The sequence below is a fragment of the Botryllus schlosseri genome, chromosome 2, assembly GCF_051294905.1.
Source record: "Botryllus schlosseri isolate E-star chromosome 2, Bs_hap1, whole genome shotgun sequence".
Taxonomy (NCBI): domain Eukaryota; kingdom Metazoa; phylum Chordata; class Ascidiacea; order Stolidobranchia; family Styelidae; genus Botryllus; species Botryllus schlosseri.
Genome location: NC_137237.1, coordinates 20443875 through 20576765, shown reverse-complemented (window position 1 = coordinate 20576765; position 132891 = coordinate 20443875). Strand labels below are relative to the sequence as shown.

At 40.6% G+C, this 132891-nt stretch overlaps 6 protein-coding genes, 2 long non-coding RNA genes and 1 pseudogene across 9 annotated transcripts; 4 read left to right on the top strand and 5 right to left on the bottom strand.

The window, feature by feature from the left end:
* Positions 1 to 6161: 6161 nt before the first annotated feature.
* LOC145456511 (SPRY domain-containing SOCS box protein 4-like) lies at positions 6162 to 8637 on the top strand. Its single transcript, XM_080334642.1, has 4 exons — positions 6162 to 6319; positions 7074 to 7341; positions 7403 to 8001; positions 8064 to 8637. Exons 2-4 carry the CDS (start codon positions 7094 to 7096, stop codon positions 8192 to 8194), a joined length of 978 nt encoding a protein of 325 aa, XP_080190768.1. The 5' UTR covers positions 6162 to 6319; positions 7074 to 7093; the 3' UTR covers positions 8195 to 8637.
* A 13238-nt stretch (positions 8638 to 21875) lies between these two features.
* Positions 21876 to 23082, top strand: LOC145434091 (uncharacterized). Its single transcript, XR_013913266.1, has 2 exons — positions 21876 to 22543; positions 22624 to 23082. It is a non-coding gene; the product is annotated as an uncharacterized LOC145434091 (long non-coding RNA).
* A 10794-nt stretch (positions 23083 to 33876) lies between these two features.
* LOC145434090 (uncharacterized) lies at positions 33877 to 36821 on the top strand. The gene is made up of 2 exons (XR_013913265.1): positions 33877 to 33970; positions 35955 to 36821. It is a non-coding gene; the product is annotated as an uncharacterized LOC145434090 (long non-coding RNA).
* A 15969-nt stretch (positions 36822 to 52790) lies between these two features.
* On the top strand, positions 52791 to 58398 carry LOC145434089 (uncharacterized). Its single transcript, XM_080311388.1, has 2 exons — positions 52791 to 53095; positions 58037 to 58398. Exons 1-2 carry the CDS (start codon positions 52860 to 52862, stop codon positions 58248 to 58250), a joined length of 450 nt encoding a protein of 149 aa, XP_080167514.1. The 5' UTR covers positions 52791 to 52859; the 3' UTR covers positions 58251 to 58398.
* Positions 58399 to 61066: 2668 nt separating this feature from the next.
* Positions 61067 to 73103, bottom strand: LOC145434088 (cystathionine gamma-lyase-like). Its single transcript, XM_080311387.1, has 11 exons — positions 73012 to 73103; positions 72833 to 72950; positions 70123 to 70204; positions 69933 to 70038; positions 68192 to 68291; positions 67996 to 68127; positions 67799 to 67934; positions 67546 to 67739; positions 65911 to 66044; positions 65711 to 65849; positions 61067 to 61440 (listed from the first exon to the last, which is right to left on the bottom strand). Exons 1-11 carry the CDS (start codon positions 73056 to 73058, stop codon positions 61429 to 61431), a joined length of 1200 nt encoding a protein of 399 aa, XP_080167513.1. The 5' UTR covers positions 73059 to 73103; the 3' UTR covers positions 61067 to 61428.
* A 16083-nt stretch (positions 73104 to 89186) lies between these two features.
* LOC145434086 (cystathionine gamma-lyase-like) lies at positions 89187 to 108621 on the bottom strand. The gene is made up of 12 exons (XM_080311384.1): positions 108612 to 108621; positions 97185 to 97265; positions 97008 to 97125; positions 93770 to 93851; positions 93603 to 93708; positions 93249 to 93348; positions 93054 to 93185; positions 92855 to 92990; positions 92602 to 92795; positions 91138 to 91271; positions 90933 to 91071; positions 89187 to 89804 (listed from the first exon to the last, which is right to left on the bottom strand). Exons 2-12 carry the CDS (start codon positions 97229 to 97231, stop codon positions 89793 to 89795), a joined length of 1200 nt encoding a protein of 399 aa, XP_080167510.1. The 5' UTR covers positions 97232 to 97265; positions 108612 to 108621; the 3' UTR covers positions 89187 to 89792.
* LOC145434085 (D-2-hydroxyglutarate dehydrogenase, mitochondrial-like) lies at positions 99551 to 110885 on the bottom strand. Of its 2 annotated transcripts, none has more exons than XM_080311383.1 (11): positions 110457 to 110885; positions 107712 to 107943; positions 107025 to 107108; positions 106159 to 106261; positions 105535 to 105728; positions 105264 to 105432; positions 104059 to 104235; positions 103881 to 103990; positions 101248 to 101410; positions 100603 to 100732; positions 99551 to 99757 (listed from the first exon to the last, which is right to left on the bottom strand). In XM_080311383.1, the coding sequence occupies exons 2-11, from the start codon at positions 107799 to 107801 to the stop codon at positions 99631 to 99633; spliced, it is 1347 nt and encodes a 448-aa protein (XP_080167509.1). In that variant the 5' UTR covers positions 107802 to 107943; positions 110457 to 110885; the 3' UTR covers positions 99551 to 99630. The 2 variants fall into 2 exon arrangements, with proteins under 2 accessions (XP_080167509.1, XP_080167508.1); XM_080311382.1 differs by lacking the exon at positions 110457 to 110885 and adding an exon at positions 108516 to 108655.
* LOC145434087 (dehydrogenase/reductase SDR family member 6-like) lies at positions 108620 to 109949 on the bottom strand. The gene has a single exon (XM_080311386.1). It carries the CDS (start codon positions 109610 to 109612, stop codon positions 108872 to 108874), a length of 741 nt encoding a protein of 246 aa, XP_080167512.1. The 5' UTR covers positions 109613 to 109949; the 3' UTR covers positions 108620 to 108871.
* A 16754-nt stretch (positions 110886 to 127639) lies between the features above and the next one.
* Positions 127640 to 128937, bottom strand: LOC145456590 (dehydrogenase/reductase SDR family member 6 pseudogene; annotated as a pseudogene).
* Positions 128938 to 132891: the final 3954 nt, after the last annotated feature.

The following is a 132891-nucleotide window of genomic DNA, read 5'->3' as shown; positions in this document are numbered from 1 at the left end:
AGCCTGCCGCCCCTGGCGCAGAGCAAGAACCGCCAAGCGGCTGCTACGCCACTGAAGGAAGACTATTTCGTCACTATTGTGTATCATTGAATAGCATGCAGTATAGTATATTCATATTGAAATGAACCTGAATATTGTGTATATAGGGTTGCATTTAAAACAAAAATCAATTTAAAACAAACATGTTTAAAACAAGGTCCTTGTTTAAGACATATTTCTTATTATGTTTTTTTTTAAAGCCAGGACGTCACGAATATTCAATTGTGACGTCATAGTGGATTGACATTGACAATTGAAAATATAGGGTAAATATAGCTCCTTTGACGAAATATATACGTACTACAGCTGTTAAACCGACTATTTTGAGGGTTCCAACCATCCCATATCGTATTCGTCGGCTATGCCGGGTGGTAATTGTCCTTAGGCTCATGCAACACGTTTTTTTTGGAAATAATTTACACAATTATGGCATGATTTTACAACTAAAAAAAAATATATGATCCTTTGTTTAAAACACTGTTTGAAACATGTTATAAACAATCATTTGTTTTAAATGCAACCCTAATTGTGTATCAACATGAAAACGAAGCCATGATGTAATATTATGGTGGGAAGTTTGAACCCTTATCCGATTTTCTAATATAGAAGCTACTAGTGCATAGGTCTTTTATATAGGTCATGGTATTTCGGCTTTTACTGATGCTGATGTGTATGGTACTTCAGATTGGCAAATATTTCCAGTATACTCCCATTGAATTCAATTAGAATGGCCTACATAATCACTATTATCGGTTCTATACCATATACCAGTGGTTCTTAAAGTATGGGTCGCGACCCAAACATAGGTCGCGAAGGGTATAATTTTGGGTCGCGACGGTACCAGAGCGGTCTTTTAATATGTATGTAATATTATTTGAGGTCATTGCAACAACAAAATATGTTCGCTTTTCGCGCGATTTACTGTAGTCGGTTTGAGCATATCAGAGGTCACTGAGTTTGGTACCACGGCCAATAAGCGAGACACGCGGAGAAGTCGCCACCACAACATGACTTGATCATGAAAATGTGCCGACCTTTGTATTAAACAAATTGGTTTGAATTCATGATAAGATTTTTTCAACATTGGTTTCTCTGGAAAACACCGTCGGAGAACTGGGACGCTTTAGTGTAGAGCTGTACAACGAGCGGTTGCCGGTTTATGAGGCCAAAACCCGTCCACGCTTGGACACATGAATATATGGCGTTGGGCCAACATACGGCTGGGCAAAGTGCGGTGCCAAAAAGTTCGGTGGCGATAATTGACCGTCGCTGGGTGGCCAAACCCTTCGTTATTGATATAATTGGTCGGCACCCAAATGCATTCATTTTGGTGTGTGTTGCTTGGGTCGCGAGATACCACTAAAAGTCAGATTTGGGTCGCGGTCTAAAAAGTATAAGAACCACTGCCATATACATATCAAGAACGGGTCACTATATACGTTTGACTGATATATTTGGCGTGTCAAGTCGGGAGTTTTCTAATTTTGTCATAGTTACCAAGCATAAACTAGAAGGAACGAAGCAGCCTTCGTCCATTCACGTGAGAGAACTGTCACGTGTCGACAAGAGTTTATTATGGAAGCAGTGAAATTGCATGTGCATTGTGCATGTGCATGTGTAATGTCCATGCGTAATATCAGTTTTCTTGCATAGTCACATGCCGTTGCATTATATTCCGGAGTACAATATTTGTCTCAAGCTATAGTGATTATGCTGTAATCTAAGATGGGTCGCTTCGAAAGGGGCGTTCGAGCAACCAGAATACTTCAGTTCGGTCTATCTTTAATTTGACAACTTCGCGAACGGATATAATCCGAGTGATATAATTTCTGGGTGAATTCGACTTCAGAATCGCAAATTTATCGACCGTCCCAAAAGCTTCGAAAGGCGGTGTAAAGACAACAGATAGCCTCATCAAACCCGGACCCGCGAATTTCCAGATGCCTTCAACTTTTCCCTTCTAATATAATTAATGAATTTAGCAGATTTAACGATCAATTCTGCTGACAATTAACTCGGAAGAGAACAAACTTTCAACTGTTTCAATCGTTACATATAAGGATACACCTATATTTTAGGTTACAGTCGTAATTGCGTCATATCGTATGTTATCTGTAACTGGGGCAGGCTGGTGATGATCCCTTCGTTCCTTCCATGCCTACTATAACAGTGACAATACACAATATTGGTAGCAAACCTGACAACATTTGCGATCATTACAGCTAGGTTCTCAAATGCTGATATAGCATATTATCTGATATGCTACACAGCTGAGTTGCCAGAGAGAACAACACTCCGAGGTGTTGCAGTGTTAGTTCGGCATTGGATGACAGCATTAGGCATTCGAATATTTTATTTTCACAACTGCACAGCAAGTAGCCTACGTGATCTCAGATTTCACACCGGACTTGCAACTGCAATTACGGGATATAATTCAACAAATCAACGCATCTGCTTACGGCTAATGGATATATAATACTAATCAACCAATAAAGAACCCCCATAAGGATCACTCGTTGCCGAACCGGCCCAAATGTCAGCAGCGTTAGATTAATACAGTAACTGCAAATGCGAACAGTGAACAATTTGAATATTCAACACTTAACAGCCTTCTAAGTTTGAAAGATTCGGCCTGATTGAACATGATAAGAGAAAGTATTAGGCTTGAAAGTCCAGTAGTGATAATACTCGATACAATGGTTCTTGTAATTCATCATCATCATTGGTTTATTAGCAATTTTATCAGTTCAATACACCACAAAAAATGCGATACAATGAATAGACAGGAAGATGTCGAAGCGACTTGGATTTGTCAATGGAATCGGACACCCACCTTGGCCTAGGCGTAGTAAAGAGGAGGCATGCACACTGAATGAAAGTAAAGAATACAGTATAGAAAAAGAAAGCGACAAGAAATAGGGCGGCATGTCATGGGAAGCGAGATCGATAGGTCAGTCGTGGTCCGGTAATCTTGAGGATGGACTGTATTATGGACTGTATATAATTGAAAACAAAAAAGTGGAAAATAATTGATGGCATAGGTTTGGAAATTTGGCGGTGCGTTTTATCTTTAATAACGTTCCATATTAATTGTGACGTAGTGAAAAGTGACGTAGTTCAGGTGCCCATGTTGAGAATTTAAGTGGGTGAAGTCGCCTTGCGCCCCTGGCGACGTTGGCAAATATTTCCAGTATACTCCCATTGAATTCAATTAGAATGGCCTACATAATCACTATTATCGGTTCTATACCATATACCAGTGGTTCTTAAAGTATGGGTCGCGACCCAAACATAGGTCGCGAAGGGTATAATTTTGGGTCGCGACGGTACCAGAGCGGTCTTTTAATATGTATGTAATATTATTTGAGGTCATTGCAACAACAAAATATGTTCGCTTTTCGCGCGATTTACTGTAGTCGGTTTGAGCATATCAGAGGTCACTGAGTTTGGTACCACGGCCAATAAGCGAGACACGCGGAGAAGTCGCCACCACAACATGACTTGATCATGAAAATGTGCCGACCTTTGTATTAAACAAATTGGTTTGAATTCATGATAAGATTTTTTCAACATTGGTTTCTCTGGAAAACACCGTCGGAGAGCTGGGACGCTTTAGTGTAGAGCTGTACAACGAGCGGTTGCCGGTTTATGAGGCCAAAACCCGTCCACGCTTGGACACATGAATATATGGCGTTGGGCCAACATACGGCTGGGCAAAGTGCGGTGCCAAAAAGTTCGGTGGCGATAATTGACCGTCGCTGGGTGGCCAAACCCTTCGTTATTGATATAATTGGTCGGCACCCAAATGCATTCATTTTGGTGTGTGTTGCTTGGGTCGCGAGATACCACTAAAAGTCAGATTTGGGTCGCGGTCTAAAAAGTATAAGAACCACTGCCATATACATATCAAGAACGGGTCACTATATACGTTTGACTGATATATTTGGCGTGTCAAGTCGGGAGTTTTCTAATTTTGTCATAGTTACCAAGCATAAACTAGAAGGAACGAAGCAGCCTTCGTCCATTCACGTGAGAGAACTGTCACGTGTCGACAAGAGTTTATTATGGAAGCAGTGAAATTGCATGTGCATTGTGCATGTGCATGTGTAATGTCCATGCGTAATATCAGTTTTCTTGCATAGTCACATGCCGTTGCATTATATTCCGGAGTACAATATTTGTCTCAAGCTATAGTGATTATGCTGTAATCTAAGATGGGTCGCTTCGAAAGGGGCGTTCGAGCAACCAGAATACTTCAGTTCGGTCTATCTTTAATTTGACAACTTCGCGAACGGATATAATCCGAGTGATATAATTTCTGGGTGAATTCGACTTCAGAATCGCAAATTTATCGACCGTCCCAAAAGCTTCGAAAGGCGGTGTAAAGACAACAGATAGCCTCATCAAACCCGGACCCGCGAATTTCCAGATGCCTTCAACTTTTCCCTTCTAATATAATTAATGAATTTAGCAGATTTAACGATCAATTCTGCTGACAATTAACTCGGAAGAGAACAAACTTTCAACTGTTTCAATCGTTACATATAAGGATACACCTATATTTTAGGTTACAGTCGTAATTGCGTCATATCGTATGTTATCTGTAACTGGGGCAGGCTGGTGATGATCCCTTCGTTCCTTCCATGCCTACTATAACAGTGACAATACACAATATTGGTAGCAAACCTGACAACATTTGCGATCATTACAGCTAGGTTCTCAAATGCTGATATAGCATATTATCTGATATGCTACACAGCTGAGTTGCCAGAGAGAACAACACTCCGAGGTGTTGCAGTGTTAGTTCGGCATTGGATGACAGCATTAGGCATTCGAATATTTTATTTTCACAACTGCACAGCAAGTAGCCTACGTGATCTCAGATTTCACACCGGACTTGCAACTGCAATTACGGGATATAATTCAACAAATCAACGCATCTGCTTACGGCTAATGGATATATAATACTAATCAACCAATAAAGAACCCCCATAAGGATCACTCGTTGCCGAACCGGCCCAAATGTCAGCAGCGTTAGATTAATACAGTAACTGCAAATGCGAACAGTGAACAATTTGAATATTCAACACTTAACAGCCTTCTAAGTTTGAAAGATTCGGCCTGATTGAACATGATAAGAGAAAGTATTAGGCTTGAAAGTCCAGTAGTGATAATACTCGATACAATGGTTCTTGTAATTCATCATCATCATTGGTTTATTAGCAATTTTATCAGTTCAATACACCACAAAAAATGCGATACAATGAATAGACAGGAAGATGTCGAAGCGACTTGGATTTGTCAATGGAATCGGACACCCACCTTGGCCTAGGCGTAGTAAAGAGGAGGCATGCACACTGAATGAAAGTAAAGAATACAGTATAGAAAAAGAAAGCGACAAGAAATAGGGCGGCATGTCATGGGAAGCGAGATCGATAGGTCAGTCGTGGTCCGGTAATCTTGAGGATGGACTGTATTATGGACTGTATATAATTGAAAACAAAAAAGTGGAAAATAATTGATGGCATAGGTTTGGAAATTTGGCGGTGCGTTTTATCTTTAATAACGTTCCATATTAATTGTGACGTAGTGAAAAGTGACGTAGTTCAGGTGCCCATGTTGAGAATTTAAGTGGGTGAAGTCGCCTTGCGCCCCTGGCGACGTCTATGCTCTGGGCGAGGGGTGATTTCGGTATAGTAGTCTGTAGTCACTAATGGTATCAAAGAGAAGTGCTGTGTTAGCCTTTGATTTCGTCGAAAATAACAAGATACTAGCTTTGTGATTTGTCATAAACAGCAGTTTATATTCTGACACACTTTTCACGAAATCGATCTTCTCCGCAAAGCATAAATTTACTCTTTAGCTTCTGCTTAATTCATTAACAATTTGTGTTGTCAACGTTTCTCGAATTTCGAGCAGCTAGCCCGTGACGTTTCTCACTTTTCCCGTTCACTCTCACTCTTAACCACATGAGCGAAACCATTCTGATTTCTTTATTCATAGGCTTTGTGAGAGAATCCGCGCATCCATCGCTCCGGAGCCTCCTATCATCTCTCACTGCTCGTCTCAAATGTCTCTCGCATACTACGTAATGGAAATTTCCACCAGTATAAAATCTCGTAGTGTTGCTGTACCAGACTTCATACGTGGACAACGTGCGCTAGTGTATGCATTTGTTAGTGGTATCTAAGCATTGTTGGTTATTGTGAAGTTGAATTTTAGTTTTTTAAGTCAAAGACTTTCGTTCAGCGAAGAGGATCGCATCTTATATATTATCAACGTAAGTTTGTGTTGCCAGTCTTAAATCAAGATAGCGACGATATTTCAGATGCGGTGTTTGTAGCTCAGCGTGTAATAACGCATGTAGACCAGTTGTGTTGACTGCCAACCGTCAATGATACAGCTGGCATTATAGTTATCAGTGTTTCAGCCCGACGCGCTGCCATGAGTTGGTTGCGTTGTGTAGCGCGGCTGGCCTATACCCGACTGACGCTACGTAATGGAAAATTCCGGCTCGGTAAAGGAAATATTTGAATTCAAGCGCGTCTATCGGCCTGTGTTTTCCACTCGCCGAGTGCGGCGTAGTAACTCGACGGGAGATGAATGAAGCGGTTTTTCATTGATTACTTACCACCGAGTGTTTGATCATAAGCGCCTCGGCGCAAGCTACGTTATGCACGGTTAAAATGCGATGGGTAAAATTGGGTTTGATCACACTGAATTATGAATGAAGTCGTCGTAAACCTGCTGTCTTGGCGAGATGAAGCTTCCCCAAATTCGAATCGTCGTACATTGTCGCTTTCGTAGTCTGCGCTGTGAGAGCGCTTTCGCCCTCTTATCGCGGTGCCAGACTAGCGGAAATCCACAGTCGGGTGACGACAGTAAAAGACGTTGGTTAAAACAGTAAGTCAGCATATGTCGCCTCGGGCGGTCGTGTTGAGCGCCGCCGTCTGCCTGGAGCCGTAGGGTTGCAAATTACCAACGCGCGTACGTTCTCATTATCACGAGGCATCAGCTTTATCGTTTCTTCGCAGGTTTTCATAATTGTTCGAGAATGGGACAGAAGATATCTACGAGCGACGGAAGGTCTGGTTTCAGACAGTTGGCCTTGTTAGAGCCTCTAATGTCGCGAACCGGTTCGCGGCACTCCGAAAACGGCACCGGGTCAACGGCTCGATCAAACAGACGGTCTGATTCGTCGAAGCAAAGCAGCCGAAGACACAGCAATAGGGAAAGGCGCTCTCACCACCGTCATCACAGCAATCACATCAGTTCCGGCTCAGAACCGGAATGTCCTTACAGGTGGGGTATACTAGGTTTCTAAGATTTTGAACCCTGACTTAATCGATGATTTCTCATGCAGACTGGACGTTTTGTTGAATATGCCAGCCGCTAATAAAGAAGAACAAATTAAACACGGCTGGAATTCGAAAGACAAAAGCGTCAACGTTTTCGTAAAAGACGATGACTTAACTATGCACAGACACCCCGTGGCTCAATCCACCGACGGCGTGCGCGGAAAAATGGGCTTTTCGAGAGGTCTTCACTGTTGGGAAATTAAGTGGAGTACGAGACAGCGCGGTACGCACGCCGTCATAGGCGTCGCCACGGCGGACGCGCCTTTAACTTGCGTTGGATATCGGTCTTTAGTGGGTGCGGATGATAAATCGTGGGGATGGGACTTGGGACGTAACAAGCTTTACCACGGCGGGAAGTACCACCGAGACGAGAAGTCCGGGTGTAAAGTGTACCCTACTTTCTTGGACGCTGACGAAAATTTCGTGGTCCCCGAGAAAATCTTGGTGGTTCTCGATATGGACGAAGGCACTTTGAGCTATGTAGCGGACGGACAGTATCTCGGTGTCGCCTTTTCTGGATTAAAAGGAAAAACGCTCTACCCCGTGATTAGCTCTGTTTGGGGTCACTGTGAAGTCGGGATTAAATATATCAACAGCTTAAATCGTGAGTATATTGCCTGCGCCTCTGGAATGACTGGTGTGATTACCCTGTTACTCTTCTTACAGCTCTACCTTTACCTCTCGCGGAGATGTGCCGACACAGGATCAGGATGTCTCTGGGCAAGCCGAATTTGCACGGCAAAGTCGAGCAGCTGCCTTTACCGCAACCCGTTAAGAGATACGTTTTGTACCGGTGACGCAGCTTGTTGAGATTCGCGAGCGACTACATGGAGTGACGGTGCTAGAAGTAAGGGACTGTCGTCCACTGTTCCAGCGGCAGCGATCGCCAAGTAGCCGATGCCCGATAAGAACGTTCTATCGCGTTGAGACTCGGTCCGATTGAGCGAGATGATCGAACATGCGCCCGTCTGGCTGCATGGTGCCAATACGGCGTTGGGTATTCGTCACCTACTGCGAAATGTCTTTCTTACTACCAGCTGTGCAATATATAACCCACGCATACTTTCCACGACGGTCCGCGCGTCCCGTGTTTTTGTTTTCTTACAGACCAACCTTTGCTTGTACTCTTTTCCTTCTTTCGCGTTTACTTGCTACTTTTGATTTTATTGTTCTTATTTAACAAACACCTGTGTTTTATTTACGATGATTGCCAGTTTATTAAACCGATCCCCAGCACGAACAGTGTTCCGTTTTTGGTAGTTATCGGCTTGATAGGTTGGATAGTGTATCTCTATGCTTTCAGTGTATCATTAGCAATAGCTCCGCCAGGCGATACCTTAAGCAACTGCATGACGAGTGCGTAAGTCGGTTTCTTTCGAATCGCTGTGGAGCCGATGCGACCGCGCGCGATGATGCTGTAATCAAGGTCAATGACGGGAAGTGCGTAAGCTTGTCGGTTTAGTATTAGTTCCAGTATCGACGCGGGGTTTTTGCGTGGTGTTTGTTCGTAGAAAGGGGAGTATTCGCAAGTATTTCGTTTTCACGATATTTTGTGGCACAAGACGCCTACGTAATATATGTGATTTTAAGGTCACTGGTTAGTCAGTGGTTACCCAAAAATGCCATTTTCATTATGGCTTTCGTACCAGATTGGCGCGCGATTCATGCTGCCAGAGTTCATACGTGCAGTTTGGTCGGGCCAACTTCAGCAGGTTTTCTGACATGTTTATTTATATCACCTTGGAAGTAAATCGTGTAGCTGTAATTTCGTTTATAGATCTGTGGCCTTCCAATGTACGATCGTAATACCTTGTAGTTTTGCCAGGTGCCGTCGAGAACTGTTGTAGTTGATGATCCATCCGATCCGATCAGAGCTCTATTTTGTAGATTTCTCTACTCCAAACTGTTGAAATATATGTAATGCCAATAATGTTTTAGGCGTGTAGTTGTAATATAATTCAAGTACTTGTACGAGTCGGACATTGAATATTCTCCAAGCAGATATGAAGCGAATCATTTTAATTCATTGTTTTGTACCTTACGCACGCAGTCACGGAGATTGAAATTATCAGATTTTTGTGTCGTCTGGTGTGAGATTGACCTCATTTCCTCTACGTCTTCGGCTTTGTTGTTGTAGAATGTAGGCAGTGATTCGTTTACCCATGCTTCCCACTTCCCAGTTAAGTATCGTCTGTTTACATGATACGAACGGTCTACAGACGTAGTTAAGACATTCTGGATTGTATTATATACGGCGAGGTTTTACATCCCTGTTCGATAGCGGCAGTGTGGCTTATATTGTCTTGGTTTCCGATACGGCGCAGTCGCTGAATGCACTGATTCCTGTTTTAATAGCGTCGTGGTCGCCAACTCCAACAGAAAATATGGTTAACTAACTAACAGCTGGTAAGAACTATTAACACGGGTCTCCGAAAATATAGTCTGGCGATTGTAAGTTGTAACTACAGAGCAGCGATCGATATAACGCATTAACGCGTAATTTCTCAACAACGTTCCTGGAAAGTGCAGGTTAGCCAGTTTCGTACAACGTGCGACATTGCAATTAGCATCTGCTTTTACACCAATTGATTACCGCTTTTATGCAATGTCTCGGACGTAATGAGCACCGACAGTGAATTATCGATTCGACTGCTGCGCCTTTTTTGGTTGCGAATCCTAGGCGTTAATTTCGTTATCAATAGTTGAAAGCGATATATCCAATATGCTAACGTTAAACAGGGCCGTGTGCTTGGTTGGTTAAAAATAGACAGACAGACCGTTGGCGCTCGGAACGCAGACACGAACCCAATTTAACGGTATCGACGTAACCTCGTTTTCGCAACACAAATAGATGTAGTTATCCGTACCGTAATCATTGTCGGTTATATGGACACATTTATAACGTGTCCACGAATCTTCATTAATTTGACTTTTTATGCCTAGTCCGATGCCAGAATTCGATATTCAATTTTCTAATTTGATGAATATGTGCTTATCTTCCAAGTTTTGTGGGGTGCGGCTTGCCTGTCACTGAAGCAAGATAATAAATTGGTCGATACCATACACTTAGGGGCATTGTGCGCTATATTACAAGTAAAAACTATAACCAACTAGCCATTTCATATAGGTCATAGGTCGATTACAATGCGAAAATCCGTAGCTACACTTAAACTTTGTGAATACTCGCTGAATGGGATGATACCGAGTTGGAATAAATGGAGGATGTTCGATCAATGCATTTTACTTCCAAAACGTAGAATTGGATTAGCACTCATTCCGGGTTCCTCAAATTCGATTAAATGATAGGATTAGCGTATTCGACCGTTACTCATTCAACCTCGTCCTCATTTGGTTGAAATCCTGGAATATTGTAAATGATTGCATACCAATTCTTTAAGGGAATATCCGGTTCCTAATTCAAGTTCGTAGGTAAAATATTTCATCGTATCATTGCGTTGAGATGTCACATGAAAATGTAACCACACAAAGTCGCTGTACTGTTAAAATAATAAAGTAACTAACACCGATGGGCGGCCAAGCAAACAGTATTCTACGACTGAGTTGATCCAGCAATACATTCACTCTCCCAAGTATAGTGACAAAGTCTTACCGCCGCACGATCGATCATTAAACCGCGCAATTGATGACACTGGAGGAATCCACAGTGTTTACAAGATGAGGGTGTCTGCTGTGTTTTGCAAACTTGTACAGTGCATACACAGTAGGGCTGTTCAAAAATAACTTTAAATTTAAACAGGATTATTCACCAATCAAGGATAATCTGACAATTATCAACGAAAAACTCCAATAACTCCGCTTCTACTAGTTGGAATTGAGTCAAATTTTGTTTTGCATCGTCTCTGAAGACAGCTCAACAATTTCATGGGGTTGACAGAAAAATTTGAAATTTTTTTTTAGTTTTCCTGTTTAAATTAAAAATTTTAAATGGATCTGCGGAACCCTATACTTGTTAGAATTGAACCAAATTCGGTGTGCAGCGTTTTTTAGGGTAACCTGACAATTTGATAACTGAACGACTGGAATCCAGAAAAATAAGTTATTTTTGAACACCCCTAATACATAGTGTATACGGATTATCCACATATTATTCTTCAGCATGGTAACCATTTTCAAACTCTACCGATGTTGGATATTTATCGCCTTTATGGGAATCGAATATAAGCTGAAATAAATGGCCGTTAGTCCGGTATTTAAAACAAAAATTGAATTGACAATTTCGATCTGAACGGGAGAAGCTCCTATACACATACCATTTTAAGAAAAATATGTGCCATGCGCCCGTGAGCTACTAATGATTTGCTGAATGGACATTCCACGCATACATAGCATATGAAAGTCGTCGAGAAATGACGCTGCGTATTGAATTAATGATATATAACTCTGCAAGTGAGTGAAAAGGCATAATCCTACACGGACTGAAACAGCTCTACACTACATGGTCGATTGATTGGATGGATAGTTCACGCATTGCAACACTGTGCATCGCTGTCGCAGATGTCCAACACTTGAAATACTATCCGACGATATAATTACCGGATATCAAAATATACAGTGCGTTTACTCCCGCGTGTTTACTGGTGGTCTCGTGGCGATGTTATGGATTGCTGTCCTCCGGCGATATGATGAGTCATACGGCTGAGTGAGTTTGGCGCGCGGTGACGGTTTCAAAGGGTAACGCCGAATTGACGTCATCTGTTCAGAGAACGGTGGCATAAGTTTGTACGAGCAATGCTCGTCGAGCATCCGCGGTATCGCGAATATCACTTGTGTAGAGTATGTCGGAGTCGCTTGTCGATAGAAAAAAACCAAGGATATATCATAAAATTTACGGTTTTAATGATCTAACGGTATTTAAGAATTGACTAAAGACAAACATCATGTGACTGTAATATCATAACTAGCGTTCGATTCACATAATATTTACCTATAATAGAAAGCGGCTTTACGCACCTCCCTCAAAACATGAATATGGTCGGTTGAGACACTGGTGATAGTTGTTTAGATGTTTACCCTTGAGCTACCGCATGGCTCTTTCGGATAGGATTGTTGTCTTGCGTACGTGCTGTTTTCATGTATAGGCCTAAATCTACAGTTCTACAATCTACCTACGTCCTACAGCCGTCCGCGAGTGACGCTTCGAAACTCAGGAAAGCGTGACAACCAGGGTAATCGTATCATGGAATCATCGAGCATTGAAATAGGATATAGATGTAGCTATGATAAGTGTAACGCAATTCGCTGTTCAAAGTTAAATTCAGGCACTGTGACTATTATAACGAACGTGTTCCGACCTCAAAACATGCATCAGAGTACACTACACGGTATAACAAAAAATGCAATCGCGATTTTGATTCAATATACCACATCTTTGTATGTACAGAAGAAACAGTACGTCGTACACAGCTACGCACGTTCCGCTTGCTTTTGTTTTTCAAGATCAACTAACCTTGAAATTGTGTGCTACGTGGTATAAAGCGAGCGTTTTCATGAATCACGCCCGCTTTATACTCACGGAAAATATTGTGATTTATAGTTAGTTTCGATGCCGTGACAAATGACGGGATGCAGCGGTTTTCGTTCGTGCTTACCGCCAGCCAGCATGTTGGTATCGATGTAAAACCTGTTAAAACTATGGCTCATTGATTCCCAAATCTTTGTTCCGCGCTGTGTATAATTTAGATGAAACTAAATAACCTCAATGGAAGAAAAATCCAGAGTTAAGTCATCGAATCTCGTGAACATAACCTACGCAGTGACTTCTCGTGACGATTCGTACACCTGTACGAATTCACGTGTAGTCAACACTCTATTTGCTAGTAAATAGCGCTTGACGGCTATATTTTCCATTCAAATACTACGTGTTCGCGTTTCTCTAAAAATACAAACACTTTACGCTTAGTAATAATGACTGCATGCAATTTAATATGATGAGACACTTCGCCTGGAATTGGACTGTTCAATTGCTTCCGACTAGTCGTACAAATTAACGTAAAACGTGTGATGTTGTTATTCCGGTCAGTTGATATACCCCGTAACGCAGCTGTAGTAGGATATACGTGATACATGTATACTAGCCTACGCATCTAAATCGAACAGTACACCCAGTGTGCAACCTTTTTCCTTAAGCGGACCGCACATATGCGTTTTTTAGTATATAGTTGTATGGTCCATTATTATTAGTGCCTATAGGTACTGTAGATATTGCGAATAAACTTTCCGTCAGCAGATGCATATTTAGTGATTTGGGTGATTTTATCTCCATTCTCCTAGCCTATAACGACGTAACAGACTATGAGCTAAATCAGAAATCCATTTCGGGGCCAACACACCATTCAAACGTTTTTCTCTGCCGGCCGCACGTTGCACACCTGTGCATGTGCGCTGCACACATAGAACGATCCCGCCAGCTATCACCTTACACGCACTACCATCACGTACAAAGCAAATATTATGATGACATGATCTTAATTGAGGTGGGATTAGGGCAGAAAATGACATTAAATGACGATGCAAAAATACTAGGGGAAAAACTTTCATACGATCTTCGAAAGCCGCAACAATAGTATGAAAGAATATAGGAATGGCGTGAACGCAGCTGTGTTGCCACCTCTTAATTCCCGTTTTGAGGAGTTATCAAGATAAAACATCACAGTATAGAACCGCATATTATTCGACGATTCATGTCTCCCTTTAAAACACCTGGTTAGCTGCATTTTTTCATGATGATACTAAAACGCAAATACGGCTGCAATTCTCAGATAACAAGGATACACTTCTAAATTCTCGTGATCCGATGTCCACTAACGTCTTATTTCAGGCAAGTATAAGCATGCTATTCCTCACATGTATAATTAGGGTAGAATTAGTAAAGCTGATACAACAAAACTTGTTTCAAGGCGCCGCTACAGGACAATACACGACCGGCCATGATGACACCACGTCAATTCTCCTTGTAATCCAAATTAGATTAGCAGCGTGAAATATGAGAATGTAATATCACGAGTTGAACCAAGGGTATATCAATCTTCTCCCTACTGGCGTAGATACTTCGTATATTGTTGTTAAACATAGTTTTTTTAATGCTCGTATTATTGCTGACGGTATCCCATGATAAGTGTCAACCGAAAAGCTTCAGTAATAAATATGACTATATTATTCAAATGCTTCGTATTGCCGTAGAAGTTCCCACAATTTGTATATTTGTACGCAAGGCATGGGGCCATAATGCACACTGTTGAGAAATTTTATAAGCCTATACTTTAACAACGATGTCAAATACTATGTCGCAGATTCGTGTATCGATGTGGTGACACCATTATCATGTATCATGCCGTATCGTGTATAATACAAAATGCTGCACAATATGAGCGCTCCAAAGGATAATCCTGAGACGTCAGCTATTAGTTGATTCGCGACTTATCAACCTTCCGGTACTCAGTGCATCTCGCGACATTGTATCCGGACAATTCGACCTATCATAATAGCTTCCATTGAAAACCCGGTTTTGGGACGCTTATATGACTCCTATTTATAGAGGACCAATTATACAGATCTCGAATAGAAAAGCATTATACGCTCTCTTTCACCCTCAAGTTTTCGATCCGTATGTGACGTCATATTTGATGATTACGAAACAACGAATATGTGACGTCGCGTTATCGTTGACATATTATATCGACGCAAAATTCTGAAGTTGGCAATGACATTGGCCGCAGTAGGCCTGTTTGACTGAAGCCTGTTTGATTGCATCCTTATGGCATATAGGGCCAATGCCCATTGTATAGCCCAAGATCTTTTCATCAACAACATGATATCCCAGATATTGAACATATTCTGGTAGACTTGACCGATTGGACAAACGCTCGTTATATAATAGTCTATTAATAGACCTATCCATGACTTATCCGCATTTTGTGTAAATTGACTTTTAAATTATGTATTTTTTGTCACGCGAAGACCTGATCAAAGTGAGATATGTTTGAGAAAGGAATTAGCCCGTTTGGCATTTATGTGTACATGATGTATGCTACCATAGTGTCCTATATGGTGTCGACGCAGGCAAATCTCACGCCTCAGTGAAATTGTATCACGTCACAATTTCCATTTGGCTACAGGCAATTTGACGGTCATTTTTGACCGGCTTGCCGAGCATTAAATTTGGTAAAACGGGTATCAATCGAAAGCTGACTCTGCACTGATTACGAAAATATAAATTTTATTCCGCTCGTGGCCCTGGAACTCACACAATCAGCCTCGAATTTTTCATTGTTATGGAGATTGGCATTTGGACGCAACAATGCTGTCTGGCGAAACGAGAGAGTAGCTCAAGAGAAAAAGAGCCAGACAGCATTGTTCAGCATTGTTGCGTCCCAATGCCAATCTCCATAACAATGAAAAATTCGAGGCTGATTGTGGGAGCTCCAGGGCCACAAGCGGAATAAAATTTATATCTTCGTAATCAGTGCAGAGTCAGCTTTCGATTGATACCCGTTTTACCAAATTTAATGCTCGGAAAGCCGGTCAAAAATGACCGTCAAATTGCCTGTAGCCGAATGGAAATTGTGACGTGATACAATTTCACTGAGGCGTGAGATTTGCCTGTGTCGACACCATATAGGACACTATGATGCTACGATTGCTACGTCACGGCATAGTTTCGATCATTCATCCAAAATAGGCTCAATGCACCTGCGTCGCAGACGGCGCAGCAGAGTGACACAAAGCGCGCATCAATTGAGACTAGAAACATGCAGAAAGGTATCAAAACGAAATGACACATTTCGTTTTCATTCACGCGAATGACTCATGATTCTTGGTGTCACCTGGTTGCGGGAAATTCTGATTTTTGTGTGAAAGTACAGCTGATAAATTACATTTTAGTCTACAGCTAATTTTGCGGCAGCGAATCTGCCGAATGGCGTTTGTTATTTCTCCATAGTTTACGATAGCTACAGCGGGTGCTTACTTATAAGTTCCGAAATACGGAAGAATTCGTAATTGAATATATTCTTACTCGATTCAATTCTCTAAAGACGTCATAAACCGGCGCGTGGTGATTGACTGTCTGAATAACAATTATATTACATCTAATGAAGAGAATTATTTCATTGACATACAGTATTTTTACCGTATATTATATTTTTCACCTTTAAATTGTAACGTGTTATGAGCTCTGCTATTAATTTTGAAAGCTTGAGGTATAGTAGCGAACTTCGAATAGGAAGGCAAAAAACAACACCTAACCGCTATAGCATCATAGATACAACTTGATTCAAACAAGTTTTTATGAACATTCTTGACTGCTTGAAAATTTTTCAGCGGTGTCGAGCGGTGCTGATATACTTGGTATGGTTGATTGTTAGTTTAGAACTCGAAGCTTTCATTAGTTCTCACGATTTCGACTTGATTTCGCACAAATGTGCCTATTTATGCATTATGTTGTGTGGAACGAGTTGCGTTTGAAAGTCTTTACTATTTTAAAGGCATCGTAAATTGACTACGAGATTGTCAGTGAGATACGAAAGTAAAAGATACCATTGGCCGTAAATTGTTATGGCTAAAAATAGAATTACTTATTGATAAATACGATGACAAATTATTTTCGAGATTATCTACATCGCACGAGCTATCATCGAAATCCGATATTTGATATGCATCAAAGTGTCTGCTCGCAAGAAGCACAGCACCGAAGCGAGACCGCTGAAGCCATAGACAATACTGATGCGTATTCAAATTTTCTTCGCCTGACATTGTACGGAAATTTTATCTAATCGATTCACATGGATTACTTCTAGATATGTGACTGTCTCAATGTGGTTACGATCGATCCACGGTGGCGAATTTTTAGGAAGAAATAGAATATCACACTAAACCATTTGCGCAAAAGATACAATACCTTTGCGAGCTTTCGCATGGTGTGTGTAACTGTATGTATGAATGTCTTCCTGGAACCCACATGCATTTGAAATGCAATTTCCGATGAATGTCGTGACGAGTGACGTCAAAAACAGCATGGTTTCCGTTGTTTTCAATTCGCTAAATTACTGTCATGTGCATTGCAAGACAAATCTAATTCAGGACTCGAAATCATACTACTTTTCTCCGGCTCAGTATTGATTCTGGAAGAAAAATTCAGAGTATCGGAGCCGTGTCAGGGTATATTTTTATAGTACTCAGTCTTCTGTTTTGCGTTCGCTTCGAATGGCTAAAGAGAGACAGCTGATTTCGATTCCTTTGGGAATTTGTGGATTCCTGATCGCGAAAGTGTAATGCGTTTGATTTTATATATTAATACAATCACAACACTCACGAGCCTAAACTCCAGTCTGTATAGCCTATATCAGTGCTTCCCAAACTTTTTGTATGTGCGTAACATTTCGAGCATTTTTACTGAGCTCATGTGCCACCTCGTTATATCGATCGCATTAGTGGCTGGTTATTCGAAATTGCTGAGGGCCACTATATTTTAGCTTTGATCACAAGTTAATAGTTCCGAGATCAGCTTGAAAAATTGTATGATACAAAGGCACTGATTTGATATGGAATCCTTTGAAATCGGGACAAGGCTTGATAGTAATTAACAATGCCCGATACAGCAAATCGCGCTTAGCTCGGAAATTATTTCAGGGATTTGTTTTAATTGTTCAAAAAAGTTCGAAGTTCGTCCAGCCGGGGCTTACGTAGGCCCAGGTCCCACTGTTATAAAATAAGCTTTGCGAGATTTTGGGAGTATATGAATCTCTCCTGGCTTGACCCGCGGTTACACCATGGTGACCATCATTGTAAATCTGATAAATTTCAACCACCGGCCGTAGTTGAGCAATGGAAGCGATCAATCGAACACACTATATTAGATTGTTTGTGCCATTAGGTCATTACTTTGACAATTCTCAATGACTGGTATCATGAAGCCCAACGTTACTTGGATACAGTGGAAGTTCGAAGTCTCGATCTAATTTTTTTTTTCAAGTCGGGAATTTATAGGTTCGATGAAGTTACCCGGGTACCACTTAAGATTCTCCCGTGTACCACTAGTGGTACGTCTACCACAGTCTGGGAACCACTGCTACATATGGTGCAATTATTATAATAGCACGGTTAATGAATTTGATGTCAGAAATGCTATCCATGGACTGCGTTGGCACCCGTTACAACGTGGAAAGGGAAATATCCTTTTGCCAATATATCTTTCACCAGTTGCATACAGTCACGTGTAGAATATGCAGAGCTCGTACTGTTTTGGATCGATTTTAGTAACGACCGCTGTTCAATGTGCCAACGGCGCATTCATTGGTATCTAACCGATGAAGCCCCCCCCCCACCTTTTCATTGCACACTTGCAATGTACCTTCCACATGTACATTGTACAATGTACAATGTGCTGTACTGTACATGTACAATTATACATGCTCGAGCGTAGATGCTTGTATGTAGATTCCAAATCCTCTCTTTGGAGTATGGTTTTGCGTAGGGATATTTTTCATCAAGGCTATAATGGTGCCAATATATTATTATCAATTATCACGAGGAATTAGCCTTGATCAAGTAATATGCCCATTGCACAATACATCCATATCTACAGTCTACACTAACATATACGCCAAACGCTATAATGATTGAGATTATGGTAGATTTTGTATGATTTAACCGACACAAGGTGTGTATATGTATATTGTATATTAGGGATGGTGTGAACGTGAGGTTCACGTTCGCGTTCTGTGTGTGAACCTCGGAAATTTAGAGGTTCGCGTTCACAACAGAACTTGGTAGGTTCTGCACTGTGAACCTTTTGGTAAATTGTAATTTTCACTCCATTATAAGATCTTTGGCTCAAATTTATTGCATTTCAACTGCTGGCCACTCCATGCATGGTGCTGGCAGCATGAAAAATCAGCGCTTAACGAGCATGCACCATTCACCTCGACAACCTTAAAAGTTTTAGTTGCTTTGTTGCAAAAATTTTCTCGTAATAACCAGCTTTCCGGTGTGAATATTTAGTGACTCTCTGCTGTGAGCTTGACCCGCAATCACACAACATCACGAGCGATATACGTTGTCAGCGAATGATGCTTATTCAACCAATCGATGACATTGATATCGTCTTCTGATGTAAAAAATCGAACGGGCGTACGGGGTCAATCTTGACTTCATATCTTTACTGTATCATTAAAACCAAATCCGTGCGATTGAGGTGCTTGCTACTGCTGCATAACTTGTTGTTGTTGTGGTATCGGTAGCGAATATAGGAACCCGTTGTACACTCTGCTCAATATCAATGTAGCAATACTCAGACTCCGAACACATTGTCCGGTCTGGCTAAGACCGTTAAGGCGTAAGCTTATATTCCTTGGTAAGTCCTCGTCGAAATTGTTGGCAAAGCGACTGAATGTATTGATTTTACGCAATTATTATATCCTTTGATTACCGCTGTTGATACATTTAGCGACGTTTAAAACGCCGATATGTACTTCAGCATTGTGGCATTATGTGGACCGAGTCTTCGCTAGGTATCGTGTACAACTGTACATTAATATAGGCTATCACTTCATTAGAAGATAGGGTTGGAATAAGCAATATGACGTCACGTGACGTCACGAGGTTCACGTTCGTGTTCACACAGAACCTTTCAAAAAGGTTCGCGTTCACACGAACCTGAACCTTTCAGAGGTTCACACCATCCCTATTGTATATATCCTTTTATATATATATGCATTTTCGTATGTACTAATGTATCTATATATTGTATATTTTGAAGCAATATTCTCATTTACAAGTACTTTGTTATAGTAACGCATCAGTACACTGCCATAGGCCTACCTGGCATGGTATTCTTGCTGCTTACAGTAGCATTTGCGAATTTTTAATTTTTAGGGATGTAGGCATATTGCCTTTATTGCTCAGCGGCATTATTTTATCATTGATGCTAATCGCTAGTCTCCGACAAAGACCATGTCATTGGAATAAAACAATCTTATAGTAAAGTTCTGTACCTCCAAGAAGCCCTTCAAATAATTATAAGTAGAACAGACTTGATCCGCGATTTGTTTACGCTCCCTTCTTCGCATCCCCTATACCAGTGGTTCTCAACCTGGGGGGCGCTCCCCCTCAAGGGGGCGTGAAAGCATCTGAAGGGGGCGCGAAGAAGCGGTCAACTGAATTTTTTTCGCACGGGGCGCGATTTACATCCAATTCACGCGTGTTTCTCTATGTATAGACCGATTTTCATATTTTTGAATTATCTCATCAACAGTCATAACCTTCCATGCCATCAAACAATCTGTTAGGGTTGCTAGCATCCCGGTTGGATATTGTGATATGACGATAAGGGGGATGCAAAATTTTTCACCATCATAAAGGGGGGCGTGTCTAAAAAAGGTTGAGAACTACTGCTCTATACTCTACAGTACGTGGAAGTTATTTACGTATATGTGGTAGCATCTCTGCAGGGTGCTTCATTTGTTTAAGGGAAAGAGAGGAAGAGAGTTGAGATTTGTATCCCATCGATTACAACACAAAATCTGAAATGCCAGAGAATAAGAAAGGCCAATCTATAAATTACATTGTCGACTCGTCATCTTAATTATTCATTTCCGTTTCAGAGATTTTTGTAAACTTTCTGGGAGTGATGATTTGTATTCATTTTAAACGTACTATATAAGAAGAGATTGTCACAAAGTGCTGCCATAGGCAAGGTGGATTTGGTTTGGCGAGCACGATTTTCAATGAGACAGCAACATGCTACATACAATATTTCATGAACATCGCGTTGTGCAGAGTTAGAAATAGACCTGATCACTGGACAAAGTACTAATTTTCTGAGTACTCAAGCGGGTTTCCCCTACTTACTCAAGTTTTTATGTGTTTTGGATTACTCCCACTTCTACTTAACATTCGTTTTAGGTAAACTTTGCTCTTTAGTCATTTGGTCATTTAAAGTATAGAAAGTAGTTAGAGGATACAGAGCTCCTGTGTCACCGTAACTGAGTATATTCTCGAAATCCGCACCTATTTGTAGTGTCATTGGTCATTTTGCGTTAGTCGCGAAGATGCACGCTGTAATTTTGACAGTGGACCCTCTGATTGATTGCTAAACGTATGCGACCCTTCAGACAAATCTACTTTTTTAAATTACTTACTTGAGTAATGAGTATGCTTCAAACCTTCATTGTTTACTTCTACTTGAAGTAGTTTTGACATGTCCTAGAGATTGTTACTTCTTGTAATTGAGTGGAAAGTTATGGCAATCTAATTGAGTAGCAATTCTGACTATTACGACCACATCTGGTCACGAGTTATGCTATGGTCCATCATTTAGGCGAAATCTACTATTGCTGGACGTTTGAAAACTTGTGTGTCTTGCTTAGATGAAAAAAGTCACTAGAATATAGTTTTAGAGCGTTTTTAATCCACCACATCTGTATCCATATACAAGCAAGAGAATATCTAAGAAAACTCGACTTAATGTTGGGGTAACTATATTGTAATCTAAGATTTGTATGCAAACCTGGGCGACGAATCATTGTATTATCAAATCTCAATCTCTGAATAGATATTGGGATTATATCGATTAATTCTCAGATCAAATCTGGTCGTGGCGGAGCGTCGCATATTTTTTGTAGTTTTGTAACGTTTTTCGTGTAATGGCTTACAGTTTTTATTTCGATTAAGATCGTCTGACATACTCAAGCACTTGAGGTCACGTTCAACTTTCGATATCGATTGTTATTACGGAAAGGTGTTGTTGTTTACACCTAACGCCGAAGATCTTATCAGAAATCTCGCGTTTTATACCATGCTACACAAAGGCGATTTGTGACGCAGATCGCCAATCATGTTATCTTCAATTATAGTCTCTTTCGAATTAGCCCCGGAGTCAAGTAAGGACTTGGTATTGAGTAGTACCTGGAATGTTCAATACCATGATGAATCCAGTGGTTGAAGATGACTTTGAGATGACTTCTTGACTAATTAATCTGACTGTCTGCTGTCGGAAGAAGTGTAGAGATATACGAAAGCGCTGATAATTCATAAATGTTCTGGTCACAAGCAACCGTGTTCGACGTTGGATTGGATATGAAAACTGCAATCCAAATTATGTTGCTTCAGCAATATTGCGCCAGCTCATGGTAATGAGAATTTGCATTGTAGTATACTGCGAGGTTAAGTGAACAATCTAGATGAGATTACTTTCTGTCTGTCCTCACAGACTGCCAACCGCATTCATCGATATATTTTTGGAATATGACACGACTCACGGCATCAACAAATCACTTCCAGGAACGCGGGGAGACTGCATAATTTCAGGCCAGTAAACAGACGGGATTGGTTGATGTTGACTGTGTATATTGTCAGGGATATCTATCTGTCAGGGATATCCCTGGTATATTGTATATCTTCCAACACAAGACAGAACCATTCGGAAAGTTGCGGAAGCTATGACGTTTATGCCTTGGGTGTGATGTGATCAACCCACCAATGAAGTGAAGTTGCCTAACACTGCAGGGGAAGGATTCTTTATGTTGATTTACTCTACAGAAACACACAACTTGTCTGCTTTTTTCACTTGTATTCTAGACATCTACCACAACCTTTGTATTAGTCTTGACACAACCCAATTTCACTCGAGCGCATCGCTCCCTGAATAAAATGTTCGTACCGTGTAAAATGGCTATGATGTCATTCGGCGGTATTCTTAGAAATCTGTACGCCTTTCATGTGAGTCAGCGGTCGAAAATCACGGAGGTTGGTAACACCAATACATAAGATTCCAGACTTGGAGGATATTAAGCTGGTACCAGACACGTATTCGTTTCTAAACTAAGTTTCTTTCGATGTACGATCATCAAATTTCGTTCGATTCCGTATATAAGAGTTTTACATCAACAAAATTTGTTTTGAGTCGACCGAGGGCCGGATTATCTCGTTACCTTATTAATCACTTCCAATTCTCCAAATTGTCTAAGATCATGATGAAATGAAACATCCAACCATTGAAGTGTCACGTCAAAAGCAACCCCACAACATATGCAGGGTAGGGCTCTTCAAAAATGACTTTTTTTCTCAAATCGTACTGACTACTTGATAAAATGGTTTTGTTACCTACACACCAAATTTGGTTCAATTCCAACCAGTAGCCGCATTGCTACAGGAGAAGAAAGTTTCTATTTAATATATAAGAATAAATAACAAAAAATTTGAAATTTTTCTGTTCACCCCATGAAAGTGTTAGGTTGTCTGTAGAAACGATGTTCACCAAATTTGGTTCAATTCCAAACAGTGGAAGCGGAGTTATTGCCATCGAAAAATTTGGATTTGAATAACATAGTATTTACGGTGGGCACAATTATAATAAATTATTAAAGAATTGGTCACCTTATAAACTATTTTATTCATAACCCAAATTTTTCGACGGCAATAACTCCGCTGCCACTGGTTGAAATTGAACCAAATTTGGTGAACATCGTTTCTATAGACAACCTAGCACTTTCATGGGGTGAACAGAAAATTTTCAAATTTTTTGTTATTTATTTTTATATAGTAAATATAAACTTTCTTATCCTCTAGCAAGGCGGCTACTGGTTGGAATTGAACCAAATTTGGTGTGTAGGCTTAAATTAGGTAATCTAACAATTTTATCAAGTAGCCAGTGCGATTTGAGAAAAAAAGTCATTTTTGAAGAGCCTTAATGCAAGGCGCTTATGTAATCCATGTGTGTAGGCTCGGCACATCAAGAGGGATGTATAAGACATGTAGGCTAATAGGCAGTGTTGGGATCAAGTCAATACCTTCGAGTCACGAGTCATTTCGAGTCATTGCACATTTTGACTCGAGTCAAGTCAAGTCAATCGATTTTCGAAGGTGACTCGAGTCAAGTCAAGTCAGTCGATTTTTGGAGGTGACTCGAGTCAAGTCGAGTCAAGTCAAGTCAAGTCACGAGTCAAGTCAAAATTCAAGTCAAGTTGCCTTTTAGAAATATGAAGCATGATTACGTCATTGCATTTCGCTAAGTCTCTGAATAACAGATTGATTGGTCATTGATTCTGAACCGATGAACGAATATAGAGTTGAATATACATGCAATAAGGGGTTGTATCGTTCACATAAGCATAGAACTGTTGAACTACGTAAATAATTGCATAGCCTCATTTTATAGTTACCAGCCAAGATATAGAATCGAGAAACGAATTGAGAAGATGCAATACAGTACCCATTTATACATATTGATATGATACAATTCGAGTCTGCGCCGATGGTTGAGGAGTATATAAGCTATATTCGATTACAATTTCAATAAAACAAGAGGTTCGGTTAAGGTAAGAACAGAGAACACAAATATATATTTTGCTATGAAATTACTTTACTTCTAGTTTACGACAACGTAAGCTGTAGCTTCGATCACTTCGTTTGTGGTCAATATCTTTGTGGGAGAATATTGGGGGCTCAGTAAAACGCATGATCATTTAATGGTCGGTCGCTCTCATGGGTTACACAAAAGTTTGGCGAACAAGATGCAAGATAAGGTGTTTTTTACTTGATGACTTGAAATTGACTCGTGAATTTTGCTCCGAGTCACGAGTCAATCCACATTTCTGATACGCAGAGTCAAGTCAAGTCAAGTCATTTTAGCAAAGTGACTCGAGTCAAGTCAAGTCATACGAAAAAGGTGACTCGAGTCATCCCAACACTGCTAATAGGTTACAATAAACCTGTTTCAAAAGACACGTTAGTTGACATATTTCAAGATCTACATTTCTTCCTGTTGCAGCATAAGAGAAATAGGGCAAAAGAAAGAGAATTTGTCACATTGTTATTTGTGATATTCATGGCGCTTGTCAACTACTATGGTCATTTACACCAGGCCAATTTTCTCATGATTATTATTTGTTCCGTAGCTGCCGACTTGTAGCACGGCCCACTTCTATGCTTTTACTGGACACCATTTACACGGATAAATGGCGAGGAGGAGCCCAGATAGACCTCCAACACTTGGGTAGGAATTCTGGAGTCGACATCGGTCGGACTCGGACCCGCACCACATTGGTGTTGCAGCTGTGGATCATACCACTACGCTATCTCGCCACGTCATTTATAACATTGACACGATAAAGATTTACAGGCATTAAACCTGCCCAAAACACACGGAATCACTGACGCATGTGCAGAGCTCAGTCTCCAACACGATCAGAGATGTTCTGTTGAATGTAATTCATAATAATAGGGGAGCTTAAATATTTTCATTGTTTATAGGGCAACATTACCATTTTGGTTTTCCTTGCCATCCAATCTGCATAAGCACTGTATCTTTTGTGACAACGAAGTTGACTGCGGTATAATTAGGGAAACCAGCGGGTGTTCGGCTGCTGGCCTATCTAAACTGAACAATGAACAATTGAACATTGAACAATAACATCTCCAGTAATCTGCATTCTCTCGTCGATCGCAGTAGGGTATGGATTGGGCGTTTATGACATGAGCTACCCATTATTATCGGCTGTGTACAACTAAACATGTACTTGTTCAAAACATACAACAACGGCTGGCGCTATATGACGCTATGGTTGGATGCAGGACGTTTGTAACAATGAGTACTGTCGATCCGTATCGATAGGTTTCGATTACTTTCGCGTCGCGCTGACTCACAATCGTAACCAAATAGATGATTCTTGATATGGTTGATGCTTGCCCGATTTACCTGAAAAGTCAAGAAGCCGGCCTGCCGATTATTAGGTCACGCCCATTGCGAAATTGCGTGCCGGAGGTATTGTGTACGGCTGAACGAGAGTCTCTAACGTAGAATAATGAAGGCCTGCGCAAAACGTAGTTACGGATATTTGCGAATCACCAAGGAATGTGTTCATTAGTCAAGTCCACGATGTCATTCCCGTAGTTTTCATTACAGACCATCCAATATGGTGCTGTGAAATGAATGGTGTGGTCACTGTGGTGTGGTGTGAAATAACTGTCTGAAATATGGATAACAACACTTTTGCTGATTCACCTTATTACAGATATTATGGCCGGCGTGCGATACCTATATAGTTCTAGTGGTTTCAGTTAATGTTGCTGCTAAAGATCATGCTCTATTCACAATTCCAGTATGCTCTAATCCAGTGATTTCCAAACTGTGTGCTGAGGCAGATTCACATGTGTGCCTCGAATCGTCTTGGAAATTTAGAAAAGAACTGCATAGATGTTTAAATACAGGCATTGATTTACGAAACGACCTGAGTGCCTGAGTACCTACAGAATTATCAAATAACAAATTCCGATTGCAACACCAAGTTCTCGGAATTTTTACGCAATATCTCAAAGCCGCGATTAACAAATCGCTAAATTTACAAATGCAAAGACTTCTTGATCTACCCGGGTTAAATTAGTAAACAACATCACATCATCCTTTCTTGGAGGCTGAAATTCGCATTTCAAGAATGTTGTCGTATCGATACCTTTCGTTTTCATTATTGAAATATGCATGAGCAATTCAGACTGGTTCTCATTTCTCGAAATAAATTTGAGACTTTCGCAATAGTAGTACAATATACATCAGTGGTCGGGAACCTATGGCTCGCGAGCCATATATGGCTCTTTTGGGTATAAGATATGGCTCTTTGCCAAATGTTTATTTTTGCGCTGAATTGATCAATATTGCAGCGACTTGTTCGTAAATTTTCATCACGGTCAGAATAATTATTCTCGTGGCAGTATAAACATGTCTTTGAGAGGTAAAGACACTCGCGAATTCTATGTACCCGACTCGAAATCTTGCATTGTGCGATACGTTGATTAATCGAAGAGCATAGCAGTCATGGCGAAGCCCATTTCAAAACGCAGTTTTCAAATACACATTGTCTTCCTGAACTACGGCGCGATATTAACTGTTGTGAATGTGACCTTCGCAATTACAAACTCGAATTACAAACAACGCCACAGCTATCCACATTCTTGATTGGTAAGTATACCTCTGTGTGGTACCGTCGGCAAAATGTTTGCGTGTAGCGCGACGTTATGTTACCGCCGAATACTTTGAGAATTGAGAAGTCGATAAGTATTTAGATTTTTGGAATCAGTGTTACAGTCACATTCGATTAATATCAGTTATATTGAATTCTAAGCTACTTACAATGAATTGCGTTAGCAATGGCGAGGCTTGCATGGCCTGTCTGTGCCTTTACCTCGCGTTTCGACTTTTATTTTCGAACAATAAATACCAGTTTTTACAGAGAAAATATGGCGCACACGAGCAATCCCATGTCGTGAGTTCGAATTAGTGCTACCATAACGTCACGAATTTTCAATTCTGACGTATCAGTTGATTGGCATATATGGCTCTATGGGAGTTGAGACGGAAAAAATAGGGCCAATATGGCTCTTCGGACAAAAAATGTTCCCGACCACTGATAAACATCATAAATCATTGATTACAATTAGACTGACATTGGGAGATCTTGCGAGAAATGCGACGGAAGTCTGATTTTCGGAATTGTCGATATACAATTGAATAGTAAATTCATATTGAAATGAGTCCGAATACTTTAGGCTGACACTCGTCAGGGTTAATCGTCAGCAACTATTAGAGAATTGGAAAGAACATTGTATATCAACAATCGTATCAAATAATATGACGTCACCAGCATGAAATTTCGAATGAGAGAGCGTGCAATGTACTATTTTTAGGTGGTTCACGAACTCCATTTGTTGACAGAGTTTAGGTTCGTGTATTTTGATAAAAGTCGACTCCAAGGCACACAAATGGAAGTGTGAACGGCCCCTGCCAACGACGCGAAATCTGTCGTCTCCATAATTATTCGCACAGATCGGATTATCTAACAGATATTTGCCAATGGCAGAATTAATGGCCTTTGATCGGTCAGCATCAAGCTTAAGCGGATGAGTTAAGGGTGAGCTTTTCACCGAGCCTCTCTACTAGTTGCTGACGATTACCCCTGACGAGTGTCAGCCGGAAATATTCGGCTCATTTCAATTCAATTGTATATTGAAGTTCTGTACCTCCAAGAAGCTCTTCAATTTTCAACATATATTCAATGCATACATCAGATGGTTTTGCCGCTCAATAAATGATAGGTGGGATTGGTTCAGTAAACATATCGTGACCAGGAAGTGGATCATAGTTGATGGTACCGACGAAAGAGTGATAAAAGTAGCCACTTGAAGGCTGTATACTGAAGTTTACTTTACTGAATGTGGTGGCCTTATGTAAAAGTAGGCCGTGAAATTTTTCCAGCAGGGAAGTCATTGTGCATGTGCATTGTGCAATATAGTTCATATCATAAATGTATCTAGCTCGATCCCCGCGCGGCACGCGGAATTACGTAATAGGCAGACCAGCTCGATTATTTTGTCACAGTTGCAGCAAGCCCAGATGACTTAATTGCGATTCCGTTGCCACCTCCACCGTTACATCCGGCCTCGGTCCATACCGAATCGACTCGTCCCGACGTGATTTCGTTCCCCTCTCTCGTCTGCCATCTGTCACAAGTCGCCGTTTCCACGAAGCGTGAAGTCGGGGATCTGCCGGCGCTTCGTGCTGCTTCCTTTTCGCGGCGAGCCGGCGACACTGTCTGACAGAAGTCGCAGATGCATGATCCACGCTACAGCGTGTGAAAGCTATGACTCAGTATCCCTTACGTGTGATGCTAAACCTCCGAGGCGTTTAACGTAAACAACGTGCGAAAACTATCATGAAGAGTAATACGATAACGCGGATGCTCGAGGCGCTCTGAACAGTGAACATCCGAGGCTATATGACCATTGACCAAAAATGAAACCAACGTACGGACCCGAGCTCATGGTATCGAAGATGTCCAGGCTCGAATCACCAGACAATTTTAAGACATTATCGGTTCAATGTCGTGTGATATTTCTGGCTTTACTAGTTCAAAATCGGGATCATATTTCCGCTGAATTGTCCGGTTGAACGCCACGAAATGCTTATTATGTTATGTTTCAACCTCCTGCTTGATGGAGCTCTGTACAATGATGCACAGTGCACCGGTTATAAACATTTTAGTCTGTACATCTGCGAAAACGCGATTTTTGCACATTTTAAGGAATTATGCACAACGCTAGATATGGTAATGCTGCGGGAAGCCGAAGAGTTTGAAGTTTGAATGCTATTGCCGTATTGACTTTCATTGATTTTCTGTTATTCTGTTTGAAGCGGTCAGCTGAGCTACTGTTATTTCTTTATTTTTGTCATGACTTATGGTATTATGGATGTACCCCTGGTTACAATTAGGAGTTACCATCAGAGCATTTGTGTGAGGTTTTCGGCGCCGGATAAAAGGACGTTAACATGAATTAACTTCTAAGTTTAACGCGTCGCTCTATTCGTCGTCAGCGCTACTACATAGGCGACTTCAAGTAGTATCGTCGGATATTACCGTCTTATCACATTAGCACGCGGTCTATCGCAAATATATCACACGTCGCATTAATTTTTTTCATCGGTGTCGTGGCAAGCTTGCGTGTGCCTTGCGGAAGATATCAACACATCCTGCGCTATACCGTGGGACCGTGAGATTAAGCACAATTCCACGTTTTGCTCACAGCATTAGATACGCCACGACATTTGAGATTTGCGTTGCTTCGATGAAGCCAGTGTGTTGATTGTCATTACGCGAGGTAGGTATAATGGTATATGCACGACCTATCAATTCGTGAGAGAGCCGTGTACGACTGTACGTGCACTCGTGCCACCATAGTGTCCTATATGGTGTCGACACAAGCGAATCCCACGGTTCAATGAAATTGTATCACGTCACAGTTTCCATTTGGCTACAGGCAATTTGACGGTCATTTTTGACTGGCTTGCCGAGCATTAAATTTGATGAATTGGGTATCAATCGAAAGCTGACGCTGTACTGCTTGCGGAAATATAAATTTTATTCCACTCATGGCCCTGGAACCCCCACAATCAGCCCCAAATTATTCATTGTCCAGTAGATTGGCAGTGTGACGCAACAATGCTGTCTGGCGAAACGAGAAACTAGCTCAAGAGCAAGGATGCGGCCGAGCGGCGAGAGTGGGATCAGCTGACGTCGCGGCAATAGCAATGTGCAACCGCGCCACAGAGAAACGCTGCGCTGTTGATACTTTTTCTATGCGTTTCGGTACAAGCGAGCACACACCAGCCTTTCCTTGACTTGTAAGGGTAGAACTGGGTCCACGGAATGTATTAGGGCCCTACCAATTTTCGCGCAATATCCTTCAGCTGATAGAGATATGTAGGCTACGTCTAAGTAGTCTACATTGGATATGTCAGATTATGATGATATCGACTGCCTTAGCCCGCTTGTTGCGTAGGGCTCCAGAGACACGTCGCGCTGTTGATGGCGGGTGTCGATACTTTCTATAGTCGCTTTTATGGTTAAGTGTGAGCAAGGAGCATTGAGCATGAGCAATGAGCATACATTACAAGCTTTTATTTTATCCGTATGGGTAGGACTTGGTCCGCGAATGCAGCAGGTAAAATGTTGATTGTTGAATAAAGTTTAACAGCAGGAGTGTCGAATATTAAACTGGTATCGCTGTCCGGATTCAATCCGTTACTAGAAAGCTTGCGGGACATACCTGCCAAATGATTCCAAAATGTTTTACCACCAAATTCATACCTTTGTTTTTCACTGGAATATATCTGATATCACTATAAACGTTGACGTTGGAATTTGGTTTAGCATTTTTCAATCACCAAACAGTTTTTTTTAATGCCGGGGACCTTTTGCGTCAAAAGTAATACAGTGGTATCACAGATATTTGAATTATATTCATTCTGTAGCCTGTATTTATATTCCTAATGTAACTTACGTAAAACGGATTTGCATTATTTTTTCGCATCTGTGAATAACTGAATGTCCATTGTCCATTCGGCCCAACAGAGTTTGCACTTTTTCGCCATCTCGGAATTTAGTGTCAAAGTCACCGACGTGGTGCTTATGGGGACTAGAGTGAAAACTCAACACTGTAGTTGTATTACTACAATATGATATATTTACATTATCTAAATTTGCTGTCTTGAGTGAATCTTATTACTTGAAAGTATATTTTTCTTACTAGAAATATCTCTATCAGCTGAAGGATATTGCGCGAAAATTGGTAGGGACCAAATACATTCTGTGGACCAAGTTCTACCCTTACAAGTCAAGGAAAGGCTGGTGTGTGCTCGCTTTTAGCGAAGCGCCTATAGAAAGTATCAACAGCGCCACGCATCTCTGGAGCCCTACGCAACAAGCGGGCTAAGGCAATCGATATCATAATAATCTGACATATCCAATGTAGACTACTTAGACGTAGCCTACATATCTCTATCAGCTGAAGGATATTGCGCGAAAATTGGTAGAGCCCTAATACATTCTGTGGACCCAGTTCTACCCTTACAAGTCAAGGAAAGGCTGGTGTGTGCTCGCTTGTACCGAAGCGCATAGAAAAAGTATCAACAGCGCGGCGTTTCTCTGTCGCGCGGTTGCACATTGCTATTGCCGCGACGTCAGCTGATCCCACTCTCGCCGCTCGGCCGCATCCTTGCTCTTGAGCTAGTCTCTCGTTTCGCCAGACAGCATTGTTGCGTCACACTGCCAATCTACTGGACAATGAATAATTTGGGGCTGATTGTGGGGGTTCCAGGGCCATGAGTGGAATAAAATTTATATTTTCGCAAGCAGTACAGCGTCAGCTTTCGATTGATACCCGATTCATTAAATTTAATGCTCGGCAAGCCGGTCAAAAATCACCGTCAAATTGCCTGTAGCCAAATGGAAACTGTGACGTGATACAATTTCATTGAACCGTGTGATTTGCTTGTGTCGACACCATATAGGACACTATGGTGCCACGATGTGCGCGCTGCGTGGATTGACCCACGCACACAAACAACACACATGAACAATGAACATGGAGTCGGAAGTCAGCTGAAGCGTGTGTGCACTGTGCAGTAAGTTATGAATGCCTGTCCCTTCCTCTCACATAACCTACCGAAACCAGACTGTTCAGTTCTCTCGAACAACTATAGAGTGAATGTACTGTACAGTACACTGCATGAACAATGAAAGTTACTACAAAGAAAATAAACTGGCCTGGTGTTTACTAGTGATTTGATAGCGAATCACTATTATTCATTGCTACATAATCGTAATCAATGACATACAAAGAAAAGCGAGAAAGATTACTTGAAACCAGGACGAAAGGTTCGTTAGCACTTCCTTGTTTTCCTGTCCCACGTAGATAACAAATTCGATTTTGCTAATCCATAATCGGCGTACACAGTGCTAGACGTACTATTTACTAAAATTGATTGAAAACGTACTACAAACAAAGATTGAGTTTTCACGTGAAAGCAGGTGACGCCGTTGTTGTAGCATCGTATTTTGCGCAATATGGATAAGTGACTAAACCCGGTGATGGGTTACAATTTATCTTTCGCGGATTCGCTAAATCTAGTCAATAATTTAAATACACCAGTAGGCCTGCTTATTTCAATTCGGCGAATTCAACCTGTCCGGAGAAAATATGCCGCCACAGTTGCGACGCTGAATGAGAGACACATACATACACACTTACACAGACAACTCAACTAGCAGAATTCACAGAGATCAAACACTGTAATGTAAACAGGCAACATTTAATGCGATACAAGCTGTGTCGGGCTTTCATCCGTGAAGTAAAAGTTATTGCGCGTTTGGAAAATTATACTATTATTCATGGACGATAATCACTCATTAATTTAAAATATCAACGTGTGAATACCAAGAAACACGGGGGCCTACATGTAATTTTATGAGCGTAATGAAAGCTACAGGCAATATAACTGGAGTGACGCATGACAGCACATCATCGTATCAGACTATGTTTCAAAGTACGATCATCAATTGTGTTTATTATCAATTTCATGAGCGCAGACGAATCGTCGCGGCTGTCCGTGTTTCGTCAATCAAGCCATCGTCACAATTCCTATCTATATGCATTATGCAGTCTTATCACGGCTCGAGCAAAACGTAGAGACTATGTATTGACATCTGTGTTGTAAATATGCCACCGTATGTAGATAATGTACAATGTACATGTATAATGTCAACACAAATGCAAAAATTGTTTCGAGTCAGGTACCATTATTTTGGGATGCAAAGCGGCTGTTTTCCAGAGATACCGGACGACAAAGGAATCGTTAATCGAGATATATTTATTTACAACACCTGAGCGTCCTCATGTATACCCGATAAATTGCTTACCGGCTATTATTATCGTTGTAGTAACAAAGATTTTTCGTTACCATCTACATTATTAAATATTGCTTATGTGATTACATGTAATACCGTTTCTCATCTTTGTACGGTTGCGTATTTTAATTCGGTCCGAAATTCGTCGGTTACGTCGTATTGCATATTTTTCTTTGTCAAGCGCGGGGACTTCTTTTGTTCCGAAAAATGTTTTACTGGGTTTCGAAACGGTTTGACTTCCTCAGTTGCGTGGTGTCGTATGTCACGGGTTGCGCCGCGGCTCGCATTGATTCTTGAATTCGTCTACAAAAACTTTCGCGCACTGTAGGTGAGTCATATCCCCACGGATGTCACTATTTGAGCAGGTATATAATCATTCACGAATTAGCCTAATAAGCGTCACTTTGCTCTGGACTTCTTTTTCTCCTCATTGATCTTGCCCGTAAAAGCCAATGTCTCGGAAAGACAAAGTTATTATAACGTCGCTCTTTGCGGGTTTATCGTGGCGAATGGATTTCCGACACTTTTGTATCCTTCTTAATAGGATGTGATACACGATTCCTACGGGATTTCGATCAGACATAGTTAATTATACGTTCACCAGGAATAATCTCGCCGGCGATCGAACCATTGAACACCTGGTAATTGACGATTTACATAAACTCACAGGATTCGCCGACTCTGATGTGTAAATTACATGGCAGCAAATTATTACACCTTGGAACAATGGAGACACGATAAAGCAGGGGTCTCAAACACATTTTGTGCGGCCCGCGTCAGCATTTTTAGATTTTGAAGTATTCGACTGCCACATATCTTTTTTTAGATTTGAGAACTTACAATTTGCTCTAAAACTACTCCAAAAAACCTGAAACTACTCATCAACTTCACTATCACATCACTTTCAAAAGTTACCGTGCGGGTGGAAGATCAGCTATTACGTCACATTACCTGTTTATGGTGGTACAACATGATCCGTCGACGATTTTTGACTGAAAATTGTGATTTGGACTCGGGCGCGACCTTTTGTAGAATACTCGAACTCGGACTGAATGGGTGATAAAATAAAAGTATTCGAGCTGAGTCGGGTCAAACGTTACAATCAGATAATGACGCCGTGACTTGGTACGACCACGTAATCAATAAAAATTAATTTATCAAACTTTTTCGGAAATAGTGATATCAAAAGGTCGTAGCTTGTGCTGCATAGTGTATTTCGCTATTTAAGCAAGTCGGTATGGCAACCATTAGCATTCTGTTGCCCCTTGATGTATCGTTGTCCGCTATAGCTGCAAAATTATAACGCGACAGCTTTTACGATGTCATGATGCATTTGTGCTCTCGCATGGTGTCTATAACTAATTATTTTGACTAACTATGCCAAGCACAACAACAATTTTATTCAAATATTTAAAAGTGTGATTGTTTTTCGAGCCAGGCGTGTATTCACAATAGTTAATCACATTTGCACGATGTGTGTACCTGTACAATGACAGTCTGCAAGGTCCCGTAAAATAAGGCTTACTGGGAATACATAGAATACCCCTATTATTGGTGCTGCGGCCCGTGGTGCCAGCAAAAACTAGAAAATTGTTCCTCGAGCACATTTTAGTTTGAGACCCCTGCGGTACAGTGACTCAATTGAACTGTAGACAGGCGTTTGGTTGAGATATGAGGAAATGGAACCATGTTGCTGGTTGAAGCGTACATGTAATCGTGATCGAGGACCACAATCAAAGTTGAAAAAGAACGGAAATCATATCATCTACCCACACCACTGGAATAAATGAAATTGGACAACATAAAAATATTTTATTCACTTAATGTCATCAACTCTAGGTTATATGTGGCGAAGAGTTGCATGATACCTATATGGATTTGGTGCAAGATATTGCGACAGTAGTGATAACGAAACTAGAAATTCAAATAAGCAAACAGCATGGGAAAAACACAAATTTGACGCCTCTTCCAGTAGGCCAGTACCCAACCCAAGTATTTCCATGACTATCAACCTGCCAAGAAAAGAGTCATCAATCATACTAACGTTACGGACCCAAACTGCGAAATTGTTGACTGAACTCGGCGTCCTATGGGAGTCCTGAGAATGGTTTCATGTTCGATCCATACCTGTGTCATGAACCTTGGAACTATTATGTCATCAGTGTGACTTCTTCGCCAAATAATAGATCCAAGCGCAGCAAAACTAATTTTACGTTATAATCATTTATAACGAATTCGCACCTATACAGATTTCATCGCAGTAATACCTGCATTCGGCACTCCCGGACTTCAAATAGTATTAGATAAGGCTCATCGAGGGCCATAGACCATCGTCGTCTTGATATCACAATATTTCTACAAAGAGCGTCAGAGCATAACGCTCACTCAAGTTCGTGGAAGGTCAACTGTGGAACGGTTTTCCTCCGACTGTCAGGGTGCCCTTCGACGTACAAATATCCAAGTGAAAATGTTACAGATTCAACTTATTCTCGTTCTGGACGTAAATATTTCGCTTATGTAGCTCATCCCACCGTATGTTTTCCCCCCGTAATTAGATAGACTACTTGCCCTTTTTTATTGTGATTATATCTGTATTTTCATCCGTGCAAGCTGAATGCAGGGTGCCTCTATCTAACATGCTTTTAGGCACCAGGGGCGATTGATTAATAGAGCCCACCGCGCTATTTGTACTCCTCCCTTTACTCATAGTATCGTAATCTTGTGGTATTTTGAGCTGATAAAAATTGATAGCGAAAGTATCGAGAAGGTGGATAACTTTGACGTATCGTATTCCAATTCGTCTATAGTCTGGTAAAGATCATCTTGGTGATTCTACAGAAATTATCATTATATACCTCTACAGCTGTAAATACATACACCGGCCGATTTTGCAGCGAAAGTATGTTCACAACACTACGGATTTGTTACGTATCTGCAGATGCGTATTTCCATGGTTTCACGGTGACACAACTTTTATCATTACCAATAAATGTTCTGGTACGCCAACATTGCGTAAGTGACATTGTCCGAATTTTCGTCTCGCATTCTTATATGACGGAAAATCTTCGCCTGCGTGTTAGTAAACACGAATTAGATCAAATTATCCTCAAACGCGACAGAGATCATTTCCAGTGCTTGGGAGTTTGCACCAGGTTAAAGTGAAATTCCTCTCAACTCAAGGTACGGCAAACTTCTTGAATTAGCATTTCCCGTTTGGAGTTTTTCGTTGATAATCCGAGAATTATCCACCAATCAAGGATAATCCGAGAATTATCAAGGAAAATTCAAATAACTCCGCTTCTACTGGTTGGAATTGAATCAAATTTGTTTTACGTCGTCTCTGAAGATAGCTCAACAATTTCATGGGGTTGACAGAAAAATTTGAATTTTTTTTAAATTTCCTGTAAAAATTAAAAATTTTAATTGGATCTGCGGAGCCTTATACTTGTTAAAATTGAACAAAATTTGGTGTGCAGCGTTTTTTAGGGTAACCTAACAATTTAATGACTGAATGGCCGGAATCCAGAAAAAGAACTTATTTTTGAACAGCCCTTATGAACATAGAATGTATTCCTTATCTGCAAAGTTTGAGGGAATTACCCACGAAATACGTATTGGTGTTTCAAGTTTACTAATCTCAATTAGCTAATTTCTTCATAGCTGGTCACAGCCACGATTGGGTACATGGTCATCGAAGCAGAAATTCCAGATTTGCGATATGTCCTTGTCCATGTCCATTGTCCAGTTGACCGTGTCCACTCTTTCGATTGCAAGCTTCTATATTTCTATTCGTAAACGCGCCTACTCATATAGTACTGAGATATCAAGACGTACTTCTGATAAATACGTTGTTGTTTACAACTGTACATACATGCATAGTGCACACATATGCAAGCATGCAACATGTATATTGTATATGTACATTACAGAAGAGATATATTAAGTGAAGTGATTTCAAACTACGGACCGGCGTTTGGGAGAATTTTCCCATGTCAAGTGATGACCTTATTTGAAACTCGACTCCTTCCCGCTGAAATTTAGAGATATCCTGTTCCACGCGCAGGTCAAGATATACGATGTGACGTTTAACGATGCTGTTTTATTTGCGGAAATGAATTAACGGAAACCACATATGGGAGAGATAAAATTTCCAGAGGAGTATATATTGACTCTTCCACATATAGGCGTACCAGTTGCCTACTGAGTACACGCTTTACGTTTTTATCTTTATACTCGATTATGGTCGCCCACGTTTCTCATCATCCATTATCGCAATTGATAAATTAGCATGACACTCGAGCTGTAACTGGCGAATCAGATTCCTATAGACATGAATGAAGAAATTATAGAGGCGTATAGTTTCCTGTAAGTGTTTTGAGAGTCTGGACTGTGTGTAAGTTTTCTGAATCAGAATGTCATGTCGAAAAAATTGTTATAGCTATTTGGTCACTTGTCACGCGGCATATCTTAAAATGAAATCGCGGAAATGATGTAACATTTGAACATGAACATTGAACATGTATCAATATCTAGTAGCCTTATATTTCATTTAGGCTTACGTATTTTAGTATAACATTCACAGTGACTACTGACTGATTGATAACTGCAGCAACTGGCGTGTACGGAAATCTCAAATTCTCCAGTCCACATTCTTAGAACTGTAATCTGAAATTGAGCACTTCAGATTATAATTACTTTGTCTGCTCGCGAAGTTGATGATATTCGGATCCTTACATTCATTGAAATCTGGATCTAATTTGCTAATTGGCCTGGAACATTGGCCTTTAACAATGACGTATGAGCCTACCCGGAATAAGATATTTATGGTAGACGCAGCGTAAAATAGTGTTTTGACGTCATAAAGAGGGCATATAAAACGAGCAATTCGGGAGGATATACATCGCAGGTGAAACCTCGCCGGTTGCACCGCTATACTTGTCAATCAAAGGTATGCTAGCATACTATGCATATACGCTGGAAATGGGGATGCTTTCCAAGTAACATATCCCGAATTTTCGAGCTAACCGGTAAAGTCCGATTTCCTCATGCAACATACTGTTTGTTCATATGCAAATTTATGAAAGAACGACCTCAGAAATTTGCCTTCTAATTTTGAAACTTCCTGAGATATCGAAATTGAAACATATGTAGGCTTATACACTATGTATTAACCGCGTTATTTTAAACAATTTGTCTGAACACCCTTCTGAAATAAATACGCGATGAATCAGACATTAACACAACATTAAACGCCTGACTCAACAGAAATTGCACCATATGAAAGCGGTATTCGTGTACAGTGCTCTTACAAAGTAAAGCGGATCAATTGCAAGGTTCCTACGGGATAAGAATCGTCAATTTCGGAGCCTCGCTGGTTTTTTCCCTTCTAAAACTTCAAAAAAACAGCTTTGAAACGAACCAAATCTGCTGAGTTAGTGCTTCGAGGAACTGAATGTCAGAGGCTATCTCTGAGTCAATCAATTTCCTCGCGCCGGCGTCGTGTGGGTATTTAAAGAAAATCACTGATACATAATGATGTGGGATCGCGCAAGCGGCCATGAACGTGACACATCGTCTGCGTCATTATAGTGTTGTGAAAAGCACTTCAGAAATTTCGTGGCGTGTCAAGATACACGGGCGGATCTTTTTGTTCCATTCATGCGGCGTGTGGATGTGTCTCGGAAACTGGAATAACAAGACTTCGGTGACGAAAGTCGATATGATTGAAACCGTAATGGGATTCTGATATCTGATTTTTAATATCTTATATCTAACCATAATGCCGAGAAACTCGGATTGATTGCATAGAAATCGTTACTTTGTAAGCTTGAAACTCGTCTCGAATTATGTTCGCTCCGCGATACCCGTTTGTTGTCAGTTAGAAGTTAAGTCAGGTCAATGTGGGTCATTCGTCATGTGTGAACAGTTAAGTTCACTCAGTCAACCTTAGAGAGTATCTACAAAATTGCATATCTTATTTAGTTTTCTTCCATTGGCATACTGAGCGATACATATCGGGAGGGCAATCAAACGCAGTCATGCGAGAATCGGAAGTTCAATGAGTCACCATCACATAAAATCCGTGACAAGCCAGAACCGTAATAACTAAAAACGGAAGTTCAGTGATTAGTCGCTCAAATAATCCGAAGCCAGACACTGTGAACCGATTGATCTGGAAGAGGTAGTGAAAATTAATTGTTCTGTCGCCGTATATGCAATTAAACTCACGGAATTATCGTGTTCGTCCAACTCGGGACGGAATTTTGGTTTGCTCTTGTTCGAAAATACATCTGCATCTGCGCGAATTGCAATCACGGGGTTTCACAATGATTGGCGGCGTTTGTGCGATTTACGATAATATTGAAGTCATTCTAATTGAAGGAGATGAAGTCGGGCGAGATATGATTTGCTCAATATACGGATACGAATATTTATGGACTACTACAACAACTATTTCTTTGCTTTTCTCCTACACGCGACGCCTTGTTCAGAACCTGTGACAGCATAACTACGGAACACTTGACGCGCATACCGTACTATACTTACATACCGCATACCGCACGATACATTTTCTAGATTCGACAAGTATTCTGTTCACGCAGGTGCGGTAACAATTCTAATCGTAGCGCTCTACCATCACGAGAGCCGTCCCTTGCGATTGCTGTTGCTGAACGTGACGCCATCAGACGAGATTTTATTATACTATCAGGTGCCTTGATTGGTCATCGTTCCGCTATTAGTACTTTCGATTGAGCTCAACAGGTGAACTTGTCGTGCGTCAAAATACCGAGGACTTTTCAAATCTGACGATGACGTGAAACAGAGACAGCCGGATTCATATCACCAGCTTGCAAACGACGATGCGACACGTTGCAGCTCTGACACTGGTGGTAACTACATCAGTTAAAACAATACGCAAAGTCACTCTAGCAAATCTTCCGTTCGGTTGATGCTATAGCATACATTGAAATGAGCAGTAGAAACAGAGGCTATTTCCGTTAATGCGAACTTGATACTGGTTGAAATAAGTGAATACACTTATTCAGGTTCAGCTACCTGCGGGTCGTTTAGGACCACAATCATGTGCATTGTCAATGACGTCATAACATGTTGTATGACGCGTCAAACCACTGTTATCAACGCAAATGAGTTTTCATAATTCAAAATTATAAAACTCTTGTGATCGAAGATTTGTACGTGTGGCATGCGAAGTCGTTTGCTTGGAAATTGCACATAGTTTAAGCATCACCTATTGGTTAAGCTGTTTAGTGTAGGCTCACACCCTTTGTAACCGGCCCGTTGTCGATCCCTGAACCTAACTCCTTCCCTCACCAATTTTCAAATTATATCCGAGTAATATGACGTATATCAGGGGCGGGCAACTTTCCCAGTCGGCGGGCCGGATATGGGAAAATGAAGTCATTGGCGGGCCGGATTCATGGATCCATACATTAATCACGGATATATCCGCCTATACATAGAATAAATCATACTTAATGTAAACCTTAAGTTAATTTTAAAACATAGTCACCAAAAACAGTGTTCAATGAATTTATGTTATGTACTTCGATAGCTGCTGAAGTCAACGAGACATCTGCGGTCGATCAAAGTTTTCAACTAGTTCTTTGAACTCTGCCTGTCTCTGTCGGACGTATTAAATACTACACGTAAACATCAATCAAATTGTAACAGTGTAAATTGTAAAAGTGCTGGAGTCTACTATTATTCAGTTGAACAAACCTATTTTATGTAGACAAAAAGATTTCCTCTACAACCTACAAATTTCTCATTAGTGCATGTGTTTCGTGCGTGTAACTGTTTATTTACGAATTGCGTTGCTAGTATAGTAACGTATGTCTGTATACTTCATAGTTTGTTTTGTTGCCATTGGTACAATGCGAATTTCATGGTTTGTGATTTTGATGGTTGCGTCATACTTTGCCTTTTTGGTTTTGCTTTTAAATCTGTTTAAATCCCTTTAGTGTGCCGTTAACTCTTGAAAAGAGTCACCCGAAAAGACTTCGAGTTAATAAATATTATTATACAATGGATATTGTATGGAAAGCTATATTCAAGTTCTGTACCACGAACCAGCTATTGAAGCTTTTATTGTTAATGTTCATGTTCGAAAATGTTTGCTCGCAAATGTATGTAGACCCGCGGGCCACATTATCAAGTAAGACCGGAAAGCGTCTGCGGGCCGCTCAAAATCCCGTCGCGGGCCGTATGTTGCCCGCCCCTGACGTATATGCTTAGCTTGGATGGTACACCACTCTAAGAATGACCCAAGGTGGTTGTTGAACGCCAATATAATAAAGAAGTAACGTTATTAACGGTGTTTACGTGTTTTCGTATTTTGGTCCAACCGGAATGACAGAGGCAGGATAGAGAGGGGTAGGCCTTGGAACAACACGTTAGTCTTAATTGATGGCACTTGTTCAGATATAGACGAGAGCCGAGAGGATCTGGAAGCGCTTAGCCGATCATTCTATTTTGCGTGGTCATTTTGCAGATATAAGTAATAAGTATACGTAATTGTTGCGCACGTTTGCACATGTCATGCTTATTCGTTGTTGGCGTGACAATGTAACAGGCTGTTTACTCACGTCACATGTGCTACACAAATGGAAGAATACGGAATGTGGACTCTCATCGCCATAATAAATTCGCCTGCATGTATAAAGTCCAAGTACACCGTGCAGCTTATGATGTGCTTCCGCCATAGACAGAGCGCAATTGCGCTGCGCAATCGCGCAAGAAGTGAAATGCAATTGCTGTCAGTAACATGGTAATTTACTCAAAGCTGGGCTGAAATTATACTACGGGAGTGGGAAGATTGCTCGGTTGACGTTACAGAGCAGAGTAATGTTGTTCGATGCAAAGTGCATGCAGACCCCACAGAACCTTCTTGATAGACTTTGTCGCGTATGCTGTGTAGGCCTATACATTATGTCATCAAATCCTGCGACTTTCCCGCTCGGTTCGGTGCAATGTTCGCGGGCATGTGCGTAATTACCAAGCAATAATACGCACGTGACAATGAGCTTTCAGGTCCATGATCTCATTTTCGAACGTCAATGGTGCGAAACAAGCATCGCGACGATATACGCGACACTGTGTGGTGCATTGTACATAACTCCTCTGCGCTCTTGTTACTCCTACAGCACACCCAGGTAAACAGAAATGGACGAGGCGCTTGTGAGAATATACATTGAGATTATACTCCGATTCAACTCTTTCGATAGTCAATATTATTCTTCGAGCTACGCCAGCTATGTGTTACGTTGACTGCAGGGCGAGATACCAAAACTTTTCCGTTCATTACGTCGGTACACAGAAATAATGGAGGTTTACCTTTGAACCCCACGTGAAACAGATCGTGACAACCTCGATGACCGTAAAGCGTCCCGACTTCGCAAGATTACGAGAACAGTCGTATATACTTAATCAACCGACTCGTTTGTCTTGACGTTCCTTCCGTCTTCCCATTGCCATAAACCTATCTACTTCAATATCGCTGTGTTTATTTGTTTGCTTCGGATTATAATGTTGGTCATCAAAATAGGGTATGTGACATCATTCGTCCGTCTGATATCGAGGTGAAATAATAAGTGATGCCTCATCCGAAAAGCAAAAGTTATTTGGGAAGCAAACACATATATTGAGGTTATTGAAGTGACGTAATTCGTACCCGCCAGTCATTTTCAATGTAACCTAGTACGTTGCATGCAGTGCAGACATGAGACATAGTAGAATGTTGAGTAAAGCTATTTTACGTGTAGGCTATTACTGTACGTACGTGGAGTGTGGACGATCGGTCCAGCTAAATACCGCACCCGATTACTTTCAATTGCCATGGCAGAAAGAGTGCAATTTTCTTCAGTAATTATGTAATGGATTAATATCAATAAATATCAGAGAATTCGACCATATTATCGTCGATAAAAATGTATATCGTAAATTTTTACCTGAACCATATAGTCACATACATATTGACAAAACTGACAATAGTATGCATCAAAAATTGGAAAATAAACCCTATAAGCTTTTCAGATTTAGAGTCGCCATATGGTAAAGTTAACTCGGCACATACTTATTATACAATACATACATCGACTAAATGGACTGTGGACACACATAGACAACAGGATATTACACTTCATAAATCACGCGATGAAAGACTATTGGATTGCGTTTTTTCGATTCCCTCCGACTAACAGCATAATATTGAAAGTTTGACGGAGGTGATTTCATCGGCAATTCGATTTTAAAATGTAATAAAATGACTATACGCAGCGATCGATACAGATACAGATAGTCACGCTGGACGTACTCCTAAATTATACAAAATAAGGTAAGTGCCTTCAACTGACCTCTGGCTCTAACACAGGTAATTTATCCGTTTTAGAGCGCATCGCTATGAATGGAAGATACCAAGTGCAAGGAAAGCGCACTATATGCGCATCTCTATCTTACCTCGTATTTTTCAGTCACTCTTCTATACTCCTTTTGAAAAATCCAAGTACACAAACACAACGAGAGACTTGTTAGGGTAGCTAGGTGTCATCTGCTGATGTACACTCCCGGCGTGTGCACTGTGCAGTGCATGTGATGTAGGTAAGTGATCACAATGTCCCTGAGGAGTCCCAGTCTGGTGCTACATAGAATTTTAAATCTCAAGAATTACGGTAGGTATTATGTACTTCTATTTTTCCTAATTAAATATTGGTGACAGGGTTAACATTTGTATTCATAGCTTCATTTTCTGCAGAAAACTGTGCAGTAAACCGCTGCTTGATGCACCATGAAGCTGGCGTAATCTTGTAACAGATGGCAAATAAAATGAGAAAGAGAGGAAGAGAGAAAGGGGGGGACAAAGTAGAAAATCATTGCAGTCCGCAACTTCATAATCTCGAACCTGTACGACCATCATTATTGACAAATATCGGTCATTGATCATAGTGCATGGGTATCGAATCTGACCATTCGATATAACGCAGGGGTGGCCAACCTTTTCGGCCAAAGGGCACTTTTTTGCAAGTTTACAGGTTAACAGATGGACATTAGGGTTGTGGTTTATCAGGCTGATTTAAATCAGTGTGATATTAGTCAGGGATTTTTCGTTGATTTTTTATTTTAATTTCACCATTTTGATATTATTGAATATTTTGTTTTTTTCAAATTTTCGGACGAGATGCGTGGATGAGGTTTATTATGGCACAATCATGTGTATTTTACATAAACCTGAGATAGCATTTCGTCACCGGCACCGGTATAGTTCAGCTATTTGACAGACAGTCGGGTAAAGAGCAAAGAGCGGTAGTCAATCAATATGTTAGTGTTTTTGCTGTGGATAGTTAGTTGTCTGCAACATGCTGCTTCTATTTCCGAGGCACTAGTGGGATACCGAATACAAACCGCAATCCGGAGTCTCTGTCGAAAGATTCCTCCATCTCTGATGCCTAAGCGTCGCAAAACTACTATGGATTGTCCCGAGTTGACTCATCATGTTTCCTTGCTACTAGAACAGATCAGTAATGATTCTAGCGACCCATCATTACCCCATAGGTTAAACTAGGGTTACCATATTTTGGGAATCTCAAAGAAGACACTTTGTCAAAATTTTCAGACTTACAATACTGGAGTAAAATCAGGAATAAATGGTAAATTTTTCCCGACTCTGTGGTCGGTTGACTAATAACAACAAAATTGGTCATTTTTCTGGCTCAAGTCCCGAAATACCCGCAGGTCCGTTAGTAGAACGCTGAATTCCTATATCTCAGTCCAATTTCCACGTACAATTATCCAAAATTTAAAAAAAGAGGACATTCTCAAGAAAGAGGACATTTAGGCGTCCTCCGAGGACACTTTCAAAAAAGACTAAAAAGGAGACAAATGTTCTTGAAAGAGGACGTACGTTAACCCTAGCTAAACGTTTTGTTGATGATGATTCACAGTCCCACATTATTAAAGTTTAAGCTTTATCCTCCATCACCTTGATTGACATGGTCGTCATTCATCCCATTTTCTTTTGTTCGTGTTGGTTGTTGTTGTTATGAGTAAAAAACAAAAACAAAAAAATCATGATTTGAATTATTTAATCAGGGGCAAAATAGTTTTAACCGGAACCCTACTGGACATATCGATATCGAAAGCTTTGGCCAACATGCGATAATCATTTTGTGCCTAGGTTTCATCGTCGACGACCTCTCAAGGTCACATGCTGGACGACACTTTCGGTCGTAATTGCGAATGTAGTTAGACTCAATCTGGTACGTTGGGCGTTTTTTAAATAATTTTCAGTAACATTATTAAAAGCAAGAAAGCGATTGACATCATATTGCACGAAGCGTGAAGGAAATATTTACATTAGACCAATCTACCGCAAAATATTCTACTTTATTGGAATGTACGAAGATCTACCGAAATGTGACATGGCCCATGGATCTGCTAATGCGTCGGACTGATATTTTAGTCATCAACATCTCAAGTGTTGCGGCCAGACTAGTTTAAATTTGGTTTGCTTTGCAAAGTTCACAATCTGGACAATTGATTTTTGATAATATAACTAATTTCGAAAATTATCTCGCAGGCCACGGGTTGCCCGCCCCTGATATAATATGAGCGACCTTGCCGTCGCAACAGGTATTTTCTGGCATATTTTCAGTGGTAGCCTACGTGTTGTATTGGACGATATCGGTTGAAGCATTAAATTTCCTGCCTAATCAGACTTCGCTAATCACCTATAATACTGTATGATAGATAATAAATACGCACATATCACGCAGTGGTAGTCAACATTGGCGCTACCGCATGCCCGCCGCTACCGGGTGATTTTGACTTCGAAAGGAGTAGAAATTCTCGACGGGGCACTGGGACGCTATGGGAGAGGTGAAGATAAATGATGTGGTGGTATTACATCATATTATAGTTCTCATTGCAAGTGAAGTTTTGACCAAAATGATCAAATCTCGACATTTTTCGTTGCGATTAGCACGAAATATATTGTTGATTAGCAATCTGTTTTTACCTATGCTTTGGGTATAATAATTCAGGTATAATAGGGGTTCGTATTTCATGCCTGAATGTGAGCCGATCTATAAGTCGGCAACAAAGATCGCGATTGGGAAGTATGGGGAGGCGAGAAACTGAAGAATGAACTGAGCGTATAAGCGAAGTCGTCCTCAAGAATACGAAAAATCAAATATATTATGCACATTATGAAATTCTTATTGTAGATGTAGAGAACTAAGCTGGAAAAGGCAATAAGCCTCACTGTGCGTCATAAAATAAGGGGGCGCCAGAACATGAAGAGTTCTGAAAATGGGTGCTGGACGAACACGGGTTAAGTCGAATTACCTGCAAGATCTGAAGAACATAATTTTGAAATAGGGAAATGTACTCTCAGTACATTGGCCTACCTATACTTATATTTAGTGCAAAGTATTGGTATTCGGGACCGAAGCCGTGTATTTTTTATGAAGCTGGAACCAGAGTTGAACTGAAACAGCAGGTGGGACCAATTGTTTGAATGATAGTTCCACAGAAAGAGCTACGCCAAGATTTACGCCTGCTTCGAACGAAGTCTGGTAAGGAACATTCCAGATATGTACGCAATCCCGATTTTTCGAATCGACAGTTTTACACCCAGCGAAAACACTACTGTCGAAGCAAAGAAATTTACAACGTAGCAACATTGTAAATTGCTATGGTCCTAGTCCGAGCTTCCATATGTACGCACAGACGAACGCTGTCGATGACAGAGATTTGACTATTGAGAGGATGCGAACAGGTCCGTAAATTCATGTGAATTATTTGATTTGAAAATCAACCACCAATTTATACACTACTTTACTGGCTTTGACAATTTCGCACATAGGCTTATTTTTTTTTGAACAAAATTTGGATCTGTCCAAATTTCAATGTTAAGGTGGAGATAATAAAGTTGGATTAGCAATAAAGTCGATTATCGCGTTCCTCAGGATTTAACAACCCAGGATTAAGGAAACCGGTTGATCGCAGCGCATAAACTTGGTTTTAATCTCGGGATTTAACAAACCGGAACAAACTAGAGATTACTAGTTATCCATAAAAACTGCGTGAACTGCGTATTATTCCAACGCGCAAAGATTTCCGATAATGACCGTGCCGATTGTCTCCTAGGTAATGGCTTCACTAAACAATGAACGAATTATATACCCACCATTTCAGAGCGATATCTATATTCTATAACAGTGGTTCCCAACCTTTTTGTCTTCATTCCCCACTTCAGGTTTATTCCGAGCCGTCATTCCCCACTAGGACCGTAAACGCGCGAAGCGCGAAAAATTTATATCATTCATGTTTGAATCGGTCAATATGATCGGGAATTGCATATATTTTGCTATTAATTTTTATCCCCTTACCGGTAGAGCTGAGTGACGTGTGTCGGAAAAGGTAGGACCCCTAAGTATGAATTAAACATCTTCGGGCAGACCCGTTGATATATTGACTTCGTTACATGACGCTATTTCGTGACCTCCTAAATCTGCTATGTCGAAAGATATGGAAATCGCCAAAACTCAAAGGTATTGCTTTACTGTCAAATAATTTTTTCCCTGCGGGATGGCATTTGTCCTGTGGGGTTCAGATCGCCAGGACAGGAAAATTCGGCGCCAGCCATTTAGCCGCCTCTGGACAATTAAACATATATGTATATCGAAGTTTTCGGTCACCACAAGGGCATTCCTTCTTGGCCAAGGTCTTCTCGCTGCTGATCGTTCTGGCACACTTATCGGAGTCGCATGGTACATGGCGTATAACTTCATATGACTTGGTGCGTCGTGGCGCAGTAATGGCCGACACCGAAATCTCCATTTCTATAAATTCTACGTATTTTCTTGGGAGAAGGGTACCCAATAATAAAAATATTAGGCAATATTAAATCGCGCGCCCAGCGCAAATAAAAGTTTGAATAAGTGACATAAATTTCCAAAAAAATACTCTATCATTCATGTTACTATATGAAATCATTTTGGGCCCCTTCGAGCTCGCCCCCCCCCCCCCAATTGGAGCTATTTCCTGGTTTGACTACACAAGACACACAACCACACCAGTACGCCAAGACAATCGCCTATAACTGCAACGTAAAACGTATTGTGAACTGATACAAGTAACGCTCAAAATTACGCGAAAGCGTTATTTCACGTCAACCTAGTCGTGCTGGAGGCGTTTGTAACACCATGATTGGAAATCCAGAGTTAAAAATCAGGTTTTGTGAGCACCGCGCAATATAATTTTCGAAACATACATTCCAGGGCAGTTAACTGGTAACGGTAATTGCGCATGTGTCTCCGTGAATATGCAGACTTTGCTGCAGATAATTTTAAACAACCGCGTCTATTCCCCACCAGAAACCATTGAATTCCCCACTAGTGAGGAATTCCCCACCGTTTGGGAACCACTGTTCTATAATATGTTTCCTAGCTGAACCGTACTAATTGGACCCAAATTTCATTTCGCGATGATAATTCTACCTATTACAGTGGCGGTATCGTTATCAACAGGCTGCTGTTTCATTCAACAAATTGACAACTGATATACTGACAGCCAATAACGCGTATTCGCCGATAACGCCACTTGATTGAAAACTCGGGACACCGTGACTAATCATCGCGCGTAACGTTTTCCTACTACAGCAGGGGTGTCAAACATACGTCCCCGGGCCGCATCCTGCCCGCCAGACGGTTTCATCGGGCCCGCGAAGCAATTCTGAGTATAGATTCAGAAAATCTAATATTATCCAGCACATTTGTAACAAATGTTGAGATTTTGTACGGGAAATACTTTCATCAAATATTCCCTATAAGACAGCAAATGCCGAGCATGTTCATAAGCCACAATGACCCAACTATGGTGTAGTGCTTTCACTCTCTCTGATTTGAGAAGGCAAAAGTGCACACTGAATTCAGAGTTTTATGGAAAAAATGGACCAAATAGTAACTATTCACAGAAGTGAGAACGCTAATGCAGAATCGATGTCTGCAATTTTCATGTTACACAAATACAGGGTTGTAACAAAGTCACATGGTTCCGAGTCACGAGTCAATCTTACTTTTGTGGTTTTGACTCGAGTCAAGTCGAGTCATTTTCAATTCAACACCGAGTCGAGTCCGAGTCCAAGTCACCGTTTACCGGGTCAAGTCCGAGTCATAGTGTCATGACTCGAGTCCGAGTCCAAGTCACAGTATTGAAGTCAGGTTCATCCAATGTTTTCAATCCTGTTTGGGTGATATTGAATTCCTTGCTTGCCTAACATGCTTATTTTGTCCCTACCAGAGTCTTGGCACATGTTTATTTAGGTATATTACGGACAGTTCCTGGCCTCATTTACCAATGCTTCAGATAGACGAGACAGGCCACCAATATGATAACTTTACTAATCTTAGAACTTAAAATCAAATATATGTCTGGTCAGTCTGATACATCACAAATACAAGCATTCAGTTTTTATTACGACCACATCGACGACAGCTCACAAATAGCTGATTGAGAACCAACGAATTCAAGTCTACATACTATCTGCTAGAGAACCTGCGAATTCACGTCGACAAATAAGGTGATAGAGAATCAACAGACGCATGTTTATGTAGGGGTATTTTCACCAGGCCAGCATGCTGTAAAAGCGTGCATGTAGCTATGTGCAGTGACAAAAACAGATACCTTTTGATATTACTAAAGGTTTTCCCAATTGCATTACAGACAACATCGCAGTTACAGCATTGGAGAAATAATTGGGGCTGTTAAAAACATTTTTTTCAATTTTCCGGCTACTTCTTAGAATTGTTAGATTGCCTAAAAAGACTTAAATTTGTCTCAATTCCGACCGGTAGAAAGTAATGCTCTGGGAGAAAATTTTGTATTAATCACGAATAGAGATTTTCGAATTTTAGTGGCTACCTCATGATATTGTTAGATTGTGTAAAAATATGATTCATAGCAAATTTGGCTCAATTCCAACAAGAAGAAGCGAAGTTATCAGAATAGGATATTTTGGATATGAAAAAATAGTCTGCTTACCACTAGTATGTAATTATATTATATGAAAGAATTTCTCACTAAAAATACTCCATTAATTTTCAAATCCAAAATTTTCTCTTCTCATATCATTGATTCTACTTTTTAAAATTTAACCAGATTCAGTGTTCTTTTAATGCAACATAACAATTTTATCAAGTAGCCTAGCCATAAAGTAAAATAAAAAAGAAGTTATTTTTGAACAGCCCTACTGTACAAACATCACACAACATTAACCATTCATTATTAGTCACGTGCACAATGCACATACCTAATAAAACGTCAAATGGACGGAGGGTATTGTGTGTTTTCACAGACGACAGATCAAATCAATGATGAGTTACACTTCAAAAATACCAAAGTGGAGAGGAGATTCCCAGATATATTAAAGCTGCGTGGCCTTAGAATAAATCCACATTTACTGAATACACTTTCCACTGGTGCACTAGATGCAGGAATTGACAAGCATTTTTGAACCTCACTGAAGAGCGTTGGATACTCATTCTTTCTAGTCGCCCAAAAATGCAAATAATCATCGTCTTCAAATCTACACATGAGCTTATCAGTCTCTTCCAAGTACTTGACCATCTCAGTCATTGCATTGGCTCTAATTGAACTCTGCTTCGATTCTTTGCTTGTATAATTGAAAAGTCTTGAGTACGGCACTTTAATTGCGGAGGATTTATTACCTCTTCATCACTGGATGATTTTGTACAAATGCATTGCTACTATGTACCATTGTCTGTTGTTTTTACGGCGGCCTATCTGATATCAGACTAGTGCAACGAAAGCAGTGGTGACAAATAGCGATGTCGGCAGAATTCGTCAGATGCGTTGATCTAGCCGTTACGATTCGCAAATTTTTTCGTCTTCGAGTCATATAAAATAAACCAAGTCAATGACTTGGGTCGAGTCATGCGTAATGACTCGAGTACAAGTCGAGTCAATCCAAATATTGACTCGAGTCGAATCAAGTCATTTTCCCATTTCAAGAAAATGACTCGAGTCAAGTCGAGTCACAAAAATATCGTGACTCGAGTCTGACTCGAGTCGAGTCATGACTCGAGTCATTACAACCCTGCACAAATATATAATCAAAATATCTATGGTCGCACTGCTGTGTCACTTACCATCGAATATAGGTCCCCGGACTTGGGATAAGAACCCCGACTGGCAATTCAATAATAAAAGCCCGAATTCACGCCGCGTTTAGAGTTAAATATCATGTAGAATATTCCTCACAGCAAATACGCGGGGCTAACGGCAGACTAAGACTACAGCAAAGGGAGCATAGAAATATGCCAACTTACATCGTCGTTAACGCTACTGTTTTATCGGCTGTAGTGTATTCACACGGACAATCGTTGTATTTCTGCCATCACGATTGTTCGCCAATAGAGGCGTTGCGACATGTCGGAATAGAACCCCTCGTATATGATCGGTGTATTATCTATAAATGCTTTGTATTCAAGTGATAAGCTAGGACACGAGGTATATTTTGGTATCGGTCGGCTGATCCGTCCGGCCGTGGGCGATTAGAAGGGTAGAATCCGGCCCGCGGCGCAATTTGAGTTTGACACCCCTGAACTACAGTATTTAATCACACGATTAGCATTCTTCCGGATCAGCTAACTTTATTATCTACGCCTAAAATGCGTCCATATTAGCAGTTTTTAATCACATGATTACTTGATTAGCATACCCCCGGATCAGCTAACTTTATTATCCCCGCCCTTAGATTAAGAATGCTCTCGATGGATTTATTCGGGGATGGCCATTGGCCCAACGTTGGTGACCCTGTAGCGCTGACTAGCGATATTTATCCAGAGTGAATCATCTGGTACGGGAGATGGGTAATGGCCTCATGGGTCATACTTTGTCATGAGTAAGAGCTCGAAGACAGGAAAGTCATGAATGTCAATGCTTCTTGTGACACAAATTATTGGTAATATTTTAGAAATCACAGAATAAGCCTACATACCAGTTGCCCTAAATTGATTTGAACACGAAAATGGTAAAATTGGAATCGTTATGATGTCATTATCACAAAAGTAGCCTCGTCAAATACGACACAATAGCCTAAGCAACCACCTGTAGAGGCATACCTGCACCGGTAGCTTATTTGTCTGCTTAATTCTGATAAGCTTTATACCGGAAGATGTATCGTACGTTAGTTATCATCACAGTGTTTGTGTTGCTGGCTACTGATAGTTGTAGCGGACAATGTGATCAAGGCTATTGGGGAGAGGGATGTAAGAATTACTGCGGCTATTGCAGTCCTGGATTAGCAGGTACGCAGCAATCAAGCACCAACCTCAATCCTTACGACCGAAACTGCTCATCAGTCGACGGTAGATGCTCATATAATTGCCAAGACGGATGGTCGGGCATTAGGTAAGATCGATTACATCAATTAATATTAATATTGCGAGCTATTCCATCTGGTGAGTTTTCACTATTCATCAAATATCGTAACCGACAGAGTTGAAGATGATATTAGTAAGTATTGGCAACATCTAGTAATTCAGTGTAAACTAGATACTCTTGGAGAAGATTGTTTAATGCCTAATGCATGTAATCGTCGCAAAATTCATTCCCAATTATTAAAGAAGGTTGCGGATTCTCGTAAAATACATTTCATGACATAATCATTCTATTTGAAACTTCCACAATTAAATACCACAAAATTTGGGATACAATGGATAGAAAGGAAGGATGGATGGTGAATTCAATCAACCAAACCCACAGTATTTCCTATACCAAAACGGAAAAACAGGTCAAAAAGAAAGAAGTTTTCACAAATTGCACATTGCACAATGCACACTAAATGAGAAATTGCCTACAGAAACACTAAAAAAAGAGATGATGAGGCTCGAGGCACGTTTCGTCACATGACACCCATATGCACTCGGATATCAGAATCCGATCAGGTAATCTTAAAACCCCGATTGAGTCATTAAATAGAGACTGCTTGAAGGTGGACGGGCAAGCACAGAACGCTCTGATAGTTGGCGGAATACAGAATTTTAGACTTGGTGGATTTGCCTCCGGTGAACGTTGTGTTTTTCCATCAATCATACTGATTTTGTGGTAATTGAATATATGGACAGTATGGACACAATTGTGTTATATTTATTTGATGTTGAGGTACCGTAAAGAAGTTTGTAAAATTTAGGACAGACTCCGCAATTGGATGGACACATGGCAATTACTAGCTGCCTCATTAAAAAACTGTGCTTCGCTCGATATATCAGGGAAATTAAGAGTCATTCAATCTTCCCGTGCCATCAAATGTTGATTTTTAATGCTAGCTGTGCAGCTTGCACTTTCGATCAACTATTCAGTGGTTCTCAACCTTTTCCGCGCTGATCACAAATCGTATTCATGGGAATGCAGATGGCCCACGATTTCGACTTCATGACGGACGTCGAACCTTTCATGTTTTTCTTAGATAGAACTACAGCCTTGTTTCTTTCCTTGCAACGTAAAACAGTTATACAAACTACACTGTTAAAACTACAAGAACAGGAAAATATCCAACCTGCTGCCACTATTGTTGTCATTCTAATGTGCCCCTGGAGGCAGGTGTGACTGTTTGACTTCGAACAATTGTGTGAGATTTTGATGGGGCAATGGTTAAAATTTTACGTATACGGCAACTGCCGTAACCCATGCTCCGGTTTAACTGAACAAATTATGAACTGCAATAAAGATATCGACGCCGGTGGTGATTGACTGATTATATTGGATGCCGTCGATTTATTGATTGGTCATATGTAGAACGAATACCGACGTACAACGCTCATGAGGGCCTACGATATCGTAGGCCCCAGCGCATGTTATTTTTTCTGCAGCATTGCTACGACACATGTTAAATTTTGAATACGTTGCTCATAGTTTGAATAATGTCCTTCTCGTATTTCGCAAATGAAAATAGTCAAATTTTAATTTTGAAACCAGAATGTCGCCGCGAACCATTTTCAAAGGCTCTGCGATCCACGTTTGGTTAAGAACCACCCGAACCCGAGTCACTCCGAACCACTGGACTATAAATAAAACTGACGCAGGTTTAATCAAGCATACTTCCTTGTATTTACAATTTCTTGTCCAAATATTTTTGGACAGGTTGCTCGAATCCTGGCAGTTATGAGGCCACGTTTTCCAACGACAAACTTCGAAATGTATAATCGGTTTAATAACTCGTTCTGTTTTATCTACCAGTGTTCGCTGAATCAAGTTTCGCTTATAGCTTATTAATAGATTATATAACTGAGAATGTACTATCACAAATGCAAAAGACCAACAGATGATAAGCACGTGATTTTTGGTATAATTAACAACAACAACTTTCACAAATGGATTTGTTATCGAACATGACGCACAGTGGTAAAGGCGTTGGTGACCACTTATTATCTTTTTTAAAATGCGCATCTTGACATAAAAACACTTTACGCGAAGGAATTAGTTGCATTCGTATGGGCCCAAGCACCGAGCAATCTCCGAAGTACATGGGCAGAGAACCGGAGATTGTCTTATGGACTTTCAATTCGCTCAAGATGGAGAACGAAAGTCGAGAATGTATCGAGATAGCACGGCGTGCGCGGCGTTGTGTGGTCGAACGCCGTGACGCGGCGCGTTTTAAACGATGCGAAGGGTTGATCATGCTACCAGTTAGGGTCTAGTGCAGGGGTTCTCAACTTCCCTTGTATAACGGGCCGCATTTTAACAGAAAAAGACGCTGCGGCCGCAGAAAAATGTTGCCTTGTATTCATGGGCTACTATTAGATTTAGGCTATTGTAGCCTATTTACCAGTCGTATACCGGCATTTAGTACATTTCTATGCATTATAAAGTAATAATGGACAGCGTTCGTAAGTTTGCAGCTGCTGCTTGTGAGAATATGTATCTTCTAGCGGTGCATGTAAATCCCTTCATGGAGGGTGCATTACATTCGTTGTCAAGTCGGTATATGCAACTTCAAATCCCTCCACCGGAGAGCCGAACTCTCTGTTCCAACTTCCAATGCGTGGGCGAGCAAGTATAAAATTAATATAACTTTTGCCTTACAGAGACCATTATCACATTGAGCTCTGAGTGATATGAGAAGAAGTCTGGTGTTTGGAGGCATTTCTGAGCAAACCAATCAACATTTCTCTTTTCCGTTCATGCCGGGGGCCCTGTACCAATAGCTACAGAAGTCAGATTTGTCAAGTTGATATTTTTCGCTGGTCCCGTCCCCACGTTTGCCCAGCCAGCATTTCTCCGCATATATGTCCACTCTGATAAAATTCAACCAAATAATTAGTTATACAATGTCGGTGGATTCATCCAAGGCCGTGTAAAAGTAGTCTACGCGGCAACGTGTTTCAGAACAGGCGATAAAAGATTGACTGGTATTGATGCTACTGGTCTGGTCAGGATTGAATCAAACGATTGTATCTTCGAAATTTGTCAGGTGATGTTGTCTTTGCTGCCAAGTTCCGGAAACAGCAAATATTCGCAAAGTATGTTACGATTTTATTGAAATCACACCCTCTATATCAGATTTCTTGGGTTTAGCGATATTCGAAGCAATTTTAAACGATGCTTCTGTAACGCCGTCGGCAATCTCAACAACCGTTCGCAGTGAGTCAAAAAGTGTAGGCCTACTAAGTGGCGGGATTCTCTTGAACCAGAGTCCAGCCGAATAATGATTCAAAACAATAACAATCTGAAGTCGAGAATATCTCAAGAAACGAGAACACATTGAAGCAGTGGTTCTCAAACTTTCTTTAGTCACGCCCCCCCCCCCTTTTGATACGGAAAAATTTCGTGCCCCCTTATCGTCATATAACAAAATGCAACCTGAATGCTAGCATAGAAGGTTATAGCCGTTGATTAGAGAATTTATCAAATAAGAAATTCGGACTATACACAGAGAGAGAACTATGAATTGAATAAATTGCGCGCAGCGCGAAATTTTTTTCAGTTGACCGCAGCTTCGCGCCCCTTCAGATGCTTCACGCACCAAAGGGGGCGCGCGCCCCCAGTTTGAGAACCACTGTCTTCAAGAATGAGTAATCAAACGAAACAGAGACGGTGCGATAAAAGAGCCAAGTATCTAAATTAATTTGTAACAATACCGTGTAATTAGTAATTGCGTTTATAATGAAAGATGTCGCGGGCCGCAAAATATACGTATGCGGGCCGCATGCGGGCCGCGGGTTGAGAATCCCTGGTCTAGTGCAATGGTTCTCAGTCTGGGTGCCGATTAGACTGATCAGGGATGCCGGAAGAAAGGAGGTGAAGAGCAACCATAAAGTCAGACATCGTCCCAATAATTTGAATTCGTAAATCGTTTCGGTTCGTTCCCCTCATTTATTGCAAATCTTTTAATATATTTGATACATCCTAATAATATCTTGTTTCAATTGATAAAATGATGATAACACGAAGTAATACATTGGGCGATTAGGCCATTACGCATTATGTATGATAGTTTTGATTATACAGGAGTTTCTCCCTTGCTTCGGCCATCCTTAGTCTTGGAACACAAGCCGTTACAAGAAATTTGCCATAACCTTATACTAGGAGGCTGTCAGTGACTGTGTATTTCTACTTTTTCAAAGTACTCGTGCACCACTTAGTCAGATGGTCACTACTTCAACTTCTAATTGAAAACTACTTACTTTTTTACTTTGAATTATGAAAAGTAAAAAGTGTGTTTTGGAGTTCGACAATAATGTTGTAAAATCGAATGAAGTAGTCCCTGTATCAGAGTCACTAAATATAGATTGGAATATTGCACCGATTCGTAGTGTCATATCATTTTGTGTAGGTCGCGAACATACATCTTGTAATTTCGAAAGGCATCTGATTAATTGCTGAATGGAGTAGCTATTCACGATGTTATGCTTCTACTTGGAGTAGCGAAGCTCACTTGAATCTGCGTGTTTTTCATCAATATTGAAACGAACACCTTACAAGGCTGTTGACAGTTCACCAAAGGTTCTGTTGTTGTTTGTGGTATTCATGGTGTTTATCGACTACAGTGGTCATACACCAAGCCGATATTCATTATTTTTGATTCCGTAACTGCCGCACCGCCCACTTCTCGGCTTTCAGTAAGACACCGCTTACGCGGATGATATGGCGAGGGGCCTAGATAAACCTCCAACACTAAGGTAGGAATTCTGGAGTCGACCTCGGTTCTGGACAGCGTATTAAAAAAACGATGAATATTCCGGTATTCGTTGGTCCTTACATTACAGTAAGTAAGTAAATAAGATAGGCCTTCCGTTGTTGTAAACTATAGCAATCAAGTGTAATAGGCCTACATACAACTCTTCTTTTCAGGTGCGACAAACCGATATGTACCCGAGGCTGCGGCCCAGGCGAATGCCTAGCTCCGAATTACTGCGGGAAATGCGGATCCATTTCGTTAATCAGTCCCAATTGCGAAGACATTCGACTGCGAGGATTGATAGGAGCAGCGATTGCCATTGGAATACTGACGCTTTCGTTAGCGCTTCTCCGGATAGGTAGCGACACAAATTTCGTCGTCCAATAGATCTCAGTGCGGGTAACACACGGATATATGGCCATTGGCCATGGATTTTATTTCGCCACCGAAACAGTATGGCAGCTGTATCTGTTTCGCTGCTAATACATCTAACACTGTATGTCATTGGTCCGATATTATACACAGAAATGCAGAAGGCTGTTGTTGTGTTACCGATTTCATAGTCTGTATTCATCTAGCACAGCGGTCCTTAACCAGGGGTACGAAGCACCAAAGTAGGGGGCACGATATGCAGTGGGAAATTATACGCTACCATATTTATAGACCTAAAAGATTTTGCAAATCAACATAGAGACGAATGTATGGTCGGATTTCTCCAACTCGAAAATTTCCTTCGCGCTTTCCTTTAAAATATTAAATTATATTGTTGCTTTCAATTTGGGTATGAAATCCCCTCGACAAAATAATAGTATAGGTTAACAATAAAAATAAAACATAAGTTACAGAAATGAGTCTAGAGCGTTTTTCGCAATGAGAGAATGGTGGCTTAAGTAGGCCATTGGAATCCTTTTGTCCAGGGGTGGGAAACCTGCTGGTGCGGGACCATCACACTCTCGCATTTCGGCGATGGTCGTAATTTCCGCACCAAAGCGCACAAAGACCTACGACGTTTCGGTGCACCTGCGACCAAGCAAACTGCATTGCCACAGCGATCGGCGGGGAACATATGACAGCTCAAGGGGTACGAGCGCTAACAGGTTAAGAAACACTGATCTGGCTGGCTGCTAGTTTCTGTATCGGTTGTGTAACCAACAGAACTCAGCCCTACTACTCAAGTAAAAGCGGAAGTAGCGCAGTAAATTTTTACCCAACCATAAGTAAAAGTTGTAATTCCAAGGTAATGTCAAAACTACTTCAAGTAAACGTACAAAATGAAGGGTATGAAAAGTACTCAAGTAGGCGCACGTATAGTTCAAAATAGTAGATTTGGCCGAAGGGCCGCAAACTTTTAGCAGTTATTCGGAGGTGCCTAGTTTTGAAATTGCATGGTCCATCTTTGACGACTAACGCAAATGACTCACGACCCTACAAGGCAAGGGCGGGCAACATACGGCCGCGACGGGGTTTTGAAGGGCCCACAGAGAATTTCTGCCCTGCAAGTGAAATTCCAATCTGAAGGTATTGACAAATTTTATGCTTCACGGAATGAATCCAAGTTTGTCAACCTGAGAAAGAGGACCATGAAACTATATGTTTTGTTCGGGTTTAGATCCATTCGCGAGCAAACATGTTCGACCACGAACATTAACAAGACAAGGCTGTGTTCTAACATAAACATAGCCTGATGTTCACGTGTAGTCTGGGTTTCTGCAACCAATATGCAGTCAGAGTTCAAAGAACTCGTTGACAACTTTGATCGATCACTGATGTCTGATTGACCTCAACAGCTACTGAAGTAGGCCTATATTAGGTCAATAAATTCATTAAATACTGTTACTGGTTTCTAATGCTTTAAACTTAAAGTTTACATCAGATACGATTTATTCCTTGTACGGTTGGATAAATACGCGATTATTGTGTCGATTCTGTAATCCTGTCAACCAGTAGCCTACTCCATTTTCCCATATCAGTCCAGTCGACCGGAGAAGTTGCCCGCCCCTGCTGCAAGGAATCTTGTGCCCAAGCCCAATCATTCATCAAAGTACTTTCTACTTTACAACATAAAAATTGTAAAAAGCAAGTAGTTTGCCGAACAACCGTAGGCGTTTATATCTTCATCTTCTCGGGAAACACAATGTAGGCTACAATACGATACGGAAGTCACAATGTGGTGTAATGAGATAGGATGATGCCATCCACATTGGACTAGTGTAGTAGCATTTGAATACAGGCTCTTGGAGGTACAGACCTTCAATGAACAATTGAATAATATATTCGTATTGATCTACTACTTGCTGACGATTACCACTGACGAGCGTCAGCCGAAATAATTCGGGTTCATTTCAATATGAATATACTAATCGATTGCAACAGTATTTCGTTACTGACCAGTGACCACCTCTGGCACTAACCGCACATGCGGTCAGTATCGAACTACTATAAAGTTTTGTTCACTACGCTACTTAATAAAGTGGCTGTTCCCACTACTTCAAGTCCTCTGGTTATTGACTTATTGGATCTACGTGACACTGCCAAAATTTAACTTTGAAAAACTGCAGCCATCAATGACGCAATGAGCACGAAGATAATTCTTGAAATTTCTTAACTGTCATCGGCGAATAGAATCGCGTGCAGCAACAGCCAATTTAATTCGTCAATCTATAAGTGGTTCCCAATTGAAAAACAAATTCAGGTCGAAAAAACTTGCGATTGTGATCAAATTGTTACGCAATTTGGATGAAAATGAGCTTGAGCACAAAGTAACGTTTCTCGAATACGGGCCGTAGAGTATATATTTACAATTTTTGTGATCTCGTCGCGTTTTAAATTATTTCAATGTCGCATTGTTCTTTTTTCGCCCCAAATGAAATAAGCCCGACAACAGCGACCCGACAAATATCCCAACGGCCTAGGTTTGGGTCACACCACTCAAGTATCTTTAAACCCTTCGTGTCATACTTAAAGTAGGTTTGACAAGTCTTTAAATACCTACTTCTCCGTCAACTAGAGCAAAAGATTTACTGCACTACTACTTGCACCTGAGTAGGCCAATCAAGAATAACATCTTTGATCAACGCTGCAACTGAGTGCGTAACAAGTGTGAATGCACCGCTTCTTCCTCAAGATCTGCCGACTATATCTGACATGCTTGAAATCTTCCGCGTAATACGTAGTAGCCTATATCAACCAGTACCATATGTTTGAAGGGTATTTTGATGTATCGATCATTGTAATTGCATCAAATTATCATGATCTCCAAGAATTACAGAAACATAATTGACGTACAAAACTAGTGCAACAATGCCGACAGCAAGCCTTCGGCTTAAAGCGAAAATCTATGATTTCAACAGTCCCGTGGAACGGGACTACAGCAGCGAATGCACCAATAGCAAGGCACAATATCAAGGATGCTTTGAGCATCTCATCAACAAAAATACTAACAATACCAATGTGTAGTTTTGCAGCAATGGGTCGTAGACCGAATTTAAGAAATCCAGGCAGTTGTAGTTAGCAATGACAAAGTAAAACATGATAAATGCTGTCAACTCTTCCACGCAGGGTTAGATCAACCAGATACCTGTAAAAGTAATAATAGTATTTCCGTTGTAGAACCAGAGTGTTCTATAAGGTGGATTGAGCCAAAATTCAGTCACTGCATGCTAAGCTTCAGATGTTCACGTTGGTATCGTTACTTGATTCGCAGCATTGATTTGCTAATCTGACGTATGAGAAATCGTATGCTTGTAGGATATCTGTCATTAATCTGTCGGTCCAATTAACTCTTTCGACGCCGAGCTAAATTTGACGATTGTCTTCAAAACGCCGCGATTTTCATCAAATAACCCCAATTTCAACCGATCGTAACTTCGTCGCTACCTTAGCTACCGAGACGTACCTACGTCCGTATTGTAGCCGCAAACGATATCTATCTAATGATGCGTAACGTACCTTGATTGATGCTGTCGTGTTGCTAGGACAGGCTTCGGTACGAACTGAAGTTTTGCTGATTTCAGGCGCGCTGCTGCTAAGGTATGGATTTTGTTGGTGTTCCTATGGTACTTATAGATTAGCTGTGACGTTGTAAATTTCACAGAATATTCTCATTATATTATATATTGATAATATATTATCCTTAAATCGTTAATTCTTTTTCGATGACAATGCGGAGATTTAGAACCTTCGTGAAATACTGCTGCCGACATGATCTTCGGCCGTCGATGCTTCAAGGTTATCATTGTGACGTCAAATCAGCAATAATGCCTCGAAATTTTGACTTCTGCTAGTACCAGTACTCAAGTTTGTTTTTCAGGCGCAGCGATTACAAGCATCGATCTGCACAAAAACATCATTATTTGTCACCGATGAGTCCTCGTCATCTCCCGATGCAATTTTACGTTTGTAAAACTTGAATAAATACGTATATATTGGTGTGAAGTCTGTGTTGTCGCAGTACATGTACTGTCTTGGTGGCTTCAGTAGATCCGTGTATTAACTTAACGCGCGATGTGTCGCTAAAGATTGGTGATAATGATGTAAAATGTCTTTAGGTATTGGCATCTGTTGAAAATCATTACCGTCGTTGAAATATAAAACAAATGAAGTTACTATTCCGTACAGGTAATCGAGCGAAATTGCCTCTCAGTAGCAAGTCTGGAATTTCGAATTCATTACCGCACAATGCCCCGACTGGCATGAACGCAAAACGGCATGTCAGATTTTCGAGACAAAAATACGCTCTCTCGATTTAGCGAACATATGGGGATACGCGGCGTTTTGAAGACAATCGGCAGCGAACATATGGGGATACGCGGCGTTGAAAGAGTTAATAGGGAATTGATTAAAAACTGATATCAGTTGCTTGCGTGTTTCCGGTCGCTGCGAGACCTCTGCTGAAGCCGAAGTTTTCAACATAAAACAATGAAAGTGCTAGTATGTCACGATGGCTGATGTTTCTAAATCAATTCGGATACTTCAGCACTAGAACTCTGATTAGTAGAACGATTATTTTTTACCTAAAAACGGAAGATTTTGACCTGAAAAATCAAAATTTTGACATTTTTTGACATTGAAAATCTTAATTTTGACCAAATTTGACCTAACGTATGCAAATTAGGTTTTTCCCACAATATATTAGAATTGTACTACTCATCTTCATTTCTGGTTGGAACTGTCTGTTCTCACGAAGTAGTTTGGCCTGAAAAAACACTTTTTGCCTAAAAAACTGACAAATTTTTACATGAAAAATCTTTATTTTACCGAAATGTGGCTCTATGTAGTAGTAGTTACATTAAGCATTATGGTAGAAATAATTAAAAAATTTTGTATTACAACGAAATATACTTTCCTACATTCTCGAGTAGAAAGTGTTTGTCCTAACTAAGTAGCTTGCCAAGAATGGAGAAAGAACGCTCAACAGCAGCATTTGTTGGCTGACAACACTGAGGTTGTGCGTACACTGTTGGCGACAAACCGTGTTGCTCCATTCTGACAATGCTGTCTACATCACAATTTTTCATCATGCGATTCTTGATATAAGAACCATGCAATGCCCACGCAGTCTTGCTACAGTTGGAATATTGCGGTACGTTGAGCATAACACCACGTGTCAACCTATTTCTCTCATTTGAATGTTTATGATTCACAATGAGCAGACAATGGGCCGTCTACAACGGTAGGCCTATAAAGTAGGCTACAAGCTGTGAAATGTCAAATGATAAGTTCAACGGCAGTGCAAAATCTACGATACAAACGAAATGCAGGTTGCAAAAAAGTTTTAACATTGTAAACAATTTTGACATTTTTTGACCTAACGCTACAATTTTGACCGAATTTAGACTTTTTTAGACATGTGAAAAAAATCGCCCTACTGATTAGGGATACTCGAGGTTAATTGAGCATACGTTAACTCAACAAGTCTCCATGTTCACAATAGGTTAAGATTTGGTGATATAGGTAACTGATGAATGCTGTAAAATTACGGCTGATGATGCTGGAATTTTCGATTTCACCAATGGTCCAATCCAGTGGTTCTCAAACTGGGAGGCGTGAAACCATCTAAAGGGGGGCGCGAAGCTGCTGTTAACAAAAAAACTTTTGCCGCTCGACGCGATCTACCACCAATTCATAGTTACTGCTCTGTGTATAGTCCAAATTTCATATTTGAGAATTCTCTCATCAACAATCATAATCTTTCATGACATCAAACTATCCATTGGGATTGCAAGCATTCTGGTTGCATTTTATGATATGACGATAAGGGGAGCGCCAAATTTTTCACTATGATAAAGGGGGACTTGTCTAAAAAAGTTCGAGAACCACTAGTCTAGTCCTAGCAGCATCCTGAAACGCAGCAGCTACTAATATCATAATGCCCACTTTTCGTTCATGCCGGGCTTTTGTAAGACACCACTTATCATGAAATCAAAATACATCAAGCACAGCAACAAAGACGTTTACAATAAAAACGTAATTTCATGATATGGAAGGCTATAACTGATGCCAGACTTCAAAAACGACATACAACATAGCCTAATAAGGTAGTATTTAATCTTTCCTCAACTTCGCGCTTTCCTAAGCACTCTACACAATGCCCGATCTTGACTGATACCAGAGCTAGTACAGATCAGCTGTATGCATTGACCAGTTCCTTTTAATACGGATATGTTTCCGGTCGGTGTGTTGTACGACATCACACAAGATCAAGTATCGGTGTATAATGGACAATACAAAGCAGTGATGACATTCAAAATCAAATTAAAATTTGTTAGTTATTGCCGTAGTAGAGCACTTTCAAGCACAAATCCAACTCATTCCGAGCAAGAATGCATCATTACTCTTAGGACACACTGATTAAGAATGAATTACAATAAATCTGTCACTGCGATGGCAGACATCTGAACAACAAATCACTTCTCGTGCTGCAGACAAAGCAAAATCCTGCTGCTAAAAAAGCAACCATAACAACATCAATTTCGTAAGCCAGCCATACAGTGACTGAATTTTCTCTACGTCCACACGACCACACCACCAATGAGAACACATCGATAGAACATTTATGCACAAGTCCTAGCACCAGCGTTGGACTCTAGTCACTACCTTTGAGTCACAAGACATATAGAGTCATTGCACATTTTGACTCGAGTCAAGCCAAGTCACTCGATTTTTTAAGGCGACTCAAGTCACAAAGTCTTGTCGAATTTTCGAAGTACGGGGCATGATTCATGTAATTGCATTTTGCAAGATGACTGAAGTACAGATCGAGTTGCTATTAATTATGTGGCCTATCGAGTAACGAATATCGAGTTAATTATACCTTTAACAGGGCGTTGCATAGCTGACATATACGTACAACTACTAAACTACCGTACATCATAAGCTGTCAGCCAAATAGATGATAGAATATGAAACACCAAAAAGTTGTAACAAGTTGATATGATGCATTACAGAATCCACCTTCTCATCCATACGATACAAATTAAGCCTACACCAATTATTTACGAGTAATATAAATTTATAAAATATATCGGTCACACGTACAGATAGATTACGACTAGTCTACGACCAGTAAAGCTCTAATCACTTCGTTTGCGGTCAATTTATTTGTGACATAACGACGTAGGCTCAGTAAAAATAGACTGCGCAATCATTGAATGACTGGCTTCTCACAGAGGTCATATCAGTATGTCGAGAACATGTACCTAAAGGTACAGCGACTTAGTCGACATTGATTACTTCATGACTTGAAATTGATTCGAAAATTTCGCTTCAAGTCACGGGTCAATAATTTTTGAACTTCCGAGTCAAGTCAAGCCACGACTCAAGTCGTTCCAACACTGCTTAGTACATACCCCGGATTTCAGTGCCTGGTCCAGATCTTGAATGAGGTCATCCGCATCTTCCAAACCAACGGATATCCTGATGAAATTATCACTTATACCTAACATCGCACGGTGCTCGGCTGGGACAGTTGCATGCGTCATGATGGCGCTGTTCAAAAACAAAATATCATAGCGACACATCACAATATCCTTGGTCATCGTTTACTCACGGATGCTCGGCGAGACTCTCGAATCCTCCCAAGCTTTCTGCGCACATGAACACCTTCAAACTCGCTAGGAACTTCTTGGTCTGTTGCAGATCTCCTTTCATCCAGAAACAAAGCATTCCCGAACAGCCAGATGCCTGTGGGTGTCGCATCAAGATAAGCCAGATCATTGTAGCAAGGAGTCGTGTCACATTAGCGAAATTTCATCATGACTGGCTACGATATAGTTCAGCACTCACAAAACTGAGTGAGATTAGTAGTCATAGTAACGGTAATGGATCTCCATCACGCTACGACTTACATTCAAAACAATGAGTGTTTAGAAATGTAGTTATGATATTGTGCAAAATCTATAATGGAGGTCAAAGGGTAGAGCATCTTTGGTTGGAGATCAAGCGCTTATCTAGTACAGAGGCGCAAAAACTACCACACCTGAAAACTCTTTGCAGCAATAATGTGAAAGGGGATGATAAAACTAATGAAAAATTCAATTAACCCGTATACTCAAACACAGTTGTTCCCAATGAGGGTGATATGGATCCCAGTGGGCGTTTTTTAGGAACAAGAGGGCGAAAATGGGGTATATTTCATTATCACGGCCAAAAATGCACGAGAAGACGGCTTTATTCTGCATATGATACGAAAGTTGACTAAATAAAGGTTAACTCAACGGCAAGTAGTCGCGGAAACCGGTTTTCCAGACAAATGGATCAGATGGAAAGCAAAGTGCAAAAGGGTTGTTGTCGATGGGACAGAAGAAACCAGGTTATTTTTGTTATGGACACATAGGATAGATCTATTGTGATTACATATCACACAGGGTTCTGACCAAATCCCAAGGTTCCAAGTCACAAGTCAATCTCACTATTATAGTTTTGACTCGAGTCAAGTCGAGTCATTTTCAATTCACCACCGAGTCCAAGTCAGTGAGTAGAGGGTCGAGTCCGAGTCATAGTGCTGTGACTCGAGTCCAAGTCATTGTGTTCACTGTTCAGTTTTCAGTTTAATCGGGATCCACCCACTTTTTTCAACTCTGCTCGAATGATATAGAATTGCTCGCATTCATAATATAGTAATTTTCTTCAGTCCTAACAGTTACTGGCCCTATTTTCCAAGTATCAGAACTGATAGACGAAATACCAATAATGTGGTGACTTTACTATTCTTCGAAGTTGCAATGAAATGTCTGTCTTGGCCATCCTAGTTTCGAGAGATATGACTTGGTTCAAGTACAAGTCGAATCAATACACAAATTTACTCGATTAAAGTCATTTTACGTATCTGAAAAAATGACTCGAGTTCGACTGGAGTCATTACAACCCTGATATCACACATAAACATTGCGTGTCATTGCAGCATATGCAATATGCATACATGACTACTAGCATTGAGCTTGCTGTAGGATCAGACTTATTGAGTACTTCATACAAAGCTAGATTAGTTGGGAGTACAGCCAGAGTAGGTTCTGAGTTGGAGACAATTAAACTGTGAGACTTTGCTACTTTACTGGCCTTGCAACCAACACCGAATCAAAATTGGTACTGTAAAAAGTGGATTGAATCTGATGTTGAAATTTTTTTATACTGCTTCACTTTCTGATACAAACAAGTACTGTGATGCTAATCGAATGATACGTACTTGCTTTTGCATTATGTCGTACTGAGGATGAGATGGTAGCCCGGCATACTTCACTTTCTCCACCAATAGATGACTTTCAAGGAATTTCGCCACCAGTAAAGCATTTTCCTGATGCTTCTCCATACGCAGGGCCAATGTCTTTATACCTCTATTGACCAAGTAGCAATCGAATCCTGAAGGCAGTGATCCAGTTGCTAAAACAAATACCCTATATAACGGCAACTGTTGTATTAGCTTGAATCAAATATCTAACAATACTGTATGAAGTAAAGTCTTTTCTTCAATTCATCGTCATTCACCATTAGCAGACCCATGAGAACATCACAGTGCCCATTCAAGTATTTGGTAGCTGAATGATAGCTGATGTCCGCACCAAGTGATAGAGGTCTCTGCAACATGAGCAAAGATACATGAACCACTTCGACACATATGCTGTGAAGCAGTCTATACTTGGAAGTACGATGACATGAAGGTGTTGTCAACAACAACCAAGATATCTTTACGGCGATGAGCAATCTCTGATACTGCTTTGATATCAGTCACTTTCATGGTGGGGTTTGTTGGTGTTTCAACCCAAATCAGCTGAAATGAAGAGGATCAACTGTAAAAATTTCATGTCAATTGAGTAAAATCTGCAAGAGTCAACCTTGGTGTTTGATTTGATCGCATCTTCTACATTTTTGAGGTTGGTAAAGTCCACAAAAGAGAATTCCAAATTAAATTTGGCAGCAATTTGACGAAAAAACCTATCATTGATGAAAACAGAATGAAATTGAAGGGTACAATATCGCCTGCAAGATCGGAATTTGGCACTAGTATTGATAGCACAGTACGGCTAAAAATTCATTCAATGTGACATACATTTCTCAATCAGATTCTACAGCATATCAGAGATTCCCAAATTATTCTAGACTCAAGTAGGCGGTACTGAAAATACTAGCCCGGCTTATGAAAGGCATTCACTCGATTTTCTTTCTGGTGTATGAATTATGGCCTGTTCTTAAACTGGTGCATTTCACCTTTCGACTACTATACGCCTAGGAACTATTTCACGTGGTTATTTTTGTTTGCAATTATACAAACCACTTAAAACCTGTTATTGCTATATTGTGAGAGTCCATTTCGTCACTTGAAATCTTTTCATAGTGTCACAATCTATTCAGGAATAATATTTCAGCAAGTGACATCAACATAACTACTTCTACATACCGGTAATGTGAAAATTTGCCCTTTTACACAGATCTTTGACAACTTTACATGGTGGGGGGGGGGAGGGTTAGTGGAGTTAGTTAACACCACCGCCAATAGAACGCAGAGGTGACACTGACTACTTTAACCCCCACTGACGTCATGGTGCTGGTTTCGAGGTTTATCTGGGTTCCTTGTCTCATGTGTTGCTATTCATACAGTGTCTTTACAAATAGCTCAAAGATTAATCAAAGATTAAGGAAACGGCAAAGAATAACAAAATATCATTAACAATGTCAACGTCCCTGACTCACTGACATGCAATGTAAGGTGTTAATAACAATTACAGTCGCACTGCGCTCTAACAATGATGTGGTCTCAAATTGAAGAACAGATCGAAAATATATCTTTAGCCGAAGCCATTTTCTTGAGACAGCCCCTATAATGAAATTGCAACTAAATGATTTTTGGATAGCGCCCCGATCTACTCCCTCTGCTGCATGTCGTCGTTTCTTAACCCGTTGTAAAATATCTGGCACAATTGTCTTCACTGTCGCACTTTCTTGGCGTGATTAGGCAGTCACGCAGAGAACGAACTTTAGATAGTTATCAGAAGATATTATGAAGGAATTGTGTCTTACACTCCACAGCGGTTTAGTTACCGTACGTTAATTAGGTGTGTGGTCCCGGCACTCAACGGACGGTGTTCAGTCAGGAGGATTTATATCTGAAGCTTGAGGACAGATTGGTCCTAGTGTATTTCTCTAGGACAGAGATATATCACGTCCTATTCTTATGCAACTATAATGGCATGTCAGTCTCAGTCAGCCGACAAATATTATAGAGTCAAGACGAGCAAGTGCGACAGTGATGTTATCGTGCCAGAAATTTTGCAACGGGCTATTCAAAAATCATTCAGTTGCAGTTCCATTACTGTGGCTTTCTGAAGAAAATGGCTGCGCCAAAAAAAAATAGATCTGTTCTCCAATTAGAGACCACATCATTTTAGAGCGTAGTGCTGCTTTAGTATCAATAATTGGTTGTTAGTTGATGGACGGCACATGGCTGTTTCTTTACGATCTGTTCATTACAACGCATTGACAATGCAAATATGCCAACAGGCAACAAATACCCGGCCAGGGACTGCGTATGTTGCATAAATGATATCAAATCCACCCCGGGACCTAATTAAATGTCACCTGTTTGTACCACCATAAACATCATCCGTTGTGATGACATGGTCTCCAGCTTTCAGCAAGTTTATGATAGCCTGTGTCGCAGCGACTCCACTTGAGAAAGCGAGTGCTGTTAGCGGAAAACAGCATAGTAACTCATCAGTCAGAGTGTAGGCTACGTGTCGTTACGCTGTGAAGAAAACTTCACGCCTACCGTATTTTGCATTCTCCAGAGACGCAGCACATTTTTCTAAACATGTCCTTGTTGGATTGCCGAGACGACCATAAACATATCCCTGAAATAGCAAATTAGAAAAGTTCCGAATCTGTATTTAAAGAACAGTCATTCAATATCAATGATTGCATGAATACAGTAGCGTGTGATGAGCGTAGGATTTCAGATCCCACTTTCAGCTACAAACCGAATCCAGATGATTAAACTAATCACTTGTTTACTACAACGTGGGAATAAGATTGTGCTATTTCGCACCCGGCAACGAGAAAAATGTTTTGCTAAAAATATTTGTCGTGCTTTTCGAGTCACAGTAGACGTTTCCTACTTCTCTGTTCCGTTGGAGGCACATAACCAAATCAAATGATGTAGGCCTCAGGCATGTGCCTACTTAAAACATCGATGCAAATTTGGTGCAGCCCAGTTGAATTAGAAACTAATTTGCTTCCGCTGCCCAGATTGCACAGCACATGTAGATATGTAGTAGCCTATGTGTAAAGTGTAGACAAGTGGTTCTCAACCGCCGGACCGCGACGACTTTTCTGCCAGTCCTCGAGGTATATTAAGACTTTATCTCATACTTTCAATATGCTTGTCCACTGGTACAATAAATAAAACGTCAAATTTTAAACTGACACAGAACTTTATGATTTAAGATTAGGCCCTGACGAAGATAACCAGTCCTAGTGAGTATTCATAACATGAGCACTATATAGTCATTTTCGGCACTCGTTCATATCAAATCGAAGGCGCGGATTTCCAAGACACGACCACATATTTCAAGAAATGCAGCTGCAGAATCCGCTACTGTCTACCCAATTTCCACATAAATAGCCAGATGATATTTTCAAGAAGAGTCATTTTGTTGCTGTTTGTCATTAGCCTACAGTATATATTCGCAAAACACAGATCACGGTTGCACCATAATAGAGCTAAATTTGAACTTAAACTTAGGGGGTCAACGGGGGTCCTTGACGGTCGAAAGGGGTCCGCGAAGACAAGAAGGTTGAGAACCACTGCCCTAAAATATAGTCTCTTTCATTGGAAGTCATACATTCACTCTTGCAAGTACACCACCAGCGTTGTAAGGACTCGAGTCATCACTTCAACTGGGGTCACGATTTTCTGATGACTCGACTTGACCCGAGTCATTTTCACAAAAAATGACTCGACTTGGACTCGAGTCATTGCGCATGACTCGAACCAAGTCATAAGACTCGACACTCAGACAGCCAAGACCGACATATCATTGTAATTTCTAAGAATAGTAAAGTAACCACGCTATTGGAATTTTGTCTATAAGCCGGGTTGTAATGACTCGAGTCGTGATTTTTTGATGACTCGACTTGACTCGAGTCATTTTCACAAAATACGAAAATGACTCGACTCGAGTCAATCTGCGTATTGACTCGACTTGGACTCGAGTAATTGCGCATGACTCGGATTAAGTCATATGACTCGAGTCTCAGACGGCAAAGACCGACATTTCATTGCAATTTCGAAGAATAGTAAAGTAACCACACTGTAGGTATTTTGCCTATTGTTACTGGAACTTGAAAAATGCGACCAGAAAATGTTAAAAGTGAGGAAAATCAGTATATTTTAAATGCGAACAATTCGTTATCACCAAACAGAGTTATAAAAAGTGATTTTAACAATACTTTAACTCGAAACTGAGCAGTCAACGCAATGACTTGGACTCGAGTCATAATACCATAACTCGGACTCGACCCTCTGGTCAGTGACTTGGACTTGACTCGGTGGTGAACTAAAAATGACTCGACTTGACTCGAGTCAAAACTATAAAAGTGAGATTGACTTGTGACTCGGAGCCTTGTGACTTGGTTACAACCCTGTCTATTAGTACTGGTACTTGAAAATGCGACCAGAAACTGCTAAAAGTGAAGGAAATTAGTATACTATAAATGCGAACCATTCGATATCTTCAAACAGAGTGGAAACTGAGCAGTCAACACAATGACTTGGACTCGACTCTCTGCTCGATGAGTTGGACTCGGGCTTGACTCAGTGGTGAATTGAAAATGACTCGACTTGAAATGAGTAAAAACTATAAAAGTGAGATTGACTTGTGACTCGACTTGACTGAGAGTCAAAACTATAAAAGTGAGATTGACTTGTCACACGAAGCCTTGTGTTTAGTTAAGTGACAAACCTTCTTTTGGCTTTTGCTCCAAGTCCAATTTCCGTGCTTTCATCATCATCGTCATTGGTTTATTAGCAATTTTATCAGTTCAATACACCACAAAAAATGCGATACAATGAAAAGACAGGAAGATGTCGAAGCGACAAGGAGTAGTCTATGGAATCTGACACCCACCTTGGCCTAGGCGATGTAAAGAGGAGGCATGCACACTGAATGAAAGTAAAGAAGATAGTATAGAAAAAGAATGCGACAAGAAATAGGGCGGCATGTCATGGGAAGCGAGATCGATAGGTCAGTCGTGGTCCGGTAATCTTGAGGATGGACTGTATTTATTTAGTAGTAATTGTTTGTATTTCCTTTCCTGCTAGAAATTTGACTGAAAAGTATTTTCTCAATATAACAAATGACTAGGGTCACGGAAATTCATAGCATCTGTTTTCAGGTTGCCACGAAATTGCTTCCTGCACTAGTCCTAAATCGTGTAAATAAAATAATCGCCAGATGGTGACTGACACAAATATTACTCACCGAATTCAATCCTGGTTCTTGCTGCTTATAGGTGACGGCTAATGCGATTGGTGGGACAATCATTTTTGCATTCCACTGCTCTGGCTCTTGTCCAGCATGAATTGCATTTGTGCTAAACCTGAAGAAGGTCAATACATTCATGAAGTGAAATAAATACGTCATTGTGTGAATTGCAATACCCCTCGACTGCAGGAACCCATCCCGTTGATCCTTTTTCACCTGACATTCTTAGCGTAATCGAGAAACGGCTTAGTAAATCCACTGCAAATAACAAGCATAGACATAAAAAGATGTCAACACGCAAAACGGCTAACACAAAACGGATGTCAATCAAGGCAAACTATACTACCGCTGCGCACAGTGCGAACACGCTCTGCTGTCGGCGCTCTGCAATCCTGCACGTGATCATGCGGCAATCGTGCATGCTTCGAACGCCGAACCGCGGCTAATATATATGAATCGCACGACTTTCTTGGAAAGCGCGACTCTCCTCCAGGGTATTCAAATTCATAAATCACCACATGTCAATGAGGTTAGAAGTTACGGGTCCTTGACTCCTATATATATTCATTGGGTTGATTCAATAGCAGCGAGTCAGTCCTAATGTCAATACCGTCAACAGATTCCAATATTCTGGCGCAGATATTCCATAGTTAAGTGTTCATTCCTATCATTGCACGCTAGGGTTGTTAGGAATTGACCGACTTTAAAAATGTCGTGGTTTTCAGACCGTTTCCCATGCCTTATCTTAATAACGCATTCTAGTTACGTTTTTTTTTGTAATTCATCCCTTACATCTGTGTGCATGTGCAATGTGCATGTTGAGCTGAAAGAATACCGGCAGAAAATGGGCATTCCCCTATAATTTGAGTGCCGGGATTTTACCTAGCCTTCTAAACTGCAATAAACACCAGGATTTATGCAGCTGTTATGTTTTGATGGGAAGCAATACATCAGCGTGTACTCAAAGGTGGTGTAGACACTCGGAAAATCACGTAACTGTCACGCCCAGATACCAACCGCTTAATGGAATTTTCGAAAAATTTGATATTGGTATATGTGAGTTTTGAAAGTGTTCCATACCGAGATGGATGACGAAATTTGGCATGGTGTATCTTGGTTGTGTTATGCAGCTTCGCAGTAAGTTTCAGTATCGTCACTCAATGATTAGCATAGTAATTCCGTTATCAAAGTCGACAATATATCGGTGCGCGCTGATTTACTATATACTCGACTTCGACAGCGAAATTACTACGCTAGTCATAAAGCCATAGTCTTGAAACCTGGTACAGCGCAAGATGACAGCATCAAAATATACCATACGAAATTGTGTCACCCAACTCGATATGGAACATAGTTAAAATCAACGAAGAACAATAGCAACTTTGCCTTTAATTACTGTTGCAGACGGATCGACAATAACAAAGTCGTGAAAGGTATCTGGGCGTGACAGTCACGTGATTTCCCGAGTATCCACAGCACCTTTGAGTACACGCTGAATACATCACTCAAATTATAGGGGAATCGCCCATTTTCTGTCCATGCACAGTGCACACAGATACAAGAAATGAGTTACAGACAAAAGTAGCCAGAATAGGTTTCTAAAGGCATTGGAAACGGACTGAAAGCCACGACTTTTTGAAAATGGTTAGGGTTACCATATTTTGGAATCGGGAAAGAAGGGGCACTTATTCAAAATTTTCACACTTAGAATACCGGAGGAAAATCTTGAAAAAATGGTAACTAAAAAAAGGTCAACTTTCCGGCTCAGCTCCCGAAATAGCCGCCGGAGCGTTACTTCGGTGCTCTTTTATTTCAGTCGTATTTTACCCTATATTTAACAAAAATTCCCAAAAAGAGGACAAAATATCAAAAAAGAGGACATTTAGGCATCCTCGGAGGACATTTTCAAAAACCTGAAAAAGGAGGACATCCCTCCTAAAGGAGAACGTATATGGTAACCCTAAAAGTGGGTCAATTCTGAACCACCCTAATGTACGCATCATGGATTGTCTCTAGGGGTGTCCAACCTTTTTATTATTCACGCTCGCATTTCGATTAGCCTACATATATATAACGTACTGCCGCATCACAGTGGACAGTCGTAATGGCCAACCTGGTCGCCAAAAATGCGTCCAACTATCCATGTTAAATTGACTAGCCTACCGCGTAGGGCAGAGGCGGCAACTTCTCCAGTCGGCAGGCCGGATTCCTAATTCGATGCAATAATCGTGAAGGCGACCGGCCCGCGGCCGGTCCGTATGTTGTCTACTCCTGGCGTAGGGTTTACCATACGTCCTTTCAAGAGGACGATTATTGTCCTCTTTTTATACTTTTTTGAAAGTGTCCTCGGAGGACGCCTAAACGTCCTCTTTTTTGATAATTTTGGTAAAATTACGCGGGAATTGGAGTGAAAAATAGGAAATCAGCGACCAAGTAACGATCCGACGTGCATTTCGGGACTTGAGCCAGAAAAATGACGTTTTTTTAGTGAGATCGATATTCCCAGTCTATATTGTGCTCGAACCTACGACCAAATACGAAGTCGAAGTGGCCATCTACAAACTGAAATCGCACAAGACCATCGACTATGACTACGGTTGCATTTCAAACAAAAATAATTTTAAAACAATGAGTCCCTCGTTCAAAACATGCTGTTACTTGGTCATAATCACGCATGGTAACTAGGCACTGTGATGATGAAGAAGCCATGTCATCACCCTGCGAGTTCCTAATTTGACGAGAGAAGTGTTGACGAATTCTTTGTTGCAAGCGCTGAGATGTGCGACCCATATACCGACTGTCGCATCGGCACGTATATTGGTAAATTATGCTACTCTGATCTATCGCAGGAAGCACATCCTTACGCGTTGCTGGTAGTAAAGATTTCGTAGTAAATATGACACGGGGTTGACGTCATAGCGGATTGACATTTGAAAATATAGGGTAAATATATAGCTCCTTTGACGAAGTATCTGTACTATTGCTGTTGAACCGACTATTGTGAGGGTTCCAACCATCTCATATCGATATACGTCGTCTATATCGGGTGGTAATTAATTGTCCGTAGGCTCGTACAACATGTTTTTTTTTGGAAAGTATTTACTATTTACAAAATTTCACTACTTAAAAAAATCAAAATTGTGTTTGTTTTAAAAAGGCCTTTGTTTAAATCACTGTTTAAAACATGTTTTAAACCAGTCGTTCTCAACCACCGGTCCGCGAAGATTTTCCTGCCAGCATATTACAATTTTTTACCCTAATTTCCAAATGATTATTTTGAAGGCTTATCCATTGATAAATTAAATAAATATCAAATTTTTAACTGATTCAGAACTTCGTGAGGTAGCATATTCGATTTGACTTGAATTAGTTAGAGTCGTGTCATTTGACGACATGAGAGCGACAAGTAATATCTGACTCGCTAAACTGCGCAGTTTGCGCGATAATTCGTTTTGGATTCATTCATTTTGTGCGACCGTAACTGCCACACCCCAAACTAGATTGGGGCCGAGCTTGAGGGGGACTAAAATTATTGAGTGAATGAACATAAATTATAGACTATTTTTTGAAACTTTAAATATCTTTTATCAACTTTTTTCGCGCTTTGCGCGATTTAGTGTCACTAATTGTCTTGATTATTGAGTGCCCTTCCCCCAAGAAATAAGAATGATTTAAAGAAATAGGCATTTCAGCGTCGGCCATTACCGCGCCACGACGCACCAACACATAGTGGGGTTTAATTTAGTCTGACATGGGACTCCGAAAAGTGTGCCAAAAATTCGGCAGAGAGAAAACCTTCACCGAAAAAGATTGCCTTTTATTGACCGAAAACTTCAATATATATGTCTAATTGTCCATAGGCGCCTAGCTGTCCTGACAATATGTAGCCTACCCCACAGGACAAATGCCATACCACAGAGAAAAATTATTTGCCAGTGAAGAAATTTCAATTTGGAATCGTGAAAGGATAGAAAATTTGTAGCAATATAATATATATGCAATTATTAATATTATTGACCGAATCAGTCATGAATTATAGAAAATTTTCGCGCTTGGCGCAATAAGGTCGCATCACCTCTTTGCCTACACTGAGTAGAATGCGCTCACAAGTATTGGTGAAAACATCCATCACACAGTGGGGTCTGGGGGAGAAGCCGCTCGAAAGTTTGGGTTATCACCCTTTGGGGTGACAGGATCAACGTGTGTTGGGGAGTGGGCTGACGAAGGGCTTTTTCGACCCTGATCCTGTGGATGGCCAGGTATAGCGGTGGTCAGGTGTTTTCGTGCGGCGCACTGGTGGTAGGGGGCGATGAGCAGGATCGCGCGGCAAGGTGCTTGCTGGTTAGACTCCAAAACGCTTCTTCTCTCGATATTGTTGGAGAGAAGAATATTACTCGAGTTGGCATGGTCGGTCAAATCCGCGGCTTTCGGCACGAAAGACTTTTAACGACTCTCCGCGGCAGCACGTTGCTAAAATCACATGGATGCTATCTTGGACATAATTAATTACGGTCAAAACTCTCAAATATCACTCTCTAGCACAGGGGTGGACAAACTATGGCCCGCGGGCCGCATGCGGCCTGCGAGCGTCTAAATAAACTTATTAAAAATATTCATAAAATGCGTACTAAAAATCGAATTAATGCAAGGACTTGATTAAACTTTTTCTTAGTATATTTCACCGTAATAATTCTAAGGCAGTAGTTCTCAAACTGGGGGCGTCAGAGCATCTGAAAGGGGCGCGAAGCTGAGTTCAACTGAAAAATTTTTCGCGCTAGGCCCGATTTACATTCAATTCATAATTATTGCTCTGTATATAGTCTGAATTTCATATTTAAAAATCTCTCATCCACAGTCGTAGCCTTCCATGCCACCAAACTACCCGTTAGGTGGGCTAGCATCCAGGTTGCGTTTTGTGATATGACGACAAGAGGGGCGCGAAATCTTTCGCCACCATAAGGTGGGGGGGGGGGGGTAGGTCGTGTCTTAAAAAGTTTGAGAACCACTGTCCTAAGGTAAATACTTCCTATATCATTAATTTCTGACGCGACAGCTCGATCTCAAGGCCCACGCAGTTTGAAAGTTTTAACTGCTAAACATCACAGAAATCCTAAACGAGATTGACATAATTCGGATCACGAGTGTGATTTCAGATTGGCCACTCCTGTTTTAATCAGTTCAGTGATGCGCTTATAAAAAAACGATTCGCGAGTGTCTTAGCTAGATTCTTTCTCTGTATGCGCATGCAGAATCAGGGTATATATATATTTTTTATCTACACATAGTAGAAGCGTGTCTGAAGCTAACATGATTGTGATGCTGTCAGCATTGTGTGTTCTGAAACTGAACCAAAAGTGGAATTAGTAAATCTATGAACAGATCGCTGCTCACAGATTTAAATGTCAATCCTGTTCTAAGAATTGGGACGACCGATTTTCATCTCTACAGTTTTGACAAATTGGTTATTGAGGTCGACTAGCCTATGAAATCTAACCACTGTTTCTGACGCGTGCACGATATCATCAAAGTAATGTTTGGTTTGATTTAAATAAGCATATATATATTACCTCCATGTCCTCACTATACCAATATTGCGTTTTGGTTTATAATCCCAATTTTACGTAGGGCGGCCCGCGAATAGATTCAGATGTTGGATGCGGCCCGCGAGCTCAAAAGTTTGCCCACCCCTGCTCTAGCACCATATAGGCTACTTGCAAGAAATGGTTGCATACTTTACATATTTGGTTAATTTTAATTTTTGAACGTTTACCAGTCCGCCAAATATTTTTTGAAATTTTACCTGTCCGCGAGGTGAAAAAGGTCGAGAACCACTGTTTTAAACGAAGTGTCTTAAAATACCGTTTGTTTTAAATGCAACCCTATAGCTATGACCAAATCCCATCATGTTTTTTAAAAATGATAAGCTTGCATATCGGGCAGTATATCGCCCATTTTTCAACTTCATGATAGAAAATGATGTGTACCCAAGCTATCTGAGAAAAGCCAGAGTAGTCCCTGTACACAAAGCTGGGGATAGAACTACTGTGGCCATTACCGTCCGATATCCGTTCTCTCATGCATCGGGGTTGTATTCGAAAAGTTGGTCGTTTCCCTACCTATCCTCATTCCTCGCCAAAATGTCTGTCATTTCCCCTCAACAATTTGGCTTCCGAAACAAACATCAAACCTCACATGCCCTCTCAACAGTGGCTGAACAGTATTATGATAATTGATATCTCAGAGAAGCGGAAGGTGGGATGTAGCATTTTTCTCGATCTAAAAAAAGCGTTTGACTGCGTATATCATAAAATTCTCATCTAGAAATTGTCGCGTTACGGACTTCGGGGCTCACAACTTGAGCTCATGAAAAGTTACTTCACTGGACGCCAACAAATGGTTGCAATCTCAAACACCTTGTCTTCTCCTCACCTGGTGACCTGTGGTGTACCCAAGGTTCAGTACTTGGACCGGTCCTCTTCATCTTATATATGTCATCGACTGAACACCACTCTGTTCGCTGATGATACTCACCTTCTCTCTTCCGCATCTTCGACGGCAGAGCTGGATGCCCTGACTGAGTGACCAAATGCCCAAAGTGCAAGAGTGGATGGCTCAAAATAACCTTTGCATAAACGCCTTGAAATCCCAATTGCTGACAGTAAATTCAAAAAATAACCTCACCGTTAACATCGCTGGTCAGCCCGTTTCAAACACAGAAAATTCCAAATATATCGGGGTTTTGCTGGACTCGGACACGTCCTGGACGAGTTATTTTCAGTCCCTAGACACTAAATTGTCACCGAAGTGCGGCCTGTTCCACAGCCTTAGACACTTCATGCCAGCCTGCGGGTTCTTCTGATACTCTTTAAATCCTTAATTCAATCAAAGTTACAAGATGGCATCCTCTGTTGGGGGCTGCCAGTAAAACTGCACTCGAGCCAATGCAAAAACTACAACATAACGTACTCCGTATCACAGCTAGGGCCCCAAAGGGTCCTCGTTGTCCATCCAACAAGTCTCCGCTGAAGAGATTCGGTGTCCTAAACATAAAAGATATGTGGAAACTAGAAATTGCCCAGTTTACGTATCAGCTCCACTGCGGTCATTTCCCCGGATATTTCAATGACTTCTTTACCTCAGAATCAAAATCGCACAAGTAGCCTACATCACACGCATGTCCATTGTCCACGTCGTCCAAATATCATATGATCGACCGGAAAGATCATCGCTCTATCACATATGCCGGACCTGACGTATGGAACAGTATCCCACCGGCAATCCGACAGTCGACGAGCATGTCCAAATTCTGACATTCAAGTCGAAATACAAAGCAATTACTAGCCTACTAAATAAATACTATAGTCCGTCCTCAAGATTACCGGACCACGACCTGACCTATCGATCGCCTTCCATGACATGCCAGCCCATTTTTTGTCGCTTGCTTTTTTCTATACTATATTCTTTATTTCTTTTCATTCAGTGTGCATGCCTCCTCTTCACATCGCATAGGCCAGAGGTCTCAAACACGCGGCCCGCCAGAACATTTTGCGCGGCCCGCGAAGGCATTTTGTAATTTCAAGTATTCGACAATATATTCAAGTGTCATGTATCTTTTTTAGATTTAAGAACTTGAAGTTCACTCTAAAACTATATTACAAAAACCTGAAATCTAAACAAACTTCACTATCACATCACTTCTTAAATCTACCATGCGGTGGAAGATCGCTATTACGTCGCATTTCAGGTTCATGATGATAAAACATGACCCGTTGATGATTCGTGACTGAAAATTGTGATTTTGTTTGGTGCGACCTTTCGTAAAATTACTCGATTTTGCATTGACTGGGTGATAACTAAAAATGACTCGAGTTGAGTAGGGTCAAACGTTCAAATCAGAGAAGGACTTGCGTCTCGGAATAGTGACTTGGTCATCCTACGGACGCAACAATCTATGAAACTGTCGTGGGGATAGTAATTTATCAAAAGCACGTAGTGTGCGTTGCGTAGAGTATATAGAATAGATATCGAATCAGGTCTGTATGGAAACCATTGGAATTCTGTTGCCCCCGTGACGTATCTTTGTTTAGCCTACATCCTGTGTATTGTTTGTTCTCTTTATCCATGTTGTTATTGGTGGCGAGTAAGGTAGTGGTACGCTCCACAGCTGTAACACCAATGGATTCTTCGGCGATTGGTCATTTCTATTCCAGGGGTTCTTAACCAGTGGTCCGTATCCCCTTCGTGATGCGAAGCACCACATCAGGGGGCACGAGACGCATTGTGGAAATAGGCCTATATGCTGTGGAATATTTTCTGGGACAATTTATTATTCAACTGGAAAATATTCTTCGCGCTACGCGCGATTTTATGTGGATGGGCTTTCTGATTTTTATATAGGTACCATTAGAAATGGTGTTGAAAATAGACAGGGGCACGGGAAATCTTATTGAAAGCAGAAGGGGTACGATCGCTAAAACAGTTACGAAACGATGCTTTTACTATGGAACAATAATGATTATATTTAAGTTGTTATTGATCTGTTCAAATACTAATCGAAGAAAATCTAACGCTGGTTTAATTTGACTTTGGCAATGACAGCAACAATAGCCCATACTTATCACGACTATAGGCCTATATCAAAAACCCCGATTAGGCAACACCGCTTACATGCTCTGATATCAGATCAATCTTTAGTAAATTCTAAAATATACTAAATAAAATTGTGGCACGTCGAAGGTCCACTAGCTGCAATATTATAACCCGACAGCTTTTACGATGTCATCATGCGTCCTCTCGCATGATGTCTATAACTCATTATTTAAAAAAATTATGCCCGGCACAAAAACTATATTATTCAAATATTTGAAAATGTGATTTTTTTCGTGCCAAGCGTGAATAGTATAATAGTAAATTACATTTTCACGATGTTTGTGGAATGCCTGTCTGCCAGGTGCCGTCAAATAATGCCTACTAGGATATGATACGTTGAATACCCCTATTATTGATGCTGCGGCCCGCGGCGTCACCAAAAATTAGGAAATTGGCCCGCGAGTACGTTTGAGTTTGAGACCTCTGGCATAGGCCAAGATGGGTGTTTGATTCCATAGACTCTACTCCAAGTCGTTTCGACACCTTCCTATCTTTTCATTGTATCGCAGTTTTGTGGTGTATTGAACAGATAAAAACAGCTAATAAACCAATGATGATGATGAACCGACCAATGAGTCGGAAAAAATGTACCATTTTCTCAGGATTATATGAGAATTTTGAAAAAGTGTCCTCTTTTCAGATTTCCAAAATATGGTAGCCCTACTACTGCGTGTACTTCGCTCCGATTGCGCAGGCTGGTTTTCCTGAGCCTCCGTAGGCATGTCACAAATAAATTGACCGCCAGCGAAATGATTAAACTTAAACGTTGTCGAAAACTAGTAGTAATCTAGCAGTGAATTTATGTTTCATAGATTGTTCAATGTTCAGCACGTTAACGCACCCCTCGCATGCTGTATATCGGACTGATATAGTTTATACCAGATGGTTCTCATAACCTTGGCTCCAGCGCCCCCTAGGAGGGCGATTTGGATTTAGAATGAGGCGGAAACGCTCAGGGGGCTCTGGGCTTAGGGGCGGCATGGGTGCGCTGAAGAAAAATGACATTGCAATAGATAGTGTAGTAGTAGTACCAGGGTCATATACACTCTCTTTAACGAAAAGAGTGTGTAATCACACCCGAAGAACCGGAAAGGGTGGTACACGAAAACAGAATGTTCCTTATGACCACTTCCATAGGCGCCGACTTTTATTTTTGAATGGGGTGGCAGCAGGAGCCTAGCCACGGGGGTGTCGAAACCCCCTCCTTTTGAAACGCAAAACCCCGTCCTTTTGAAATGACCATTCTGACGCTAATATTCAGTTGCAATTCAACTAGTATTTTCAGTTTTACGCGCGGCCGCGACCAATTAGCGAGTTTCGTCTGTGCACGATCTCCCGCTGAGATGATCGCGAAATTAGGTCTTGTTTGTTTTGTGGTATTCCTGGTGTTTGTCGACTACTATGGTCATTTACACCAGGCCGATATTCTTCATTATTTTTCCGTAACTGCCGACTTATAGCACGGCCCACCTCTAGGCTTTTTATAAGACACCGCTTACGCGGATGAGGTGGTCGTTGATTGCTGAGCACTCGGCATTCATTGCTGGACTGAGCAATGAGCATGAGCACTGAGCAGTAACACAGCGCGACAGCTGAAAATTCTGGTACACGAAAGACAGACAACAATGATGATTACAAACGCGCGCGGCCAATCAGTAATTATCCCTTATCGCCAGCGCAATGGAATTTTACTTAGTATTGAGTAGCTCGCATCGCGACAATTGGTTGCTGATTAGAACATCGATTTTGACTGCATTGCTGCATTTCCCGATTTACGTTCGCAAAGCATGATTGAATAAATATTATGGGCACTGGGATAAATTCCAACTAGCAGGCACACACATTAGTACACTGTTCAACTCTGTTTATTACGAAAATGGTTCACAAAATATTTTGAACGCGGCTTGCGGCCCGCATCAATGCACATAATGCACTTTAATTTGTAGAAGGTGAACGTATATTTGGTCATCAAATCGCGATAGGAGATGGTGTTTCTCAGAGCGCGCGATGAAATCTATGTTTCTAACGATGAGGTCGAATTTGTACATCTAATAAGGATAGTTAGTTTGCTGAAATCAGCATCGGTACGCTGTGCGAAATGCATAGTGTGATCAATTTTATCGGACTGTACAATTTATTGAGGCGTTTTAAGCACTAGTTCGTCGTCGCCGACGAAGCTGCGTATTCAATTATTCGCGCGTGGTTCGATTCCCGGCCGGGTCAGACCAAAGACCTGATTAGTAACACTGGTATCCATGGCTTCCCTGCTTGGCGCTCATGCATTACTGGGATAGCATGGAGGGGTGGTGCATGACTTAGAAAGACGTAAAGGCTATATCTGCACTTCCTTGGCCAACGGCATATGCACATCATGCACTCATGGTATGCATATATGTGCAGATCGTGTGTATGTGTATCATGAGTCGGTGTATATGCCGCAAAAACATCAAGGACAAAAATAAACTACGTCTTTTCCTATCCTTGATTAATGCTAAATAGTTGGCATTTACGCGCTATCACGGACTCGCGAATTGACAGCGCTGATGATTTGAAATCGCAGACGGCGGGCGTTTAATCTCATTGTATGGGGTGGCCGCCACCCCATAAATGTGTCATGGGGTGGCTGCGCCACCCTGCCACTCCGTAACTTGGCGCCTATGACCACTTCCATTGAAGTTTTTAGGCAAAACTAGCTACTTTACTTTTTACACCTCTGATATTGTAAAGTACAAAGTAGTTTTGGGATACGGCGGAAATTGCCATAACTGGGCGACCAACATTGGTGTTCGGACATCTGTGTTAATTGTTCATTATACTGGGGTTACCATTTTAGAATCCCGAAAGGACACTTTTTACGAATCACAAAACTCAGATTACTGAACTAGAAAATTGAGGATTCAAAAATCTGTAGTGGCAATCTTGTTGTGTGGACTAATAAAAAGGTGATTTTGCGTTCCAGTCCTACTCCCAAATGACCCTCATTACAGGTTTCGCGTCATTTGTGGCGTGTGTTTAGTTCGGCCAGCCAACGGAGTTTGACGGATTTCCAAAAAGGAGAATATTTTGATTTCCTGATCAAGGAAGACATATGGTAGCCCTAATTTTACACGGCCTGTTTAGGTGATTATTCAGGTAGACATATGATCTCAATCTACTCGAAGTCGTTTCGACACCTCCCTATCTTTTCATTGTATCACAGTATCGTGGTGTTTGAAATGATGAGATTTTAACAGTGAGCTGAACTGGATCTTAAAGCATTTCTAAATGTTAGTTTTCTATTTAACGCGTCATACTTACCGCCACCAAATTTCTCCTGCCAACACTATACATAATACCTTTGTAAGACAGGATACTAAACGACAGCAGCAGCAGTGGCTAGATCCGAATAGTCTTAAAACGGACACTCCTGATCCTGATGCCACGTTGCGTATGAGATGGTCGCCAATCAGCAGACCGTGTTATTTTTGGCATATGCCAAAACTGCCAAAAATAACTTATTTTTGGCATTTTTCGATTTTTATTTTTGGCAGTTTTGGCATCGTCCTCTAAATAGATAGTTTCAGCCTTGAATTAGTCACAAAAACGCTTTATTTGGGCTAGTTTGCCAAAAGACACCACAAAATGTGCAGCATCCACGTATAATCAGAGCCAACAAACAATAAGATGAAGAAAAAACCTAACGATTTCTTAGGTTAATAATATCAAACGAAACCACAAAATGTGCAGTATCCATCATAATCGGTGCCAATAAGCAAAAAAAGAGAAAAGACTAACAAACACGCTCAACAGCTGATTGTTACAGCTGTTGAATAGACTTAAATCGTTTGCACTGTAACAGTGCTTCCAAACTCAGGTCCGCTAAGTTTCTCCTAAATTCATTTCTCGCCCAGCGAATCTGGGAAATATCGGCTTCAACAGTAGCCGGTGAGGGAAAGAATGTTGCCAGTCATCCAAAAAAGGTTTTCAGAGCTTCAAAATCTTTGGAGGGCCGAACCGGCTTCCATGCATCATGAAAAGAGATCACTTCGCCAGTGCCATCGATCTCATCGCGGAAAGAATTTTCTTCACGATCATTTTCCAGGAGTTTCCTGTGTAGTCTCTCAACACATTCTATTTAGTAGCCCTACTATCATTTCTCCTTCAGTCTACCGATATAGTTTCGGAGGACTTTTGTCACTTCAGGTGGCTTTAATATTACCAACTCTCGTGGAAGAGTCCTGGGAAGGTTAGCTATTGTTTAAGAACATTGACGCAACAAGACTGTCTGGAAAAACGAGACTATGGGGCTCAGAAATAGCCAGACAGTTTGTTGCGTCACAATGTTCAACTCGATCACAATTCAAAAATCGTAGTTGATTTTGGGGTTCCAGTTCCATGAGCAGAATATAATTTATATTTTAATAATCAGTACTGCGGCAGCTTCTCATTGATACCCGTTTTATCAAATTTAGCGCTCGACAAGCCGGTCAAAAATGGTCGTAAAATTGCCTTTGGACAAATGGAAAGTATGACGTAAACCAAATGCAGTAAGCCGTTCAATCTCGCTGTGCCCACACCATTTAGGACACCATGCTTTCACCCCTAATGGGTGGACTGGACCAAGATTAAGAAACCTGCCTTTCACAAACGCTCTTCTCGCTTGTAACGCGGTCCTGTTAACACAACACCATGAACGAGATACACCAGTGGTTCCCAACGTGGGCGATATCGCCCCCCAGGGGGCGATTTGTCGGTCCAGGGGGGCGAAATTAGCCAAGGGGGCGATAGGGGGGCGAAAACGGACGAAGGGGGCGATAGGGGGCGATGGCTCGTTGAAACGGCTATATTGGCGTCCATGACCGTAACTGCCACACCCAAACCCCCAATTGGGATGGGGGCCCGAGCTCGAAGGGGGCCCACAATTCGTTCGTGAATTAACATTAATTATTGTGGAAATTTAGGCAACTTTTTCAAAAAATTTCCGCGCTGCGCGCCTTTTCGTGGTCTAATATTTCTTACTTATTGGATACCCTTCCTCCAAGAAATAATATGCATGAGTTATAGAAATGCGCATCTCGCCGTCGGTCATTATCACAACATTACGCACCAAGACATATGAAGTCTCAGGCCATGTAACGTGCGACTCCGAGAAGTGTGCCAGAACGAGAAAACCTTAGGGACAAGGACTGCCTTTATGCTGACCGACTTCGATATATATACGATGGACATATATATTTAATTGTCCATAGGCGCCTAAGTGGCTGGCGCCAAATGTTACTGTCCTAGCAATCAGAACTCCACAAAAAATGCCATCTCGCAGAGAAAAATTAATTGCCTGTGCAGACATACCAATTTGAAATCGTGTGCATCTTTTAGTTTAGTACGTATGGGCGATTTGAATATCTTTTGACATAGCAAACAGGCCACGAAATGTCATTACGTGACGAAGTCATTACACCCTCGGGTCCGCCCGAATATGTTCAATAGGGCTGTTCAAAAATAACTTTTTTTTCCGGATTCCAGCCATTCAGTGATTAAATCGTCAGGTTACCTTAAAAAACGCTGCACACCAAATTTGGTTCAATTCTAACAAGTATTGGGCTCCGCGGATCCAATTAAAATTTTTAATTTATACAGGAAAATTGAAAAAAAAAATTTTTCAAATTTTTCTGTCAACCCCATGAAATTGTTGAGCTGTCTTCAGAGACGATGCAAATAAAATTTGACTCAATTCGGACTAGTAGAAGTGGAGTTATTGGAGTTTTTCGTTGATAATTCTCCAATTATCCTTGATTGGTGGATAATCCGAGAATTATCAACGAAAAACTCAAATAACTCCGTTTCTACTGGTTGGAATTGACTCAAATTTCATTTGCATGGTCTTTGAAGACATCTCAACATTTTCATGGGGTTGAGAGAAAAATTTGAAATTTTTTTTTTTTTAATTTTACGTAGTAAATTAAAAATTTTAATTGGCTCTGCGGACGCTTAGACATGTTCGAATTGAACCAAATTTGGTGTGCAGCCTTTGTTGTGGCAACCTGACAATTTAATCAGTGAATGGCTGGAATCAGGAAAAAAAAGTTATTTTTGAACAGCCCTAATGTTCAATTATTATTTACGGGCCCTACAGTTTCCAAGACACTTCACTCAGCTTTACCGGTAAATCTGAATACATGAGCGGAGAGAGGATAAAAAATTGACAGCAATATATATGCAATTCCCGATCATATTGACCGATTCAATCATAATGATAGAAATTTTTCGCGCTTGGCGCAAATTAAGCCGACTAACTAATGAGTACAACAATTTGTGCTGAGAAGTAGCGGTAAAGAGGTATCGGGGGAGTTGGGTATGAGGGGTGCAGAAGTTTGCTTTATCGCCCTATGGAGAGGGGTCAAGACCAACGTATTGGGGGGGGGGGCTGACGAAGTGCTGTTATGGTCCTTTTGGAATCAAGTCGGAGAAATCACCTTTTTTGTTACTCAACTCACCAAAATTTGGCTGGGGAAGTGAACTTTCGAGGTCGAGCCGAAAAGTTGACCTTTTTTCTTAGTCAACTCGCCGGTGATTTCAGTCTGTATGCCCATTTTTCGGTTCCCAATATTTGGGGGGCGATGATCGGTGTGGAGTTTGAAAAGGGGGCGATGAGTCGAAAAAGGTTGGGAACCACTGAGATACACTATTTGGCAGGCCGTGTTATTTTTGGCATATGCCAAAAATTGTTTATTTTTGGCATTTTCAAATTTTTATTTTTGGCAGTTTTGGCATCTGGCTCCTGAAATGCCAAAAATAACACGGCCTGCCAATCAGGCCTAGCCTTGACATGGGTTACCATATTTTGGAATCCGGAGAGGACACTTTCAAAAATCACAAAAGTTGGTCTACCGAGATTGAAAACAGGTGATTCTGAAATATAAAAAAAGGTCACCCACCACTTTGCTGAATACCGACTCACAAATGACCCGCTCGAACGTCCGCATTACCTATTTCGCGTCATTTATGCCGATTTTCAGTCGAATTGCCAAAAAAGTGGACATTTAGGCGTCCTCGGACGACATTTTGTATTTCCTGAAAGAGGACACATCCTCCTAAAGTAGGACGTATGGTAACCCTATGATATGAAAATTAGGGTGATTATTTTTTTCCCAAAAACGGAAGATTATGCACTTAAAAATTGAATCATCTACAACAGTAAGCATGGAAGTTGACTACAAGGTGAAAACTGTCAAATGATGAGGTCCCCGACAATGCACCCTCTGCGACACCAGCCAAGTGCAGTTTGCAAAATATTTTGACTTTGTAACCAATTTTGACAATTTTTTGACCTAACAATACAAATTTGACAAAATTTTGACTTTTTTTGCAATGTGAAAAAAGGATCGCCCCAATGATAACATACAATATGCAAGATCAAAATTTGCATTAATAGTAAATTGCATGTGTGGTGTATACGATAAACTGTCTCTGTTCTCATTAATTCCGTCAATGGTCATTTCTCATTGTGGGTCGCACAATAAAACTTGCATTAAAAGTGTGTCACGAACCGAAAAATGTTGGGAAGCACTGGTTCAGAGGACGCCGCTGTACTGTAGCTGCAGTTCTTAGCGACTAATTCGAGGCTCCCAAAACGCCTAATTGTTAACTAAATGAAATGGATAAAAATCGCAGCTAAATGCATATTTTGGACCCATCACAAACTTCTGCAATCTGCATACACAAATCATCAAAATTCGTTTTTTATTAACAAGCAGGGATTGTTGGCCCACAAGTACAGGGCTCACAACCATGATACCAACGAAATCCGTAGCACTATCGCTTTTTAATCGATTTCAATTTCCGAGACCATGCATGGCTCCTGGCTAAGGCAAGTAAATTCGGATTACGTCAGAAATTGTATCACCACAAGCAGACTATGAAAGTTAACGTTTGGCAAGCGAAAATCAAATCAAAATATTACCATAGTTCATAAAACGTGCACTTGCACGTATCCAAGGAGTGGATCGAGTTAAACAGTTTGGATCGACAGCAGATATGCAAAAATAAATTTAAACATTGCAATATAACAAAAGCTTATTTTAGTAGGTAAAGCACGCAACTTTGTTGAACTTACATCACATTAACTTGTGTAACTGGTGTGTTGTGGAAGGATTGAGGTATCCTTAATCTATCTCCTACTTAAATAACAACGGACATGATGTAGCAAGGAGCATCGGAATGGCTGAATATTGTAGATGGCAAAAGTATGGCACTTAATAGCGTTAGAAAATTCGAAGATCCTGAAACTGATGAGTGCACGTTGTCAGTATCGAATGCTTGTCAATTCACACTAGGAAGATACCTGCAAAATAGGATACATATTGCGATCGTTGACAATGGATGTACAAAAATACGCGAGTATGTGCATGGTTTTCTGCAGAACAATGTTCACATAAACAAAATTTGGGTGGCGACTAACACACTGCATCACCGCAAGGCCAACGCTATCTTATCTTTGTCTAGAAACGAGACTCCGTTGATACAGAGCTTCTATTTCACGGGAACAAAATCCTGTCTAGTGGCTCTTCCTGCTTAGAGACTTGCTAACTGTGAGTGTTTAGCAGTCTTATTTCGATGTTAACACAACCACTGAACCAGAGTAGAAGAATAATATGGAGCCCAAGTTATACGGATGAAACAAAAGAAATAGTTGGAGCTCAGGTATCTGACAATTTGCAATAATGCTTGCTTGCTTGCGAAGAGACAAGAGAACACCACAATTCAATAAGTCAAATACAATTAGACCAGTGGTTCCCAACGTGGGCGATTTGGCGGTCTAGGGGGGCGAAAATGACGAAGGGGGCGATAGGGGGGCGAAAATGGACAAAGGGGGCGACGGGGGGGGGGGGGGTGATGACGTGTCAAAACAGATGACCTTTTTTTTAGTCAACCCACGGAAATTAGTTACAAAAGTGTCAAATTAGGCTTCGAGCCGAAAAGTTGACCCTTGTTTTTAGTCAACCCATCGGTGATTATAGTTTGTATGCCCAATTTTCGGACACAAAATTTGGCGGGCGATGATCGGTGTTGAGCTTGAAAAGTGGGCGATGGGTCGAAAAAGGTTGAGAACCACTGAATTAGACAATTTCAGAAGCATATTAGAGAAAAAAACGAAATACAAATAAACCACGATGGAATTCAAGGCCCGTTTGTGTCACCACAATCATAATGTTCAGTTGCCGGTTGCTAATTTATTTCAAATTTCAGCAGGTAGGTCTCTCTTTTAATAATAAATCGACAAGCAGTAATACTCAATCAAATCAGCCATGCATCCGAGTTTGCTGAAACCTTGAAGCGAGAGTGCAAGAGAATTATAATGCAATCGACAATATAAGTAGGCCTACCAAGCGTTAGATATAGGTCGAGTCATACAGGAAACAACACACCATAAATTGAATTTCAAATTGAGCGTTATTCGAAAAGAACTCACAGCTATCTTCAACGCCTGGTCGATATCCTCTATCAAATCCTTCACGTCTTCCAGGCCGACAGACAATCGAACAAAGTTGTCCCCAATTCCTAACTGTGCCCTTTGCTCGGGCGGTACAGATGCATGCGTCATGATGGCGCTGAACAGAAAACGAGAGAAGCAATTCACAGGGATTGAACGTAAAATTGGAGACGAGTCTTCTTACGGATGCTCAGCAAGACTGTCGAACCCTCCCAGGCTCTCGGCTAGGATGAAAATCTTCATGCTAGATAGGAATTTCTTGGTCTGTTGCAAATTGCCTTTCATCCAGAAGCACAGCATACCAGAACAGCCCGTGGCCTAGGAATGTTATGCCATAAGACACGGCGCAGCTCTACGTATCGTGTAATGGTTAGAGATGATATGGCGCTTCGACGGTCAATTCATTAACTTTCCAATGTCTGTGCAAGAATGTGCATGATAACATTTGACTACAAGGCTTTTTCAAGGTTGAGCAGTTGTGTTTTTTTGAAGCCCAGTCTGTGAAAAAAACATTTTGAAACCGGTCAACAGAGCAAAACAATGTTCCCGATCCCTGGATTAGATTATCATTAGGCCAAGTACCTCAAGCATATATATTCAGAGCTTAAATGCGCCTCAGGCATCCACAATTGTACTCGGTACATCGCTAATTTTATGTTACTGCATCAAGTTGACTAGCTAATAATAGCGTTTTCAAATTAATATGACAATGACATCTATAGTACGTACCTAAACCTGTCTATATATGAATTTCTGTTGCTCAAGGTATTACTGCGTGGTAATACTCAACTTGACGATCAATACTTACAAGTTTGAAAGGCTATTTCAATATTGTAACAGTCTAGAGAGACGGTTGTATGAAGTCATCAATGTGATATACGCAAATTTAATAACTAGGTACATACCAGAGTAACTAATCCAATTGAGTATATGAGCAGAAAAAGGAATGAACACTACACTGGTAATAATAGTCTGGTATGCAATAACGCGGCACTGCAGTCCTGATAGCTTCGCAACCATCAAACTAATTCAGGATGTCAAGTTTAGCCGGAAGGCAAATCACTGAATACATTTAGTCAAAATACAAGCTACAGTGAGTTAATAAGCCCAACCACACCCGAAGAGTACAATTAGCATGAAAACTTGAACTAAATGCAGAAAACAGTGTTGATGGGCAGTTTTGTTGTCAAATTAGCTTTGCATGCAGGCAATTAGATTTGTATGCAGGATTTCCTAACAGGAAACAAGATGTACATTTCAATTCGGTCATAAAAATATATGCAGCAATATGTTGGTTAACAGATACCTTTACTGCGTGAATGAGATACAGCATGCATATAGCCCATATCTATCACATTGACAGCGATATACTTCCCACTGAGTACAGTTAGGAATAAGGACCACTTGACTGATGCAATATAAACACCAAATATAAACACCAATTATTACACGTATCAGAACAAGTAGGTTGATGATGTAAACCAATGTATACAACACGTGCTGCATAATCTTTTATAAACAGAATCTCTTGTGATCTACCTAGTCATATTTTCCAATGACAAGATGCAGACTGCAGAGAGCACCATAATTAATTGGAAGTCGTGACACAAGAGTATACACCGAGTAGGCTACTATTCCACTATTTCACCTGTTTTTGCATGATCTCATACTGAGGATGCGACGGCAACCCGGCGTATTTCACTTTTTCCACTAATGGATGCTTTTCAAGGAATTTTGCAACTTCGATAGCGTTCTGCTGATGTCGCTCCATTCGCAAAGCGAGGGTTTTCAGCCCCCTATTGGCCATGTAGCAATCGAACGGTGACGGTGTTGGTCCGGTGGCTGAGAAAATGCACAATATCACAACGTCGCATAGCAGAACATGTAGAAAGCTGGCTTACCGTACTGCAGAAAATACAACTTGTCCCTTAACTCGTCATCGTTGACGATGATCAATCCCATGACCACGTCCGTGTGTCCATTCATGTACTTTGTGGCTGAATGATAGCTGATGTCTGCGCCGAGAGACAGAGGACGCTGCAAGAATTAGCGGGAGGTATAACAGAGCAAGAAAATATCATCATTCTGAAATAAAGTTACCTGAAAGTAAGACGACATGAAAGTGTTGTCAACCACGACCAGAATATCCTCATGTCGATGGGCAATTTCTGAGACGGCTCGTACATCAGTGATTTTCATCGTGGGATTGGTAGGGGTCTCGACCCAAAGCAGCTGTTACAAGAAATAACTGTTCACTGATTGAGGCGTGTTGCATCATATCGTTATCGTTACAACCTTGGTGTTGGATTTGATGGCCTTTTCTACGTTTCCAAGATCTGTAAAGTCGACGAAGGAGAACTCCAAATTGAATTTCGAAGCGACGCGGCGAAAATACCTGAGACACGAGAAATCAATTCACGATGTTTTTGAAAGGCTAATAATTCGAGAGTGCAGTATAGATGACAAAGCTTAGTTTTACACAATCATTATTGAGTAGCAGATCACTGATTAGATATCGCTTAGAATGGGTTGTACGATTCGAATCAGGAATCAAATCAGGTCTTTCAAATATTGAATAACAAAAACACCAATTCCGGCATCATAATTACTCACGACAACACAATATACAAAACAGTTCCGAAAACAAACCTGTTTGTCCCACCATAAACGTCGTCGGTGGTCACAACGTGGTCACCGGCTTTTAGCAGATTGATGATCGTTTGTGTTGCAGCAAGGCCGCTGGAGAATGCAAGACCTGTTGCAAAATTGACAAATGCTTCTAGATTAATCCCTCGCACGATTCAGGAACGACTTACCATGTTTGCCCCCCTCGACTGCTGCGACACACTTTTCCAGACATGTCCTGGTCGGGTTGCCACTTCGGCTGTATTCATACCCCTGCAAAATAGCAATAATCCTTTGGCACATATTTTTTGATGTTTGCAATTGATCTGACACAGTACAGGGAAGGGCCGGGCGACTCTAAAGTGATCAGTAATGAAGTATAATTCTTTGTATGAGTTGAAGTATTTTGACGCACTTGCACAGCTTACTGAAGTCATTTTGTCAAACTTCTACAAAACGTTTTCTGAAACCTAGCAAAATACAATTTACCAAGGATATATGCTGGTAGTTCTCTATGCCAGGGGTCCCCAACCTAGGAGTCGCGACCCTAACGGGTCGTGTGCCTACACTCTGCGGAGACGAAAATTCAGTACCATTGAATATTACAAGAATTCCATTCAAGCAGACGCTATCGGCGGCCTACTTCAGAAAATTTTAATACAATAAAAAAAAAGACCAACGAGGCATGCGAACCCAACATTCAAGGTAGGTATCAGATCAATCGAAGCGTCACTTAAAAGCGCCACCTACTATAACGCAAGGTCGGTGTTTGGCCATCACATCAAGATTAAAGTGTCGTGAGTGCCATATAAATTGATAAAATCAAAACAATCCATTTTCCTTCCAGGAAGACTCAGGTGACAGCTTTGTGTTAACAGTATATATAAACACACGCTCAGTGCAGCAGAATAACTTATAGATCACTATCTGTGGTTCGTGTGTCGAATAATTTAACCTATCAGTGGTTGGCTACTTTGCTCGGATCAAATCAGTCCGAAAGACCTATATAGCCTACGTTGCTACAGCCTTGATTGATGGAGGTTGGCAAGTTCATAGTTGCATAAAAAGGTTGGGAACGCCTGCACTATACGGTACCCCCCTGCTCTATCTCTGCTCAAGAAATGGATTTAGACTTGAACATAGAATCTGTCAACCCTTGAATGCTCATGCGAATGAATTATTCGAATGAAGACGAGTCACATATTTGATCTTGAAAGTGAGGAACTGGGCAATGTGGGCATGATACAAAATGACTTGAGTCTTTGCATGACGACTTGGTTTTTGAAACTTGAATTTGGAAGAGAGTTTAGATCTGAAAATTATTAATCAGAAGTTTTTGTACAACTGACCTAAATCGTACTTTTTATATGTTGGTCCGCTATTGGGAAGCTTACACTCATTGGCATTATGAAAATCGAATCCAAGGAGATATTTTTACTTTATACTTTATTTATACTTTTCAAACCAAAATATTCATTGTGTACACATGATCAGTAGGCGGTTTGCGCACCTCTGGTATAGGGGCATCGAAATCATAATTCTATAATGGCAGAAGGCTGCTTTGTCGCAGCTGATATAGTCATTTCCTTCAAGAATTCCCACAGCATTTGGTACTGATAATTATCATGCTGGCAATATTGAAGCAGTCCATTCCAAGAATGTTTGCACCTGTCAAGACGAATAAATGTCAAACCATTCATCATCAATATTATCTGGCCCAGAGGTCGTGAAGATATGAAGGCAGTAAATATTCACAAATTGATGAACGGTATCAAATGTGAATCGAATGAGTCGAATTGTAGCAATTTTCTTGCTGTGTTCAGAGACTTCTCCATTTTGAAATCTTTTGTTTTCAAGTAGGTAGTAAACTCGAGTGCCATTGAAAGCTTAAATTAACATACCACAACAGACTTCTCAAAGATGTTCGCCTTTAGGATGAATTCAAGTAGGAGTTACACAGTAAATATTAGCTTGTATTGACTTTCGAGGTTTATTTACGATCAAATTCAGGCACTCGGAAGCCTTACTATGTGGTATGCTGTCTGCTCACTGTGACCCTTTGCCGTTGAACATATTACCGACTCTGGTTAGGCTTAGGCACAGGTGGTTGACCTTGTTGTAGCAGTCATGCGGGTATCGCTACATGTGCAATGGTCTACACTCCTCTGACACCCCCCTTACCCATCATATCAACAATTATGCCCTTTGTCTCGTCTGTATGAAATGACGTATTACTAACACCAACTAGTGTCTATTATGCACGTCAACCCAGGGTCATGGGGAACACTTTGTGATATCACTGTTAATCAAGAAGCGCCTATTCTCTATCCAACTACAAACTTAAAAAGAGATTTTCACACAATTTTACTCAAAGTGGACGCTCGATTAATAGAATAGCACTAGGCTCTAGAACAGTGGTCGGGAACCTTTTTGGTCCAAAAAGCCATATTAGCCGTATTTTTTCTATCTCAACTCCCAAAGAGCCATAGATGTCAATCAACTGTTACGTCACAATTGAAAATTCATCACGTCATGGTAGCAGTAATTCGAATTCGGATTCCTCGTGCGCGTCATATTTTCACTGTAAAAATGGGTATGTAGGCTATTGTACGAAAACAAAGCTCGAAACGAGAGGTAAGGCACAGACGGGCCAAGCCTCACCACTGATACCACAATTCATCGTAAGTAGCTTAGAATTTATCATAACTGATATTAATCGAATGTAACTGTCACACTGATCCCGAAAATTTAAATACTTATCGACTTCTCAATTGTCAAGGTATTCGGCGGTAACATAACGTTGCGCTGCACGTATACATTTTATCGCCGTTACTACAAAGCTACTTACTAATCAAGAACGTGGATAGCTCTGGCGTTGTTTGTAATTCGAGTTTGTACTGGGGAATGTCACGTCCACGGCAGTTCATTTCGCGCCGTAGATCAGGAAGACACTGTGTATTTGAAAACTACGTTTTGAAATGGGCGTCACCATGTCTGCTATGGTCTTTGATTAATCAACGTGTCGCACAATTCAAGATTTCGAGTCGAGTATATAGAATTCGCGAGTGGTATTGACCGCCGGCGTGACAGTAACTTAAATTTTATGATTTTGAAAAGAGGGGGACTAGGCCCCTAAACATGAAGTCGGCATTGTCTTTACCTCTCAAAGACATGTTTATACTGTCACGAGAATAATTATTCCGGCTGTGATGAAAATTTGCCAACATGTCGCTGCAATAATGATCAATTCAGTACAAAAATAAATATTTCGCAAAGAGCCATAGCTTATACCCAAAAGAGCCATATATGGCTCGCGAGCCATAGGTTCCCGACCACTGCTCTAGAAGATGTCTAAGAACATTTTGAATTACATAGCATCCCAAAACTATAACTTGAGAGATCCTGCTTTCAAGTTGAATATTAACTTACGGAATGCTCCCCTGGTGCCTCCTGTTTGAACGTTGTAGCAAGAGTGATGGCAGGTACAACCAGCTTGGATTTCCATTGCTCAGGGTCTTGGCCAGCATGGATAGCATCAGTACAAAACCTGTAAGAGCGGAAATAATTGTGGACAAAAGCTGAATTTATACAAAGTAACATTCCTACCCTTTAAATGGCGGCAGCCAACCAGTCTTGTCTCCACTATTTGCCATGGTCGGTGAATATATATATTTCTATAGTCAAGTATACTTGAATAAAATACGAAGAGACAATGACTTTATCTTCGATAACCTGATGCAGATCTTCGCATATCCTAGGGTTATCCCGATCTAATTCCAACTGACTAGTACTCGCCAGGAGCCAACGCAATATATTACTTTTACCAGCTTCATTGCCACGACTGACAATGACCGCTGTCCCGTCGATTGCCGCATCGATTTGTAGTCAGCAAATGCTACGTGCTGACGGACGTCGGCATTTCAAATTGAAAAAAGGCGGTTTGAACGAGACGTTGCGATCACTCACTCGCTACTGTACTTCAAGCCCTCCTCACTCCTCTATCTCGCAGAGCTAGTGTTGAATGATGAAAATATTAATAAACTAAATTGAACCTTTGCATTACTAATATACTCATTATGTCAACTTCATATTATGTAGGCTTACCATATTTTGAAAATGCAAAAAGAGGACACTTTTTCAGAAATTTGCAAGATGCAAAACCGGAGTAGAATTCTCAAAAACCGGTGAATTTTTCCCACTTTGCGGTCGGTTGACTAAAAAAAAATGGTCTTCACTTCCACTCAGATCTCAATATAACGTTTTTTACTCTACATTGCCAGGTGGATGACTAAAAAAAAAAAAGGTCTTCATTTCGCTCAGAGCTGAAATCACCGCTTTTCCTCCGAAATAACCGCCGGAGCTTCACTTCTGCGCTAATTTGCGGCATATCACTCGCAATTTCCTCTATATCTGACCTAAATTTTCAAAAAAGAGGACAAAATCTCAAAAAAGAGGACAAAAGGGCGTCCTCCGAGGACACTTTCCAAAACGTCAAAAAAGAGGACAAATCCTCTTAAAAGAGGACGTATGGTAAGCCTATATTATGACAAGTCGTGGCTACAATTTTTGACACAATTTCTGTGTGTCTATTATGCGAATCGGCCTGGAAAATCACTTTCAAGACGAGATGCGTCGGTTCGGTTTGTTAGCAATTTTTATCAGTTCAATACACGTCGATTCTTGGAATATAAAGCTGATGACTGATAAGCTTTACCTGATGCAGACATTGTTATAAAAATGATGTTCGAGAAAGGGAGAGAAGATATTCTTTTTCGCCTGCACTATCGAGATGCATTGACGACGAAGTTGCGATACGACCGGGAGGTCACCTAGTCTGCGCCCCCGTTTTATTTCTCCTCCATGCTATCCGTGATTGCTGAGCGCCTAGCAGGATAGCTGCGGATACAAATTTTCAAGTCTTTGGTATGACCTAGCCGGGGATCGAACCCACGACCTACCGATCGAGAAGCCGGACGCATCACCATTACACTATCTCGAACTCAGAACAGTTGCAAGATGAGGCAATTGTTATTCGTTTTACGTGTTGCAGATTTAGAATTGCTTCCTGCGAAACATTTTGATGTGACCGCGAAGTGAATTCGAGTGGTATTCATCTTTCCGTAACAAAATAACATTGAATTGGAAAATATATAGACCTTTCTGTTAGAATTATTCGATTGGGAAAATTGTATTCGAGTTTCACACGATGCAAGCCAAATGGTGGTTATCACGAACAATCCAACATATTTTGTAAATATCCCTATGTTGGGTTCGGATAGAACACGTGGGCTGCGTAGACGGTATGACCCGCCCGAAAATATCCCCGCTATGCTGATATCTGGGTCCGTTGTACGTAATCTTTTTTTTTACATACAGCTACTGTATGTCCGACGTATCAATGTCGGTCACATCTGTACAAGTGTACAGTACACGAGCATTGCAACTTGTTATTAACGTTATGTCGATTCTGCAGATCCAGTTATTGGTGTGAGATTTGTCGTAGTTCGATATACGTCAGGAGTAGGCTATTCCTTCTCACAGGTAGCGAAACATAGTGGGTGTAATCTGTCATTTCGAATTAGGCTATATGTATTGTATAGTCATTATATTGTTTATCCCTAGTTTCGTACCGAATAACGATGGGCCTGCAAAGTAATCCTTGGCGAACCCTTTTTTATTCAACGACGTCTCTGTATAAGCCTTCGTCTTTTATACATATCCTTTACTTTTATATTTTATTACCTTTTATGTACAGCGCCCTAGTGTAGTAATGATATATTGTTATATTCGGCGCTCTATAAATTATTACATTATTATTATTATTATAAGCCGATTGCTAGTCTGCTAACTGTAATTACTAGTAGTACTAGTAGTAATTACATCCCCCATCATTTTCTCGTTTTTATCATCAATCGCGTATCCTGTCTAACATCCCGATTCTGATGACCACGACCGTCAAATGAAGTTACCAATGAATTAAAAATAGGAATTATTGCAATTACACGAGTGGAACTGATCTGGTATCAATCAATGCAAATCGTAATAGGTCTGGTCAAGAAGAAGGGATAGTCTTGTATGGGTTCAAAATTCCCTTTGGATCGAACAAATTCTTCAATTGCTGCATTACAGAGACGGCGGACGAATGCTTGCTCATGCCGATGAAGTCCTTTTTCTTGAAGCTATAAAGCACGAAAAAACAAGTGAGTTAATATAAGTGACAATGAGGTTAACTGAATGAAACGTTAAAACAGTTTTTAAAGTGGTTTTGAGGGAAAATGTTCTATTGTTACGACTAAGCAGTAAGAATGTCACAATTTGTCAATATTGTGCAGCAATTTGAAACAAAACTTGTCAGAATGGGCGCAGCCAAATAGTATCAGTCACAACACCCCGTCAAAATTTTCAATTTCAAACACCGCGACATCATCTACTATGACAACGTCACATTCTTGGTGAAGATCTTTTTGTTTCTCCCAATTTTTTGTCTTTTAGAATAACACAATGATGGGAAAATATGGCGAAATGTTGTGACAGTAACGATATAATTTTAAAAGGCACTTCATAATGAACTCCAAGGAATTGCAGCAACTAGAATGTTTGACCAGGAAACGAAGATAATGAATTGATAAATGAGAGTAGATAACAACTATACATCGCACAAGTAACTTCTGTAATTTAGCTTTTCAATGTACCCCTACTTTATTATATAGCTCAATTTTGCTCGTGGAATTTCGCAGCCCCTTCCCCAATCCCTAGTCGAGTAGAATTTTGACCATTAAGATGAGTCTGATCTACAGCATAGGCAAACTGAGAAAAATTCCTGCTGAAAACTGAGTGGATGCAAATCAAAGTATCAATAACAGGTGATTAAATTTCTGTCACTTTATTGAATCCCACTCGCCAATTGCAATGTACCACTCTCGCACGTACTGAATGGGATACCGATATTCCAACAAGAATATCCGAGGAGCGAAGGACTCCCAGCGCATCCAAAAGCGGATAATATGCGGACAATTTAATTTACCCGAGCCCGTGTTCCGCGCTGACACTCCCTTTCATCTCTGAAGTATACTCGTACACGAATGGTTCGATCTTTGACATAATTTCCTGATCATATTCATCAGTAACTAGATTTAAGTGCAAATTGCCGTCGCCTGGAACAATAAGAATATGCTGTGGGGCAAAGTTCGTTACAACAGGGATTAGCGATATTGGCCATGTATTCAGTCATATTGCTTCATTTAATCATAATCATAACATTTTTATCAATATTGGCATAATTATATCACCCTATTTTCTATTACTATGAAAACTGATCATGGTAAATGGTTCTGGCAAATGTCACCGTGTCGGTTAGAGTATCAGCAAGGCAGTCAATACTGACATAAACCTTTTATTGTTTGCAAATGTGCAAGTGTATAAATGTTTGCATACATCTCATGCTATAAATCAATATCATTGCAATGCTTGCTAGTAAAATTGATTCTAATCAAGGATCTTGTATGTTATGAGGCTACTAAGTAGCATACACAAATATACCATTCCATAGACGCGACAATGCCAACCAAATTTGTGAATGCAATTTTGTGCAATTCCAGAACCATAGTTTGGTTATCATACGCAAAATTCTCTGATTATTTGAAGGTCGAATCCGAGAAGCACAACTTACCCAGGTGGCCGTATCCATATACTGTACATAAACCTTCCATTCTATCCCTCATGATCTCTACGAGCTTATACATTTCGTTGGTCGGTAATGAAATGTCGTATTTGTAAGTGTATCCTCGTTTTTTCAACGCTTCGGCAATCGTTTCTCTTAGGCTCCATATAGCCTGCATTAAAGATACAACATGGCAAAACAGGGTATAAAACTACAAATAAACGCCGCTTCACACAATGGATATACATAGTTGCTTTACTTTTGCTTGCTTAGATTTTTTAGAACACGTGCATCACGCACGGTGAAAGTCTCACCCTTCGAATTCTCTACTAGTTACTGACGATTACCGCTGACGAGTGTCAGCCAAATGTATTTGGGTTAATTTCAATATGAATATACTATTCAATTGTATATTGAAGTTCTGTACCTCCAAGAAGCTCATGCTAAGTTTTGTCACAAAGACAAGAGAATGCTGATCAACAAAGTATATCGATAGTGTAATATTCGACTGCCAAAAAGAAATGATACCATTTTGAAGCAGTGTTGTGATCAAGTCACTACCTTCAAGTCACAGGTCAATTAGAGTCATTCGACATTTTGACTCGAGTCAGGTCATTCGATTTTCGAAGGTGACTCAAGTCAAGTCGAGTCAAGTCACGAATCAAGTCATAAAGTCATGTCGAATTTGCAAAGTTTGAGGCATTATTCAAACCAGATGATTGAATTTTTTTTGTGCATTTTGTGATGTATTGAACTGATAAAATTGCTAATAAACCAATGATGATGATGATGATTCACTATTAATTGTGAATCGAGTAATAAAATCAAGTTAATTACCCGTTCAAAAGGGCGTTGTATTGCTCCCATATACGTAGAACTACTAGATCTAAGGCCACGTCAGCAACTGTCCGTCAAATAGATGACAGAGTATGAAATCTTGTAGGGTTGAAACAAATTGATATGATGCAATGCACAATCCACTAACACATCCATATGATACAATTTAAGCATGTGCCGATTGTTGACAAGTAATATAAATGAATAAACTAATATATCACTCCTTAAGCTCTAATCAATTTGTTTGCTGTCAACGTAAAACGTGAAACCAAGCTGCACAATCAATAGTTGACTGGTTTCTCACACAGACCGTATCAGCGTGTCAAGAACATGTATGTACTTTACAGCCAGTATGGGTACAACGATTTATTCGGCATTGATTACTTGAGGACTCGAAATTGACTCGGAAATTTTGCTTCGAGTCACGAGTCAATCGAAATTTTTTAGACGCCTAGCCAAGTCGAGTCATCCCAAAAAGTTGACTTGAGTCGTCCCAGCACTGTTTAGAAGCCATTTAGGGAATTACCCAGCATTTTTCTAACATCGATTGTGAAGGTATAAGAAAATCTCTCATCTGAAAATTATATGCGAGTTGAGTTATTTCAATTATACAGTTCATAGTGTTGGTCCGTGGCTTTTGATGCGCACCGATGAACATTCGTTTCATACACGGTCCAGCATTTTTTTTCTCATAAATGTAGCTTGAGTAGCAACATATTTATGACTTTGGTAGCTATCCCCGCTAGACAAGATTTCATTATATATCAATTATAACTAAGATACGAGGGTCGAGATACAGTAAAAACTGTGTCATTGATCGGCAGTACACCAGTGTTGGGATGACTCGAGTCACCTTTTTCGTATGACTTGACTTGACTCGAGTCACTTTGCTAAAATGACTTGACTTGACTCGGCGTGTAAGAAATGTGGATTGACTCGTGACTCGGAGCAAAATTCACGAGTCAATTTCAAGTCATCAAGTAAAAATCACCTTATCTTGCATATGTTCGGATTGTTCGCCAAACACTTGTGTAACCCATGACAGCGACCAATCATTCAATGATCGTGCGTTTTACTGATCGTCAAATATTCTCTCACAAATATATGGACCACAAACGAAGTGATCGAAGCTACAACTTACGTTGTCGTAAACTAGTAGTAAAGTAATTTAATAGTAAAATATATATTTTTGTTCTCTGTTTTACCTTAACCGAACCTCTTGTTTTATTTAAATTGTAATCGAATATAGTTTATATACTCTTCAGCCATTGGTGCAGATTCGAATTGTATCATACCAATATTATGTATAAATGGATGATACATTGCATCTTATCAATTCGTTTCTCGATTCTTTATCTTGACTAGTAACTATAAAATGAGGCTATGCAATTACTTACGTAGTTTAACAGTTCTGTTTGAGCGATACAGCCCCTTATTGCATGTATTTGGCTATTCAACTCTATATTAGTTCTTTCGTTCATCGGTTCAGAATCAATGACCAATCAATCTGTTATTCAGACACCTAGCGAAATGCAATGACGTAATCACTAATCATGCTTCATACTTCGAAAAGCCGACTTGACTTGAATTTTGACTTGACTCGTGACTTGACTTGACTTGACTCGAGTCACCTCCAAAAATCGAGTGACTTGACTCGAGTCACCTTTGAAAATCGATTGACTTGACTTGACTCGAGTCAAAATGTGCGATGACTCGAAATGACTCGTGACTCGAAGGTAGTGACTTGATCCCAACACTGCAGTACACGTGTCGGAGATGAAGCAATGACGGAGTAAGAAGCCTACCTCTATTTTACCAAGGTCAGTTGCAACTGTACCATCTTTTGCGAGTGCCGATTCCAGGCATTTTTCTACAAACACAGTCAATTTTTCTTCGTCATGCTGAGCGTTTGAGCCTAAAGGTAGATCAAATGAACAGCGACGTTGGTATCCTACAGTCTATTGCCTATAGAGCGACAATCACCTGAAGTCTCAACAAGCATGTAAAACGGGTAACGTGATATTGGATTGGAATATCCAAGCTGGGTCTGAACTTCCTGCATGCAATCGTGATCCAAGAACTCAATGGCTGATACGATTTCTCCCAACGATCGTCGGGCCAGTTTCATCATCGAGGTAAGATCCTCAAATGAGTCCGCACCTGCGCATTACACAAAGCATTAATGGAACTGTTGATAAATCTTATGTGAATCAGAGTCAGTTGATAATAAAGAGAAATAACACAGGTGCATCGGTGAAGCCTACTTGTAAGTTGACAGACTCTGTCTTACTCCACATCTATCAAACACTCGTCATCTATGCCAAATATAGCTCACACAAGCTGCTTGAACGTTGTATCTCGGTTTTAATTGATAGTGAGTTACTAATATAGAACTGAGCTGTACAAAATCGAGTATCCGGGTGATTCAACTCTGAGTTGAGTATTAAGATCCGACACGAGTCGAGTAATCAAGTATTCTGGCAACAGTGATAATGACGTTGTAAGATCAAATAGCGGTACTTTTTTTTACATCCACAAAAAAAATGTTGCTAGTACATGTCATCCAAAATAATTTCCTTTATGCAACATGTTTTTAATGGCGAACCGAGGTTCTGGAACTGCAGCGGTGAAAATGAAGTACCGGTAATGGAAAAATAATTTTCGTTGATAAAATATTACCCTTGGTTTGATGATGTATATTTTCATTACTAAAAAAAACCTCGTTACTCAAATCGTTACAACCAGCCCTATTTAAAACCCAAAATGATTCCATCTAATTAAAACTGTATCAACGCTATATGTTTTAAGTTATTCCTTACATTGTCAGCTGTGAGAAGTAAGTATACTTTCTTGATTCCGAAATATTTCCGGAGAAGACTAAGCCGTTATCGACTTAATTTTGTAACAAACTTGTCTGTTGTGGTTAACAGTTCTCGAATTCTGTCAATTGGAAAATGGTGTTTTTGTAGAAGTTATATCCTACCGTAATAAATGAAACGAATTCAGGACAAAATGATTATAATCTGTACCGGTATGTAAGCTAGTTCTGAAAAAACAACGTCAGTGTGGACATCACCAACTCGCCTATGCCAGATAGCCAATTATACTGTATTAGAGTGCAGTAGTTCAGGAGAACAAAACAGTATAGCTTATGAGATAGCTATGGTACCGAATGGACTTTCACTAACCAAAGAAGGCTAGGTTGACACATGCTGGTTTGATGGGGGTAAGCAAAGATATCTCTGTAATGACGCCAAGCGTTCCTTCAGATCCAATTAGTAATTGCTTCAAGTCATAGCCGGTGTTATCTTTCCGAACTGAGGTCATCGTGTCAAGTACCGTGCCATCTGCCAATACCTGTTCAAAGCACATTGATGTATTTGAACAATTGATAATGAACAATTTAATGGGAATGAATACTCTGAACACTGAAAAATAGTGTTCAAGCATACTACTTACTGCTTTAATACCTAATACTGATCCTCTTAGCGATCCATATCTTAAAAACCGGATACCGGCTGCATTTGTCGATAGGTTCCCACCAATGGTACAGCTTCCCTTAGCACCAAGGTCGAGAGGCATGATCAAGTTGTGTTCCGAAAGTGATTTGTTCAGATTTTCCAAAATACAACCAGACTGACATATCATCACACCTGTACAAATTACATGAACATATCATATCTTGGAAGAGAAAATATGTAGGATAACATTGCAATTGAAGTATGAAGACAGGCTAACTAAGAGTTACATTTGTCTGCTAGACATCACAGTTGAAACTCAGTCATTAGTAGACCACAATCGTTTCTGCACAGGACTGTCCCCAGCACTCTACCCGAATGCTTGTGTAAAAATAAATTATAATCAATGACAGTCACTGTAGCCAACAAATCACAAAATGTAACTTGTAAACCAGCTTACAACACTTGATTATACACATTCAATAACATACTTCTTTTTTATGACAAAGTCAGTATGTTACACAGGTTAGTAACTATGTGCATATAGGTTTACATGGCACATGGATCTACAAAAGAACTATAGAAGATACATTCCTGACAGATGCAGATAATCTGAGCACAGTACCTGATAACGTGTCAACCGAGAAGATCTTATTCATCAGTTGAGTGGAAATGATCACCTCATCAAATACTGGAACACTGCCACCAACTAATCCAGTGTTACCGCCCTAGGAAGTGGAAAAAAAATACATTTACTAAAATAGATTAGGCGGCCCAATCAAAAATGGGCATCAAATAGAATAATGTGTGATTTAGTTCAACACTCTGCGTCATTCAAACACCGCTGTAAAATGATATCCAAATTAAATTATTGAAGCATCTTTTCCACTAATGTCATTTCAATATTATTGTAATGCCATTTTTATGAGAATTCAACATGAATTTCCAGATATTAAATACTAGTTAGTAGTTATCCAAAATATTTTCCAGAACACAACTGGCAGTATTGTAAGTTGATAAATATCATGAGATCAAGGTGCAAGTAGCTTAAAATAGAAGAGCTCTGCCATATAAAAGAATATGAGGTCAAGTGCCAGAGATAACTTCTAATTCCTATACTCAAATAGAACAGCTTTGTGGGAATGATGATAGAAATACAGGAACGCGCTCCATTCCAATATATTCCACGCAGGAACAAGATTATTTCCTCGGAATCGGTTGTGACTGACATAAGTTTGCATGCTCAAGATACCGTCATCAATATGAAGATTGTGGAATTTCCAAGTTTGAAGTGACATTTTGAATATATACAATACACAGAAGTCCATTCTTTCTTGATTTCATACGAGTCTGCTATAAGCATCATTCTCGATTTCTATGATCATTCTTTGATAGACACATGGGTTTAGAATATCGGAAAAACGTGCACAGATAGATGAAGTCAGAGGCAATACACTTCAGCATACCAAGATAGAAACACTGCATGCTCACCTGCGGGCAAACAGCCAAGTTCTTTTTATAGCAATGTTGCATTATAGTTGACACTTCATCAGTATTTCTGGGCTTCAGCATCACCTGATGAACAGTTACTTGAATGCTGACATGGGTACGAATTTGCAGCAATGTCATCGTTAAATTGCATGTGAGCATTATAATTCTTATTCAACTATGAGATATGCCTGGCATGTATGCGAGCTTTTTATGTTCCTAGTCCACATACGCTACCAATGGAAGTATGGCACAGGAAGTAGTGTGCGGCAAACAGCAACCACATCCTTATCACAACCAGAAGGCTATGAACAACAAAAAGAGCTCAATACTATTTCAGATCTGACATACAAGTAAATTAGTACATGTACAGAGTGAAATTGCATGAAATTGGGAAACTGTGGGTGAAATTTGGAAAGCAACCAATTAATTGCAAATGTAGTGAAGTCGGTTTTATTTTCGAATGTTTTAATTCCCACAGCCCCATTTTTTCAAGTCAACTTAGATATTTTTCCAATTTGTTAAGCATTGTAGTAATTACATCATAATAACGGGATGCAGATGCACAGATCCTCATATTTCAATAACGGTAGTGTCAGTGATTCATAGGACAAGATCTAATGTCTAACAATACATCATAGCCTACAGAGAACATCAATGCCGTGCTATCAACGGACCTAGCCTATTCACCTTGCTCTGTCCCGCTACTGTCCTGAGCCAATCTTCATTGTAAGCTTCCAATTCCGTAGCGTCAGTAACAACTCTATGTGGTTCAAGCATGTTACGAAATACTCCGATATCATCCTGTGACACGGAGCCATACGGCCCTCTCTTGACGTTATACCGATCGGCGGTCAGATTTGATTGAGAACGAGAAAGCCGTGATGAAAATATGCATCGTAAGAATTGACCGCGGAACAACCTATGAAAAAGACGGTAAAATTCATCAATAAACAAATTCGAAGTATCTAGTTCCAGATGAACAACGATATAAATGGTTGTGTATTATATTGAAATGCCTGACAAGACCGGTGGTGCGAAAATAGTACAAGACTGCAACACTTAATTGAGTAATCAAGCACATTGTCTGTACTAGAATGCCTCAATATTTTCATCAGAAAGAATTTTTCACACTGTTTTCAAGTTGGAAGTTCTCGATGGATAGATTTGGATTAATTTTGAAAGGGATGTCATTGAATTTGCTATCACAAGTATTTTGCAAGAAAACAAAAGAGACACATTACATCAAGGTACTTTTAGATATGCCAGAGTAGTTTTTAACCAAGATTTTTCTACTAGTATTTGAAGTAAATCTTGGCTGTCCTGACAGGAGTGGCAGTGTCAGCCAGGGGTAAACTCAAATATTTGAAATGTTTATTGCTCCTACGTTCATCGTCAGCTTTTCCTCATCAGTAACTTTTGAATGGAAAACTATATCATTTCAACGTATCATAGAGACTATTATTCGTAGGAATCGTAGCCCATCATACTCACTTATTCAATTGTATCATTCTTTTCACTGGCATTGCTACAGCACTGGAATGCATTTTCAAGACAATAATGTTACAAACAATCAAGTCATGCTTTGCTGCCTATACCTACATTGAAAATATAGCGATGAGGATGAATTTCACAAACATTGTAAGACATTACATTGCATTGTATAAGACAGAGGGAATAGCTTCAACTCTCAAATCAAATGATAGGCATGGTATTATAATAATTACTATGACAAGACTTTGTAATATTTGAATGTTGTAATATCTGCTATAAGATAATGCTTGTCAAAAAGACATCCAGCTGTTTTAGTATAGCAACTGGAACGAAATGGTCCAGAATTTATCTTCAAGCTATAGCGACCAACATCCATCAATTATCATTTCAGTCCCATTGACATAATCAGACTCGTCCGATGCCAGATAAAGCGCTAGCTTTGCAATTTCCTCCGCCGAGCTAAACCTTCCGACTGGCGAACGGGCCTGGAACATTTTCATCGAGTCTTCTGGATCCATTTTGCTGTTGGCAGTGATTCTTTCGCGGAGTGAAGGAGTGTCCACGGTACCCGGCATGATGCAGTTACAGCGGATGCCCTTCGAGCAAAAATCGGCCGCGACCGATTTCGTCAACCCTACCACGGCGGCTTTTGTCGTTTGATAAATACAGCGCACTGCTACACCTTTCTTGACAGCCGCCACCGACGACATGTTGATGATATTGCCTTTGCCATGCTCGAGCATTGCTGGTAAGAATGCTTGAATCATCAAAATCATACTTTTGACATTCAGACTCATGGAGAAGTCAAACTGTTCTTCAGTACAGTCGAGCACGGTTCCATGATGGACGAATCCTGCAACATTGAATACAACGTCAACGCGCCCAATCTCTTTTGCGACGGCGTCAATATCTTTCTTGCTCATCACATCCAACTTTCTGACAGAGATTCCTTTGTTCGCTTTGAGCTCCTCCAATTTTTCGGTATTTACATCGGTAGCTATTACTTCAGCACCTTCCTCTGCAAATGCGATAGCCGAGGCACGTCCAATTCCTTGCGCTGCGGCAGTTACAATAACTTTCTTCCCAGACAGTCTCATTTTCTATATTCAATTCCTTACAATTTTTATTGGAATACACCTGATTATTAGAGACATAATTGAAATTGAGGTAGCTTCCAAGCCTTCCGGTTCTATTGCTTGGATAAGAGCTAGAGTCATATAATCAGCTGTCCTATTTATTTTCATCTGATCAATGTACATAGTACTGATAGTGATACACAGGACACAATGCAATGTATTGAACAGATAGGAGGATGTCGAAACGAACAAGTACGGTCTATCATTCGAACAAGGCCACTGAGACTTCAACTTCACAGAGTTGTTTTGACTTCATCCCAGTCTCCTCACTCCCATTATTATCAAACATGACATTTCAGTATTGCTTCTAATTTTTTAAATAACTCAAGTATGTTTACCTACTTGTGCTAGTATGCTACTTTCTCAAGTCCCACATTCAGATATTTGAATGGGTTAATATCAGCGATATTTCCATAGCCTTTATAAAGGCTATGATAGTTCATGAAAAATTCTGAAAATTTTATATGTATAAAAGACCTAGCTTTGGTTCGGTTTATTAGTAACTTTTATCAGTTCAATACACCACAAAAATGCGATACAATGAAAAGATAGGAAGGTGTCGAAACGACTTGGAGTAGTATTTGGAATAAGACACCCACCTTGGCCTAGGCGATGTATGAAGAGGAGGCATGCACACTGAATGAAAAGTGGAAGAAGATAGTATAATAAAAAGCAAGCGACAAAAAATGGGGTGGTATGTCACAGGAGCCAGGAGGCGAGATCGATAGGTCAGGCCACTATATTCATGGAGGGCTATAGGATATAGAGTCGAGACGTATTTAGCTTTGCCTGTCAAATGTCTCACCATAGCCTTTATAAGAAGAAATTCACGTCACTGCTTCACTCCATACAGCCGAGCGAGATAGTGTAATGGTGATGCATCCGGCTTCTTGTTCGGTAGGTTGTGGGTTCGGTCCCCGGCCGGGTCAGACCAATTGACCAAAGACTCTAAAACTGATATCTGCGGCTATCCTGCTAGGCGCTCAGCATCCACAGACCACAGATAGCATAGTAGAGAAAAAACGGTGCTGGTGCTGCAGTGCAGACTCGATGACCTTACGGTCGTATCGCATCTCCGTCGTCAAAATCCTGTCGATGGTGCAGTACAAAATGAATACCCCTTTCTCTCTCTCCCCATACCCGGCCTTTCAATCCTGGCTATGGCATCACGCGATTTAGATTGAATACTACGAGTTAACTCTGCATTCTGCAACCCAACTGACACAATCAGCACGAAATTTGCAGACATTGCAGCGGTGTGATTGCCGCGTGAGGTAGGGGTGTTTGAATATAGATAACTAACCTACGGATAGATGGGCAACACGTGACTCACGGTCGAGTGATGCGACAACGGCAGATTTGTTGTCGCTTCATAGCATGAAACGGGAGCGTAATTGCTAAGCCCATAGATGACGACCCGAGCGCTCAAATTAAATAAAGTTGATCTTATTTGAAAGCTACAGTCGCGCTGATTCTGATGATATACATTAAGCTTTCATCAAGGTAATTGAACCACCCCGAAATAGCCTTCAAAGCCTGAAAATCGGCATTTTTCTAAACAATTGCAATGGCGCAGCACAATGACCATAATAACGGTCCGTGCGTGGTTGCGATTGCTTAGAACAATGCCGATTTTCATATTTTGAAGGCTATTTCGGGGTGGTTCCATTGCCTTGATGAAAATTTAATGTATATTATCAGAATCAGTGCGACTGTAGCTTTCAAATAAGATCAACTTTATTTAATTTGAGCGCTCGGGTCATCATCTATGGGCTTAGCAATTACGCTCCCGTTTCATGCTATGAAGCGACAACAAATCTGCCGTTGTCGCATCACTCGTCCGTGAGTCACGTGTTGCCCATCTATCCGTAGGTTAGTTATCTATAGTTTGAAGCACGCAAAATGAATTATGGCTCATCCTTCACTTACTCATGGACGTGAACAACTGAACATGGACATTGTACAACTGTACATTGACCCGAACGTGTTGCGCTCTCGGTCGTGCGCCGATGCAGTTGCATGCTGATGCACTGTGGTACAGCGAGTTGTTGCGTATCTCTACTCACTTAACTATCTTGTAGCACTATAAGTTCAGATACTTCGCTATGTCTTCATTGTAATATCGTCGAAACCGTCGACCATTTTCCCCTGAATTGTGCAAGATATGATTTTCAACGGTCCTTTCTCATTGAGTCATGCCGTAATCATGACATCGCATTCACGACTTATAACCTCTTGGTCTTTTTGGACTTTTTTGGTCGAGGTGGTCTTTACTCCCTACTGATATTACATGTTATTTTGTTATAATGTCGTGATCTCTTCACCTTCATATGAGTGTGACACCACAAATACCACGAAACCATCGCCGAAAAGATAAATTTATTGTAATTAAGTAAACACGAAACGGATATTTCACACATGTATTTCTATGACGCTATTGATATATGAATTCGATGTCGGTTCCGGACAATTTTTTTGACATCATGGTATCCATCATTTCAGACTGGCTGACGGTGAAGGTGTCTTTCCATGATCCCACTTGTCCTGAAACAGATAATTTTTTGAATAGCGTTTCACACATCTCATAGCGGATTCGATATGAATCCAATTGAACAATATTTTTGTCACTTTAGTGAAGTACCGCGCTTTTCCGTGCATGAAGTCTCTTTCCAAGCGTCTTTATAGTCAATATAAAACTTGATAGCAATGTTTCCTCTAAGCTGCGCACGTGCGCGATCGCGCAGTGCTGACATGGTCTCTGCGCACAGAAAATCTCAGCTGCTCACAAAAAATCCGAAGTGATGACCTTTTTTTTAGTCGTTACACACTGTTGTCCAAGGGACCGCGCAGTGAATAGGTGAGTGCGCGCAGACTCGTCAAAAATTAGAGGGAGCATTGCTAGACAGGTAAAGAAATTTCGTCTAAGAAGCAGCAATCTTTAACAGTATTGTATGATTGAAAAATTTGTGTTAAAATTTGGTTGTACATCCACAGGGTACAGACACGGCCAAACAGTTCACTGTGACCGCGGTTGCTTATTATGATAATAAATTATGTATATGCGCGGATTCGGCAGCGCCAGCCCGCCACTCGAAAAGACCTGGAAGAGCTTGACATTGTTAACACACACCCTTCCGCATGCGATTCATTGATTTTTTCATAGCGTTCTTGCTAGAAGCAGATGATGCATCGTCTTGGTTCTTTTTCATCGCATCAAATGATGTTCTCTCCCTCACAACGGAGATTTGTTCATCGGTCAAGTCAATAGCAAGGAATTTTGCGATTCTTCGGATTTCGTTTGTCGGATCCTGCACCAGAATGTACGTTAATATGTAGGCCTAGAGATACGCTATGCCATCTGGTAGCAGATCTGTACGAGGGTAAATGGCATAAGTGCAACTTGCACAGAGAATATGTCTCTATATGGCGCCGTACGATAGACTCAGCCATCTGTGAGCAGACATCAGAAAACACACCGTTGACAATTCCTACCAAGGCATTATGTATGCGTCGACCGGGAAAGAAATTCGACAAATCTCCTTGAAATACTAAAATACCGTTTCGAACAAGCTAGTTGGGAAAATGTTTATAACGCCACATCTTTCTTCTCAAATTGCCAACCCTCGAAAGCTACGTAGGCCTACTACGTAGGTAGCAGAGATGAGCATGGATTAGGATTAGGTTTTGAAAAAACAGGATTTGTGAAATTTTGTCGGATTTGAATTGGATTTGGATTAAAGATTATTTTCAGAACGGATTAGGATTTGGATTGGATTTACCTATTTTCTGGTAGATTGAAATGTCGTGTGGCGAATGGCGACAAACTTTATTCAGATCAGTTATTAATGTACTCATGGTTACTAAGTTATCTTGAATCAAGTGAATCGTTGGTTGTGAAAGAAAATTTTCGAATCCCTCCATTGCATAAATTAGTATTTTTTCTGAATTTCCAGTTGGAATCGGATGAGGATTGGACATAGACTTGAATATGAAAAAGTTATGGATTAGGATTTGGATTTGGATTGGAAGGTTCGGATTTGGATTGGATTAGGACATAGAAATTTCAAATCCGCTCATCTCTGGTAGGTAGGTGTTATGGAACGCCCTGCGCCCTCTCGCGGTTCATACACTTATAAGATATAACCATATAGTGTCCTATATGGTATCGACACAGGCAAATCTCACGCCTCAGTGAAATTGTATCACGTCACAATTTCCATTTGGCTACAGGTAATTTGACGGTCATTTTTGACCGGCTTGCCGAGCATTAATTTGGTAAAACGGGTATCAATCGAAAGCTGACTCTGCACTGATTGCGAAAATATGAATTTTATTTCGCTCGTGGCCCTGGAACTCCCACAATCAGCCTCGAATTTTTCATTGTTATGGAGATTGGCATTGGGACGCAACAATGCTGTCTGGCGAAACGAGAGAGTAGCTCAGGACGTCACAATGCTGTCTGGCGTAACGAGAGAGTAGCTCAATAGAAAAAGAGCCAGACAGCATTGTTGCGTCCCAATGCCAATCTCCATAACAATGAAAAATGCGAGACTGATTGTGGCAGTTCCAGGGACACGAGCAGAATAAAATTTATATTTTCGTAATCAGTGCAGAGTCAGCTTTCGATTGATACCCGTTTGACAAAATTTAATGCTCGGCAATCCGGTCAAAAATGACCGTCAAATTGCCTGTAGCCAAATGGAAATTGTTACGTGATACAATTTCACTGAGGCGTGAGATTTGCCTGTGTCGACACCATATAGGACACTATGATATAACATCACATTATGGTACATCCCCCATGTCTGTATATCACGTGACTTATATCTTTCTTGTCGCTACCACGACTTGGAATTTATTAGCCCTTGTATTTGAATTATATGCCTGACTCATTCGCCATATCCTACTGTATATTTCATCCATTCGACCAATATATCTATCTGAGGCAATACGGTCGTAAGATTCACGTTGAGGTTGTCATATCATGGACTAACGCAAGGAAAGTGCGTCTACCACTGCGAGTTAAGTATTATCTAGCTAGCCACAACTTACATGGAACTCAGGTAACAACTATAGCAGGTTTATCAGTTGATATACGCCTTAGTGTTAGCGGTCGGTATCTGCACTTTAATTTCACTATTGTTTAATATTTATACTTGAATATTACTATTACGATTCAGAACCTTCTTTAGCTTTTCAAACTGCACAAAGAGTACGTCGGGATCATCCCTGTATTCATCCCATCCAAGTAGGAACTCGATATATCCCTCGCCCGGTTTCGTCGCCGGCACCGGTTGCTTACCTGTGAATATGAACCACAAAATTCGTCGCAGTTACTTTGCATTTTGAAAGAGTTAGATAAAGAGTGAATCCTTTCATATATATGCCCAATTGCCTATTTGTTGAGAGAGAGAGAGAGAGAGAGAAAGAGAGAGGCTTGGGAAAATTTACAATACCGTCAGTGAAATCCAAGAAAAACTGTGACCACTCCACGCTCAGATGCTCTCTTAAACGTGCGAAATTAGGACCTTTGCTGAAGTGATACCACGACACTGCTTGGTCTTTCGGATTTCTTATAGGTAGCCTACAATCACCTGCAAAACAACACAAATATTTTGCGATGGCTATTTTGAAATTCTTCATCTAGCTGTTTGGAAAACACGTCCCCGAACAACGATCCTACCTTCGAGTTGCTTTTTTTAATCTTTTCGAAGTTCAACAAAGGCGCGGGCATAGATGCGTGATAAAAGGTGTCCGAGGCAATGATAAGTAATTCCACAATTCGAGTTTTTCCCCTGTGAATATTAACACACCTCGACGATATACATATGGTATATAACAACTTGTGTAAATCGCTCACCTCTGACACCTTCCAGTAATGTGAATAGTTTAGGAATAGCATTATACAACGCCATTGCTTTTTCATCGAAGCCGAATATCATTTGCTTCAAGATTTCTTGCATCCAATTCGTCCCTAATAATTGTATGGCAAGCGATCGATATAGAATATGAAATTACGAAGAACTAAGCTTGCAACAGTATTTGTGCATGTTCTATATACAAAGTCAATTTCACCATCTTACAGTAGGGTTACCATATTTTGGAAATTTCAGAATTTTCAGACTTGCAAATCCGAAGTAAAATTCTGAAAAAATGGTAAATTTTTCCCATATGGCGGTCGGTTGACTAAAACAAAATAGTCATCTTTCTCGCTCAGCGTCCAAATACCATTTTCCCTTCACATTGTCAGGTGGTTGACAATGCCCAGCTCCAGAAATGCCCGCCGGAGAGAGAGAGATCAGATTTATTTTCGCCGGCACCATCGAGATGCTTTGACGATGGAGATGCGATACGACCTTTAAGCAAGGTCATCTAGTCTGCACCACCGTATCTTTCTCCTCCGCGCTATCCATGGATGCTGAGCGCCTAGCTGGATAGCCGCGGATACCAGTTTTAGAGTCTTTGGTCTGACCCGCCGGGGATTGAACCCACGACCTACCGATCGAGAAGCTGGACGCATTACCATTACACTATCTCGCTCGGCGTCACTTTGATGCTGATTTACGGCATCTCAGTCAAATTTGGCTATCAATATGACCAAAATTCTCAAAAAAGAGGACAAAATCTCATAAAAGAGGGCAAAATGACGTCCTCCGAGGACACTTTCAAAATAGTCAAAAAAGAGGACAAATTGGTAACCCTATCTTACAGTCAATTTCACCATCTTACAGTCAAAAAACCTAAATGAAAAAGCTATGGATAATAATTGTCCTTGAAACCAGTTTTCATATGATACCATACTCGCTTGAATATTTTTATAGGGTCTGAACAATTCGCATTATAAATTGTGCAACGCTTGACCGATTTCAGACCATCGATCAAGTTTCGCCTCAATTTAACCTTTAACACTACACCGCATCAGAGAAGAGCGGATTGAAATTTCTATGTCCTAATCCAATCCAAATCCGAACCTTCAAATCCAAATCCTAATCCATAACTTTTTCATATTCAAGTCCATGTCCAATCCTAATCCGATTCCAAGTGGAAATTCAGAAAAAAAACTAATTTATGCAATGGAGGGATTCGAAAATTTTCTTTCACAACCAACGATTCACGTGATTCAAGATAACCAAGTAACCATAAGTACATTAATAACTGATCTGAATAAAGTTTGTCGCCATTCGCCACACGACATTTCAATCTCCCAGAAAATAGGTAAATCCAATCCAAATCCTAATCCGTTCTGAAAAAATGTCTAATCCAAATCCAATCCAAATCCGACAAAATTTCACAAATCCTGTTTTTTCAAAACCTAATCCTAATCCATGCTCATCTCTGCATCGCATGGCATTTAATTATAGATAACTAACCTTCGGATAGATGCGCAACACGTGATTCACGGTCGAGTGATACGATGGGAATATGGACCAATAGACTAGCTACTCAGAAAACCGATTGCCAAATCTCAACTGTAATTCAACACCTTTTCAAATTTTACATTGATAAAACCTGAATGCTACGGAGCCGCAATGAGCAGAAAATCGTTAATTGACAAAATGACGTAACTTTTGATCCCGGAGTTCAATTTTCCACAAATAAATTTTATGTGGTGGTTCCAACTTTTGTTGTCCAGGATGGAAATGACCCTGCGTTGTTATTGTTGGTGTTGTTGTTTGTGGCATTTATGATGTTTTACAACTGCAATGGTGATTTACACCAGGCCGATAACCTACATTATGATTCCGGTTGCCTGACATATGAGCATGCAACACATTGAAAAACGACAGATTAGCATGCGACTCTTCATCATGCGTCACTTTGGCATGTGGTTTCCCAATCCCAAAACGTACCCCAACCCCAACCCTAACCCCGAATTCAACCCTTATATATACCCCAACCCCAAACATAACCCTAACGGCCTAACCCAATCCTCAATCTAAATCAGTGGTCTCAAACACGCCGCCAGTCCATTTTGTGCGGACCGCGTCGGCATTTTGGATTTTCAAGTATTCGACATTATTTAACCGTCACATATCTTTTTTAGATTTTAAAGTTGGAAATTCACTCCAAATCTTCCCAAAAACCCTAAACTAATCGTCCAACTTCGATATTGCAACACTTTCAAAGGCTACTGCGCAGTGGCAGACCACATTACCTGTTCATGGCGATAAAACACGACCCGTTGATGATTTGAGACTGGAAATTGTGATTTCGACGTATCGTCGATCTTCCGTAGAATTTCTAGTACTCGGACTAACTATGGGGTATATAAAATGAAAATGACTTGAGTTGAGTCGGTTCAAACGTTCAAATTAGAGAATGACTTGTGAATTGAAACGCCGTGGGTTGGTAAAGTTACGAACGAAACAAACTATCAAACTGTCAAGAAGATCGTAGCCGGCGTTGTGTAGCGTAGCGGATTTCGTTATCTAAGCAATGTCGGTATGGCAACCATTGGCATTACGTTGCCTCCTTTTGTTTGTTTGTTTTGTGATATTCATGGTGTTTGTCGACTACTATGGTCATTTACACCAGGCCATTATTCTCCGTTTTTAGTCCGTAACTGCCGCGAGTTATTGCACGACCCACTTCAAGGCTTTTCGTAAGACACCGCTTACGCCGATAATGTGGCGAGGAGGAGCCTAGATAAACCTCCAACACCAGGTATAGGAATTCTGAAGTCGAGCCCGGTCGGACCCGAACCCGCAACCCATTGGTGTTGCAGCCGCGGATTATACCACTACGCTATCTCGCCACCATGTTGCCTCCTCCATTAGTTACATCTTGGCTACATCTTGGATCTCTATCCATGTTAGTATCGCCAATTAAATGTGGAGATTAACGAAGTCGTGACAACTGTAACACCAATGGATTGTTAGGCGATTGGACAATTCTTTATTATGATACAATAATTTTATGTTGTTATTTAATCTGCTATCAGTTAGCTTCAAAATGATGCATTCGTCCCCTTGCATTGTGTCTGTATCTCAATATTTTGACAAGTTATGACAAGTACACCAACAACAATTTTATTCAAATATTTAAAATTGTGATTTTTTTTTCGTGTCAGGCGTGAATATTACGATAGTAGCCTACATAAGATTTTCACGATGTGTGTGGAATGCCAGCAGTCTACAAGGTCCTGTCAGATAAGGCAATCTTGAAAATACATTGAATTTGAATACCCCAATTATTGATGCTGCGGCCCGCGGCGTCCTTAAAAACTAGGAAATTGGCCCACGAGCACATTTGAGTTTGAGACCTCTGATCTAAATCATACCCGGTCCTAACCCCCAATTTTACCCACATGCTCAAGTGTCGCATGCCCAATTGTCGCATACTGAAGTGTAGAATTTAGAAGTGTATTTCTCGAAAAATTTATTCCTAGAACAGGATAGGAATTAGGAATAGGATGTCGCATATTTTTATCCTTGATATATTTGCGGCACACACCGACTCATGATAACATACACAGCATGCACATATACACTCGATCTCTGCATATGCATACCATGAGTGCATGAGATACATATGCCGCTGGACATGGAAGGTGCAGATATAGCCTCTAAGGCTTTTCAAGTCCTGCACCACCATCCATGCTACCCCGGTGATGATGAGCGCCGAGCGGGGAAGTCATGGATACAAGTGTTCCTAATCGGGTCTTTGGTCTGACCCAGACTGGAATTGAACCCACTACCTACACCGAAGCCGGACGCTCCACTATTATGCTATCTTCAAGACTTTCGTAAGACACCGCGACGCGGATCAGATGGGGAGGAGCACTGGAGAAGCCTAGATAGTGGACGTGTGAAGATGGCTAATCTGATAAGAAACAGGTCGTCAACTCGAATATCAGTTCACTTTGTAGGTTTTATATGTTTGTGAATCCTATTCCAAGGAAAACTGCATCCCCAATCATGAATCTAACCCTGATTTTCCACAGTCTGAATGATGTTTTCAACCATTTAAGTTTGATGTTAGTGAGTGACGTACCGTCTTTATAGTTTTGCTGATGCCGTGTCCATCTCAATCTTGTACAAAAAGAGAGTGGACTAGCAAAAGACAATAGAGAACATAAAACCGAAATAATAAGGACCTTGAATAAAATAGATTTTCGTTTTTCCTTTCATCCTTTTCGTTGAGCAATTTGCATTACATAACTGAATATTTTACTGAAGGAAAAAAGTGAAATATGTATTGTAGAATTATAACGGCCAATAGGGTGCAGAGAAAACGCTCTCGCCTACGCGCCTCCTCTTGCTGCTGTTGTTATTCGTATCTTTGTGTATCTTTATCAGGTATAGGCTACTTTACGTGTGTGTATGTGTGTGTTCCGGTGGTGGGGGTGTAGGGTCAGTGCCTCACAAGCCACGAACCTCACGGCACGTCACTGCTGAAGTGAAACGTCTATGGGTAATTGGTTAGTTATAGCTACATGAGCTCACTAACATGATAAACTAAGATTTACAATCAGCCATCGAGTGATTTAGCTAGAATTTTGGTGCAGGCATATACCTGTTTTGGGAAAAGAGGACACTATAATGGAGTTGTTAGGAACATCATGTTCTTCGTACACTTTCTTTGCTGCTTCCGAGTTGAATAACAGCGCGAACCGGTACCCCTTCCAGCCAGGTCCTTCATATCCAGGAGCGGCAGCCAAACCTTGTGCCATCACATCTTTCATCTCCGCTATTAATACTTTCAAATGATCCGGTAATTTTGACATAATAGCTTCCATATTGATGATTCGAATTCGAGCTCAGCAGAGAAAAAATAGTCCCTTTAACCTTGAACAATGAGGACAAATGTAAGTAATAGTCAGTATTAATCTTGGAATCACTACTACAATATTACAATAAAAAGCATTGTGCAGAGAATCACTTCAACCACAGTTGTCAGTATGGGAGGGGCGAGAGCAGTTAAATTGATTGACGTGTTCATTTTACGAGGTAAGATAGATATTGATAGCAGATGATCATTTATCAGTAACGAAGTGATTAGACTTTTAGTAGTACTCGAGTATAGGTATGTATTTGCTACTTCAATTACTTACTCGACTAATTATGTCTTTAGACTACTTGCACTTCAACAAGCCAAGTTACATGTTTTGTACTTTATCCTAGCATTTTAGTTCTCGCTACATCTAATGGACATTATTTTTTACGTTGAATTTACCTAGATTCCTTAGAAAATCCATGAGTATTAGGCTACTGTCGTTGGCTTATAAGATCTGAAAAGGCGGCAAGCGCCACTATCCTGAGTGAATATATAATTCTACCGTAACTTATATACCTGCCTCACTCTACATATTTACCTAGCCCTTCATCCGCGTCTATCAAACTGTGATTGACTTTCGGGATTGCAACCATACCACCCGATTTACCTTACGCGGTAGCCGACACGGGGTGCGTTTGTTATAGGCACGAGCACTAATAAGTGGTTTGGTTATTGATAAACAGTGATAAACTATCTGATACCATGGCACAGAATTTGCTGAATTACGATATGGTCGCTCAAAGCGATGATCATTGAAAACCGATTCCTATTGAACAAGTATTGGTTCTCCGATGTTTGCATTAGTAGTTTTCGCTGCGCGATATTTACATTCAATTCATTCAGATATTCTGGTTTTTGATCTTTTGAAAAGTGATTAAAAACGTATCATAATCGTTGACAATGTAGGATGGTTTTGTGTCTTCCGATCTCTTTGCTTATGAACAGGCATCATTATTATTGGCATTCTGGGAGTCGGATGCCAAAACCGTCAAAAGAATAATTTTGAAAATATAGATTTCTATGAAAGTTTTTGATAACAATGTCAACAAGAATGGAAAAGAGTTTGTATGAAGTGACAAAACAAGTGGCAATGGCACGGCTTGATGGCTGACGTACCACAGAGCCTGACTCGTACACACGCAGTTCAAAATCACACGGACAACTTTCTTTGTTACTGTCTTCGCCATCTTGTAAATTTATTGACTCGTTCCAAAACTTAACGCTGAATGAATATATCCGAATTGATGAATTGAGGAATTAATTAATTAATTAATATTCACGTTGTATCACAGAAATGTATATAAATATACTTATCTCCCGATACACATATTAAATCACATAACATGTCTTGTTCGATTGATCATTTCCTGTACAACGTTTGAGATACCGTACTATATGTGATAACCATAACACGGCGTTACCAATATATTTCATTTCCTGTCATGTTTCAAAAAATTCTACCGACTTTAATCTATCTATTATTACCAAATTAATTACCAAGATATATTAGGGTTACCATATTTTGGAAATTTGAAAAGAGGACACTTTTTCAAAATTTTCAGACTTACATACTGGAGTGGTGGAGTTGGTGATACAGCCGCCGGAGCGTTACTTCAGTGCTGATCTATCTCAGTCGAATTTTGCGCCTTATTTAACCAAAATTCTCAAAAAAGAGGACAAAATCTCAAAAAACAGAATATTTGGGCGAGGACACTTTAAAAATAGTCAAACAAGAGGACAAGTCCTCTTCAAAGAAGACGTGTATGTAACCCTAAGATTTTTACGGTAATATCGAGTAAGGAAATCTGGATTTACGGTGAATCTGTGAATACTGAATAGGTTAATCAAGCGATTGCGGAATATATCAGATCCCGATAAGGTGCGGCCCGTGGTTCTGACTGGCCGGCGAAAAGTAGCCTGTAATATTAAAAATCAAACCTACTTTGCAGTGATTACGCAGCCTATAGGTATGTCGTATAATCTGGATTCAAAATGTCGCGAATATAGCAAAGTATACTGTATCAATTAAAGTCAAAAGTAACGGTTTCCATATAGTTCAATAGTTTTTGATGTCATTGTTACAATGCGAATTACTCGGTCTGTGATTGAAATTGTCATGTCATACGTTTCTAATCCATAATCCGTAAAAAAAGTCAATCAGTGCACGTGAGATGATGAATGATGAACAGTCATGTTAACAAATAGAGGTGGAGGCTGAAGGCAGACATTTTACGAAGATTTGGAGGACTAAATATTTGTTCACTTTAAGTCAGAGGGCAACCCGTCATTTTTCTTCGTGGTGAGCAGGTCGCCGTGTTTAGAGATATATATTAAATCAGCATTATGAGAAATACGCAGTGAAATTCAAACCCTCGTCGGCTGGCTGAGGCCAAGAAAGCAAATTTATTGTTCCACACTGAGTTGGAAATTCAGTTTTCGTGGTTTAATTTCTCTTCCCTTGTCGCGATCTGTTCAAGCCAGTGATAGTGCGATTACAAAGCTAATAAGTGTATATCTAAATTAATAGGTAACATATCAGTGGTAATTACATTCATAATCGAAGATGTTGCGGGCCGAATGTTGAGAATTGCTGGTCTATATTTTAAGCCATGGGTGTCAAACTCAAATGGCCGGATTCAAACCGTCAGATCTATCGCGGGCCGGACCATCAGTCAACTCATTCAAAAATGTTACCACACGTCCTTATTTATCACTTGAATACTGTATTATCAAGTGTTTATACATAATAGTACATTAATTCATATAACGGATCATATAGGGGTAATATTCTAGCAACATCTTTATTCGTGAACAGTGGAATAGGCAAAAATGCGATAATTAGCCGGTTGAGTACAGTAATGAAGCACTTAATCAGTGGCACTAGCGACGATATAAGTTGGCATATTTCTATGCTTCCTTTGTTGTCGTAACCTGTTATTGGCCCCGAGTAGGCGTCGTGGGGTATACAAGAGATTCAACTGTAAACGCGGACGTTGGAATTTGGTTTTATTATATTATTAAATCGCGATTAGGGTTGCTCCGGGGGCCGGACTTCTTTTGAGTCAGAAGTTATACAGCAGTGCTACTACAGATATTTGAATTATACTTAGTGTATTTAACTCCATGTACCCTGCATCTAACGGTTCCGCATTGTCATTTTCGTTTCTGTGAACAACTGCTTTTGGGTTCATTTTCCATAAAACTCTGCATGTAGTGATTGTGCACTTTTTGCTTTCTCGAAATATAATTTCAATGTCACCGACTAGTTCTTATTGGTAGGGTTACCATATTTTGGAATCGGGAAAATAGGACACTTTTTAAAATTTTCTGACTTATAATACTGGAGTAAAATCCGGAAAAATGGTAAATTTACCATGAAATTGTGGTTGTTTCACTAAAAAAAGGCCAACCTTCCGACTCAACGGTCTTCGCTTACGTTCGAACCACGAATTTCCTGTTTAGCGTCATATAAATGCCCATTTTAACTCGAATCTATCCATCATCTTAGCTCTAAAAGCTGTAAAGGAGGACGAATTGCCAAAAAGGAGGACATTTAAGCGTCCTCGGAGGACATTTTCAAAAACCTGAAAAAGCAGGACAAGTCATCCGAAAGGAGGACGTATGGCAGGGGCGGGCAATATACGGCCCGCGGGCCGGATCGTGCCCGCGAAGGGATTTTGTTTGGCACGTGGACAGTTTTCCGTCTTACATGATATTGTGACCCGCGGCCCCAGTCTTCCGAGATTCTCCACTACTTGCTTACATACGGCAATTTTTAGTGACTGTATGTCCAGTGGCGGCTCGTCCTATAGGGCAACTGGGGCATTGCCCCACCTAAAATTCTCTTCAATAACAATTCTTTACCATTTATAGACGCACACCAATCTATATATACCGAAACCACAGCGAAAATCGTATTCTTCTTGTCCTTTCGCTTGTGAATGCCCATATATAGCGAAGTCTCTACGAAAATCGAATTCTCTTCTGTGTTTTTGCTTTGCGAATGCCTAGCCGGGGCATGCCCCGGTAGCGCTCATAACAAGCTTTCACTGTCTATTCTCTCAAAGCCGCGCACAATAAAGAAACGGTAATTTACTCTCTCCTATTCATAAAATGACCGAGCAACCGGGGCAAATTAGCTCTGTGCCCTTAAGGTGTGATGTAACAATCGTATCTATAGCTGAACTCGGTTACCGTCATATGCGTTTAGTCGACCTTTGGTGGTATAGGTCGATTTTGATGGTGTTTCACACCATGAAAACTCTTGAAACTTGGTATGTCATGTCGTGATGGTGGTATTTAACACTGCCCCAAGTTTCAGGGTTTTTACTTAAAGTTTAGGGTAGTAATTCCGTTTCCGAAGTTGAGTGTGTGCTGATCCTTCATGTATCGCAAACAGATGTTACTCAAAAGCTGGTATTGGTATCCAATCCATTGATTTTGACGATGTTCAATACTGAGATCGGTTATGACATTTGGCACGGTAAGTCTTAACGTTAGTATCGAACGCTGTACCAAGTGTAAAGTTTGTCACTGAACTGTGTTAGTGGTAATTTCGTTTCCTAATTCGAGTGAGAGCTGACTCTCATTTATCGCTAACAGATTATACGCAAAGCCGGTATTGGTCTCTATTGATTTTAACGATGCTCCTTACCTAGATCCGTCATAAGCTTTTGAACAGTATGTCTTGATTTTTATATCGAACGCTATGCCAAGTCTCAAGGTTGACACTCAATGATTAGGGCAGTAATTTCGTTATCAAGGTCGAGCATGGTAGAGATGCGCTCCGATCTGACACTTTAGCCTTCAACGCATTGCGGATATCACGCAAAAGCCGTTGTATCTGCGGTAACGTTAACTGAGATGATGATATCATTCTCAGATTCCATTCAAATATTTACTTTGATATTATATCCTCCAATGTCAATTTCACCGTGAAATTGTGGCCGTCAAGCCATTTGCTTACAACCCCCTCAAGCGCGATAGCTATTTAGTTTTCGATGGCGGCTAACAGCTGATCACTTGATCAGCCTATTCCTCAGTAAATTTTACGCAAAATTCGGTGTTGGTCTGTTCGCATTAATTTTGACAGTGTGCCATACCGAAAAGGGCCATGAGGACACTTCTCGATGATGTCATGTAACAGTGTACTAAGTTTAAGGCTTTCATCCACGTATTTATTCGGTAATATATATATTCCAAAGGCGATTTCGCAGCAGACCTATAGACAGTAATAAAGCCGTATGTGTCGTGTTACAGTCTCCAGTTTCAAGGTCAAAATCTTCTATGCTGTACCGAGACCGAATTTCCGAGGCTGCTATTCTTAGTTCTTCAGAATGATGTTTTGGATTCAATATGACAGGCCCAATCTATGAGATAACAATTGCGTATCTGTCCGAACTCGTTGACCTTTCCAATTAGGCTTACGCTATCTCTCGAGTTATAGTCATTTCCATTTCTGCAGATAATTAGTCAGGCCTAGTGCGAACATGAACCGTGTTGAATCTTTTTTCCGTACGCCGTTTACGCAGTTACCATACTTCAAGTCACAGCTCACCGGCGGACCTCTCGAGTCTCGTGGCACATACATTAAAAATTAAAATCACTGTTGCCGGGAATTCATGTTACCGTACCATCATTAAGTTACTTGTTTACGTTGGAAAACGCGATTGTGACGTCATCTTGATAAAAAGTCGCTTGCAGCCCTTGCCCCACCACCCGATATTGTCACGAGCCGCCACTGTATGTCATTATACACATGTATGCGCACTTGCACAGCGAGCGAGGGTGGAGCTTACGCGTAAATTCGTCTAAGCGAGAAGACTTATTGCACGATCGGCATTTACGATGTACCAGAGGTGAGCGGATTTGAAATTTCTATGTCCTAATCCAATCCAAATCCGAACCTTCAAATCCATATCCAAATCCTAATCCATAACTTTTTCATATTCAAGTCCATGTCCAATCCTAATCCGATTCCAACTGGAAATTCAGAAAAAATACTAGATTTATGCAATGGAGGGATTCGAAAATTTTCTTTCACAACCAACGATTCACTTGATTCAAGATAACTTAGTTACCATAAGTACATTAATAACTGATCTGAATAAAGTTTGTCGCCATTCGCCACACGACATTTCAATCTCCCAGAAAATAGGTCAATCCAATCCAAATCCTAATCCATTCAGAAAAAAATGTCTAATCCAAATCCAATCCAAATCCGACAAAATTTCACAAATCCTGTTTTTTCAAAACCTAATCCTAATCCATGCTCATCTCTGCGATGTACTCAACCATAATGCCATTTGTGGTAATCATGATGGTGTTCGTCGACTGCAATGGTCATTTACACCAGGCCGATATTTCTTATTTTTGATTCCGTAACCGTCGACTTGTAGCACGGCACACTTCTATAGGCTTCTGTAAGACACCGCTTATGCCAGGGGTCGCCAACTCAAAACGGGTCGGGGCCACTTTCAAATTTAAGCGTCCCGCGTCCCGCGGCCCCCACGAATTCAATATCGAGATAAAATAGGCCACATAGTTGAACATGAACAATCACGCTATCTCGTCACCTACTAAACCCTACAGAATTGATATATTGGTAAACTTGGGTTACCGGGCTTATCGAACGCCTTGAAATATAAATTAATAATTGCACCGTGTATTGATTGATCAGAGAGAAGCAGGCATGGTGGTGCCTGTATGACAATGCTGTTCTCAAATCCACATTGTCTTCGTCATTGTTGGCGAGAAATGGCTTTGAAGTTACATTGCTGTCGTTAAAATACATTCATTAAATACGATTTATTCCTTGTATATGTGGATAAATGGGCTATTAATGTATCGATTCAGCAATCCGGCCCGCCGACTGGAGAAGTTGCCCGCCCCTGACGTATGGTAACCCTATACTAATGGTAACACGAGTAAAACCGCAACACCGCAGTCCGGTAGTTAGTGGCCTATGAACACGCCGGGTTTTTGCTGTTTTGAGGGATTAATTAATGGAAGTGTTTCCTTCAAAAATCTCAACATTTTTTACAAAGGTGCGGGATAATTCCAGCATATTTCATTCTACTCAGAATTGCTTCGCGGGCCGGATGAAATCGTCTGGCGGGCCTGATGCGGCCCGCGGGCCGTATGTTTGACACCCCTGATTTAAACTAAGTTACAGAGGGGCGAGATTTGGGAAGCAAATAAAATAAGCACAAATCCAGACGGTTCGTACCATGACGTTGCTGTATATATTTGAATAATAGTCGACTAAACTTAAAATGCCACGTGTGATTCGATTTAGGTACACAAAAGTAGAGGTAGGTCTACTTTATTCAAGACCTCAAGTCGCATAAATTTACAAAGAATGAGCATCCTACAATATATCTTGAAATTTATAACGACCAACATCCATCAATTATCATTTCAGTACCATTGACGTAATCAGACTCATCGGCGGCTAGATAAACTGCCAGTTTTGCAATTTCTTCTGCTGCGGCAAACCTCCCGACTGGAGACCGAGCCTGAAACATTTTCATCGAGTCTTCGGGACTCATTTTGCTATTGGAAGCAATTCTGTCACGGACTGACGGAGTGTCCACGGTACCTGGCATGATACAGTTACAGCGTATGCCCTTCGAGCAAAAATCAGCTGCGACTGATTTCGTCAGCCCAACCACAGCCGCTTTTGACGTTTGATAAACACAGCGTAAGGGTACACCTTTTTTGACAGCTGCCACAGAAGACATGTTGATAATATTTCCTTTACCATGGTCCAGCATGGCGGGTAAGAATGCTTGAATCATAGTAAACATACTTTTAACATTCAACCGCATGGACATATCAAACTGTTCGTCAGTACAGTCAAGTACTGTGCCGTGATATACATAGCCAGCAACATTGAATAAAACATCAACACGGCCGATTTCTTTCGCCACGACATCAATGTCTTTGCTTGCTCGTCACATCCATCTTTCTCACAGTAACTCCCTTGATCTCTTTGAGCTCCTCCAATTTGACTGTATTTATGTCGGTGGCAATTACTTCGGCACCTTCTTCTGCAAATGCAATGACAGACGCACGTCCGATTCCTTGCGCTGCGGCCGTTACAATGATTTTTTTCCCAGACAGTCGCATGTTTTTATTCAATTTCTTGCAATTTATATCCCTAACGTATCTTGATCATCAGTAGAGACAATAATTATCTGAATAGATGTGTTTGTATAACAGTGAAGTCCATGTAATTGTAATACTACAAGGATTCTTTTCTGAAAGCTGATGAAACGCATTTGCTGTTGCTCGGATTTCAATGCTCGGTAGCCTATAGCTGAATATTGTGTGGCCCTATTCTGGAGGCTGCATGTAGGCTACCCGTCCGACTATGATATTGTCCGCTGATGTTTATGCTTCCTATAGTTGTGGTCAGCACTATCCTCGAGTGATTTTTTCACTTCAATTCGGCACCATCTGCTCGCGATTACGACTAGAATGCATCAGGACAACACGTCTCAAACATAACTAATTCAATGCCCCGCAGCAATTTTCTAAAACGCAAAAGACACGTGGAATGGCAAATAGTGTTACCAGTAAGCATAGTCGCGAATTCGAAGTAATAATAATAAATTGACTTACATGCTCTATAGGCCTAGGCCTACTGCTTGATTATATTCTCATTTATCGTAGTTTTGCTAACTTGAACAATGGAAGTCCATCATGAACCTGCTTTATACTTTGCAAAATTTTTAAATGAAGAAGTAATTTACCAACATCCCAAGTTAGTAAAACAAGTGGTTATAAACCTATTGGTATACTTGAGTAGGCCTACCCGGAACAATATAACTTCTTTGTTACTGAGCTGGTGAAATCGGTAATAAACGATTAATTCAACGATGGATTGAGATAGTTACACTCTCTTGTCAACACCCGATGATTTTGTTGCTTCTAGTTAGTAAACGTATACTTCTTTATGATTTGTATGATTTTGGAGATTTAGTATTAGTAAAAAAGTAGCTGAGCATTAATACACTTTCTTATCTGGATGACAGATAGGCATTGATGGAAGGCAGGGCTGTCTGTCCATTAGTCTGTAATGATATACAACGAGCAGTAGTGGCCCGACGATTGGCGGGTCCTGGACGAGACTTCGGGGGGGGGGGGGCTGTAAGTATGTAATCGCAGCCTCTGGGGGACTCAAGGTTTGAGCCAGGCGCTGGATTCGGCCATATCTATTATTGCATGGTTGAAAGGATAGACTACATCTAAACTAAGTACCTCTACCGCATGCAGAGACTTGATGATTATCGGGATATGTGACAGTTCTTACAAATGCAGAAATTTGATGATTGACCAATCTGTACGGAATCATCATCTTGATCGGTACACAGATTTCCCCGTCTATTCGCTAAAACCCTTGTAAAAAGTGCTTAAACCTAAGAGAGGGCCCCTTCGACCAGGAAGACCCCGGGCGACCACCCACCTCGCCCACCCCAAAAGCCACCACTGACAACGAGTCCATGAGTTACGGATACAGCAGCTTACAATATACTTAACACTTTAGCTTCCAAGGCCTATTATGGAAATCACCAGTAAACGCCAGCAAACAATGAATTTTCGACTAGTTGGATATTTAGCTGGAATCGGGCGTGCTGATAAGTGTACACCTTGTGCATCTTATAAAAAAAAAATTCAATATCAAGCAGTTTTAAAAATATTGCAATTTTTTGGATGCTCATTTTATGAAAAGCCATCTATTGGTCAAACCAAAAATGGTTGGCCTATTGTATACAGATGCGATTTTTAAAAAATACTTCCGGTAACGAAAATGGCTGTTTCTGACAACAAGCCTTATGAGTAGCCTCGAATACACCCGTAATCCGGGGATAGAACCAATTCTGGACTTCACTGTACGCATAGGAAAAATATCCTAAATATAGGATCGTTGGCACTCTATGGGATTAAGTAAAATCCTAAATTTAGGATTGTTGGCAGTCAAAGTGTTAACTGGCAGAATAGTTCATATACGAACACCCTGCGTAGTTCTCTCTTCGCCCCGATCATTCGAAATTTCATGCCGGGGCGATTTATTTTGGGATACCGGATACGATTGTTGATATAGAATGCTATGTTCTTTCCCATTTTCTACTATTTGCTGACGTCGCTGACGATTAGGCTAACCCTGACGAGTGTCAGCCAAAAATATTCGGGTTCATAATTGCATATTGAGCTTATGTACCTCCAAGAAGCCCCCATTATGCAAGGCAGATTCTAGGCGACCCCGCGATATTGATATTTATCGATAAAATTTCTTTTAATGTTAACGCAAATATCAACTACCATTTTAGTGGATATTGGACAATTAATATATTCAGCGAAACGAATGGTCACGAAAAAAAACTATTTATCGTCAGACTATTGCGATCGGATGCGCTTGTATTGATAATTTTGACTTTGACCATGGCCAGGCCATCATCCTTTGACATATAGGCTACGTCACCCCCTCACGGCTTGCCGTGAGACGATGAAACATGGCGAAGGGTATCGTCAACAGTTTGCAAAGAGTATATTTCCGGTGAAATACTTTATGTGTTAAGTGTCTGAGCTTTATGGAGTGAAAGCTCCAATACAAATTAGTCAAACTGAATTCTTTACCCCAGGGGTTCTCAACTTCCGTTGTATAACGGGCCGCATTTCAACAGTAAATGACGCTGCGGGCCGCAGAACATTATTACTGTGTACTTTTGGGCTACTATTAAAGTTGGGCTTCTGTAGCGCGCCTTTTTACCGATCATATACGGGCATTTAGGAGATTTTGATTTTGAGGGACGCGTTAGTGAGTTTGCAGTTGCTATATTTTTGTGAGAATAAGTATCTTCCAGCAGCGCAAGTAAATCCCTTCATGAAGCGTGCATTGCATTCGTTACCAAGTCGTTATAATGCACCTTCAAACTCTTCCACCAGAGAACCGAACTCTCTGTTTCAATGCGTGAGCGAGCAAGCAAGCATTGAATTACTGTCACTTTTGTCGGTACAGAGGCAATTATCACTTTAAGCTTGCAAATATATGAGAAGAAGTCTGGCATTCAGGGTCATTTCTGAGCAAACCAATCAACCAGTCTCCTTTCCTTCCATAGTTACAAAAGTCAACTTTGTCAAGTTGATGTTTTTCGCTGGTCCTTCCCCACTTTTGCCCCGCCAGCATTTCGTCTGCAAATATGTCCACTCTGATAAATGTACCCAGATAATTAGAGCTGCAATGTATGTGGAGCCAGTGGATTCGTCCAATGCGAGGCTATAGAGTAGTCTTCACGTCAGCGTGTTTCAGAACATGCGGTAAAAGATCGACTGACATTGCTGTTACTCATCTGGTCACGGTTGAATCAGACAACTGTAGCGTCGAAATTTGTCAGGTGATGTTGTCCTTGGTGCTAAGCTACGGAAACAGCGAATATTCCCATATTATGTTAAAGTTGAATTGAAATACACCTTCTCTAACAGATTTCTTTGGCTTAGCGATATTCCAATCAATTTTGAACGATGTGTCTGTAACGTCGTCGGCAATTTTAACAATGTCTCGAAATTTGGATTGCTTGGTTTGACACCTAGATAGCAGCGTTTTTTCTAAGATCAGGTGATATGTGTAGCTCCGGAAGAAACTGTCGTGGTACCATTGTAAGCTTCAACCCTTCTTTACTACAAGTGTTCTTCGACAGATACGACACATTGGTTTTCCGTTTATATCCGAGAAAGCAAATTCATTGTTGCGCGCAGAGTTACAAACCCAGTTTTCGACGTTTAATGTCCTGTTTCTTGTTACAGTTTCTGTTCAAATCATTCGCGGTGAGTAAAACACCCCTTAAACGTGTTTTACGAAGCGGGGTCCCCTTGAACCAGAATCCAGCGGAATGGCGATTCAAAACAATAACAATCTAAACTCGAGCGTATATCAAGAATCCAGAACACATCAAAGAATGAGTAATCAAATGAAACAGAGACGGTGCGATAAGAGAGCCAAGTAGCTAAATTGATATGTAACAATACCGTGCCGCTAATAATTGCGTTCATGATGAAAGATGTCGCGGGCCGCAGAATAAACGTCTGCGGGCCGCATGCGGCCCGCGGGCCGCGGGTTGAGAACCCCTGCTTTACCCCATCTTTACCACAACAAGCAAGCCGGTACTGCAGTAATGCTTCATCATATTTTCTTCTAGACTTTTTATTTTTCAGGTGTCCTTTCAGCGTTCCTATTCCACGCCATTTTGAACCTATATAGTCATTTGTTCGTATTGAAATTAACATATTAACAAGGTATCGAAGCAGTTTGTTGCAAACTCTCTTCAGAAGCTACGTTGATATCGGAATATATTCAATAAAGATTTTTTAAGAACCCATCAGTTCAGGATTGTGACGGCTAAGGAATTTTATCGACCCCACTTCCATTGAGTTAACGATAACGGGAGCGCGGATTTTTTGTA

Coding starts and splice junctions, on each gene's coding strand:
- LOC145456511 (XM_080334642.1), top strand. CDS start 7,094: ATGGGACAGAAGATATCTACGAGCGACGGAAGGTCTGGTTTCAGACAG. Junction 7,342..7,402: donor GAACCGGAATGTCCTTACAG/GTGGGGTATACT, acceptor TTTCTCATGCAG/ACTGGACGTTTTGTTGAATA. Junction 8,002..8,063: donor ATATATCAACAGCTTAAATC/GTGAGTATATTG, acceptor CTCTTCTTACAG/CTCTACCTTTACCTCTCGCG.
- LOC145434089 (XM_080311388.1), top strand. CDS start 52,860: ATGTATCGTACGTTAGTTATCATCACAGTGTTTGTGTTGCTGGCTACT. Junction 53,096..58,036: donor GACGGATGGTCGGGCATTAG/GTAAGATCGATT, acceptor TCTTCTTTTCAG/GTGCGACAAACCGATATGTA.
- LOC145434088 (XM_080311387.1), bottom strand. CDS start 73,058: ATGTCAGGTGAAAAAGGATCAACGGGATGGGTTCCTGCAGTCGAGGG. Junction 72,951..73,011: donor TGGGTTCCTGCAGTCGAGGG/GTATTGCAATTC, acceptor GACCTTCTTCAG/GTTTAGCACAAATGCAATTC. Junction 67,740..67,798: donor ACTTTACTTCATACAGTATT/GTTAGATATTTG, acceptor TATTTGTTTTAG/CAACTGGATCACTGCCTTCA.
- LOC145434086 (XM_080311384.1), bottom strand. CDS start 97,231: ATGGCAAATAGTGGAGACAAGACTGGTTGGCTGCCGCCATTTAAAGG. Junction 93,349..93,602: donor GTTTATGGTGGGACAAACAG/GTTTGTTTTCGG, acceptor CTCGTGTCTCAG/GTATTTTCGCCGCGTCGCTT. Junction 92,991..93,053: donor TCATGTCGTCTTACTTTCAG/GTAACTTTATTT, acceptor TAATTCTTGCAG/CGTCCTCTGTCTCTCGGCGC.
- LOC145434085 (XM_080311382.1), bottom strand. CDS start 108,568: ATGCATTCCAGTGCTGTAGCAATGCCAGTGAAAAGAATGATACAATTG. Junction 105,433..105,534: donor CAGTATTAGGTATTAAAGCA/GTAAGTAGTATG, acceptor TGCTTTGAACAG/GTATTGGCAGATGGCACGGT. Junction 103,991..104,058: donor CATGCTTGTTGAGACTTCAG/GTGATTGTCGCT, acceptor ATCTACCTTTAG/GCTCAAACGCTCAGCATGAC.
- LOC145434087 (XM_080311386.1), bottom strand. CDS start 109,612: ATGAGACTGTCTGGGAAGAAAGTTATTGTAACTGCCGCAGCGCAAGGA.